The sequence below is a fragment of the Salmo salar genome, chromosome ssa12 (assembly GCF_905237065.1).
Source record: "Salmo salar chromosome ssa12, Ssal_v3.1, whole genome shotgun sequence".
Lineage (NCBI taxonomy): Eukaryota > Metazoa > Chordata > Actinopteri > Salmoniformes > Salmonidae > Salmo > Salmo salar.
This window is the reverse complement of record NC_059453.1, coordinates 9,579,074-9,708,785: the sequence shown is the minus strand read 5'-3', so window position 1 is coordinate 9,708,785 and position 129,712 is coordinate 9,579,074. Positions and strand designations below refer to the sequence as shown.

Below are 129,712 nucleotides of genomic sequence, written 5' to 3'. Positions count from 1 at the left end.
CATCTATTTTGTGAAGTGCACCAGTCCCTCCTGCAGCACCCTCACAACATGATGCTGCCACCCCCGTGCTTCACGGTTGGGATGGTGTTCTTTGGCTTGCAAGCCTCCCCCTTTTTCCTCCAAACATAACGATGGTCATTATGGCCAAACAGTTCTATTTTTGTTTCATCAGACCAGAGGACATTTCTCCAAAAAGTACGATCTTTGTCTCCATGTGCAGTTGCAAACCATAGTCTGGCTTTTCTATGGTGGTTTTTGAGCAGTGGCTTCTTCCTTGCTGAGTGGCCTTTCAGGTTATGTCGATATAGGACTCGTTGTACTGTGGATATAGATACTTTTGTACCTGTTTCCTTCAGCATCTTCACAATGTCCTTTGCTGTTGTTCTGGGATTGATTTGTTCTTTTTCGCACCAAAGTACGTTCATCTCTAGGAGACAGAAAGCATCTCCTTCCTGAGCGGTATGACGGCTGCGTGGTCCCATGGTGTTTATACTTGCGTACTATTGTTTGTACAGATGAACATGGTACCTTCAGGCGTTTGGAAAATCTTGGCTGATTTCTTTTGATTTTCCCATGATGTCAAGCAAAGAGGCACTGAGTTTGAAGGTAGGCCTTGAAATACATCCACAGGTACACCTCCAATTGACTCAAATGATGTCAACTAGCCTATCAGAAGCTTCTAAAGCCATGACATCATTTTCTGGAATTTTCCAAGCTGTTTAAAGGCACAGTCAACTTAGTGTATGTAAACTTCTGACCCACTGGAATTGTGATACAGTGAATTATAAGTGAAATAATCTGTACGTAAACAATTATTGGAAAAATTACTTGTGTCATGCACAAAGTAGATGTCCTAACTGACTTGCCAAAACTATTGTTTGTTAACAAGAAATTTATGGAGTGGTTGAAAAACGAGTTTTAATGACTCCATCCTAAGTATATGTAAACTTCCGACTTCAAATGTTAGTATTCAGACCCTTTACTCAGTACTTTGTTGAAGCACCTTTGGCAGCGATTACAGCCTCGAGTCTTCTTGGGTATGACACTACAAGCATGACACACCTGTATTTACGGAGTTTCTGACATTCTTATCTGCAAATCCTCTCAAGCACTGTCAGGTTGGAAGGGGAGCGTTGCTGCACAGCTATTTTCAGTTCTCTCCAGAGATGTTCGATCGGGTTCAATTCCGAGCTCTGGCTGGGCCACTCAAGGACATTCAGAGACGTGTCCCAAAGCCACTCCTGCGTTGTCTTGGCTGTGTGCTTAGGGTAGTTGTTCTGTTGGAAGTTGAACCTTCGCCCCGGTCTGAGAGCTCTGGAGCAGGTTTTCATCAAGGATCTCTCTGTACTTTGCTCTGTTCTTCTTTCCCTCAATCCTGACTAGACTTTCAGTCCTTGCCACTGAAAAACATCCCCACAGCATGATGCTGCCTCCACCATGCTTCACCGTAGGAATGGTGCCCGGTTTCCTCCAGACGTGACGCTTGGCATTCAGGCCAAAAGAATTCAATCTTGGTTTCATCAGACCAGAGAATATGGTGTCTCATGGTCTGAGTCCTTTAGGTGCCTTTTGGCAAACTCCAAGCAGGCTGTCATGTGCCTTTTACTGAGGAGTGGCTTCTGACTGGCCACTCTACCATGATGGTCTGATTGGTGGAGTGCTGCAAAGATGGTTGTCCTTCTGGAAGGTTCTCCCATCAGAGGAACACAGAGGAACTCTGTCAGTGACCATCGGGTTCTTGGATATCTCCCTGACCAAGGCCCTTCAACACCGATTGCTCCGTTTGGCCGGGCGGCCAGCTCTAGGAAAGTCTTGGTGGTTCCAAACTTCTTCCATTTAAGAATCATGGAGGCCACTGTTCTTGGGGACCTTCAATGCTGGAGAAATGTTTTGGTACCTTTCCCCAGATCTGTGCCTCGACACAATCCTGTCTCGGAGCTCTACGGACAATTCGTTCGACCTCATGGCTTGGTTTTTGCTCTGACATGCACTGTCAACTGTGGGACCTTTTATATAGGCAGGTGCGTGCCTTTACAAATCATGTCCAGTCAATTGAATTTACCCCAGGTGGACTCCAAGTTGTAGAAACATCTCAAGGATGATCAATGGAAACAGGATGCACCTGAGCTCAATTTAGAGTCTCATAGCAAAGGGTCTGAATACTTATTTAAATAAGACATTTCTGTTATTTATTTTTTGCCAACAAAAAAATTGCCAGTGTGTCTAAAATCCTGTTTCAGCATTGTCGTTGTGGGTTATTGTGTTATTGTGGGGTATAGTGTCGTTATGGGGTGTTGTAGGGTATTGGGGTATTGAGTCGTTGTGGGGTGTTGCAGCATTGTGGGGTATATTGTCGTTATGGGGTATTGTGGGGTATTGTGTCATTGTGGGGTATTGTGGCATTATGGGGTATTGTGGGGTATTGTGGCTTGTGGGGTATTGTGGCATAATGGAGTATTGTGGCATAATGGGGTATTGGGGCGTTGTGGGGTGTTGCGTCATTGTGGGTTGTATTGTCGTTATGGGGTATTGTGGCATTATGGAGTATTGCGGCGTTGTGGGGTATAGCGACATTGTGGGGTATAGCGACATTGTGGGGTATAGCGACATTGTGGGGTATAGCGACATTGTGGGGTATAGCGACGTTGTGGGGTATTGCGGCGTTGTGGAGTATTGCAGCGTTGTGGGGTATTGCAGCGTTGTGGGGTATAGCGGCGTTGTGGGGTATAGCGGCGTTGTGGGGTATAGCGGCGTTGTGGGGTATTGAGTTGTTATGGGGTATTGTGGTATAATAGGGTATTGTGTCATTGTGGGGTGTTGTGTCGTTATGGGGTATTGTGTGGAGATTGAGGATTTTATATTTAATCCATTTCAGAAAAAGGCCATAACAGAATGTGTAAAAAGTCAAGGGGTCTGAATACTTTCTGAATGCACTGTGCTTCTTGGAAGAACACTGTTGTATGTTTACAAGAAGTTCTCTTTTATTTAGATATTTATACTCAACAAAGACAGCTAAATATGATGAAAATATGTTATCTGTATTGTTGTGTAGAAAAATAATGAGCCAAGTAAATAATGACTTTGATTGGTCCTTTCATTTGTGATACACAGTAAGCAAATGTCATTGACAGAGTTACCTCAGGTGTGTTAGAAGATACACCTCAGTTACCTGGTATGGAGGAGAGGATAATAGAGGTGGCACAGCAGGGTTGGGGTGAATTTCTTTATCCTATGAAAGTGACGTGTCATTTTAACTTCTGGGTTCGGGTTTTGTAGGCTAAGAATGGGCTCCAAATTGTCATCTTCAAATTCATTTGATGTATAGTACCAGTCAAAAGTTTGGACACACCTACTCATTCAAGGGTTTTTCATTATTCTGTACTATTTTCTACATTGTAGGACAATAGTGAGGACATTAACACATGGAATCATGTAGTAACTAAAAGTGTTAAACAAATCAATATTGAGATTCTTCAAAGTAGCCACCCTTTGCCTTGATGACAGCTTTGCACACTCTTGGCATTCAACCAGCTTCATAAATAATGCTTTTTTCCCCAACAGTCTTGAAGGAGTTCCCTCATATGCTGAGCACATGTTGGCTGCTTTTCCTTCACTCTGCGGTCCAACTCATCCCAAACCATCTCAATTGGGTTGAGGTTGGGTGATTGTGGAGACCAGGTCATCTGATACAGCACTCCATCACTCTCCTTGATCAAATAGCCCTTGTTGGGGCTAGGGGGCAGTATTTGCACGGCCGGATAAAAAACGTACCCGATTTAAACTGGTTACTACTCTTGCCCAGAAACGAGAATATGCATATAATTAGTAGATTTGGAGTTTCTAAAACTGTTTGAATGGTGTCTGTGAGTATAACAGAACTCATATGGCAGGCCAAAACCTGAGAAGATTCCATACAGGAAGTGCCCTGTCTGACAATTTGTTCTCCTTCTGTGGCATCTCTATCGAAAATACAGCATCTCTGCTGTAATGTGACATTTTCTAAGGCTTCCATTGGCTCTCTAAAGCCGCCAGAAAGTGGAATGGGGTGTCTGCTGTCTCTGGGCAAAGAACAGCAGCAGAATTTGTAAGTGGTCAGCCTGGGGACAATGAGACTGAGATGCGCGTTCACGAGACTACTCCATTTTTTTCCTTTCAGCCTTTGAATGAATACAACGTTGCCCGGTTGGAATATTATCGCTATTTTACGAGAAAAATTGCATAAAAAATGATTTTAAACAGCATTTGACATGTTTCTAAGTACGGTAATGGAATATTTTGAATTTTTTTGTCACGAAATGCGCTCGCGCGTCACCCTTCGGATAGTGACCTGAACGCACGAACAAAACAGAGCTATTTGAATATAACTATGGATTATTTGGAACCAAAACAACATTTGTTGTTGAAGTAGAATGTGTTTGAGAAATTGAAGTTATAGCATTTTTCAGGTATTTGTATTTCGCGCCACGCGATTCAACTGGCTGTTGACTAGGTGGGACGCAAACCTAGCCCAGACAGGTTAAACAGCCTGGAGGTGTGTTTTGGGTCATTGTCCTGTTGAAAAACAAATAAGAGCCAGTTTCATCATAGCGCTTGATGGTTTTTGCGACTGCATTTGAAGAAACATTCAAAGTTATTTACATTTTACAGATTGACTGACCTTCGTGTCTTAAAGTAATGATGGACTGTCGTTTCACTTTGCTTAATTGAGCTGTTCTTGCCATAATATGTACTTGGTCTTTTACCAAATAGGGCTATATTCTGTATACCACCCCTACCTTGTCACAACACAACTGATTGTCTCAAACACATTAAGGAAAGAAATTCCACAAATTAACTTTTAACAAGGCACACATGTTAATTGAAATGCATTCCAGGTGACCAGTGGTGGAAAAAAGTACAAAATTGTCATATGAGTAAAAGTAAAGATACCTTAATAGAAAATGACTCAAGTAAAGGTCTACAAGTATTTGATTTTAAATATACTTAAGTATCAAAAGTATAAATAATTTCAACTTCCTTGTATTAAGCAAACCAGATGGGACAATTTTCTTTTTTTGTTTGTTTTATTTACAGATAGCCAGGGGCACGCTCCAACACTCAGACATAATTTACAAACGAAGCATTTGTGTTTAGTTATTCCGCCAGATCAGAGGCAGTAGGGATGACCAGGGATGTTCTCTTGATAAGTGTGTGAATTAGACCATTTTCCTGTCCTGCTAAGCATTCAAAATGTAACTAGTACTTTAGGGTGTCAGGGAAAATGTATAGGAAGTACTTTACACCAGTGCAGGTGACTACCTCATGAAGCTGGTTGAGAGAATGCCAAAAGTGTGCAAAGCTGTCATCAAGGCAAAGGGTGGCTATTTTGATTTAACACTTTTTTTTATTACTACATGATTCCATGTGTTATTTCATAGTTTTGATGTCTTCACTATTATTCTACAATGTGGAAAATAGAAAAATAAAGAAAAACCCTTGAATGAGTAGGTGTGTCCAAACTTTTGACTGGTACTGCATAATAAAATGTATGTGTTTTCGTATGAATGTACTTACCATATCGGTTTTCAAGTTATTTGATGCCCAAGAAGGAGCACGAAGCCGAAAAGTTACTTTTCATTAGAACTACACACATAAACTACAACTCCCAACAGAAGTATATGTCTATCTTTTGAGAGTTTGCAGCAGGGGAGAACAAACTGCCTTCTCTCACTTAGGATATCAAGGCCGACCGGGGTACTGAGGCAATGTTTTCAGAAAGTTGGATTCCCCCATTATAATCAATGGGAGTATGGCAAACTTCATGGTCAATATTCGTTGATATCATAATTTTTTCGTTACAGAATGTGACCAATACTTGCTTCTTTTTCACCAGAAGTATGTCCTTGAACCGATTATTTTAAAATCACACACATTAGAAGTTATAAGGATAATTTGCAGCCTGCAGTGACCCAGTCGGCCTTCAACTTGAGATACTCAATAAAAGGGAGCAGCACTGAGCTAGCCTGCAACGTCACTTCCTGGAGTAGCTCAAACTGCATGTGATGTTTCAGTTCCTGAAGTAGCTCAAACTGCATGTGATGTTTCAGTTCCTGGAGTAGCTCAAACTGCATGTGATGTTTCAGTTCCTGGAGTAGCTCAAACTGCATGTGATGTTTCAGTTCCTGGAGTAGCTCAAACTGCATGTGATGTTTCAGTTCCTGGAGTAGCTCAAACTGCATGTGATGTTTCAGTTCCTGGAGTAGTTCAAACTGCATGTGATGTTTCACTTCCTGGAGTAGCTCAAACTGCATGTGATGTTTCAGTTCCTGGAGTAGCTCAAACTGCATGTGATGTTTCAGTTCCTGGAGTAGCTCAAACTGCATGTGCTGTTTCCAAAAACTCCTCCATGTAGCAAGATGGCGACATGCTGAAATGACACTTCCTGATCTTCAAACGCGCCGCTGAGAATTCACATAGGAAACAATCGGGTGACGCCATTGATGGCTGGGTCCTTATTTTATACAGTCTGGTTTGCAGGTCTACAAAAAACTACTGTCTGGAAAGGTTCAGTCAAAAACCCAGCATAATCTTCTTACCCCGCTCCAGCATGGTAACAAGGCTGCAGAGTTGTAGTTCAAATTTTCTAACTTTAGGAGATATTTAGGGTATTAGTTTCTGAGCGTCAAATATTTTGATAAAAGGCAACGGTTATGAGCAAATGTTTATATCTTAAATGACCGCGTTTTCATGAATTTGATCATATAATCTTGAAGCCCATTCAAGAGATTATGGGACACGACCCAGAAGTAACGTGGAAGTGGCCATCACCAGAGGAAAAGAAAGGAGTGTCCAACTCGGCGGAAAATCTTTCTCCCTCCAGCAGGTGGCGTTGTTTCGCCCACCAAGCAAGGAGTTTTATATGGAGGCCAAAGAGTGTCGGATTTGTTCAACAACAAAACATTATTTGCTACATGAGGTTTATTTGATCTAATAGGCGTTTCGTAACGCTTAACCTGTTATGGCTAGGGGGCAGTATTTTCACGGCCGGATAAAAAACGTACCCGATTTTAATCTGATTATTACTCCTGCCCAGAAACTACAATATGCATATAATTATTAGCTTTGGATAGACAACACTCCAAAGTTTCTAAAACTGTTTGAATGGTGTCTGTGAGTATAACAGAACTCATTTGGCAGGCCAAAACCTGAGAAGATTCTGTACAGGAAGTACCCTGTCTGCCCATTTCTTGGCCTTCTTGAATATCTCTATCCAAAACAGGGGATCTCTGCTGTTACGTGACACTTCCTACGGCTCCCATGGGCTCTCAGAAGGCGGCAAAAAGATGAATCGTGGCTTTGCAGGCTCTGGCTGAAAAACATTAGCGCGTTTGGATAGTGGCCGGTCAGAGTACTATAAAACTGAGGCGCGTGCACGAGTCGACTCCATGTTTACTTTCTTTCTCTTTGAACGAAAACCACCACTCCCGGTCGGAATATTATCGCTTTTTTACGAGAAAAATTGCATAAAAATTGATTTTAAACAGCGGTTGACATGCTTCGAAGTACGGTAATGGAATATTTAGACATTTTTTGTCACGAAACGCGTCGGGCGCGTAACCCTTCGTCACCCTTGGATAGTGTCTTGAACGCACGAACAAAACGCCGCTATTTGGATATAACTATGGATTATTTTGAACCAAACCAACATTTGTTATTGAAGTAGCAGTCCTGGGAGTGCATTCTGACGAAGAACACCAAAGGTAATCAAACTTTTCTAATAGTAAATCGGATTTTGGTGAAGGCTAAACTTGCTGGGTGTCAAAATAGCTAGCCAGGTTGGCCGGGCTATGTACTCAGAATATTGCAAAATGTGCTTTCACCGAAAAGCTATTTTAAAATCGGACACCTCGATTGCACAAAGGAGTTCTGTATCTATAATTCTTAAAATAATGTTATGTTTTTTGTGAATGTTTATCGTGAGTAATTTAGTAAATTCACCGGAAATGTTCGGCGGGAATGCTAGTTCTGAACGTCACATGCTTATGTAAAAAGCTGGCTTTTTATATAAATATGAACTTGATTGAACAAAACATGCATGTATTGTATAACATAATGTCCTAGGCGTGTCATCTGATGAAGATCATCAAAGGTTAGTGCTGCATTTAGCTGTGGTTTTGTTTTTTTGTGACATTATATGCTAGCTTGAAAAATGGGTGTCTGATTATTTCTGGCTGGGTACTCTGCTGACATAATCTAATGTTTTGCTTTCGCTGTAAAGCCTTTTTGAAATCGGACAGTGTGGTTAGATAAAGGAGAGTCTTGTCTTTAAAATGGTGTAAAATAGTCATATGTTTGAAAAATTGAAGTTTTTGTATTTTTGAGGAATTTGTAATTCGCGCCACGCCTATCATTGGATATTGGAGCAGGTGTTCCGCTAGCGGAACGTCTAGATGTAAGAGGTTTAAGTTGTTGCGAGTTGTTAGGACACGTTACATCCCCGCAACTTTAAGAAAAAAAACACTATAAATCCGCGTTGTCTCAAGATGGCTATGCATATTCATGAAATGGGGCATAGCATCTCTCCCCATTGAATAACGGCGGTTGACGTCAACAACCCTCATTGAATATTCAGAACTGGATTACAATAATGAGATGTATCCACCAATCCAAAGAAAGGATAGACCGAAGCTTGACAGCCCGCGGTGCCGCTTTTGTGGACAACGAATCCCAACAGAGAGACATGTACTGTATCCTGTCAGTATATCCATAATCTTTGCTGTCGCTTTCACAGCAATTTCAATCCAGGAAGTAAATTCTAAGGCCCACCCACCAAAACAGGCTTCAGAAAATGTGTTTCATGGTCCAGGAAGCGGAACCGAAAAATTAAGACCATTAATTGATAATTGTATTAAGACTAAGAATTTGTGATCTACAACTTGTAAAAGTTGTTACTACTCGTTGCTTTTCTCCACTAGCGTTGCGTGAGAAGGGTTGGCTACACCTCGCCAGAAGTATATTACTGGGATTTACAATACACTACTAATAATAATTTATTAAACTTCTATAGGGTTTTTCATAGAATCACAAAACGCTTCAAAAACAACAACAACAAACTTGACAAGCAATATATCATGACAGGTCGACGAATATCGGCCAAGTCTTTGAACGCTGCATCCTCCGAAGAGGAGAGGGTCAGTTGATGGTTTGAACGGAGGGAGTGGTCAGAGGACGGTAAATGACGGTGATGGAATCCGCTGATAATCTTGTCGAGGGCAAGTCAGGGAAGCAGCCTGAGTCATGTAGCCACTGGACATCTCCTCTTCCACTCTGTGTATTACCCATTTAGGTGATGCCTCAGGAGCAGTCAACTCAGTATTATTATAATAACATTATTTGGATTAAGAAATTAAAATATACATTTTGTAAAACACCACTGCAGTGTGCTCCTGAACTGGTGGTGGCGGTATAGAGTCCACAACAGAAGATAATCCGGTCCGGAAATTAGACCGGAAGCAGAAAGACACTGATGTAGCTAGCCAGAAGCCTGGATTAGCTGTTCACGTAATTTTGTGGAAAATTCGTAAAATATCACAATGATATGGTTGAAAGATATGCTGTGACGTTGCCAAACTCGAACTGTAAACACGGAGCAGGCAATATTTCCAACGACTATTTTTATAATCGGGTTTAGCAAAGCAGTTAGCTAGCTTCCTGCTTGCTGTTACCCTAGCTAGCTAACCTTTGTCAAATTGTAATGGCAAGTGCTACTAGTAGCCAGGCTATTTAATTCGCTAGCTAACGTGACCTCGTGGTGAACATTTAATTTCAGAGGAAGGACGTGGACGATTTCAGAAATTCATTTTCCGCTACAGCATTTAGCTAGCTGCTTCAACAATTCCTGAAGGATTCAAGATGGATGAGGTGAGAACCATGACTTTGGTTGCTAGCAAACGAAACGTTCTCTAGCTAGCTAGTTGCGTCCCGTTTCTCCACCCTTTTCCCAAAGTGTGCACTCCCAGATTTAAAACAAGCATCGGATTGGTGTTAGCACAGTAGTAGTGGCTAGATGGAGATAGCTAGCGTTAGCTATCAGTAGCGGGGATTGATCTTGTGTAATCCAAATACACGTCGGCAGTATAGTAGCTAGCCTTTAGCATTCTCCACTCTTCTCCCGACATCTACTTGGTTTACACACGAACACGACCATTCCCCGCTGAGCTATTAGTTCTTTTTGAGGTCGGTTCGATTCAGAAAAATAAACTCTTTTCGGTTTCGATTATTGGGGTTGAATGCACAGGATTTTACTAATAATTAAAGTCCCATGATGGTAGTGAATGCCAGTTACAGCGTTTCACCTATTAAGCATTCATTTACTCTAATAAAATATGTCAGTTGTGTATATTACATGTTTTATTTTATGTCTTTCATTTCATGCCAAGTGATCTTATCAGAGCTGCTGCCCGACAATCACTATTTTGTAGTATTTAAAGTAAATAGGGAAAGGGGGTTACCTAGTCAGTTGTACAACTGAATGCCTTCACTGAAATGTGTCTTCTACATTTAACCCAACCCCTCTGAATCAGAGAGGTGCAGGGGGCTGCCTTAATCAACATCCACCATGTCAGGGTAGAAAGACAGATTTTTACCTTGTCAACTCAGGGATTCGATTCAGCAATCTTTCGGTTACTGGCCCAAAGCTCTAACCACAAGGCTACCTGCCTCCCCAAGCAACTATCAATCACTTAGATCATGCATTTTCAGGTAGAGAGAGCTCTCAAATCTTGCTGTAGCAGGCATAAAAGAAACACAGACCAGACAAATGGATGCACAATAGATTATGGTCATTGTAGTTTAGTGCATAAAATGTGGTAATTATGTAGAATATTAGCTTGTTGGAAACGACAACCCCCTACTACATCTCACAGTTCAGGCTGGATCTGGTGTATCTAGAGAAACTGCACGGTGCTCATTGAGCTCACAGAAAGAAATGAAACGTTGGTCCATGAGTTGTTTTAAAAATGAAGAATAACAGACATTTTGGTGAATTGCTCAGTACTAGTGGAATGCCTTGTTATTGGCGTTGGTTGGTCTACAGATCTCTCCCTGACCTAGCTAGGTTACTAAACTCAACTCCATGGTGAAGGAAGTTTCTGAAGAACTCCACCAATGGAGTTGAGCAGAGACCGGGCTTTGTGGAATTCAGCTCCCATGCCCTGAACCAGATCTAACTGGTCTCTGATTGTGTTGGTGGGGGAATAGAGATGTCTAAAGATTGCAGCGTCGTTGTATCTGTCTCATTAAGGCGTCTCTGAGCGCACGGGCAGCGCCATTGAGGCCATCTCCATTTTGAATTAGTCAATTTACTGCTACTTCTATGAGTTGGTAAACAAACTGAAAGGGTGCATACTGCCACCTGGCGCGTGTTATTTGAACAGACATGACGCCACGGTTGGCCTGCAGTTATGGTATGTTTGCTAATGAGTATAATTAATTGGCAGGTCCTTCCTGCCTACCTGGATATAATTATGTGATCCTTCTTTAAACCATAGGAAGTCCCACCCAGTTGACTACTTTCAAATTGTAAAATCAATCAAATGTATTTATAAAGCCATTTTTACATCGGCTGATGTCGCAAAGTGCTGTACAGAAACCCAGCCTAAAACCCCAAACAGCAAGCAATGCAGATGTAGAAGCACAGTGGCTAGGAAAACTCCCTAGAAAGGCAGGAACCACGGAAGAAATGTGGAGAGGAACCAGGCTATGAGGGGTGGCCAGTCCTCTTCTGGCTGTGCCGGGTGGAGATTATAACAGTACATGGCTAAGATGTTCAAACGTTCATAGATGACCAGCAGGGTCAAATAATAATAATCACAGTGGTTGTAGAGGGTGCAACAGGTCAGCACCTCAGGAGTAAATGTCAGTTGGCTTTTCAGAGAGGTCCCCAGAGAGAAGAAATTGAGTGAGAATTAGAGGGAGCGTGCTTAAATTCACACAGGACACTGGATAAGACAAGAGAATTACACCAGACTGACCCTAGTCCCTCAGCACGTAGACTATTACAGCATAAATACTGTAGGCTGAGACAGGAGCGATCGGGAGACACTGTGGCCCTGTCCGACAATACCCCCCAGACAGGGCCAACCAGGCAGGATATAACCCCACCCACTTTGCCAAAGCACAGCCCCCACACCACTAGATATCTTCAACCACCAACTTACCACCCTGAGACAAGGCTGAGTATAGCCCACGAAGATCTCCCCCATGGCACAAACCCGAGGGGGGGGGGCAACCTGGACGGGAAGAACACGTCAGTGACTCAATCCACTCAAGTGACGCACCCTTCCTAGGGACGACATGGAAGAGCGCCAGTGACTCAGCCCCCGTAATAGTGTAAGAGGCAGACAATCCCAGTGGAGAGAAGGGAACCGGCCAGGCAGAGACAGCAAGGGCGGTTCGTGGCTCCAGAGCCTTTCCGTTCACCTTCACACTCCTGGGCCAGACTACACTCAATCATAGGACCTACTGAAGAGATGAGTCTTCAGTAAAGACTTAAAGGTTGAGACTGAGTCTGCGTCTCTCACATGGGTAGGAGGACCATTCCATAAAAATTGAGCTCTATAGGAGAAAGCCCAGCTGTTCTAGGGACAATAAGAAATATAAATTCTAGGGACAATAAGGAGTCCTGCGTCTTGTGACCGTAGCGTACGTGTAGGTATGTACCGCAGGACCAAATCAGAAAGATAGGTAGGAGCAAGCCCATGTAATGCTTTATCCGGGTAGCCGGAAAGTAGAGCATTGCAGTAGTCTAGTCTAGAAGTGACAGAAGCATGGATACATTTTTCTGCATAAGTTTTGGACAGAAAGTTTCAGATTTTTGCAAAGTTACGTTGATGGAAAAAGCTGTCCTTGAAACAGTCTTGATATGTTCGTCAAAAGAGAGATCAGGGTCCAGAGTAACGCTGAGGTCCTTCAGTTTTATTTGAGACGACTGTACAACCATCAAGATTAATTGTCAGATTCAACAGAAGATCTTTTTGTTTCTTGGGACCTAGAACAAGCATCTCTGTGTTGTCCGAGTTTAAAAGTAGAAAGTTTGCAGCCGTCCACTTCCTTATGTCTGAAACACAGGCTTCCAGCGAGGGCAATTTTGGGGCTTCACCATGTTTCATCTAAATGTACAGCTGTGTGTCATCCGCATAGCAGTGAAAGTTAACATTGTTTCCGAATGACATCGCCAAGAGGTAAAATATATAGTGGTCCTAAACGGAACCTTAAGGAACACCGAAATTTACAGTTGATTTGTCAGAGGACAAACCATTCACAGAGACAAACTGATATCTTTCTGACAGATAAGATCTAAACCAGGCCAGAATTTTTCCGTGGAGACCAATTTGGGTTTCCGATCTCTCCAAAAGAATGTGGTGATCGATAGGATGATCGACAAGCAGTCTTCGATACTGCACGGTACTGTCTTTCCAAGCTAATCGGAAGACTTCCAGTTTGGTGTAGCGCCATTTCCGTTCCAATTATCTGCGAACTTGCTTCAGGGCTCTGGTATTTTTTGTATACCAGGCAGCTAGTTTCTTATGACAAATGTTTTTTGTTTTTAGGTGTGCCTAGGGTATTACGCAAGGTTACATTTAGTTCCTCAGGTGGATAACTGATTTTTGTACTCTGACATCCTTGGGTAGGTGGAGGGAGTCTGGAAGGGCATCTAGGAATCTGGGTTGTCTGAGAATTTATAGCACGGCTTTTAATGATCCTTGGTTGGGGTCTGAGCAGATTATTTGTTGCGATTGCAAAATGTAATAAAATGGTGGTCCGATAGTCCAGGATTATGAGAAAAAAACATTAAGATCCATAACATTTATTCCACTGGACAAAACTAGGTCCAGACTATGACTATGGCAGTGAGTAGGTCCAGAGACATGTTGGACAAAACCCACTGAGTCGATGATGACTCCGAAAGCCTTTTGGAGTGGGTCTGTGGACTTTTCCATATGAATATTAAAGTCAGACAGTTTACTTTGGGAACGCTTTTCATCCAGACGTCAAAATACTGCCCCCTAGCCCAAAGAGGTTAATGCGTCAGGATGCTTCGATTCGGCTGGCGCCTACCTCGGCTAACCAACGACTCACATACTCCCTTTAAAAGACCTAAACTTGAAAAACGAGAAAAAAGCGGCACTAGTACTGTTTGTCCATTTTTAGACGCTGTAGCCAATATACACTTACTCAAAATAGTCCAAATTAATCTAAGATGACTCAAGAAATCTGTCATAAATTGACGTTTTTGCCGAAGAGATCTTAGTCGTGCAAAAATTAGATGTTTGGTGTACTTTCGGTTATTTTAAAACAAAATCCTCTCCGAAATATCGCAATTTTTGAAACAAGCCATAGAAAGTTGGTTGCAATTTCAGTTTAATACACCAGAAAAGACAGAAGAAATAACACAACACATTTTATGGTTAAACTCAAATATACTAATTGATTAAAGAAATAAAATAAAAAAGTATTTTTTTTTGAAAAGGTATAATCTTTGTAAATTATATCATACGTAGGACTGGTGGAGTTATGTCACACATGCAGCTAGAGGTGAAACGGTATGAAAACTCCGTATCACGATTATAGTGACCAAAATTATCACGGTTATCAGGATTGTCAGTATTATCAGGGTATTGTTAAGATGGGCTGGACATTTTCAAAAATGACTGATACACTGAAATAATTTCAAGTTTTATACTGAAAACCAACAAACAACAAATAAAATTAGCAGCACTATGCACTTTTTTGTGTGCATAAACATTAAAATAATATCATTAACATTAAAGATGGCACCATGTGGCCATGAAAAGTCAGTTTCCTTATGTAAGCAAATCAAATGTGCATATAAAAGCAACAAGTAAAGCAATGTGCATGTAAGAACAATACAACCATATGTAAACACAGCCAATGTGCAGGTGTTGACATTAAAATAACACAATATGTAAACAAATCAAATGAACAGCACTGATTGTATGTCCGTTCTCTCCTTCATAAAGAAGCAAGGTGCTGCTGGCCTAACATCCTGTATGTATGTTCTCTCCTTCATAAAGAAACAAGGTGCTGCTGGCCTAACATCCTGTATGCATGTTCTCTCCTTCATAAAGAAACAAGGTGCTGCTGGCCTAACATCCTGTATGTATGTATGTTCTCTCCTTCATAAAGAAACAAGGTGCTGCTGGCCTAACATCCTGTATGTATGTTCTCTCCTTCATAAAGAAGCAAGGTGCTGCTGGCCTAACATCCTGTATGTATGTTCTCTCCTTCATAAAGAAGCAAGGTGCTGCTGGCCTAACATCATGTATGTATGTTCTCTCCTTCATAAAGAAGCAAGGTGCTGCTGGTCTAACATCCTGTATGTATGTATGTTCTCTCCTTCATAAAGAAGCAAGGTGCTGCTGGCCTAACATCCTGTATGTATGTTCTCTCCTTCATAAAGAAACAAGGTACTGCTGGTCTAACATCCTGTATGTATGTTCTCTCCTTCATAAAGAAACAATGTGCTGCTGGCCTAACATCCTGTATGTATGTTCTCTCCTTCATAAAGAAACAATGTGCTGCTGGCCTAACATCCTGTATGTATGTTCTCTCCTTCATAAAGAAACAATGTGCTGCTGGCCTAACATCCTGTATGTATGTTCTCTCCTTCATAAAGAAACAATGTGCTGCTGGCCTAACATCCTGTATGTATGTTCTCTCCTTCATAAAGAAACAAGGTGCTGCTGGCCTAACATCCTGTATGTCCGTTCTCTCCTTCATAAAGAAACAATGTGCTGCTGGCCTAACATCCTGTATGTATGTTCTCTCCTTCATAAAGAAACAATGTGCTGCTGGTCTAACATCCTGTGTATGTATGTATGTATGTATGTTCTCTCCTTCATAAAGAAACAATGTGCTGCTGGCCTAACATCCTGTATGTATGTATGTTCTCTCCTTCATAAAGAAACAATGTGCTGCTGGCCTAACATCCTGTATGTATGTTCTCTCCTTCATAAAGAAACAATGTGTTGCTGGTCTAACATCCTGTATGTCTGTTCTCTCCTTCATAAAGAAACAAGGTGCTGCTGGCCTAACATCCTGTATGTATGTTCTCTCCTTCATAAAGAAACAATGTGCTGCTGGCCTAACATCCTGTATGTATGTTCTCTCCTTCATAAAGAAACAATGTGCTGCTGGCCTAACATCCTGTATGTATGTATGTTCTCTCCTTCATTAAGAAACAAGGTGCTGCTGGCCTAACATCCTGTATGTATGTTCTCTCCTTCATAAAGAAACAATGTGCTGCTGGCCTAACATCCTGTATGTATGTTCTCTCCTTCATAAAGAAACAAGGTGCTGCTGGCCTAACATCCTGTATGCATGTTCTCTCCTTCATAAAGAAACAATGTGCTGCTGGCCTAACATCCTGTATGTATGTTCTCTCCTTCATAAAGAAACAAGGTGCTGCTGGCCTAACATCCTGTATGTCTGTTCTCTCCTTCATAAAGAAACAAGGTGCTGCTGGCCTAACATCCTGTATGTATGTTCTCTCCTTCATAAAGAAACAATGTGCTGCTGGCCTAACATCCTGTATGTATGTATGTTCTCTCCTTCATAAAGAAACAATGTGCTGCTGGTCTAACATCCTGTATGTCTGTTCTCTCCTTCATAAAGAAACAAGGTGCTGCTGGCCTAACATCCTGTATGTATGCATCTTTGTTCACTTGAGATTTAAATGAAAAAATGTCAGCATATTTACTTTGTCTGGTTTTAAGTAGTGATCTGCGAGGGGAGACAATGTGCCCGCTGGCACTGAACACTCTCTGATGGCACGCTGGTTGTTGGGGTGCACAAAAGCTACCTGGCAACCTTGGCAAGGCGAGGCAGCTCTGATACATGGCCCCTCCACAACACCAGTGGATCCTCTTCTGTTGTAATGGGTGGGGCCCCTCTACCACACCGGTGGATCCTCTTCTGCTGTAATGGATGGGGCCCCTCCACCACACAAGTGGATCCTCTTCTGCTGTAATGGATGGGGCCCCTCCACCACACAAGTGGATCCTCTTCTGCTGTAATGGATGGGGCCCCTCCACCACACCAGTGGATCCTCTTCTGCTGTAATGGATGGGGCCCCTCCACCACACCAGTAGATCCTCTTCTGCTGGAATGGATGGGGCCCCTCCACCACACCAGTGGATCCTCTTCTGCTGGAATGGATGGGGCCCCTCCACCACACCAGTGGATCCTCTTCTGCTGGACTGGGTGGGGCCCCTCCACCACACCAGTGGATCCTCTTCTGCTGTAATGGTTGGGGCCCCTCACCACACCAGTGGATCCTCTTCTGCTGTAATGGGTGGCAGAGACAGGTAGACCTTGATCTCTTCTTTCACTCTGTCTTCTGAGGAGGTCGGAATCTGACCCTCTTCACCTCTCTGCTGCCTTGTTGAGGTAATCCTTCTCAGCAACTCAGCCAGGCCTTTCCCCTCCGATGCTGCTGTGTTGGTGGTGGAGGTGCTGCTGCTTCTCGGTGTATCTGTTGTTAAGGTCTTCTCTCATTACTCTTTTCATCTCCTTGGTCAGGGATGGCTCTGTATCCTTTTCCACCAGAACATCACGGGTGATGTGGTCCAGGACAGGCTTGATGACTGACAGTGTCACTCTTGTCTCTGAGGCAATTGCATCTGTAAACTTGCTCAGAGGTTCAAGAAGCTGGCACAGTTGCTCCATGACACTTATGTCGGCATCCTTGGGCATCAGATGCCATGTTCCTCTTTCTCCAGCCAGTGTCGCACAGACCGGCTGCTGTTGGCTGAGGAAACGCTCAAGCATCTTGTGTGTAGATCCCCATCGGGTCACCACATCATGGATCAGAGCCTTCTGTGGCCTGTTGAGGGCAGCTTGCTTTTCTCTCAGTTCTCTCCTTCTCTTCCAGCTCCGTGAGAAGCATTGGACCAGATGACGACAGGCCTTGACTGCTGTGTCAACTCTCTGAATTTTCAGAGCCTTTGAGATGGCCAGGTTCAAATGATGGCCAAAGCACCCAAGCCACAGATCTGGGAACTCTTCAAAAGCCTTGATCATGTTCGTTGCATTGTCTGGTTATGCAGACCAGATCTTTCTTGTTGATTCCCCCACTTTTCCAGCATATTCTCAAAAAACTGTGATTTTTTGTGAGCTGAGTGATCTTCTGGGAAGAACTGTTTCCAGGCAGTTTGATTCCTGTTGCCAGTCTGGGGTGAGGTAATGGATAGTGAAGCTGATGTAGGGTTGACCACCTCCGCTTTCACTGGTCCAGAGGTCAGTAGTTGCAGCGAACCATGTGCCTTGTTGCATGTTCTTCAGACAAGGTGACCATCTTCGATTAAGTTTCCTTCAGTGGTCTTGTAAAACCCAAAATACAACCGCAGTTCAGATTTGGTCCTCTTAGAAGGCTGAAAAATCTCCCAAGCCTTCCGCCAGGTTTTCACACCAAACCAAACCCACGTTGCATGCTGCGCCTGCATCAGACTGTTGACAACTTTGGTTGATGTTGGACGGTATTTACCATGAGTTTTTCAAACCGCGGTAATCAAACACGGTTTTAATGATAATATACATTTGAAACGATAATACTAACCTTCGGGCATTTTTCCATGGTTTATCGTAAACCGGTAACCGTTTTATCCCTACATGCTGCTAACAAAAATATATGGCAATGTCTGCTCTACCCAAAATCACAACCAAATAATTGCAGCATTACCGCAACAATGGAAGAGGCAAGTGGAAGGGGGATTAGTAAGGAACTTATCTGTCGGCCCTGCATTAAAGAACTTAAATGGTTAAAGAAAATTGTAGTAAATAAAGTATACCAGTTTCATTTAAGGACCAAAAATTGACAGCTGTGCCATGTAGATTGCAAAATAGTTGGGAAGAGATTTTTGATGTACCAATTCCATAGCACATGGTTTATGAACTGAAACGCAAAACGACGCTAGATTCAAAACTTTACATTTTTCAATTTAAATTATTATACAGAATTCTTGCAACCAATAGAATGTTAAAGTGCATTCGGCAAGTATTCAGACCGCTGGACCTTTTCCACATTTTGTTACATTACAGCCTTATTTTAAAATGTATGAAATCATTTTTTCCCCTCATCAATCTACACAAAATATCCCATAATGACAAAGCAAAAACAAGTTTTTCAAAATGTTTGCTAAATTATTAAAAATACAACCATCCCAGCTGTGCAGATTTTGAGACGGAGACAAAATCATTAGATCATTTGTTTTGGTACTGTCCATATGTAGCTTGTTTTTGGTCACAGGTTCAGGAATGGCTGAAGAATTGCAACATTTACCTGGAGCTAACTCTGCAAATAGCATTGCTGGGTGATTTGAAAAGTCATAGTCAATTGATCAATAATATAATAATACTTTTAACAAAAATGTTTCTTTAATTTACAATCTGTAACTATGAGAATATAAAGGTTTAGAACTTTTGTGAAACAACACAGTTGAAAAATATATAGCGAATAGAAATCAAAAACTGGATGGTGTTAAGAGATAGATGGGAGGGGTTGAGCTGAAGGGTGGGATGAAAAACAAGACAACTAATGTAAGATATACTGTCAAATGTATATACCATGTATAAGCTGGAAGTGGAAGCCTAAGTGTTGTCCATTAGTTTACTCCAATTAGGGGAGGGGTGGTAGCGTTAGGGGAGGAGTGGCAGGGGAGGAGTGGCAGGGTTAGGAGAGGGGTGGTAGGGTTAGGGGAGGGGTGGTAGGGTTAGGAGAGGGGTGGTAGGGTTAGGGGAGGGGTGGTAGGGTTAGGAGAGGGGTGGCAGGGTTAGGGGAGGGGTGGTAGTGTTAGGAGAGGGGTGGTAGTGTTAGGAGAGGGGTGGTAGTGTTAGGAGAGGGGTGGTAGTGTTAGGAGAGGGGTGGCAGGGTTAGGAGAGGGGTGGCAGGGTTAGGAGAGGGGTGGCAGGGTTAGGAGAGGGGTGGCAGGGTTAGGAGAGGGGTGGCAGGGTTAGGGAGGGGTGGCAGGGTTAGGAGAGGGGTGGCAGTGTTAGGAGAGGGGTGGCAGTGTTAGGAGAGGGGTGGCAGTGTTAGGGGAGGGGTGGCAGTGTTAGGGGAGGGGTGGCAGGGTTAGGGGAGGGGTGGTAGTTTTAGGAGAGGGGTGGCAGGGTTAGGGGAGGGGTGGCAGGGTTAGGGGAGGGGTGGTAGGGTTAGGAGAGGGGTGGCAGGGTTAGGAGAGGGGTGGTAGGGTTAGGGGAGGGGTGGCAGGGTTAGGGGAGGGGTGGCAGGGTTAGGGGAGGGGTGGTAGGGTTAGGAGAGGGGTGGTAGTGTTAGGAGAAAATATTGAAGGAACATATATATACAAATATACACACACACACAGTACCAGTCAACAGTTTGGAGACACTTACTCATTTTTTTTCTTTATTTTTACTATTTTCTACATTGTAGAATAATAGTGAAGACATCAAAACTATGAAATAACACATGGAGTCACGTAGTAACTAAAAAAAGTGTTAAATAAATCAACATGTTTTAGATTCTTCAAAGTAGCCACCCTTTGCCTTGACAGCTTTGCACACTCTTGGCATTCTCTCAACCAGCTTCACCTGGAATGCTTTTCCAACATTCTTGAAGGAGTTCCCACATATGCTGAGCACTTGTTGGCTGCTTTTCCTTCACTCTGTGGTCCAACTCATCCCAAACCATCTCAATTGGGTTGAGGTCGGATGATTGGGGAGGCCAGGTCATCTGATGCAGCACTCCATCACTCTCCTTCTTGGTCAAATAGCCCTTACACAGCCTAGATTAGTTGGGTCATTGTCCTGTTGGAATAAAACTGATAGTCCCACTAAGCTCAAACCAGATGGGATGGCGTATCGCTGCAGAATGCTGTGGTAGCCATGCTGGTTAAGTGTGCCTTGAATTCTAAATAAATCACCAACAGTGTCACCAGTAAAGCATCCTCACACCATCACACCTCCTCCTCCATGCTTCACGTGGGAACCAGCCATGCAGAGATCACCTGTTCACCTACTCTGCATTTCACAAAGACATGGCGGTTGGAACCAAAAATCTCCAATTTGGACTCCAGACCAAAGGATAGATTTTTACCGGTCTAATGTCCATTGCTCATGTTTGTTGGCCCATGGAAGTCTCTTCTTATTATTGGTGTCTTTTAGTAGTGGGTTCTTTGCAGCAATTCGACCTTGAAGGTCTGATTCACGCAGTCTCCTCTGAACAATTAATGTTGATGTGTCTGTTACTTGAACTCTGTGAAGCATTTATTTGGGCTGTAATTTCTGAGGCAGTTAACTCTAATAAACTTATTATCTGCAGCAGAGGTAATTCTGGGTCTTCCTTTTCCCATGAGAGCCAGTTAAATCATATTAATGCGTTAAGAAGGAAAGAATTTTCCCAAATTAACTTTTAACAAATTGAAATGCATTCCAGGTGACTACCTCATGAAGCTGGTTGAGAGAATGCCTGGAGTGTGCAAAGGGTGGCTCCTTTGAAGAATCTCAAATATGAAATGTATTTACATTTGTTTAACACTTATTTTGGTTACTACATGATTCCATGTGTTATTTCATAGTTTTGATGTCTTCACTATTATTCTACAATGTAGAAAATAGTATAAATAAAGAAACCCTTGAATGAGTAGGTGTGTGTCATCTTTTGACTGGTACTGTGTGCGTATATATATTTACAAAAATATATATATTTACAAAAATATATATATATATATATATATATATATATATATATATATTTACAAAAAAAAAATATATATATATTTACAAAACAATATATATATTTACAAAAAAAATATGATGGATTGGAAATGCAGACAATTCCATTAATTGAAGCTACAGTCTATCAATATTAAAGCTGATCTACACCCTATAATAACATTGTAACATGTTTGGTGCAGTATTTCTAAATGAAAATATTTCAACGAAGTCCTTACTGTTGTCCAATCACCGACAAAGGGGCGTAGACTTCGGCCACTGAATCAGGCCTAGAGAAAGAAGTGTTGTGCCCGAACAGCCGGGGGAAAATCCCATCATAATATATGCATGACGAACTCTTCCCAACTGTTTCGGCGGAGAAGCATTTAGACAACCCTATATAATATTGCACTAAATCATAGATTTGGCACATCATTGTACATGTTACACATCAGACAGTAGCCTACAATTAGCAAAATAGAAATTGATTGAGGATGATATGTATTTCAATGTGAGTTCTAGACCTATGTAGCCTAGACTCTGAGTCTTTTACTGCAGTCATCTCGGTTTTCATTTGAAGTTTGTTTTTATTCTTCACTTGTTTATAATAGGTGCGAAGTGGATGGCAACTTTGTAGGCCTATTTGAAGTCAATGTTGTTCTGAAGTTACTGGCGGTCAGAGAGACAGATGAACATCTTGATTCTATATTTAGGGGAGATCTATGTATATATATACTGCTCAAAAAAATAAAGGGAACACTTAAACAACACATCCTAGATCTGAATGAAAGAAATAATCTTATTAAATACTTTTTTCTTTGCATAGTTGAATGTGCTGACAACAAAATCACACAAAAATAATCAATGGAAATCCAATTTATCAACCCATGGAGGTCTGGATTTGGAGTCACACTCAAAATTAAAGTGGAAAACCACACTACAGGCTGATCCAACTTTGATGTAATGTCCTTAAAACAAGTCAAAATGAGGCTCAGTAGTGTGTGTGGCCTCCACGTGCTTGTATGACCTCCCTACAACGCATGGGCATGCTCCTGATGAGGTGGCAGATGGTCTCCTGAGAGATCTCCTCCCAGACCTGGACTAAAGCATCCGCCAACTCCTGGACAGTCTGTGGTGCAACGTGGCATTGGTGGATGGAGCGAGACATGATGTCCCAGATGTGCTCAATTGGATTCAGGTCTGGGGAATGGGCGGGCCAGTCCATAGCATCAATGCCTTCCTCTTGCAGGAACTGCTGACACACTCCAGCCACATGAGGTCTAGCATTGTCTTGCATTAGGAGGAACCCAGGGCCAACCGCACCAGCATATGGTCTCACAAGGGGTCTGAGGATCTCATCTCGGTACCGAATGGCAGTCAGGCTACCTCTGGCGAGCACATGGAGGGCTGTGCGGCCCCCCAAAGAAATGCCACCCCACATCATGACTGACCCACCGCCAAACCGGTCATGCTGGAGGATGTTGCAGGCAGCAGAACGTTCTCCACGGCGTCTCCAGACTCTGTCACGTCTGTCACGTGCTCAGTGTGAACCTGCTTTCATCTGTGAAGAGCACAGGGCACCAGTGGCGAATTTGCCAATCTTGGTGTTCTCTGGCAAATGCCAAACGTCCTGCACGGTGTTGGGCTGTAAGCACAACCCCCACCTGTGGGCGTCGGGCCCTCATACCTCCCTCATGGAGTCTGTTTCTGACCGTTTGAGTAGACACATGCACATTTGTGGCCTGCTGGAGATCATTTTGCAGGGCTCTGGCAGTGATTCTCCTGCTCCTCCTTGCATAAAGGCAGACGTAGCTGTCCTGCTGCTGGGTTGTTGCCCTCCTACGGCCTCCTCCACGTCTCATGATGTACTGGCCTGTCTCCTGGTAGCGCCTCCATGCTCTGGACACTACGCTGACAGACACAGCAAACCTTCTTGCCACAGCTCGCATTGATGTGCCATCCTGGATGAGCTGCACTACCTGAGCCACTTGTGTGGGTTGTAGACTCCGTCTCATGCTACCACTAGAGTGAAAGCACCGCCAGCATTCAAAAGTGACCAAAACATCAGCCAGGAAGCATAGGAACTGAGAAGTGGTCTGTGGTCACCACCTGCTGAACCACTCCTTTATTGGGGGTGTCTTGCTAATTGCCTATAATTTCCACCTGTTGTCTATTCCATTTGCACAACAGCATGTGAAATGTATTGTCAATCAGTGTTGCTTCCTAAGTGGACAGTATGATTTCACAGAAGTGTGATTGACTTGGAGTTACATTGTGTTGTTTAAGTGTTCCCTTTATTTTTTTGAGCAGTGTATATAAAAAAGCATTAACGACGTACTTAGCTGTTCTGTGAGTGGTCTGAGGCAGTTAGTAAATAAGAAGCATTTTCAAGTGCAACTGAGAAACGGCTCAGAGATTTATTGATGCTCCTAAGAAGGTTCTAGTGACGTATTTAGTCCTACAGTGATGCTCCAGAGCTTTTGTTTAATATCAGCAAGTAGTTTTGAATGTAGTGTTCACGAGCCAAAACGAGGCCCCCCTGAAAATTGTGCACAATTGTGTAATACGTTGTACATAAAAATAAATCAATTCATAATATGATACAAATCCAATTCGTTCAATATGTTACACATTTGTGAGTGCTTAAGATCACGGACTGCATCTTCAAGGCACTGTTGGGAAACTGGGCCCAGGGGGAAAGAACAGTGTTGGCTGTGAAGGGAAAAGAACAGTGTTGGCTGTAATGATGTCTGTGAAGGGAAAAGAACAGTGTTGGCTGTAATGATGTCTGTGAAGGGAAAAGAACAGTGTTGGTTGTAATGATGTCTGTGAAGGGAAAAGAACAGTGTTGGTTGTAATGATGTCTGTGAAGGGAAAAGATCAGTGTTGGCTGTAATGATGTCTGTGAAGGGAAAATAAACAGTTGGTTGTTTTACAGTAACGTCTTTCGTTGTAATATCAAAGGGACGTGTTAGTTTCACCATTTTTAAGGATTCCATCTTTATTGTCAGGGCCTGTAGTCATAAAGAGTCTTTATTGTCAGGGCCTGTAGTCATAGAGTCTTTATTGTCAGGGCCTGTAGTCATAAAGAGTCTTTATTGTCAGGGCCTGTAGTCATAAAGAGTCTTTATTGTCAGGGCCTGTAGTCATAAAGAGTCTTTATTGTCAGGGCCTGTAGTCATAAAGAGTCTTTATTGTCAGGGCCTGTAGTCATAAAGAGTCTTTATTGTCAGGGCCTGTAGTCATAGAGTCTTTATTGTCAGGGCCTGTAGTCATAGAGTCTTTATTGTCAGGGCCTGTAGTCATAAAGAGTCTTTATTGTCAGGGCCTGTAGTCATAAAGAGTCTTTATTGTCAGGGCCTGTAGTCATAAAGAGTATTTATTGTCAGGGCCTGTAGTCATAAAGAGTCTTTATTGTCAGGGCCTGTAGTCATAGAGAGTCTTTATTGTCAGGGCCTGTAGTCATAGAGTCTTTATTGTCAGGGCCTGTAGTCATAAAGAGCCTTTATTGTCAGGGCCTGTAGTCATAAAGAGTCTTTATTGTCAGGGCCTGTAGTCATAGAGTCTTTATTGTCAGGGCCTGTAGTCATAAAGAGTCTTTATTGTCAGGGCCTGTAGTCATAAAGAGTCTTTATTGTCAGGGCCTGTAGTCATAAAGAGTCTTTATTGTCAGGGCCTGTAGTCATAAAGAGTCTTTATTGTCAGGGCCTGTAGTCATAAAGAGTCTTTATTGTCAGGGCCTGTAGTCATAAAGAGTCTTTATTGTCAGGGCCTGTAGTCATAAAGAGTCTTTATTGTCAGGGCCTGTAGTCATAAAGAGTCTTTATTGTCAGGGCCTGTAGTCATAAAGAGTCTTTATTGTCAGGGCCTGTAGTCATAAAGAGTCTTTATTGTCAGGGCCTGTAGTCATAGAGAGTCTTTATTGTCAGGGCCTGTAGTCATAGAGAGTCTTTATTGTCAGGGCCTGTAGTCATAGAGTCTTTATTGTCAGGGCCTGTAGTCATAAAGAGTCTTTATTGTCAGGGCCTGTAGTCATAAAGAGTCTTTATTGTCAGGGCCTGTAGTCATAGAGTCTTTATTGTCAGGGCCTGTAGTCATAAAGAGTCTTTATTGTCAGGGCCTGTAGTCATAAAGAGTCTTTATTGTCAGGGCCTGTAGTCATAAAGAGTCTTTATTGTCAGGGCCTGTAGTCATAAAGAGTCTTTATTGTCAGGGCCTGTAGTCATAAAGAGTCTTTATTGTCAGGGCCTGTAGTCATAGAGAGTCTTTATTGTCAGGGCCTGTAGTCATAAAGAGTCTTTATTGTCAGGGCCTGTAGTCATAGAGTCTTTATTGTCAGGGCCTGTAGTCATAAAGAGTCTTTATTGTCAGGGCCTGTAGTCATAAAGAGTCTTTATTGTCAGGGCCTGTAGTCATAGAGAGTCTTTATTGTCAGGGCCTGTAGTCATAGAGTCTTTATTGTCAGGGCCTGTAGTCATAAAGAGTCTTTATTGTCAGGGCCTGTAGTCATAGAGTCTTTATTGTCAGGGCCTGTAGTCATAAAGAGTCTTTATTGTCAGGGCCTGTAGTCATAAAGAGTCTTTATTGTCAGGGCCTGTAGTCATAAAGAGTCTTTATTGTCAGGGCCTGTAGTCATAAAGAGTCTTTATTGTCAGGGCCTGTAGTCATAGAGTCTTTATTGTCAGGGCCTGTAGTCATAAAGAGTCTTTATTGTCAGGGCCTGTAGTCATAGTCTTTATTGTCCGGGCCTGTAGTCATAGAGAGTCTTTATTGTCAGGGCCTGTAGTCATAGAGAGTCTTTATTGTCAGGGCCTGTAGTCATAAAGAGTCTTTATTGTAAGGGCCTGTAGTCATAAAGAGTATTTATTGTCAGGGCCTGTAGTCATAAAGAGTCTTTATTGTCAGGGCCTGTAGTCATAAAGAGTCTTTATTGTCAGGGCCTGTAGTCATAAAGAGTCTTAAGAGGAGTGCTGGTCTAGGTTCTGGTCCCCCGTTTTGATTATAATCTGAACGACCAAACTGATCCTAGGTCAGCACTCCTACACAGAGCTTTTATGAAACACGACCAAACTGATCGTAGATCAGCACTCCTACACAGAGCTTTTATGAAACATGACCAAACTGATCCTAGATCAGCACTCCAACTGCTGAGAGGTTTTATGAAACACGACCAAACTGATCCTAGATCAGCACTCCAACTGCTGAGAGGTTTTATGAAACACGACCAAACTGATCCTAGATCAGCACTCCTACTGCTGAGAGGTTTTATGAAACACGACCAAACTGATCCTAGATCAGCACTCCTACTGCTGAGAGGTTTTATGAAACACGACCAAACTGATCCTAGATCAGCACTCCAACTGCTGAGAGGTTTTATGAAACACGACCAAACTGATCCTAGATCAGCACTCCAACTGCTGAGAGGTTTTATGAAACACGACCAAACTGATCCTAGATCAGCACTCCTACTGCTGAGAGGTTTTATGAAACACGACCAAACTGATCCTAGATCAGCACTCCTACTGCTGAGAGGTTTTATGAAACACAACCAAACTGATCCTAGATCAGCACTCCTACTGCTGAGAGGTTTTATGAACACGGAACCCTGATCAGGTGGCTGCGGTGCAGGACGGTAATAAGAGACTGAACTGGACAGAAGAGTTTCTGGCAGCTCACTTACATCAATGCAAATCTGTCTTTCATGTACCAAGCTAATAATAATGTGGGTGGGGGGGGTGATTATCTGTCCTGTTTCACACATGTACAAGTATGTATTAGTACACATGTACCAGTATGTATTAATACACGTGTGAATTGGAAATGTGTTTATTTTTTTGTGTGTGCATATTCCTACTCTCCCTGAGACTCCCTGTGTGAATAGGGTCAAGGGTCACCGTAGAATCCCTTTCAGACAGGCTTGTACTTGTAAACCTACAGCAGGCGAATGTGTGTGAATAGGGTCAAGGGTCACTGTAGAATATCTTTCAGACAGGCTTGTACTTGTAAACCTACAGCAGGCTAGTGTGTGAATAGGGTCAAGGGTCACTGTAGAATATCTTTCAGACAGGCTTGTACTTGTAAACCTACAGCAGGCTAGTGTGTGAATAGGGTCATGGGTCACTGTAGAATATCTTTCAGACAGGCTTGTAAACCCACAGCAGGCTAGTGTGTGAATAGGGTCAAGGGTCACTGTAGAATATCTTTCAGACAGGCTTGTAAACCCACAGCAGGCTAATGTGTCAGAAGAATGTGGTCCTTAAATGATGATGTCGTTTTTTAACTGACAACTGGCACTGGCTGTTTATGTTTGTGATTTAAATACAGTTTGATTTGATTCTGTATTCTAGGACTTTGGTGGGCCGTCCCCATCCTGCTCCACTGAACCCCAACCAACACTGTCACTAGGTCCTGACGGTAACCACGGTGACCGGGACTACACACCGCAGGGGCAGGAGATTGGTTACCCTGGAGGCCTTGACAGCTTCAGTGAAATACCTAGATTTAACATCGTAGTCAAAGAGGAGGAGGAGGAGGAAGATTTAGAGGAGTGGAGTTTTAATTATACAGGTAAGTAGCCGACTGAATGTTAACTAGAAATAAAATGGTTCTCTCAAGAGGACAGTTCAATTTGATGGGTCTTTTAAGATGGAATCCTCATTAGGGGAAACAGATCCACTGTTTGCCTCAGACACTTTGTTATTTTATTATGTTTTGTGTGGTATTTTTGGTTGTTGTTGCCGTATCTGCTGTTCTGTCACCCATGCAATGATGTGTGAGGAGGAAAATAACTGTTGGTTGTAGTGAGGAAAATAACAGTGTTGGTTTTAATGAGGAAAATAACAGTGTTGGTTTTAATGAGGAAAATAACAATGTTGGTTGTAATGAGCTCTGAGGGGAGAAATAACAGTGTTGGTTGTAATGAGGTCTGAGGGGAGAAATAACAGTGTTGGTTGTAATGAGGTCTGAGGGGAGAAATAACAGTGTTGGTTGTAATGAGGTCTGAGGGGAGAAATAACAGTGTTGGTTGTAATGAGGTCTGAGGGGAGAAATAACAGTGTTGGTTGTAATGAGGTCTGAGGGGAGAAATAACAGTGTTGGTTGTAATGAGGTCTGAGGGGAGAAATAACAGTGTTGGTTGTAATGAGGTCTGAGGGGAGAAATAACAGTGTTGGTTGTAATGACGTCTGAGGGGGAAGAACAGTGTTGGTTGTTTACAGTAATGTCTTTCTTGTAATATTAAAGGGACGTGTTAGTTTCACCATTAAAGATTCCAGCTTTATTGTCCCATGTGGGCAATTTAATTAGCCTGGTCCCGGACCTGCTTTCCTTGTTGCCGGGGCGATTTTAATTCCACATGATGCCAACTTTTATCAACACGTCTCCTTCGCCACTAGGGGGCGATAAAGTTCTAGTCAGACACATCCAACTTTTGTTTTAAAGATGACAGATTTATTTATTTACTACCGAGCAATGAAAATGTGCGTGGTATCAAAGGAAGTTGCCGCATGAAACCATTTTGTTTCCTGAAGTGCTGTAGCCTGTAGCACCCTGCTCCTCTAGCAGATCAGCTGCTGGACCATCAAACCACAGTTGGAAAGAGGCAAAACTAAGTTAGCAAAACAGTTTACATGAAAATATAGTTAATAATATTACATTTGAAATAAAATTCCTAAAATAAATGTTGGCCTATTTTAAATGGTTTTGATGGTTATTTTATTTTCATGATGGTCTTTCCGTCACAGCCCCCTACCTACAGCCTCCTACCCACAACCCCCTACCTACAGCCTCCTACCCACAACCCTCTACCCACAGCCCCATACCTACAGCCTCCTACCCACAACCCCCTACCTACAGCCTCCTACCCACAACCCTCTACCCACAGCCCCATAACTACAGCCTCCTACCCACAACCCTCTACCTACAGCCCCATACCTACAGCCTCCTACCTACAGCCTCCTACCCACAACCCCCTACCTACAGCCCCTACCTACAGCCTCCTACCTACAGCCCCCCTACCTACAGCCTTCTACCCACAACCCCCTACCTACAGCCTCCTACCTACAGCCCCCTACCTACAGCCTCCTACCCACAACCCCCCTACCTACAGCCTCCTACCCACAACTCCCTCCCCTACAGCCCCTACCTACAGCCTCCCTACCTACAGCCCCCCTACCTACAGCCTCCTACCTACAGCCCCTACCTACAGCCTCCTACCTACAGCCCCTACCTACAGCCTCCTACCTACAGCCTCCTACCCACAGCCTCCTACCCACAACCCCCTACCTACAGCCCCTACCTACAGCCCCCTACCTACAGCCTTCTACCCACAGCTCCCTACCCACAGCCTCCTACCCACCCCCCTACCCATAGCCTCCTACCCATAGCCTCCTACCCACAGCACCCTACCCACAGCCTCCTACCCACAACCCCCTACCCATAGCCTCCTACCCATAGCCGCCTACCCATAGCCTCCTACCCACAGCCTCCTACCCACACTCCGCTACCCACAACCACCTACCCATAGCCTCCTACCCACAGCCCCCTACCCACACTCCCCTACCCACACTCCCCTACCCACAACCCCCTACCCACAGCCTCTACCCACAACCCCCTACCCACAGCCCCTACCCACACTACCCTACACACAGCCTCCTACCCACACCCCCCTACCCACACCCCCTACCCACAGCATCTTACCCACCACCCCTACCCACAGCCTCTACCCACAGCCCCTACCCACACTTCCCTACACACAGCCTCCTACCTACAGTGCCCCTACCCACAGCCTCCTACCCACAACCACCTACCCATAGCCTCCTACCCACAGCCCCCTACCCACACTCCCCTACCCACACTCCCCTACCCACAACCCCCTACCCACAGCCTCTACCCACAACCCCCTACCCACAGCCCCTACCCACACTACCCTACACACAGCCTCCTACCCACACCTCCCCTACCCACAGCCTCCTACCCACAGCCCCCTACCCACAGCTCCCTACCCACAGCCCTACCCACAACCTCCTACCCACAGCCCCTACCCACAGCCTCCTACCCACAGCCACCTACCCACAGCTACCTACCCACAGCCGCCTACCCACAACCCCCTACCCACAACCCTCTACCCACAACCCCCTACCCACTGCCCCTACCCACAGCCCCCTACCCACAGCCTCCTACCTACAGCCCCCCTACCCACAGCTCCCTACCCACAGCCCCCTACCCACAACCTCCTACCCACAGCCCCTACCCACAGCCTCCTACCCACAGCCACCTACCCACAGCCCCCTACACACAGCCTCCTACCCACAACCCCCTACCCACAGCCCCCTACCCACAACCCTCTACCCACAACCCCCTACCCACAGCCTCTACCCATAGCCTCCTACCCACAGCCCCTACCCACAACCCCCTACCCACAGCCACTTACCCACAGCCCCTACCCACAGCCTCCTAAGCACAGCCCTCTACCCATAACCCCCTACCCACAACCCCCTACCCACAGCCTCTACCCATAGCCTCCTACCCACAACCCCCTACCCACAGCCCCCTACCCTCAACCCCCTACCCACAGCCTCTACCCATAGCCTCCTACCCACAGCCCCTACCCACAACCCCCTACCCACAGCTCCCTACCCACAACACCCTACCCACACCCTCTACCCACAGCCCCCTACCCACAGCCTCCTACCTACAGACCCCTACCCACAGCTCCCTACCCACAGCCTCTACCCACAGATGGTCAATACTTTTAATCCCACTGAGGATACTTTAATGCCCCTCGGGGAGATGATTTATTAGTTTAATACATGAACATAGAGCGTTACAGTAGATTATGATACCCTAGTTCCTGTATAGTGCACTACCCTTGACCAGGGTCCAGGTCAAAAGTAGTGCACTATATAGGAAATAGGGTGGCATCTGGGACGCACCATAACTTGTTTTATCCTTACTGTTGTAACAGGAGAGAGTCCAAACCCCAGCTCTAGTGATGAGGCATCAGCAGAACAACACCAGGAGAATCACACAGCTAAGAAGACCTTTTACTGCTGCCCGGAGTGTGGGAAAGAGTTTCCTCACCCATCAAAACTACAGAGACATCTGAGAACACACACAGGAGAGAAACCATATCCTTGCTCTGTGTGCGGGAAGAGATTCAGTGATACAGGGACCCTCAAAACACATGAGAGGTTGCACACAGGAGAGAAACCGTACACCTGCCCAGAAAAGGACTGTTGGAAGAGGTTTGTCAGCCAAGGAGAGTTAAAACTACACCATCGGACACACACCGGAGAGAAACCTTGCCACTGCTCTGTGTGTGGGAAGAGTTTCTCACGTATGTGGCACTTGAAGGTCCACATGATGACGCACGCTGGAGAGAAGCAGAGACTCAGCATGAAGAAACCTTTCCCATGCTCTGAGTGTGAGAGGGGCTGCAACTCTGCAGCAGAGCTCAAGATGCACCAGAGGATGCACACTGGGGAGAGACCTTACCAGTGTTCCACCTGCAAAAAGACCTTTGTTTTCCCAAGCTCTCTAACAAGACATGAACAATCCCATATAAGCGAAGCGAATAGTACCGCCAAGCCGTACAGCTGCTCAGAATGCGGGAAGGAATTCACTCAGCCATGGACCTTAAAGATACACATGCGCCAGCACACCGGAGAGAAACCGTACCACTGCTCTCAATGCGAGAAGAGGTTCTCATCATCGTCACTCCTTAAAAGACACCAGAGGGTTCACACCGGAGAGAAACCATTCCAGTGCTCCGACTGCGGGAAGAGTTTCTCCTCGTCAGCGAATAGAACTAGTCACCGTCGTCGTATCCATGAAGGTATACAGGGTGGGTCACAGCAGCAGGAGGCGTCTGCTGTGGATGGTACCAATAAGGTAGGTTTATATGGTGTATCCAGTGCAATTTTGTATTTATTTTCTTTCTTAAAAAGGTTTTTCTAGAAATCCGTGTTGGTGGATTCCAGATTTCCTGCTTATTTTCTTCTGATTCCAGGAATCTTCCAACCTGTATTTCTGGAAAACCTGGGAATTTTTAAGAAAGTTACTGGAATTTTGCACCCTTAAACCAGTCATTAACCTGTCTGGGCTAGGGGGCAGTATTTTCACGTCCGGATAAAAAACGATCCCGATTTAAACTGGTTACTACTCTTGCCCAGAAACGAGAATATGCATATTATTAGTCGATTTGGATAGAAAACACTCTAAAGTTTCTAAAACTGTTTGAATGGTGTCTGTGAGTATAACAGAACTCATATGGCAGGCAAAAACCTGAGAAGATTCCATGCAGGAAGTGACCTGTCTGACAATTTGTAGTCCTTCTGTTGCATCTCTATCGAAATTACAGCATCTGTGCTGTTACGTGACACTTTCTAATGCTTCCATTGGCTCTCTAAAGCCTAAAGAAAGCGGATTGACGCGTCTCCTGTCTCTGGGCAGATAACAGGAGCAGAGTTTGTCAGTGGTCTGCCTGGGGACAGAGAGACTGGAGATGCGCGTTCACGAGACCTCGCCATTTTTTTCTTTCCCTCTTTGAATGAATACAACGTTGTCCGGTTGGAATATTATCGCTATTTTACGAGAAAAATAGCATACAAATTGATTTTAAACAGCGTTTGACATGCTTCTAAGTACGGTAATGGAATATTTTGAAATTATTTGTCACGAAATGCGCTCGCGCATTACCCTTTGGATAGTGACCTGAACGCACGAACAAAACGGAGGTATTTGGATATAACTATGGATTATTTGGAACCAAAACAACATTTGTTGAAGTAGAAGTCCTGGGAGTGCATTCTGACGAAGAACAGCAAAGGTAATCCAATTTTTCTAATAGTAATTCTGAGTTTAGGTTCCCTCGACGTTGGCGGGTGTCTGAATAGCTAGCCTGTGATGGCTGAGCTATGTACTCAGAATATTGCAAAATGTGCTTTCGCCGAAAAGCTATTTTAAAATCTGACATAACGGTTGCATAAAGGAGTTCTGTATCTATAATTCTTAAAATAATGTATGTATTTTGTCAACGTTTATGATGAGTAATTTAGTAAATTCACCGGAAGTTTTCGGTGGGTATGCTAGTTCTGAACATCACATGCTAATGTAAAAAGCTGGTTTTTGATATAAATATGAACTTGATTGAACAAAACATCCATGTATTGTATAACATAATGTCCTAGGAGTGTCATCTGATGAAGATCATCAAAGGTTAGTGCTGCATTTAGCTGTGGTTTTGGGTGCTTGCTTTGAAAATGGCTGTGTGATTATTTTTGGCTGGGTACTCTCCTGACATAATCTAATGTTTTGCTTTCACTGTAAAGACTTTTTGAAATCGGACAATGTGGTTGGATTAACGAAAGTCTTATCTTTCAAATGGTGTAAAATAGTCATATGTTTGAGAAATTGAAGTTATAGCATTTTTGAGGTATTTGTATTTCGCGCCACGCGATTCCACTGGCTGTTGAATAGAGTGGGACGCTAACGTCCCACCTAGCCCAGAGAGGTTAACTTCTCTAGGGTATGTGGGACAGTAGCATCCCACCTCGCCAACAGCCAGTGAAATTGCAGAGCGCCAAATTCAAAACAACAAAAATCTCATAATTCAAATTTCTCACACATACAAGTATTATACACCATTTTAAAGATAATCTTCTCATTAATCCAACCACACTGTCCGATTTCAAAAAGGCTTTACGGCGAAAGCATAGCAGTAGATTATGTTAGGACAGCACCTAGACAAGAAAAGCCACACAGCCATTTGCCAAGCAAGGAGAGGCGTCACAAAAAACAGAAATACAGCTAAAATGAATCACTAACCTTTGATGATCTTCATCAGATGGCACTCATAGGACTTCATGTTACACAATACATGTATGTTTTGCTCAATAAAGTTCATATTTATATCCAAAAACCCCATTTTACATAGGCGTGTAATGTTCAGAAATGTTTTGCCTCCCAAAACGTCCGGTGAATGAGCACATCAATTTACAGAAATACTCATCATAAACGTTGATAAAATATTCAACTGTTATTCAAAGAATTATAGATACACTTCTCCTTAATGCAACCGCTGCGTCAGATTTCAAAAAAGCTTTACAGTGAAAGCAAACTTTGCAATAATCTGAGTACGGCGCTCAGTCACAAAACCAAACCCGCCATTTTGTGGAGTCAACAAAACTCAGAAATAGCATTATAAATATTCACTTACCTTTGATGATCTTCATCGGAATGCACTCCCAGGAATCCCAGTTCCACAATAAATGTTCATTTGTTTCGATAAAGTCCATCCTTTATGTCCAAATACCTCAATTTTGTTAGCGCGTTCAGTCGAGTAATCCAAATCCACTGTGCTCACGCAGTGAGTTCAGACGAAAAGTCAAAAAAGTTATATTACAGTTCGTAGAAACATGTCAAATGATGTAGAGAATCAATCTTTAGGATGTTTTTATCATAAATCTTCCATAATATTCCAACCGGACAATTCCAATGTCTTCAGAAAAGATAAGGAACACAGCTAAGGCTCACGTGAGCGCGCGCCTCATCTGACTCCAGGACCTCTTATTCTCTCCCCATTCACAGTAGAAGCATGAAACAACGTTCTAAAGACTGTTGACATCTAGTGGAAGCCTAAGGAAGTGCAATATGACCCCCACACATTGGATCGGGAATCACTTGAAAATCTACAAACCTCAGATTTCCACACTTCCTGGTTGGATCTTTTCTCAGGTTTTTGCCTGCCATATGAGTTCTGTTATACTCACAGACATCATTCAAACAGTTTTAGAAACTCCAGAGTGTTTTCTATCCAAATCTACTAATAATATTAATATCTTAGCTTCTGGGACTGAGTAGCAGGCAGTTTACTCTGGGCACCTTCTTCATCCGGACATCAAAATACTGCCCCCTACCCAAGAGAGGTTAAGGCCCTTACAACAATATAACTAAGATTAATGCTGCTGTTGACATATTATATTGAATGAGTTGTCTGATTATTAATCCTAGGCTTGTGTTGACCAAAACGACCAGGTTGAACCCACAGCTGTAGAGGAGTCTGGTTTCAGTCTAGTACTGGATGTCAAAGTAAAAGAAGAGGAGGAAGATCCTGCTTTTGGTGAGTTCAAAGGTTAATTTGTTAAGGTATGGGTTAGCCTACACATGCGAGTTTACATTATTTTAGGAAATATAAATAAATTGTGTATTTCCAATTACCCAAATTAAGAAACATCTATATTATTGACAGTCTCAAATCTTCACATATTTAAGGTGCTTACTTATCCATACTACCTCTTTACCACAGCAGAGAGACCTGACCATTGCTCTGACAGTGAGGAGAGTCCCTCTACATTAGGTGAACCTGACCAACACCAGGAGAACAACAAAGCTCTGGGCCCTCACATCTGTTCAACGTGTGGAAAAGAACTATCCAGCTCCTATAAACTAATGCTACACCAGAGAACACACACAGGAGAGAAGCCTTACGAGTGTATGGTGTGTGGGAAGGGCTTCTCCCAAGCCGCAAACCTGAAGACGCACCAGAAAGTGCACAGTGGAGAGAAACCGTACCCCTGCTCTGACTGCGGGAGCAGATTTACTCACATGGGAGACTTGAAGAGACACCAGTTGTTGCACTCGGGTGAGAAACCTTATAGCTGCCCCGAGTGCGGGAAGAGTTTTTCTCAGTTGGCGCACCTGAAATCTCACCAGCAGACACACACAGGGGAGAAACCTTTCCTCTGCGCTCACTGTGAAAAGACTTTCTCCACTGCGGCCAAGCTGAAGAACCATGAGAGAGTGCACACCGGCGAGAGACCTTACTGCTGCTCCTACTGCCCCAAGCGCTTTGCTCTATCTGGGACACTGGTGAAGCATGAACGACTCCACACCGGAGAAACACCTTATCAATGTGGAGAATGCGGTAAGGGATTTGCTCAACTGGTGTCCTTGAAGATACATGCCCAATCACACACTGGAGTCAACTTCTACAACTGTTTCCATTGTGACCAGAGCTTCTCCACTTCAACCAAGCTGAAGGAACATCAGAGAATCCACACTGGGGAGAACCTCTACCAATGCACCGAATGTGGGAAGAGTTTCACTATCGAGTCAAAGCTGCTGAAACACCAGAGAGTTCACACTGGAGAGAAACCGTACCAGTGCTCCAGTTGTGGAATGAGGTTCTCGCTCTCTGAGAACCTACTGAGACACCAGCGTAACTCTTCAGGGATCTGTGGGGCTGTGAGCCTTAATCAGGCTACTGGGAGTGGGATTCTACTTCTACAAGATGCTGCTGTCTTCCAGAATATACTGGTCAAGGTCGGTGGAAGTTATTATCCTATCAACCAAACATTTGTCCAAGTTGCAGCTAATCTTTTGTCCTTCATATAGGGCCAATCTTTCACCTTTAAATCTAAAGGCCCATATCCCAGACACAGATGAAGACTAGCCCTGGAGTAAGCATTAGCCTAGTGGTTAGAGCCTAGTGGTTAGAGCCTGGTGGTTAGAGCCTGGTGGTTAGAGCCTAGTGGTTAGAGCCTGGTGGTTAGAGCCTAGTGATTAGAGCCTAGTGGTTAGAGCGTTGGGCCAGTAACCAAAAGTTTGCTGGATCAAATCTCTGAGCTGACAAGGTAAAAATCTGCCGTTCTGCCCCTGAACAAGGCAGTTAACCCACTGTTCCCGGTAGGCTGTCATTTTAAGTAAGAATTTGTTCTTAACTGACTTGCCTAGTTAAATAAAGGTTAAATAAAATAAAACATTTACAAAAATTCTCAATGCAGGACTGTGGTGCAGCAGGGCCAAGCCTGGATACCAGCTGAGCGTGGTCCCCTTAACGAGGGTGTGGCTTGTCCTGTCCTGCAGCTTTTGGCTAGTCCTGTTGACTTGATGGTTTTGTTAACTCAATTTTAAAGTGTGACCCTGTAGAGCTCTGGAAAAGCCAAGATTTAATCAGCCTTTTATCTTAATAAAAGCCAGTCTGTTTGCATCCCGCTGTCTCCTTCACCTTTGAGTCTCATTGACTCTGCCCGGCCCCCTAGACAGTGTGAAACCACTTGCACTGTCACAAGAACACAGAAGTTTAATCTGTATTCTGGTAAAGTGACTCCAATGTCTTATCATTCTGGTGGCCAGGGCCTAAAATGAACATCAACCATCTGCCAAATGCGGGTAGATTTTGGCTAAATGTCTTTTTCACAAGCCACGTTGGCGGGTGGTCAGGGCTTCACAGTGCCAGCATTTCACTTGCTTTTGTGAATATAAATAGTCAAGTATGATCACATTTATAGTCAGGTATGATCACATTTATAGTCAGGTATGAAAAGGAAATGCTGCAGTAGCTGTTTTCAAAGTATTGCTGCCGTTTTGTTTCTTAAATGGAAAATGAATCGCACAAAGTCCAAGAACTGCGACTAATATAGCCTATCCCACCTCTTGCTGCAACACTGCGGGCTGTGCGCACGTGAAGAGCTGAGTAAAATATTCATTTTTAGAAGCGCTGCGCACAGGTTAAAAAGTTGGTCTAATTTACTTGAAAAGTACTGAAGTGTAACTTTGTCCTTGTGTTTCTTGGCTATTTACATGATTTTGTTCACAAGCTAGTTTGGTTTTTCAATGTTTGAGTTTCAACCGCCAGGGAAGAGAAGGTAGCACTTCTACTAGTCAGACTCAATCTCACAGGCACAAACATGACTCGAGTCCCGTTACCACGGTAACCCACAGCCCTTAAAGGGGTCACAAAAAAGTGAGTAATAAATGTATTGTTTTTGAAACGTTACGAAGCACATCTGTTTTTGTGTGTTTTGTTGGTGTCATTTAAGCAGAAAATAACTAATTTAGCTGGTAAATTCTTTTTGTGGCTGGTGGACCAAAAATAACATTTTAAGGCAATTTGAACCATTTTAATTGTTTTTCTCCATCCTAAATAAATGTTTATTTTCTCACCAGGCTGGGCACAAACCCACAGAGTCCCTGCCTTCTGACCAGAGCCATAGTGAAGCCTCCACTCAAACTGCTGGGATGACTGTTAACGTTAAAGAGGAGGACCGAACACTTGGACTGAAGATTAAAACTGAAGAACTGGAGGAGGAAGAAGAGGAGGAAGAAGAGGAGGAGGAGGAGGAAGAAGAGGAGGAGGAATTTGTTGGGCTGATTAATTCTGATGGAGAAGAAATGGACTGGGATCCTTCTCTTCTTGGTAAGTTGAGATGAGTTTGTGAGTCGGATAAGTTTCCCAAAATGCCCAGGTTTTTCAGAAATCCTGGTTGGAAGATTCCCGGAATCAGGAGGTAATAAACAGGAAATCCGGAATACTCCAGCCAGGATATCAGGAAAGCCTGGGAATTTTCTCTTGACTTGTCTGCTGCTTTGTTTAACCCGTTCCAAATTTTTTCACGCAGGATATAATCCCAATCAGAGTTCTGACATTGAAGAGAGTCCCTCTACATCAGGAGTACCTGAACATCACCAGGAGAATCACACCGCTAAGAGCTCTCACTGCTGTTCAGTGTGTGGAAAAGACTGCCAAAAATTATCGGCACTACAAAAACACATGAGAATTCATACAGGAGAGAAGCCTTACCCCTGTACTTTGTGTGGAAACCAATTCCGTGAGAAAGGACACCTGAAAGCACACCTGAAAACACACACTGGAGAGAAACCTTACCACTGCCCGACCTGTGGGATGAAGTTTGCCCATTTGGGTGCCATGAAAATACACCTGCTGACACACACTGGAGAGAAACCTTACCCCTGCTCTGTGTGTGGGAAGAGTTTTACCCAATCATCACGTTTGACGCAACATTTCCGGACGCACACAGGAGAGAAACCTTACTCCTGCTCTGTATGCAGGAAGACTTTTGCAAGACCAGCAGACCTTAAAGTACACCACAGAGATCACACAGGTGAGAAACCTTACAGCTGCGCTGAATGTGGCCAGAGCTTCACCAGTTCCCACAACCTATGGAAACATCAGAAGACCCATCTACCACCTGGACTACCACTACCTGTTGAGTTTGACAACCACAACCAAACACCTGAGATGAATGCTAAAAACGAGGGACTGGAGGAGGAAGATGAGGAGGAATTTGGTGTCCTGATCAATTCTGATGGAGAAGAAGTTGGATTGGACTTGGATCCTCCTCGTCTCAATCGTCTGAGTTGTGAGGAAGAGGAGAGTCCGTCAACATCAGGAGAAACTGAACAACACCAGGTGAACCACAATACAGCTCTGAGGTACAGCTGCCATGTGTGTGGGAAGCAGTTCAACCACAAAGGACATCTGCGAAGACACGAGAGTGTACATTCAGTTGAAAAACCTTATGGTTGCTCAGACTGCGACAAGATGTTCGGTTCCACCATAGCTCTGAATAGACACAAGAAGTTACACAGAGAAGAGAAACCTCACACTTGCACAGTGTGTGGGAAAGGTTTCGTTCAACTGTCACGTCTGAAGGAACACTACCCGACACACTCGGGAGAGAAACCACACTGCTGCTCTGTGTGTGGGAAGCGCTTCACTACTGCGTCGTACCTCAAAACACACAGCAAAGTCCACCTGGGGGAGAGTCCTTATACCTGTAACATATGTAGGAGAGATTGCCAGAAGTTGTCCGCATTCAAGTTACACATGAGGATCCACACAGGAGAGAAGCCTTTCAGTTGCTCTGTGTGCGAGAAGCAGTTCACTCAGAAAAGACATCTGCAAGACCACCAGAAAGTACACACTGGAGAGAAACCGTACCCCTGCCCCCACTGTGACAAGCGGTTCAGCTTCTCCTCAGCCTTGAAAAGACACCAGCAGTTACACACAGGAGAAAAACCCCACTGCTGCTTTGTGTGTGGGAATAGTTTCTCTCAAGCAGGGCGCCTGAAAGAACACCTACGGACGCACTCGGGAGAGAGACCTTTCTCCTGCTCTGTCTGTGAGAAAACCTTCAGAAAAGCTTCTGAACTCACGATACACATCAGATCTCATACAGGAGAAAGACCGTACAGCTGTGCTGAATGTGGTAAGAGCTTCACCAGTTCTATGAAGCTGGGACGACACAAGAAGATCCATCAGAACACAAACACTGAAGAGGATCTGACTAAAGATGTGAAGAGGATTCCATGAGTATTGATGATGATGAAGAAGTGGAGGCTCCCTCCGCTGTTAGTGGATGCTAGTAGGGTGAAGAGGAGGAGGAGGAGCCTCTACAGTTAGTGGATGCTAGTAGGGTGAGGAGGAGGAGCCTCTACAGTTAGTGGATGCTAGTAGGGTGAAGAGGAGGAGGAGGAGCCTCTACAGTTAGTGGATGCTAGTAGGGTGAAGAGGAGGAGCCTCTACAGTTAGTGGATGCTAATAGGATGAAGAGGAAAAGGAGGAGCCTCTACAGTTAGTGGATGCTAGTAGGGTGGAGAGGAGGAGGAGGAGCCTCTACAGTTAGTGGATGCTAGTAGGGTGGAGAAGGGTGAAGAGGAAGAGGAGGAGCCTCTACAGTTAGTGGATGCTAGTAGGGTGGAGAAGGGTGAAGAGGAAGAGGAGGAGCCTCTACAGTTAGTGGATGCTAGTAGGGTGGAGAAGGGTGAAGAGGAAGAGGAGGAGCCTCTACAGTTAGTGGATGCTAGTAGGGTGGAGAAGGGTGAAGAGGAAGAGGAGGAGCCTCTACAGTTAGTGGATGCTAGTAGGGTGGAGAAGGGTGAAGAGGAAGAGGAGGAGCCTCTACAGTTAGTGGATGCTAGTAGGGTGGAGAAGAGGAAGAGGAGGAGCCTCTACAGTTAGTGGATGCTAGTAGGGTGGAGAAGGGTGAAGAGGAAGAGGAGGAGCCTCTACAGTTAGTGGATGCTAGTAGGGTGGAGAAGAGGAAGAGGAGGAGCCTCTACAGTTAGTGGATGCTAGTAGGGTGGAGAAGGGTGAAGAGGAAGAGGAGGAGCCTCTACAGTTAGTGGATGCTAGTAGGGTGGAGAAGGGTGATGATTGAGAGTGCCGCCTGATGACCATTGGTCTCCTAACGAGGTGCCGGTTTAGACTGGGAATGATGAACAATGATGACCTCATAATGTACAAAAATATATCTGCACACTGATGCATGTTTCCAAGAATTGTATTTTATTTTAAGTGAGCAAAGTTTTTGTGAAAGGTTAATGGTTTCGAGGTTAAGCCAATTTGTATCAAATACATTTAAACTCTAAAAAAAGCATGAAAAGGTGCATAAAGACAGCAGACTGAACAGTATAAAGCAGATAAACAACATACTGATACACAAGTCAATCAATCCAACGTAAGAAATGACAGCAAACTAGCTGGTGGTATCTATAAGCATTTTAATAAAAGTGATCAATGTTCTTTCTATTTTAGTAAGGTTCAGTCATGTGATAATATGCTAATTATGCAACAATCCAAATAGTAGGTTTGTAGTCCATAGAATAGCTCTTCTTCCCTGTTCTTTACACTTACAATAACTTGTCTTTTAATATCAATGTTCATAATCTTAGCAAACGATGTTAGTTATTTTAGAAAGTCGAGATTGTTCAGAGTAGGATATTGCTGAAAGAAGTGTGTGTGTGTGTGTGTGTGTGTGTGTGTGTGTGTGTGTGTGTGTGTGTGTGTGTGTGTGGACAATCATTTCAGAATGAGGTGTTTGTGGAATATTGATATGGATAGTATGTCATAATCATGTTACCTGATGTCATAATCATGTAACGTGATGTCATAATCATGTTACGTGAACAATGTAAATAAAAGTATAGATAGTGAATGTGCTAGTCCTTTCATTGTCCAGAGTCAGCACGTGTTGTTAATGACATTTACATTATGGCATGCCACTATTACAACACCTCTCAACATATGTGTTTCTGGTTTTAGTGGAGAGGATCTGGCCTGGTACAACCACCCAGAGGTCTCGGGAGCTTGCATTCTGATTCGCTACAGTGGTAATCAGTCTGGAAATGCCATGTGCAGGTGGCGTCATCCTGCGTCATGCTTCCGGGGTCCTGTCCCCACCTAATCTTTTTTTGAATGGGCTTTGACAATTCTATCATCAAATTTGTGAAAGATTATAAACTTGGTGGTATATTGGCCATATACCACACCCCCTCGGGCTTTATTGCTTTAATATACCAAGGCTGTCAGCCAATCAGCATTGAGATTATATTCTTGTTTGTGGATGAATGTACTTCTCCCAGATGCATTTGATGATGTTTTTATAATGAAAACCATTCAAAACTCCTACGAAGGTGAATAGACTACAAGGCTACTTCCTGGAAAACGACAGATCACTTTCATACCGTATACACAAGGCTAGCATTGGAAGGGCGAGAAGTGTGGGGGATGATCAAGAGGATGAGTGGGGTCAGAAGGGATAGGATCCCGTGTTGACGAGTGGGAGGATATGGCAGTAACAGATGAGGAAGCGGAGACGATGGCTAAAGCGTTTCTCCTCTGTCAGAAGGAGAGAGAGAACGAGAGGGGAGCACCCTACTATGGCAGAGATGAAGAGGGCAATAGGCAAGGCTGGGTTCATTTTTTTGTACCTTTTATTTTTGACAGGGAGTCGAAGCTGAGACCAAGGTATCTTTCCCAGATGAGCCCTGGATAGCACCACAATACACATCAACACAGCTACACATTTCAAATACACGTTGTTATACACAACAATACATGAAAAGCAAAACGCAAATCATAAAAAACAGCCAGTCTTCAGTAACAAGGTCACCTAGCAACCGTCTGAAATACCTTCGAGGCATTAGGAGAGGCATCAGACAAGCCAGTTGTCTCTTGGGTCAACTTCACCTGAGCAGGATGAGCTGTGCTATGTCCTGTTGGCCCGTTTCCGTGACGAGGCGCTGGATAATGTCATGGAGTCCGTACTGGAACGAGGGAGTAGTGGTGCCAATCCAGAAGCCAGGGGAGCAGCCAACGAGGGCATCAAGCTATCGGCCAGTAGCCCTAATCATCGTGTTTAAGGTAGATTACAGAGAGGCAAACCAACTTTCTGGAGAGTTGGGGGGTTAGTATAGCCACAGAATTGAAGGGGAACTACGGGTCCCAGTGGTCTGCCTAGAAGCAGAGGTCAGGAAGGCCCAGGTGAAGAAGGGGAAGGTTGTGGCTGTCTTTGTTTGATGTGGAGATGGCGTGTGATATGGTCTGAAAGGAGGGGTTGCTAATCAAGCTTGATCTGTTGTAGCTAGAAGGAAGAACGTACAAGTGGATAAAGGTCAGGGTGGGGAAGTCTCTCTCGAGCAGCTACATAGTGGATAAAGGTCGGGGTGGGGAAGTCTCTATCGAGCAGCTACATAGTGGATAAAGGTCAGGGTGGGGAAGTCTCTATCGAGCAGCTACATAGTGGATAAAGGTCAGGGTCGGGAAGTCTCTATCGAGCAGCTACATAGTGGATAAAGGTCAGGGTGGGGAAGTCTATCGAGCAGCTACATAGTGGATAAAGGTCAGGGTGGGGAAGTCTCTATCGAGCAGCTACATAGTGGATAAAGGTCAGGGTGGGGAAGTCTAACGAGCAGCTACATAGTGGATAAAGGTCAGGGTGGGGAAGTCTAACGAGCAGCTACATAGTGGATAAAGGTCAGGGTGGGGAAGTCTATCGAGCAGCTACATAGTGGATAAAGGTCAGGGTGGGGAAGTCTCTATCGAGCAGCTACATAGTGGATAAAGGTCAGGGTGGGGAAGTCTCTATCGAGCAGCTACATAGTGGATAAAGGTCAGGGTGGGGAAGTCTCTATCGAGCAGCTACATAGTGGATAAAGGTCAGGGTGGGGAAGTCTCTATCGAGCAGCTACATAGTGGATAAAGGTCAGGGTGGGGAAGTCTAACGAGCAGCTACATAGTGGATAAAGGTCAGGGTGGGGAAGTCTCTATCGAGCAGCTACATAGTGGATAAAGGTCAGGGTGGGGAAGTCTCTATCGAGCAGCTACATAGTGGATAAAGGTCAGGGTGGGGAAGTCTCTATCGAGCAGCTACATAGTGGATAAAGGTCAGGTTGGGGAAGTCTCTATCGAGCAGCTACATAGTGGATAAAGGTCAGGGTGGGGAAGTCTAACGAGCAGCTACATAGTGGATAAAGGTCAGGGTGGGGAAGTCTAACGAGCAGCTACATAGTGGATAAAGGTCAGGGTGGGGAAGTCTAACGAGCAGCTACATAGTGGATAAAGGTCAGGGTGGGGAAGTCTCTATCGAGCAGCTACATAGTGGATAAAGGTCAGGGTGGGGAAGTCTCTATCGAGCAGCTACATAGTGGATAAAGGTCAGGGTGGGGAAGTCTCTATCGAGCAGCTACATAGTGGATAAAGGTCAGGGTGGGGAAGTCTCTATCGAGCAGCTACATAGTGGATAAAGGTCAGGGTGGGGAAGTCTAACGAGCAGCTACATAGTGGATAAAGGTCAGGGTGGGGAAGTCTCTATCGAGCAGCTACATAGTGGATAAAGGTCAGGGTGGGGAAGTCTCTCGAGCAGCTACATAGTGGATAAAGGTCAGGGTGGGGAAGTCTCTATCGAGCAGCTACATAGTGGATAAAGGTCAGGGTGGGGAAGTCTCTATCGAGCAGCTACATAGTGGATAAAGGTCAGGGTGGGGAAGTCTCTATCGAGCAGCTACATAGTGGATAAAGGTCAGGGTGGGGAAGTCTCTCGAGCAGCTACATAGTGGATAAAGGTCAGGGTGGGGAAGTCTCTATCGAGCAGCTACATAGTGGATAAAGGTCAGGGTGGGGAAGTCTCTATCGAGCAGCTACATAGTGGATAAAGATCAGGGTGGGGAAGTCTCTATCGAGCAGCTACATAGTGGATAAAGGTCAGGGTGGGGAAGTCTCTATCGAGCAGCTACATAGTGGATAAAGGTCAGGGTGGGGAAGTCTCTATCGAGCAGCTACATAGTGGATAAAGGTCAGGGTGGGGAAGTCTAACGAGCAGCTACATAGTGGATAAAGGTCAGGGTGGGGAAGTCTCTAACGAGCAGCTACATAGTGGATAAAGGTCAGGGTGGGGAAGTCTCTATCGAGCAGCTACATAGTGGATAAAGGTCAGGGTGGGGAAGTCTCTATCGAGCAGCTACATAGTGGATAAAGGTCAGGGTGGGGAAGTCTCTATCGAGCAGCTACATAGTGGATAAAGGTCAGGGTGGGGAAGTCTCTATCGAGCAGCTACATAGTGGATAAAGGTCAGGTTGGGGAAGTCTCTATCGAGCAGCTACATAGTGGATAAAGGTCAGGGGAAGTCTCTCTCGAGCAGCTACATAGTGGATAAAGGTCAGGTTGGGGAAGTCTCTATCGAGCAGCTACATAGTGGATAAAGGTCAGGGTGGGGAAGTCTAACGAGCAGCTACATAGTGGATAAAGGTCAGGGTGGGGAAGTCTATCGAGCAGCTACATAGTGGATAAAGGTCAGGGTGGGGAAGTCTCTATCGAGCAGCTACATAGTGGATAAAGGTCAGGGTGGGGAAGTCTAACGAGCAGCTACATAGTGGATAAAGGTCAGGGTGGGGAAGTCTAACGAGCAGCTACATAGTGGATAAAGGTCAGGGTGGGGAAGTCTCTAACGAGCAGCTACATAGTGGATAAAGGTCAGGGTGGGGAAGTCTAACGAGCAGCTACATAGTGGATAAAGGTCAGGGTGGGGAAGTCTAACGAGCAGCTACATAGTGGATAAAGGTCAGGGTGGGGAAGTCTCTATCGAGCAGCTACATAGTGGATAAAGGTCAGGGTGGGGAAGTCTCTATCGAGCAGCTACATAGTGGATAAAGGTCAGGGTGGGGAAGTCTCTATCGAGCAGCTACATAGTGGATAAAGGTCAGGGTGGGGAAGTCTAACGAGCAGCTACATAGTGGATAAAGGTCAGGGTGGGGAAGTCTAACGAGCAGCTACATAGTGGATAAAGGTCAGGGTGGGGAAGTCTCTCTCGAGCAGCTACATAGTGGATAAAGGTCAGGGTGGGGAAGTCTCTATCGAGCAGCTACATAGTGGATAAAGGTCAGGGTGGGGAAGTCTAACGAGCAGCTACATAGTGGATAAAGGTCAGGGTGGGGAAGTCTAACGAGCAGCTACATAGTGGATAAAGGTCAGGGTGGGGAAGTCTAACGAGCAGCTACATAGTGGATAAAGGTCAGGGTGGGGAAGTCTAACGAGCAGCTACATAGTGGATAAAGGTCAGGGTGGGGAAGTCTAACGAGCAGCTACATAGTGGATAAAGGTCAGGGTGGGGAAGTCTCTATCGAGCAGCTACATAGTGGATAAAGGTCAGGGTGGGGAAGTCTCTATCGAGCAGCTACATAGTGGATAAAGGTCAGGGGGGGGAAGTCTAACGAGCAGCTACATAGTGGATAAAGGTCAGGGTGGGGAAGTCTAACGAGCAGCTACATAGTGGATAAAGGTCAGGGTGGGGAAGTCTCTATCGAGCAGCTACATAGTGGATAAAGGTCAGGGTGGGGGAAGTCTCTATCGAGCAGCTACATAGTGGATAAAGGTCAGGGTGGGGAAGTCTAACGAGCAGCTACATAGTGGATAAAGGTCAGGGTGGGGAAGTCTAACGAGCAGCTACATAGTGGATAAAGGTCAGGGTGGGGAAGTCTCTATCGAGCAGCTACATAGTGGATAAAGGTCAGGGTGGGGAAGTCTCTCGAGCAGCTACATAGTGGATAAAGGTCAGGGTGGGGGAAGTCTAACGAGCAGCTACATAGTGGATAAAGGTCAGGGTGGGGAAGTCTCTATCGAGCAGCTACATAGTGGATAAAGGTCAGGGTGGGGAAGTCTCTATCGAGCAGCTACATAGTGGATAAAGGTCAGGGTGGGGAAGTCTCTATCGAGCAGCTACATAGTGGATAAAGGTCAGGGTGGGGAAGTCTAACGAGCAGCTACATAGTGGATAAAGGTCAGGGTGGGGAAGTCTCTATCGAGCAGCTACATAGTGGATAAAGGTCAGGGTGGGGAAGTCTCTATCGAGCAGCTACATAGTGGATAAAGGTCAGGGTGGGGGAAGTCTCTATCGAGCAGCTACATAGTGGATAAAGGTCAGGGTGGGGAAGTCTCTATCGAGCAGCTACATAGTGGATAAAGGTCAGGGTGGGGAAGTCTCTATCGAGCAGCTACATAGTGGATAAAGGTCAGGGTGGGGAAGTCTCTATCGAGCAGCTACATAGTGGATAAAGGTCAGGGTGGGGAAGTCTCTATCGAGCAGCTACATAGTGGATAAAGGTCAGGGTGGGGAAGTCTAACGAGCAGCTACATAGTGGATAAAGGTCAGGGTGGGGAAGTCTCTAACGAGCAGCTACATAGTGGATATAGGTCAGGGTGGGGAAGTCTCTATCGAGCAGCTACATAGTGGATAAAGGTCAGGGTGGGGAAGTCTCTATCGAGCAGCTACATAGTGGATAAAGGTCAGGGTGGGGAAGTCTCTATCGAGCAGCTACATAGTGGATAAAGGTCAGGGTGGGGAAGTCTCTATCGAGCAGCTACATAGTGGATAAAGGTCAGGTTGGGGAAGTCTCTATCGAGCAGCTACATAGTGGATAAAGGTCAGGGAAGTCTCTCTCGAGCAGCTACATAGTGGATAAAGGTCAGGTTGGGGAAGTCTCTATCGAGCAGCTACATAGTGGATAAAGGTCAGGGTGGGGAAGTCTAACGAGCAGCTACATAGTGGATAAAGGTCAGGGTGGGGAAGTCTATCGAGCAGCTACATAGTGGATAAAGGTCAGGGTGGGGAAGTCTCTATCGAGCAGCTACATAGTGGATAAAGGTCAGGGTGGGGAAGTCTAACGAGCAGCTACATAGTGGATAAAGGTCAGGGTGGGGAAGTCTAACGAGCAGCTACATAGTGGATAAAGGTCAGGGTGGGGAAGTCTCTAACGAGCAGCTACATAGTGGATAAAGGTCAGGGTGGGGAAGTCTAACGAGCAGCTACATAGTGGATAAAGGTCAGGGGTGGGGAAGTCTAACGAGCAGCTACATAGTGGATAAAGGTCAGGGAAGTCTCTATCGAGCAGCTACATAGTGGATAAAGGTCAGGGTGGGGAAGTCTCTATCGAGCAGCTACATAGTGGATAAAGGTCAGGGTGGGGAAGTCTCTATCGAGCAGCTACATAGTGGATAAAGGTCAGGGTGGGGAAGTCTAACGAGCAGCTACATAGTGGATAAAGGTCAGGGTGGGGAAGTCTAACGAGCAGCTACATAGTGGATAAAGGTCAGGGTGGGGAAGTCTCTCTCGAGCAGCTACATAGTGGATAAAGGTCAGGGTGGGGAAGTCTCTATCGAGCAGCTACATAGTGGATAAAGGTCAGGGTGGGGAAGTCTAACGAGCAGCTACATAGTGGATAAAGGTCAGGGTGGGGAAGTCTAACGAGCAGCTACATAGTGGATAAAGGTCAGGGTGGGGAAGTCTAACGAGCAGCTACATAGTGGATAAAGGTCAGGGTGGGGAAGTCTAACGAGCAGCTACATAGTGGATAAAGGTCAGGGTGGGGAAGTCTAACGAGCAGCTACATAGTGGATAAAGGTCAGGGTGGGGAAGTCTCTATCGAGCAGCTACATAGTGGATAAAGGTCAGGGTGGGGAAGTCTCTATCGAGCAGCTACATAGTGGATAAAGGTCAGGGTGGGGAAGTCTAACGAGTAGCTACATAGTGGATAAAGGTCAGGGTGGGGAAGTCTCTCGAGCAGCTACATAGTGGATAAAGGTCAGGGTGGGGAAGTCTCTATCGAGCAGCTACATAGTGGATAAAGGTCAGGGTGGGGAAGTCTCTATCGAGCAGCTACATAGTGGATAAAGGTCAGGGTGGGGAAGTCTAACGAGCAGCTACATAGTGGATAAAGGTCAGGGTGGGGAAGTCTCTCGAGCAGCTACATAGTGGATAAAGGTCAGGGTGGGGAAGTCTCTATCGAGCAGCTACATAGTGGATAAAGGTCAGGGTGGGGAAGTCTCTATCGAGCAGCTACATAGTGGATAAAGGTCAGGGTGGGGAAGTCTAACGAGCAGCTACATAGTGGATAAAGGTCAGGGTGGGGAAGTCTCTATCGAGCAGCTACATAGTGGATAAAGGTCAGGGTGGGGAAGTCTCTATCGAGCAGCTACATAGTGGATAAAGGTCAGGGTGGGGAAGTCTCTATCGAGCAGCTACATAGTGGATAAAGGTCAGGGTGGGGAAGTCTAACGAGCAGCTACATAGTGGATAAAGGTCAGGGTGGGGAAGTCTAACGAGCAGCTACATAGTGGATAAAGGTCAGGGTGGGGAAGTCTCTATCGAGCAGCTACATAGTGGATAAAGGTCAGGGTGGGGAAGTCTCTCGAGCAGTTACATAGTGGATAAAGGTCAGGGTGGGGAAGTCTAACGAGCAGCTACATAGTGGATAAAGGTCAGGGTGGGGAGGTCTCTATCGAGCAGCTACATAGTGGATAAAGGTCAGGGTGGGGAAGTCTCTATCGAGCAGCTACATAGTGGATAAAGGTCAGGGTGGGGAAGTCTCTATCGAGCAGCTACATAGTGGATAAAGGTCAGGGTGGGGAAGTCTAACGAGCAGCTACATAGTGGATAAAGTTCAGGGTGGGGAAGTCTCTATCGAGCAGCTACATAGTGGATAAAGGTCAGGGTGGGGAAGTCTCTATCGAGCAGCTACATAGTGGATAAAGGTCAGGGTGGGGAAGTCTCTATCGAGCAGCTACATAGTGGATAAAGGTCAGGGTGGGGAAGTCTAACGAGCAGCTACATAGTGGATAAAGGTCAGGGTGGGGAAGTCTCTATCGAGCAGCTACATAGTGGATAAAGGTCAGGGTGGGGAAGTCTCTATCGAGCAGCTACATAGTGGATAAAGGTCAGGGTGGGGAAGTCTCTATCGAGCAGCTACATAGTGGATAAAGGTCAGGTTGGGGAAGTCTCTATCGAGCAGCTACATAGTGGATAAAGGTCAGGGTGGGGAAGTCTAACGAGCAGCTACATAGTGGATAAAGGTCAGGGTGGGGAAGTCTAACGAGCAGCTACATAGTGGATAAAGGTCAGGGTGGGGAAGTCTAACGAGCAGCTACATAGTGGATAAAGGTCAGGGTGGGGAAGTCTCTATCGAGCAGCTACATAGTGGATAAAGGTCAGGGTGGGGAAGTCTCTGTCGAGCAGCTACATAGTGGATAAAGGTCAGGGTGGGGAAGTCTCTATCGAGCAGCTACATAGTGGATAAAGGTCAGGGTGGGGAAGTCTCTATCGAGCAGCTACATAGTGGATAAAGGTCAGGGTGGGGAAGTCTAACGAGCAGCTACATAGTGGATAAAGGTCAGGGTGGGGAAGTCTCTATCGAGCAGCTACATAGTGGATAAAGGTCAGGGTGGGGAAGTCTCTCGAGCAGCTACATAGTGGATAAAGGTCAGGGTGGGGAAGTCTCTATCGAGCAGCTACATAGTGGATAAAGGTCAGGGTGGGGAAGTCTCTATCGAGCAGCTACATAGTGGATAAAGGTCAGGGTGGGGAAGTCTCTATCGAGCAGCTACATAGTGGATAAAGGTCAGGGTGGGGAAGTCTCTCGAGCAGCTACATAGTGGATAAAGGTCAGGGTGGGGAAGTCTCTATCGAGCAGCTACATAGTGGATAAAGGTCAGGGTGGGGAAGTCTCTATCGAGCAGCTACATAGTGGATAAAGATCAGGGTGGGGAAGTCTCTATCGAGCAGCTACATAGTGGATAAAGGTCAGGGTGGGGAAGTCTCTATCGAGCAGCTACATAGTGGATAAAGGTCAGGGTGGGGAAGTCTCTATCGAGCAGCTACATAGTGGATAAAGGTCAGGGTGGGGAAGTCTAACGAGCAGCTACATAGTGGATAAAGGTCAGGGTGGGGAAGTCTCTAACGAGCAGCTACATAGTGGATAAAGGTCAGGGTGGGGAAGTCTCTATCGAGCAGCTACATAGTGGATAAAGGTCAGGGTGGGGAAGTCTCTATCGAGCAGCTACATAGTGGATAAAGGTCAGGGTGGGGAAGTCTCTATCGAGCAGCTACATAGTGGATAAAGGTCAGGGTGGGGAAGTCTCTATCGAGCAGCTACATAGTGGATAAAGGTCAGGTTGGGGAAGTCTCTATCGAGCAGCTACATAGTGGATAAAGGTCAGGGGAAGTCTCTCTCGAGCAGCTACATAGTGGATAAAGGTCAGGTTGGGGAAGTCTCTATCGAGCAGCTACATAGTGGATAAAGGTCAGGGTGGGGAAGTCTAACGAGCAGCTACATAGTGGATAAAGGTCAGGGTGGGGAAGTCTATCGAGCAGCTACATAGTGGATAAAGGTCAGGGTGGGGAAGTCTCTATCGAGCAGCTACATAGTGGATAAAGGTCAGGGTGGGGAAGTCTAACGAGCAGCTACATAGTGGATAAAGGTCAGGGTGGGGAAGTCTAACGAGCAGCTACATAGTGGATAAAGGTCAGGGTGGGGAAGTCTCTAACGAGCAGCTACATAGTGGATAAAGGTCAGGGTGGGGAAGTCTAACGAGCAGCTACATAGTGGATAAAGGTCAGGGTGGGGAAGTCTAACGAGCAGCTACATAGTGGATAAAGGTCAGGGTGGGGAAGTCTCTATCGAGCAGCTACATAGTGGATAAAGGTCAGGGTGGGGAAGTCTCTATCGAGCAGCTACATAGTGGATAAAGGTCAGGGTGGGGAAGTCTCTATCGAGCAGCTACATAGTGGATAAAGGTCAGGGTGGGGAAGTCTAACGAGCAGCTACATAGTGGATAAAGGTCAGGGTGGGGAAGTCTAACGAGCAGCTACATAGTGGATAAAGGTCAGGGTGGGGAAGTCTCTCTCGAGCAGCTACATAGTGGATAAAGGTCAGGGTGGGGAAGTCTCTATCGAGCAGCTACATAGTGGATAAAGGTCAGGGTGGGGAAGTCTAACGAGCAGCTACATAGTGGATAAAGGTCAGGGTGGGGAAGTCTAACGAGCAGCTACATAGTGGATAAAGGTCAGGGTGGGGGAAGTCTAACGAGCAGCTACATAGTGGATAAAGGTCAGGGTGGGGAAGTCTAACGAGCAGCTACATAGTGGATAAAGGTCAGGGTGGGGAAGTCTAACGAGCAGCTACATAGTGGATAAAGGTCAGGGTGGGGAAGTCTCTATCGAGCAGCTACATAGTGGATAAAGGTCAGGGTGGGGAAGTCTCTATCGAGCAGCTACATAGTGGATAAAGGTCAGGGTGGGGAAGTCTAACGAGCAGCTACATAGTGGATAAAGGTCAGGGTGGGGAAGTCTAACGAGCAGCTACATAGTGGATAAAGGTCAGGGTGGGGAAGTCTCTATCGAGCAGCTACATAGTGGATAAAGGTCAGGGTGGGGAAGTCTCTATCGAGCAGCTACATAGTGGATAAAGGTCAGGGTGGGGAAGTCTAACGAGCAGCTACATAGTGGATAAAGGTCAGGGTGGGGAAGTCTAACGAGCAGCTACATAGTGGATAAAGGTCAGGGTGGGGAAGTCTCTATCGAGCAGCTACATAGTGGATAAAGGTCAGGGTGGGGAAGTCTCTCGAGCAGCTACATAGTGGATAAAGGTCAGGGTGGGGAAGTCTAACGAGCAGCTACATAGTGGATAAAGGTCAGGGTGGGGAAGTCTCTATCGAGCAGCTACATAGTGGATAAAGGTCAGGGTGGGGAAGTCTCTATCGAGCAGCTACATAGTGGATAAAGGTCAGGGTGGGGAAGTCTCTATCGAGCAGCTACATAGTGGATAAAGGTCAGGGTGGGGAAGTCTAACGAGCAGCTACATAGTGGATAAAGGTCAGGGTGGGGAAGTCTCTATCGAGCAGCTACATAGTGGATAAAGGTCAGGGTGGGGAAGTCTCTATCGAGCAGCTACATAGTGGATAAAGGTCAGGGTGGGGAAGTCTCTATCGAGCAGCTACATAGTGGATAAAGGTCAGGGTGGGGAAGTCTCTATCGAGCAGCTACATAGTGGATAAAGGTCAGGGTGGGGAAGTCTCTATCGAGCAGCTACATAGTGGATAAAGGTCAGGGTGGGGAAGTCTCTATCGAGCAGCTACATAGTGGATAAAGGTCAGGGTGGGGAAGTCTCTATCGAGCAGCTACATAGTGGATAAAGGTCAGGGTGGGGAAGTCTAACGAGCAGCTACATAGTGGATAAAGGTCAGGGTGGGGAAGTCTCTATCGAGCAGCTACATAGTGGATATAGGTCAGGGTGGGGAAGTCTCTATCGAGCAGCTACATAGTGGATAAAGGTCAGGGTGGGGAAGTCTCTATCGAGCAGCTACATAGTGGATAAAGGTCAGGGTGGGGAAGTCTCTATCGAGCAGCTACATAGTGGATAAAGGTCAGGGTGGGGAAGTCTCTATCGAGCAGCTACATAGTGGATAAAGGTCAGGTTGGGGAAGTCTCTATCGAGCAGCTACATAGTGGATAAAGGTCAGGGAAGTCTCTCTCGAGCAGCTACATAGTGGATAAAGGTCAGGTTGGGGAAGTCTCTATCGAGCAGCTACATAGTGGATAAAGGTCAGGGTGGGGAAGTCTAACGAGCAGCTACATAGTGGATAAAGGTCAGGGTGGGGAAGTCTATCGAGCAGCTACATAGTGGATAAAGGTCAGGGTGGGGAAGTCTCTATCGAGCAGCTACATAGTGGATAAAGGTCAGGGTGGGGAAGTCTAACGAGCAGCTACATAGTGGATAAAGGTCAGGGTGGGGAAGTCTAACGAGCAGCTACATAGTGGATAAAGGTCAGGGGTGGGGAAGTCTCTAACGAGCAGCTACATAGTGGATAAAGGTCAGGGTGGGGAAGTCTAACGAGCAGCTACATAGTGGATAAAGGTCAGGGTGGGGAAGTCTAACGAGCAGCTACATAGTGGATAAAGGTCAGGGGAAGTCTCTATCGAGCAGCTACATAGTGGATAAAGGTCAGGGTGGGGAAGTCTCTATCGAGCAGCTACATAGTGGATAAAGGTCAGGGTGGGGAAGTCTCTATCGAGCAGCTACATAGTGGATAAAGGTCAGGGTGGGGAAGTCTAACGAGCAGCTACATAGTGGATAAAGGTCAGGGTGGGGAAGTCTAACGAGCAGCTACATAGTGGATAAAGGTCAGGGTGGGGAAGTCTCTCTCGAGCAGCTACATAGTGGATAAAGGTCAGGGTGGGGAAGTCTCTATCGAGCAGCTACATAGTGGATAAAGGTCAGGGTGGGGAAGTCTAACGAGCAGCTACATAGTGGATAAAGGTCAGGGTGGGGAAGTCTAACGAGCAGCTACATAGTGGATAAAGGTCAGGGTGGGGAAGTCTAACGAGCAGCTACATAGTGGATAAAGGTCAGGGTGGGGAAGTCTAACGAGCAGCTACATAGTGGATAAAGGTCAGGGTGGGGAAGTCTAACGAGCAGCTACATAGTGGATAAAGGTCAGGGTGGGGAAGTCTCTATCGAGCAGCTACATAGTGGATAAAGGTCAGGGTGGGGAAGTCTCTATCGAGCAGCTACATAGTGGATAAAGGTCAGGGTGGGGAAGTCTAACGAGCAGCTACATAGTGGATAAAGGTCAGGGTGGGGAAGTCTCTCGAGCAGCTACATAGTGGATAAAGGTCAGGGTGGGGAAGTCTCTATCGAGCAGCTACATAGTGGATAAAGGTCAGGGTGGGGAAGTCTCTATCGAGCAGCTACATAGTGGATAAAGGTCAGGGTGGGGAAGTCTAACGAGCAGCTACATAGTGGATAAAGGTCAGGGTGGGGAAGTCTCTCGAGCAGCTACATAGTGGATAAAGGTCAGGGTGGGGAAGTCTCTATCGAGCAGCTACATAGTGGATAAAGGTCAGGGTGGGGAAGTCTCTATCGAGCAGCTACATAGTGGATAAAGGTCAGGGTGGGGAAGTCTAACGAGCAGCTACATAGTGGATAAAGGTCAGGGTGGGGAAGTCTCTATCGAGCAGCTACATAGTGGATAAAGGTCAGGGTGGGGAAGTCTCTATCGAGCAGCTACATAGTGGATAAAGGTCAGGGTGGGGAAGTCTCTATCGAGCAGCTACATAGTGGATAAAGGTCAGGGTGGGGAAGTCTAACGAGCAGCTACATAGTGGATAAAGGTCAGGGTGGGGAAGTCTAACGAGCAGCTACATAGTGGATAAAGGTCAGGGTGGGGAAGTCTCTATCGAGCAGCTACATAGTGGATAAAGGTCAGGGTGGGGAAGTCTCTCGAGCAGTTACATAGTGGATAAAGGTCAGGGTGGGGAAGTCTAACGAGCAGCTACATAGTGGATAAAGGTCAGGGTGGGGAGGTCTCTATCGAGCAGCTACATAGTGGATAAAGGTCAGGGTGGGGAAGTCTCTATCGAGCAGCTACATAGTGGATAAAGGTCAGGGTGGGGAAGTCTCTATCGAGCAGCTACATAGTGGATAAAGGTCAGGGTGGGGAAGTCTAACGAGCAGCTACATAGTGGATAAAGTTCAGGGTGGGGAAGTCTCTATCGAGCAGCTACATAGTGGATAAAGGTCAGGGTGGGGAAGTCTCTATCGAGCAGCTACATAGTGGATAAAGGTCAGGGTGGGGAAGTCTCTATCGAGCAGCTACATAGTGGATAAAGGTCAGGGTGGGGAAGTCTAACGAGCAGCTACATAGTGGATAAAGGTCAGGGTGGGGAAGTCTCTATCGAGCAGCTACATAGTGGATAAAGGTCAGGGTGGGGAAGTCTCTATCGAGCAGCTACATAGTGGATAAAGGTCAGGGTGGGGAAGTCTCTATCGAGCAGCTACATAGTGGATAAAGGTCAGGGTGGGGAAGTCTCTATCGAGCAGCTACATAGTGGATAAAGGTCAGGGTGGGGAAGTCTCTATCGAGCAGCTACATAGTGGATAAAGGTCAGGGTGGGGAAGTCTAACGAGCAGCTACATAGTGGATAAAGGTCAGGGTGGGGAAGTCTAACGAGCAGCTACATAGTGGATAAAGGTCAGGGTGGGGAAGTCTCTATCGAGCAGCTACATAGTGGATAAAGGTCAGGGTGGGGAAGTCTCTATCGAGCAGCTACATAGTGGATAAAGGTCAGGGTGGGGAAGTCTCTATCGAGCAGCTACATAGTGGATAAAGGTCAGGGTGGGGAAGTCTCTATCGAGCAGCTACATAGTGGATAAAGGTCAGGGTGGGGAAGTCTATCGAGCAGCTACATAGTGGATAAAGGTCAGGGTGGGGAAGTCTCTATCGAGCAGCTACATAGTGGATAAAGGTCAGGGTGGGGAAGTCTCTCGAGCAGCTACATAGTGGATAAAGGTCAGGGTGGGGAAGTCTCTATCGAGCAGCTACATAGTGGATAAAGGTCAGGGTGGGGAAGTCTCTATCGAGCAGCTACATAGTGGATAAAGGTCAGGGTGGGGAAGTCTCTATCGAGCAGCTACATAGTGGATAAAGGTCAGGGTGGGGAAGTCTCATCGAGCAGCTACATAGTGGATAAAGGTCAGGGTGGGGAAGTCTCTATCGAGCAGCTACATAGTGGATAAAGGTCAGGGTGGGGAAGTCTCTATCGAGCAGCTACATAGTGGATAAAGGTCAGGGTGGGGAAGTCTCTGTCGAGCAGCTACATAGTGGATAAAGGTCAGGGTGGGGAAGTCTCTATCGAGCAGCTACATAGTGGATAAAGGTCAGGGTGGGGAAGTCTCTATCGAGCAGCTACATAGTGGATAAAGGTCAGGGTGGGGAAGTCTAACGAGCAGCTACATAGTGGATAAAGGTCAGGGTGGGGAAGTCTCTAACGAGCAGCTACATAGTGGATAAAGGTCAGGGTGGGGAAGTCTCTATCGAGCAGCTACATAGTGGATAAAGGTCAGGGTGGGGAAGTCTCTATCGAGCAGCTACATAGTGGATAAAGGTCAGGGTGGGGGAAGTCTCTATCGAGCAGCTACATAGTGGATAAAGGTCAGGGTGGGGAAGTCTCTATCGAGCAGCTACATAGTGGATAAAGGTCAGGTTGGGGAAGTCTCTATCGAGCAGCTACATAGTGGATAAAGGTCAGGGGAAGTCTCTATCGAGCAGCTACATAGTGGATAAAGGTCAGGGTGGGGAAGTCTCTATCGAGCAGCTACATAGTGGATAAAGGTCAGGGTGGGGAAGTCTATCGAGCAGCTACATAGTGGATAAAGGTCAGGGTGGGGAAGTCTATCGAGCAGCTACATAGTGGATAAAGGTCAGGGTGGGGGAAGTCTCTATCGAGCAGCTACATAGTGGATAAAGGTCAGGGTGGGGAAGTCTAACGAGCAGCTACATAGTGGATAAAGGTCAGGGTGGGGAAGTCTAACGAGCAGCTACATAGTGGATAAAGGTCAGGGTGGGGAAGTCTCTAACGAGCAGCTACATAGTGGATAAAGGTCAGGGTGGGGAAGTCTAACGAGCAGCCACATAGTGGATAAAGGTCAGGGTGGGGAAGTCTAACGAGCAGCTACATAGTGGATAAAGGTCAGGGTGGGGAAGTCTCTATCGAGCAGCTACATAGTGGATAAAGGTCAGGGTGGGGAAGTCTCTATCGAGCAGCTACATAGTGGATAAAGGTCAGGGTGGGGAAGTCTCTATCGAGCAGCTACATAGTGGATAAAGGTCAGGGTGGGGAAGTCTAACGAGCAGCTACATAGTGGATAAAGGTCAGGGTGGGGAAGTCTAACGAGCAGCTACATAGTGGATAAAGGTCAGGGTGGGGAAGTCTCTCTCGAGCAGCTACATAGTGGATAAAGGTCAGGGTGGGGAAGTCTCTATCGAGCAGCTACATAGTGGATAAAGGTCAGGGTGGGGAAGTCTAACGAGCAGCTACATAGTGGATAAAGGTCAGGGTGGGGAAGTCTAACGAGCAGCTACATAGTGGATAAAGGTCAGGGTGGGGAAGTCTAACGAGCAGCTACATAGTGGATAAAGGTCAGGGTGGGGAAGTCTAACGAGCAGCTACATAGTGGATAAAGGTCAGGGTGGGGAAGTCTAACGAGCAGCTACATAGTGGATAAAGGTCAGGGTGGGGAAGTCTCTATCGAGCAGCTACATAGTGGATAAAGGTCAGGGTGGGGAAGTCTCTATCGAGCAGCTACATAGTGGATAAAGGTCAGGGTGGGGAAGTCTAACGAGCAGCTACATAGTGGATAAAGGTCAGGGTGGGGAAGTCTAACGAGCAGCTACATAGTGGATAAAGGTCAGGGTGGGGAAGTCTCTATCGAGCAGCTACATAGTGGATAAAGGTCAGGGTGGGGAAGTCTCTATCGAGCAGCTACATAGTGGATAAAGGTCAGGGTGGGGAAGTCTAACGAGCAGCTACATAGTGGATAAAGGTCAGGGTGGGGAAGTCTAACGAGCAGCTACATAGTGGATAAAGGTCAGGGTGGGGAAGTCTCTATCGAGCAGCTACATAGTGGATAAAGGTCAGGGTGGGGAAGTCTCTCGAGCAGCTACATAGTGGATAAAGGTCAGGGTGGGGAAGTCTAACGAGCAGCTACATAGTGGATAAAGGTCAGGGTGGGGAAGTCTCTATCGAGCAGCTACATAGTGGATAAAGGTCAGGGTGGGGAAGTCTCTATCGAGCAGCTACATAGTGGATAAAGGTCAGGGTGGGGAAGTCTCTATCGAGCAGCTACATAGTGGATAAAGGTCAGGGTGGGGAAGTCTAACGAGCAGCTACATAGTGGATAAAGGTCAGGGTGGGGAAGTCTCTATCGAGCAGCTACATAGTGGATAAAGGTCAGGGTGGGGAAGTCTCTATCGAGCAGCTACATAGTGGATAAAGGTCAGGGTGGGGAAGTCTCTATCGAGCAGCTACATAGTGGATAAAGGTCAGGGTGGGGAAGTCTCTATCGAGCAGCTACATAGTGGATAAAGATCAGGGTGGGGAAGTCTCTATCGAGCAGCTACATAGTGGATAAAGGTCAGGGTGGGGAAGTCTCTATCGAGCAGCTACATAGTGGATAAAGGTCAGGGTGGGGAAGTCTCTATCGAGCAGCTACATAGTGGATAAAGGTCAGGGTGGGGAAGTCTAACGAGCAGCTACATAGTGGATAAAGGTCAGGGTGGGGAAGTCTCTAACGAGCAGCTACATAGTGGATATAGGTCAGGGTGGGGAAGTCTCTATCGAGCAGCTACATAGTGGATAAAGGTCAGGGTGGGGAAGTCTCTATCGAGCAGCTACATAGTGGATAAAGGTCAGGGTGGGGAAGTCTCTATCGAGCAGCTACATAGTGGATAAAGGTCAGGGTGGGGAAGTCTCTATCGAGCAGCTACATAGTGGATAAAGGTCAGGTTGGGGAAGTCTCTATCGAGCAGCTACATAGTGGATAAAGGTCAGGGAAGTCTCTCTCGAGCAGCTACATAGTGGATAAAGGTCAGGTTGGGGAAGTCTCTATCGAGCAGCTACATAGTGGATAAAGGTCAGGGTGGGGAAGTCTAACGAGCAGCTACATAGTGGATAAAGGTCAGGGTGGGGAAGTCTATCGAGCAGCTACATAGTGGATAAAGGTCAGGGTGGGGAAGTCTCTATCGAGCAGCTACATAGTGGATAAAGGTCAGGGTGGGGAAGTCTAACGAGCAGCTACATAGTGGATAAAGGTCAGGGTGGGGAAGTCTAACGAGCAGCTACATAGTGGATAAAGGTCAGGGTGGGGAAGTCTCTAACGAGCAGCTACATAGTGGATAAAGGTCAGGGTGGGGAAGTCTAACGAGCAGCTACATAGTGGATAAAGGTCAGGGTGGGGAAGTCTAACGAGCAGCTACATAGTGGATAAAGGTCAGGGAAGTCTCTATCGAGCAGCTACATAGTGGATAAAGGTCAGGGTGGGGAAGTCTCTATCGAGCAGCTACATAGTGGATAAAGGTCAGGGTGGGGAAGTCTCTATCGAGCAGCTACATAGTGGATAAAGGTCAGGGTGGGGAAGTCTAACGAGCAGCTACATAGTGGATAAAGGTCAGGGTGGGGAAGTCTAACGAGCAGCTACATAGTGGATAAAGGTCAGGGTGGGGAAGTCTCTCTCGAGCAGCTACATAGTGGATAAAGGTCAGGGTGGGGAAGTCTCTATCGAGCAGCTACATAGTGGATAAAGGTCAGGGTGGGGAAGTCTAACGAGCAGCTACATAGTGGATAAAGGTCAGGGTGGGGAAGTCTAACGAGCAGCTACATAGTGGATAAAGGTCAGGGTGGGGAAGTCTAACGAGCAGCTACATAGTGGATAAAGGTCAGGGTGGGGGAAGTCTAACGAGCAGCTACATAGTGGATAAAGGTCAGGGTGGGGAAGTCTAACGAGCAGCTACATAGTGGATAAAGGTCAGGGTGGGGAAGTCTCTATCGAGCAGCTACATAGTGGATAAAGGTCAGGGTGGGGAAGTCTCTATCGAGCAGCTACATAGTGGATAAAGGTCAGGGTGGGGAAGTCTAACGAGTAGCTACATAGTGGATAAAGGTCAGGGTGGGGAAGTCTCTCGAGCAGCTACATAGTGGATAAAGGTCAGGGTGGGGAAGTCTCTATCGAGCAGCTACATAGTGGATAAAGGTCAGGGTGGGGAAGTCTCTATCGAGCAGCTACATAGTGGATAAAGGTCAGGGTGGGGAAGTCTAACGAGCAGCTACATAGTGGATAAAGGTCAGGGTGGGGAAGTCTCTCGAGCAGCTACATAGTGGATAAAGGTCAGGGTGGGGAAGTCTCTATCGAGCAGCTACATAGTGGATAAAGGTCAGGGTGGGGAAGTCTCTATCGAGCAGCTACATAGTGGATAAAGGTCAGGGTGGGGAAGTCTAACGAGCAGCTACATAGTGGATAAAGGTCAGGGTGGGGAAGTCTCTATCGAGCAGCTACATAGTGGATAAAGGTCAGGGTGGGGAAGTCTCTATCGAGCAGCTACATAGTGGATAAAGGTCAGGGTGGGGAAGTCTCTATCGAGCAGCTACATAGTGGATAAAGGTCAGGGTGGGGAAGTCTAACGAGCAGCTACATAGTGGATAAAGGTCAGGGTGGGGAAGTCTAACGAGCAGCTACATAGTGGATAAAGGTCAGGGTGGGGAAGTCTCTATCGAGCAGCTACATAGTGGATAAAGGTCAGGGTGGGGAAGTCTCTCGAGCAGCTACATAGTGGATAAAGGTCAGGGTGGGGAAGTCTAACGAGCAGCTACATAGTGGATAAAGGTCAGGGTGGGGAGGTCTCTATCGAGCAGCTACATAGTGGATAAAGGTCAGGGTGGGGAAGTCTCTATCGAGCAGCTACATAGTGGATAAAGGTCAGGGTGGGGAAGTCTCTATCGAGCAGCTACATAGTGGATAAAGGTCAGGGTGGGGAAGTCTAACGAGCAGCTACATAGTGGATAAAGTTCAGGGTGGGGAAGTCTCTATCGAGCAGCTACATAGTGGATAAAGGTCAGGGTGGGGAAGTCTCTATCGAGCAGCTACATAGTGGATAAAGGTCAGGGTGGGGAAGTCTCTATCGAGCAGCTACATAGTGGATAAAGGTCGGGGTGGCCTGGACAAAACACATTGACACTAGGCTGGTTATACTATGCTGACCTGGACAGAACACATTGACACTATGCTGACCTGAACAAAACACATTGACACTATGCTGACCTGGACAAAACACATTGACACTATGCTGACCTGGACAAAACACACTAGACTGGTCTAGACAGAACACACTAGGCTGGTTATACTAGGCTGACCTGGACAGAACACATTGACACTATGCTGACCTGGACAAAACACATTGACACTATGCTGACCTGGTCAGAACACATTGACACTATGCTGACCTGGACAAAACCCATTGACACAATGCTGACCTGGACAAAACACATTGACACTATGCTGACCTGGACAAAACACATTGACACTGTGCTGACCTGGACAAAACACATTGACACTATGCTGACCTGGACAAAACACATTGACACTATGCTGACCTGGACAAAACACATTGACACTATGCTGACCTGGACAAAACACATTGACACTATGCTGACCTGGTCAGAACACATTGACACTATGCTGACCTGGACAAAACACATTGACACTATGCTGACCTGGACAAAACACATTGACACTATGCTGACCTGGACAGAACACATTGACACTATGCTGACCTGGACAAAACCCATTGACACTATGCTGACCTGGACAGAACACATTGACACTAGGCTGGTTATACTATGCTGACCTGGACAGAACACATTGACACTATGCTGACCTGGTCAGAACACATTGACACTATGCTGACCTGGACAAAACCCATTGACACAATGCTGACCTGGACAAAACACATTGACACTATGCTGACCTGGACAAAACACATTGACACTATGCTGACCTGGACAAAACACATTTGTATTTATTAGGGATCCCCATTAGTTCCTGCCAAGGCAGCAGCTACTCTTCCTGGACTCCGGTTAAATTAAGGCAGTCATACAATTTTTAAAACATGACAATAGATTCTCAACAGATTTCACAACACACTGTGTGCCCTCATTGACACTAGGCTGACCTAGACAGAACACACTAGACTGGTCTAGACAGAACACAATAGGCTGACCTAGACAGAACACACTAGGCTGACCTAGACAGAACACACTAGGCTGGTCTAGACAGAACACACTAGGCTAGTCTAGACAGAACACACTAGGCTGGTCTAGACAGAACACACTAGACAGGTCTAGACAGAACACACTAGACAGGTCTAGACAGAACACACTAGGCTGACCTAGACAGAACACACTAGGCTGGTCTAGACAGAACACACTAAGCTAGTCTAGACAGAACACACTAGGCTGGTCTAGACAGAACACACTAGACAGGTCTAGACAGAACACACTAGGCTGACCTAGACAGAACACACTAGGCTGACCTAGACAGAACACACTAGGCTGACCTAGACAGAACACACTAGGCTGACCTAGACAGAACACACTAGGCTGACCTAGACAGAACACACTAGGCTGACCTAGACAGAACACACTAGGCTGACCTAGACAGAACACACTAGGCTGGTCTAGACAGAACACACTAGGCTGGTCTAGACAGAACACACTAGGCTGGTCTAGACAGAACACACTAGGCTGACCTACATTGACACTAGGCTGCAGGAGTCTTGTCATTTATCCTATCAGGGTGGCAGGTAGCCTAGTGGTTAGAGCGTTGGACTAGTAACAGAAAGGTTGCAAGATCGAATCCCTGAGCTGACAAGGTAAAAAATCTGTCGTTCTGCCCCTGAACAAGGCAGTTAACCCACTGTTCCTAGGCCGTCATTGAAAATAAGAATTTGTTCTTAACTGACTTGCCTAATTAAATAAAGGTTAAATAAAAAATTCTACCTATACTGAACAAAAATATCAACGTAAAATGTTTGTCCCATCTTTCATGAGCTGAAATAAGATCTCTGAAATGTTCCATATGGTTATTTAGCACAAATTTGTTTACATTCCTGTTAGTGAGCATTTCTCATTTGCCAAGATAATCCATCCACCTGACAGGTGTGGCATATCAAGAAGCTGATTAAACAGCATGATCATTACACAGGTGCACCTTGTGCTGGGGACAATAAAAAGCCACTCTAAAATGTGCAGTTTTGTCACACTAGACAATGCTAGAGATGTCTCAAGTTTTGAGGCAGCGCGCAATTGGCATGCTGCCTGCAGGAATGTCCACCAGAGCTGTTGCCAGAGAATTGAACATTTCTCTACCATAATGTTGTTTTAGAGAATTTGGCAGTACATTCAGAACAACAGACCACTTGTAACCACGGCAGCCCAGGACCTTTCTTCACCTTTTGGATCGTCTGAGACCAGCCACCTGGACAGCTAATGAAACTGTGGGTTTGCACAACTGAATAATTTCTGCACAAACTGTCAGAAACCGTCTCATGAAAGCTCATCTGCGTGCTCGTCATCCTCACCAGGGTCTTGACCTGACTGCAGTTCGGCATCGTAACTGACTTCAGTGGGCAAATGCTCACCTTCGTTTTCCACTGGCACGCTAGAGAAGTGTACTCTTCATGAATGAATCCCGGTTTTAACTGTACTGGGAAGATGGCATATAATGTGTATGGCGTCATGTGGATCTGCCACCATCACCTAATGTTTCCGCATGATAATACACAGCCCCATGTCGCAAGAATCTGGACACAATTCCTGGAAGCTGAAAATGTCCGTCCATCCGTGGCCTGCATACTCACCAGACATGTCACCCATTGAGCATGTTTGGGATGCTCTGCATTGACATGTACGACAGAGTGTTCCAGTTCCTGCCGATATCCAGCAACTTCACACAGCCATTTGCTCTCTGGTAATGATCCTATGTGGCTAAGTCAAGCTCTCTGGTAATGATCCTCTGTGGCTAAGTCAAGCTCTCTGGTAATGATCCTCTGTGGCTAAGTCAAGCTCTCTGGTAATGATCCTCTGTGGCTAAGTCAAGCTCTCTGGTAATGATCCTCTGTAGCTAAGTCAAGCTCTCTGGTAAAGTATTTTGAATGATTTTACTTAGACAGGAGGAGTAATTATATAATTTTAACAGAAGATACATTTACTTTAGGGGAAGCCAGAATCCAAACTGCGTACCTGCCAATTGACCTATCTTATTAGCAAATGGCTGAAACCAGAGATCTGTAAATAATGACGAGATGCGAATCGTCGTCCCAAATGCGGGAACGCAGGCGACAAGTTTAGGTCTGCATATTATGCACATAGAAACGCATTGGGCTTATTCAGGACAGATTTTGGTGTGCGAGCCGTCTCTCTTCGCCTCTTCCTCCCTGCTGAAACTAGCCAGTGAAACAGCGCCCCTCTGTCTTACTATATGTAGCCCATGTATTTGATGCTGTCTGGCCAGAAAAAGTATCACATGCCACACTACTTGTGTCCAGACAGCATCAGATACAGGTCTATTTCTATGGGCACAAGCACTGTTCATGACACACACATTTTACACGCCTGTTGTTGGTGGAGAGGATTTTGCAGGTTTAAAGTGTATTTCCTGCAAATTCGACACATTTTGTCATCGGGGTGCAAAGAAAATGTTGCTGTTTTAAAGCAAATTTTCTTGCAATTCTATACATTTACCATGTCTAATATGTATTAATTTGAGTGACAAAAAAATGACAACAATATCTATGTGCTAAAAAACCAACTATCCCATGCTGACATGGGCTAGTTGATCTGGACATTGCTGACAGGTTATAAATAGTTTTCCAAGGTATGTAATGACTGACATGACAACAGGAACTGATGATGAACTACCCAATTTCTACATCGCACCTTGTGCGTTCTATAGTACATTTAAAGCCAGACCTTTCAAAAAATGATGCATTCGGAAAGTATTCATCAACAATCTACACATAATACCTCATAATGACAAAGCAAAAACAGGTTTTTTAATTTTTTTTGCAAATGTATTAAAATACAAAACTGAAATATCACATTTACATAAGAATTCAGACCCTTTACTCAGTACTTTTTTCGAAGCACCTTTGGTAGCGATTACAGCCTCAAGTCTTCTTGGGTATGACGCTACAAGCTTGGCACACCTGAATTTGGGGAGTTTCTCCCATTCTTCTCTGCAGATCCTCTCAAGTTCTGTCAGGTTGGATGGAGAGCATTGTGGCACAGCTATTTCCAGGTTTCTCCAGAGATGTTCAATCGGGTTCAAGTCCGGACTCTGGCTTGGTGGCCAGCTCTAGGAAGAGAGACCAATGGGTATACAGGTGAGATGTGCTTGAGTCCCAGCCCATGTGGAGGTGGAGGGGAATGAGGTAGTTGATGTGCTGGCTAAATGGGCCCTGAGGGGAGGTGGAAGTGGAGATTTCAATAAGCAATGCAGAGGCTTTAGGGACTGATATGGGCAGTAATGGTACAGAGATTGCAGGAGTAGTGGAATAGAGAAGCAGGGCAGCATCTATTCCAAGTACAGAGGAAGTCGGGGAGGATGGCAGGAAGAGATGGAAGTGAGGAGGCCATCCTTTACTTCAGGGTTTCCCTACTCGAGTTGAAACCCTGTTTTACCAGTCTTGGGGTGGGAAACGGCCGGTTGAATAAGTCATTACATCTGATAGGAAAACCAAATCACTTCAGAACATATTATTTGATATATTTGCGTTCATACATTTAATGTGCATGCTGCCACATACTTAACATTAGAATTATTCCCCAATACTGATGATGTTTCAGCTCAGCTCTGTCTCTGATTTGACTCAAACAGCGCTACAAGCAAGGCTGCCATTTTCTGCATGGTCAAAGCACCTCACCAGAGACGGAAGCAACCCCACAACCAATTTTTTTTCCTGGTCCATATATGGTTAATGAACTTCGCAGACTAGCTTTAGCTGCTAATGCATTGGTGTCTAAGGGAGAGCCAACCTGTTGAGCAGAACGGAACCGAATGTTTTGTTTCAATGGGAAACAGCCTGAGTGGGACATCATTTATCCACCATCTTTGACCTCACTGCCTGGGACTTGCCTGGGCACAAAGTGTAAAGAGTTAACTGGGTAGAACCTCGACAGATGTAGTATCCAATCTTTTGTTTTCTTTTTTAAGAGACACAGGGCTGGCAGATTTGATTTAGTTCTTCCGTTTCTCTGGCCCACACTCCAGTACAGTAGGTGGCGGTAATGCACCATTAACGGTGAATGCCGACCGCCGTTACATTCACCGAAGAAGAACAGAAGCCTGAGAGGACAACAACTTGTTTCTGGAAGGAGAGACGACGGCATGCTAGACAAGTTTTGAAAACCTACATCGAGGGAACGTGTATTATTATTTGTGAAAACCCCTCGCTTCCGAGTCAAACAGTCGAGGTAAGCAACTTTCGTGGTGTCGTTTGCTTTTCCTTGTTATCCAAGGGATTCAAACTAACGTTAACTAGCTACGCCAACAAACCAGCTAATGTTACTGTCCTTACAATTCCTTGTCCTAGCTTCACCATCATGTGCTATGTGGCAGATGACGTTAAATCAATAACACCTTTATTGTGGATACTTTGGTAAACGGCACGCAAGCTAAGTTAGAGGGATACTACTAGCTAGTTGTCTAGGTAACGTTATTACGTCCGCAGCCTAGTTTTTGTTAATTAAATCCCTGTAATACGATATCGTGGAGTTGAGTCAACTCCGCTAGTACCCTCAACCGAGGTGGCCAGCTAAATTAACCTTTGGCATTTACAGCAACGGTTGTGTTCGCTATCTACGGGTCGAAGTCTAGCAAGGCTATTCGGCACTGTCCAATTTATGAAGCTATGAATGCAATCTTATCTAACTATATGATACAGTCGGCTTACTAGAGATTTGTGTTCACAAGTCTTTACAATATCTGTAAACCAAACACTGGATTTGATATGCCGCTACCTGTGACGGGTTTCTGTAGTGTCCTCATCCTTCCACTTTGTCCTGGTCTCTGTGTAGATGGTGTCTTATAAGAGACTGAGTCCAGAGGATGTCCAGTTCTCCAACGCTGCTGCTTCAGAGGAGGCTCCTGTACAGGAGATGGAGGAGGTGAGAACTACCTAACACTCTTGTGGGATTCTGTCATGTATAATAATGTATTGTCATGTAGTACCTAGTCACATTTTACCCCAACCTACAGTACCAGTCAAAAGTTTGGACATACCGACTCATTCAATGGTTTTTCTTTATTTTTACTATTGTCTACATTGTAGGATAATAGTGAAGACATCAAAACTATGAAATAACACATGGAATCATGTAGTAACCAAAAAAGTGTTAAACAAATCAAAATATATTTGATGTTGAGATGTCTGTTACTTGAACTCTGTGAAGGATTTATTTGGCTGCAATCTGAGGTGCAGTTAAATCTAATGAACTTATCCTCTGCAGCAGAGGTAACGCTGGGTCTTCCTTTCCTGTGGTGGTCCTCATGAGAGCCAGTTTCATCATAGCACTTGATAGTTTTTGCGACTGCACCCGAAGAACCTTTTAAAGTTCTTGACATTCTCCGGATTGACTGACCTTCATGTCTTAAAGTAATGATGGACTGTTGTTTCTCCTTCCTTATTTGAGCTGTTCTTGCCGTAATATGGTATTTTACCAAATAGGGCTATCTTCTGTATACCCCCCCCGCCTTGTCACAACACAACTGATTGGCTCAAACGCATTAAGAAGGAAAGAAATTCCACAAATGTACTTTTAAGAAGGCACACCTGTTAATTGAAATGCATTCCAGGTAACTACCTCATGAAGCTGGTTGAGAGAATGCCAAGAGTGTGCAAAGCTGTCATCAAGGCAAAGGGTGGCTACTTTGAAGAATCTCAAATATATTTGGATTTGTTCAACACTTTTTTTTGTTCTTGCTTACTACATGATTCCATATGTGATATTTCATGGTTTTGATATCTTCACTATTATTCTACAATGTAGAAAATAGTAAAAATTTAAGAAAACTCTTGAATGAGTAGGTGTGTCCAAACTTTTGACTGGTACTGTATATGTAGATATTACCTCAGCTGCTTCGCACCCCTGTGTTTTTTACAAAAAAGCAGAAACAGACTGGCAGTCAGATGATAGACTTGTGTCCTGTCTAGGGGGTGGACTGTACATCAAGCTGCCTCACGCTGCAGAAACAGACTGGCACTCAGATGATAGACTTGTGTCCTGTCTAGGGGGTGGACTGTACATCAAGCTGCCTCACGCTGCAGAAACAGACTGGCACTCAGATGATAGACTTGTGTCCTGTCTAGGGGGTGGACTGTACATCAAGCTGCCTCACGCTGCAGAAACAGACTGGCACTCAGATGATAGACTTGTGTCCTGTCTAGAGGGTGGAGTGTACATCAAGCTGCCTCACGCTGCAGAAACAGACTGGCACTCAGATGATAGACTTGTGTCCTGTCTAGAGGGTGGAGTGTACATCAAGCTGCCTCACGCTGCAGAAACAGACTGGCACTCAGATGATAGACTTGTGTCCTGTCTAGGGGGTGGACTGTACATCAAGCTGCCTCACGCTGCAGAAACAGACTGGCACTCAGATGATAGACTTGTGTCCTGTCTAGAGGGTGGACTGTACATCAAGCTGCCTCACGCTGCAGAAACAGGAGATAGGCTCCTGCCCCTATGAGCTGTTCTGACTCGCACAAGCCAAGGCTCCTGCATGGCTTATTTTCTTACCCAGACTACACCTAGTGTTCTGTACTGTCTTGCACTCTACTGTTTAGTATTGTGTAGTATTGCAGTCAAACTGTAACTGTAGTTCTGATTTCAGGGGAAGGACCCAGAGGAGACAGAGCGCCCCCTGCTGCCTTGGAGGCCCTCCTGTTCTGCCACCACGGCCCTCATCTCCCTGGGCTCCCTGCTGCTCCTGGTCTGTGGCCTCTGGCTTCTGGTGACCATCTTCTGGCTCCAAGCCCCCTCTAACAGCGTCTCCCACAGGGCCCCGCCGCCTAGGGGCTCCCCAGGGACGGGTGGGGGAGACGGGGGTAGAGCCCTACCAGAGCCGCAGGCTTGTGGAGTGGTCCCAGAGGCCTGGAGGTTTGACTGCTACCCAGAGAGAGGGGTGGTGGTGACCAGGGAGTTGTGTGAGGCGAGGAACTGTTGCTTCATCCCTGCCTCCTCCTCCTCTGCCCCGGGGAGGAATGGTGTTCCCTGGTGTTTCTACCCTCCTGGGTTCCCCTCCTACTCCCTGGTGTCTGTTAAGGCCACAGAGTTGGGTCAGACAGGAACACTGGTGAAGACAGTGAAGACCTACTACCCTAAAGACATTCTGACCTTACATCTGGAGCTCCTCTATGAGACAGACCACAGGCTCCGAGTCAGGGTGAGGACACACATCAATACATGCAAACTGACGCACATGGATGTACTGCATACACACACATCAATACATACATGCATTCATACATACTGACATGAATGTACTGTGCGCACACACAAATTAATGCACACACACTCACACACACAGGCAGAAGTGCGCACACACACATAAATACAGACAGACGCACATTAATGTACTGTATAGACACACATTAATAATGCCCACACACACACACACACACACACACACACACACACACACACACACACACACAGGCAGAAGTACACACACACACACATGAATTCAGTCCCTGTGTCAGATCTCTGGGGTCTTTGGCCGTCATATCATTCATCTCTCTTTTGTTCTGTTCAGATCACCGACCCGTCTGAGTCGCGGTTCGAGGTGCCAATCGCCGTGCCCAAGGCCACAGAGAAGGCTTCTAGTCCCGCCTACTCTGTGGAGCTGTCCAATGAGCCGTTTGGCATCATCGTTAAGAGAACGTCCACAGGAGCTGTGCTGTACGCATGAGTTATTCTCTAGTCTCTACTCCCTCCCTCTCTCTGTAGTCTCTACTCTCCCTCTCTCTGTAGTCTCTACTCTCCCTCTCTCTGTAGTCTCTACTCTCCCTCTCTCTGTAGTCTCTACTCTCCCTCTCTCTGTAGTCTCTACTCTCCCTCTCTCTGTAGTCTCTACTCTCCCTCTCTCTGTAGTCTCTACTCTCCCTCTCTCTGTAGTCTCTACTCTCCCTCTCTCTGTAGTCTCTACTCTCCCTCTCTCTGTAGTCTCTACTCTCCCTCTCTCTGTAGTCTCTACTCTCCCTCTCTCTGTAGTCTCTACTCTCCCTCTCTCTGTAGTCTCTACTCTCCCTCTCTCTGTAGTCTCTACTCTCTCTCTCTCTCTGTAGTCTCTACTCTCCCTCTCTCTGTAGTCTACTCCTCCCTCTCTCTGTAGTCTCTACTCTCCTCTCTCTCTCTGTAGTCTCTACTCTCCCCTCTCTCTCTGTAGTCTCTACTCTCCCTCTCTCTGTAGTCTCTACTCTCCCTCCCTCTCTCTGTAGTCTCTACCCTCCCTCTCTCTCTGTAGTCTCTACCCTCCCTCTCTCTGTAGTCTCTACTCTCCCTCTCTCTCTGTAGTCTACTCCCTCCCTCTCTCTGTAGTCTCTACTCTCCCTCTCTCTGTAGTCTCTACCCTCCCTCTCTCTGTAGTCTCTACCCTCCCTCCCTCTGTAGTCTCTACCCTCCCTCTCTCTGTAGTCTCTACTCCCTCCCTCTCTCTGTAGTCTCTACCCTCCCTCTCTCTGTAGTCTCTACCCTCCCTCTCTCTGTAGTCTCTACTCCCTCCCTCTCTCTGTAGTCTCTACTCCCTCCCTCTCTCTGTAGTCTCTACTCCCTCCCTCTCTCTGTAGTCTCTACTCCCTCCCTCTCTCTGTAGTCTCTACTCCCTCCCTCTCTCTGTAGTCTCTACTCCCTCCCTCTCTCTGTAGTCTCTACTCCCTCCCTCTCTCTGTAGTCTCTACTCCCTCCCTCTCTCTGTAGTCTCTACTCCCTCCCTCTCTCTGTAGTCTCTACTCCCTCCCTCTCTCTGTAGTCTCTACTCTCCCTCTCTCTGTAGTCTCTACTCCCTCCCTCTCTCTGTAGTCTCTTCTCCTTCCCTCTCTCTCTCTGTAGTCTCTACTCCCTCCCTCTCTCTCTCTGTAGTCTCTACTCCCTCCCTCTCTCTCTCTGTAGTCTCTACTCTCCCTCTCTCTCTCTGTAGTCTCTACTCTCCCTCTCTCTCTCTGTAGTCTCTACTCTCCCTCTCTCTCTCTCTAGTCTACTCTCCCTCTCTCTCTCTCTCTAGTCTAGTCTCCCTCTCTCTCTCTCTAGTCTAGTCTCCCTCTCTCTCTAGTCTCTAGTCTCCCTCTCTCTGTAGTCTCTACTCTCCCTCTCTCTGTAGTCTCTACTCTCTCTCTCTCTGTAGTCTCTACTCCCTCTCTCTCTGTAGTCTCTACTCCCTCTCTCTCTCTGTAGTCTCTACTCCCTCTCTCTCTCTGTAGTCTCTACTCCCTCCCTCTCTCTCTCTGTAGTCTCTACTCCCTCCCTCTCTCTCTCTGTAGTCTCTACTCCCTCCCTCTCTCTCTCTGTAGTCTCTACTCCCTCCCTCCCTCTCTCTGTAGTCTCTACTCCCTCCCTCTCTCTCTCTGTAGTCTCTACTCCCTCCCTCTCTCTCTCTGTAGTCTCTACTCCCTCCCTCTCTCTCTCTGTAGTCTCTACTCCCTCCCTCTCTCTCTCTGTAGTCTCTACTCTCCCTCTCTCTGTAGTCTCTACTCTCCCTCTCTCTGTAGTCTCTACTCTCCCTCTCTCTGTAGTCTCTACTCTCCCTCTCTCTGTAGTCTCTACTCTCCTTCTCTCTCTCTGTAGTCTCTACTCCCTCCCTCTCTCTCTCTGTAGTCTCTACTCTCCCTCTCTCTGTAGTCTCTACTCTCCCTCTCTCTGTAGTCTCTACTCCTCCCTCTCTCTGTAGTCTCTACTCTCCCTCTCTCTGTAGTCTCTACTCTCCCTCTCTCTGTAGTCTCTACTCTCCCTCTCTCTCTGTAGTCTCTACTCTCCCTCTCTCTGTAGTCTCTACTCTCCCTCTCTCTGTAGTCTCTACTCTCCTCTCTCTCTGTAGTCTCTACTCTCCCTCTCTCTGTAGTCTCTACTCTCCCTCTCTCTGTAGTCTCTACTCTCCCTCTCTCTGTAGTCTCTACTCTCCCTCTCTCTGTAGTCTCTACTCTCCCTCTCTCTGTAGTCTCTACTCTCCCTCTCTCTGTAGTCTCTACTCTCCCTCTCTCTGTAGTCTCTACTCTCCCTCTCTCTCTGTAGTCTCTACCCTCCCTCTCTCTGTAGTCTACTCCCTCCCTCTCTCTGTAGTCTCTACTCTCCCTCTCTCTCTCTGTAGTCTCTACTCTCCCTCTCTCTCTGTAGTCTCTACTCTCCCTCTCTCTGTAGTCTCTACTCCCTCCCTCTCTCTGTAGTCTCTACCCTCCCTCTCTCTGTAGTCTCTACCCTCCCTCTCTCTGTAGTCTCTACCCTCCCTCTCTCTGTAGTCTACTCCCTCCCTCTCTCTGTAGTCTCTACTCTCCCTCTCTCTGTAGTCTCTACCCTCCCTCTCTCTGTAGTCTCTACCCTCCCTCCCTCTGTAGTCTCTACCCTCCCTCTCTCTGTAGTCTCTACTCCCTCCCTCTCTCTGTAGTCTCTACCCTCCCTCTCTCTGTAGTCTCTACCCTCCCTCTCTCTGTAGTCTCTACTCCCTCCCTCTCTCTGTAGTCTCTACTCCCTCCCTCTCTCTGTAGTCTCTACTCCCTCCCTCTCTCTGTAGTCTCTACTCCCTCCCTCTCTCTGTAGTCTCTACTCCCTCCCTCTCTCTGTAGTCTCTACTCCCTCCCTCTCTCTGTAGTCTCTACTCCCTCCCTCTCTCTGTAGTCTCTACTCCCTCCCTCTCTCTGTAGTCTCTACTCCCTCCCTCTCTCTGTAGTCTCTACTCCCTCCCTCTCTCTGTAGTCTCTACTCTCCCTCTCTCTGTAGTCTCTACTCTCCCTCTCTCTGTAGTCTCTACTCCCTCCCTCTCTCTGTAGTCTCTTCTCCTTCCCTCTCTCTCTCTCTGTAGTCTCTACTCCCTCCCTCTCTCTCTCTGTAGTCTCTACTCCCTCCCTCTCTCTCTCTGTAGTCTCTACTCTCCCTCTCTCTCTCTGTAGTCTCTACTCTCCCTCTCTCTCTCTGTAGTCTCTACTCTCCCTCTCTCTCTCTCTAGTCTACTCTCCCTCTCTCTCTCTCTCTAGTCTAGTCTCCCTCTCTCTCTCTCTAGTCTAGTCTCCCTCTCTCTCTAGTCTCTAGTCTCCCTCTCTCTGTAGTCTCTACTCTCCCTCTCTCTGTAGTCTCTACTCTCTCTCTCTGTAGTCTCTACTCCCTCTCTCTCTGTAGTCTCTACTCCCTCTCTCTCTCTGTAGTCTCTACTCCCTCTCTCTCTCTGTAGTCTCTACTCCCTCCCTCTCTCTCTCTCTGTAGTCTCTACTCCCTCCTCTCTCTCTCTCTGTAGTCTCTACTCCCTCCCTCTCTCTCTCTGTAGTCTCTACTCCCTCCCTCCCTCTCTCTGTAGTCTCTACTCCCTCCCTCTCTCTCTCTGTAGTCTCTACTCCCTCCCTCTCTCTCTCTGTAGTCTCTACTCCCTCCCTCTCTCTCTCTCTGTAGTCTCTACTCCCTCCCCTCTCTCTCTCTGTAGTCTCTACTCTCCCTCTCTCTGTAGTCTCTACTCTCCCTCTCTCTGTAGTCTCTACTCTCCCTCTCTCTGTAGTCTCTACTCTCCTTCTCTCTCTCTGTAGTCTCTACTCCCTCCCTCTCTCTCTCTGTAGTCTCTACTCCCTCCCTCTCTCTCTCTGTAGTCTCTACTCCCTCCCTCTCTCTCTCTGTAGTCTCTACTCCCTCCTCTCTCTCTCTGTAGTCTCTACTCCCTCCCTCTCTCTCTCTCTGTAGTCTCTACTCCCTCCCTCTCTCTCTCTCTGTAGTCTCTACTCCCTCCCTCTCTCTCTCTGTAGTCTCTACCCTCCCTCTCTCTCTCTGTAGTCTCTACTCTCCCTCTCTCTCTCTGTAGTCTCTACTCTCCCTCTCTCTCTGTAGTCTCTACTCTCCCTCTCTCTCTCTGTAGTCTCTACTCTCCCTCTCTCTCTCTGTAGTCTCTACTCCCTCCCTCTCTCTGTAGTCTCTACCCTCCCTCTCTCTGTAGTCTCTACTCTCCCTCTCTCTGTAGTCTCTACCCTCCCTCTCTCTGTAGTCTCTACTCCCTCCCTCTCTCTGTAGTCTCTACTCCCTCCCTCTCTCTGTAGTCTCTACTCCCTCCCTCTCTCTGTAGTCTTACTCCCTCCCTCTCTCTGTAGTCTCTACTCCCTCCCTCTCTCTGTAGTCTCTACTCCCTCCCTCTCTCTGTAGTCTCTACTCCCTCCCTCTCTCTATAGTCTCTACTCCCTCCCTCTCTCTGTAGTCTCTACTCCCTCCCTCTCTCTGTAGTCTCTACTCCCTCCCTCTCTCTGTAGTCTCTACTCCCTCCCTCTCTCTGTAGTCTCTACTCCCTCCCTCTCTCTGTAGTCTCTACTCCCTCCCTCTCTCTGTAGTCTCTACTCCCTCCCTCTCTCTGTAGTCTCTACTCCCTCCCTCTCTCTGTAGTCTCTACTCTCCCTCTCTCTGTAGTCTCTACTCTCCCTCTCTCTGTAGTCTCTACCCTCCCTCTCTCTCTCTGTAGTCTCTACCCTCCCTCTCTCTCTCTGTAGTCTCTACTCCCTCCCTCTCTCTCTCTCTGTAGTCTCTACTCTCTCCCTCTCTCTCTCTCTGTAGTCTCTACTCCCTCCCCTCTCTCTCTCTCTGTAGTCTCTACTCCCTCCCTCTCTCTCTCTCTGTAGTCTCTACTCCCTCCCTCTCTCTCTCTCTGTAGTCTCTACTCCCTCCCTCTCTCTCTCTCTGTAGTCTCTACTCCCTCCCTCTCTCTCTCTCTCTGTAGTCTCTACTCCCTCCCCTCTCTCTCTCTCTGTAGTCTCTACTCCCTCCCTCTCTCTCTCTCTCTGTAGTCTCTACTCCCTCCTCTCTCTCTCTCTCTGTAGTCTCTACTCCCTCCCTCTCTCTCTCTCTCTGTAGTCTCTACTCCCTCCCTCTCTCTCTCTCTCTGTAGTCTCTACTCCCTCCCTCTCTCTCTCTCTCTCTCTGTAGTCTCTACTCCCTCCCCTCTCTCTCTCTCTCTCTGTAGTCTCTACTCCCTCCCTCTCTCTCTCTCTCTCTCTGTAGTCTCTACTCCCTCCCTCCCTCTCTCTCTCTCTCTGTAGTCTCTACTCCCTCCCTCTCTCTCTCTCTGTAGTCTCTACTCCCTCCCTCTCTCTCTCTCTCTGTAGTCTCTACTCCCTCCCTCTCTCTCTCTCTGTAGTCTCTACTCCCTCCCTCTCTCTCTCTCTCTGTAGTCTCTACTCCCTCCCTCTCTCTCTCTCTGTAGTCTCTACTCCCTCTCTCTCTCTGTAGTCTCTACTCCCTCCCTCTCTCTGTAGTCTCTACTCCCTCCCTCTCTCTGTAGTCTCTACTCCCTCCCTCTCTCTGTAGTCTCTACTCCCTCTCTCTCTCTGTAGTCTCTACTCCCTCCCTCTCTCTCTCTGTAGTCTCTACTCCCTCCCTCTCTCTCTCTGTAGTCTCTACTCCCTCCCTCTCTCTCTCTGTAGTCTCTACTCCCTCCCTCTCTCTCTCTGTAGTCTCTACTCTCCCTCTCTCTCTCTGTAGTCTCTACTCTCCCTCTCTCTCTCTGTAGTCTCTAGTCTCCCTCTCTCTCTCTGTAGTCTCTAGTCTCCCTCTCTCTCTCTGTAGTCTCTAGTCTCTCTCTCTCTGTAGTCTCTAGTCTCTCTCTCTCTGTAGTCTCTACTCCCTCCCTCTCTCTCTCTCTGTAGTCTCTACTCTCCCTCTCTCTCTCTCTGTAGTCTCTACTCTCCCTCTCTCTCTCTCTGTAGTCTCTACTCTCCCTCTCTCTCTCTGTAGTCTCTACTCTCCCTCTCTCTCTCTGTAGTCTCTAGTCTCCCTCTCTCTCTCTGTAGTCTCTAGTCTCCCTCTCTCTCTCTGTAGTCTCTACTCTCCCTCTGTAGTCTCTACTCTCTCTCTGTAGTCTCTACTCCCTCTCTCTCTCTGTAGTCTCTACTCCCTCCCTCTCTCTCTCTGTAGTCTCTACTCCCTCCCTCTCTCTCTCTTTAGTCTCTACTCCCTCCCTCTCTCTCTCTGTAGTCTCTACTCCCTCCCTCTCTCTCTCTGTAGTCTCTACTCTCCCTCTCTCTCTCTGTAGTCTCTACTCTCCCTCTCTCTCTCTGTAGTCTCTGCTCTCCCTCTCTCTCTCTGTAGTCTCTACTCTCCCTCTCTCTCTCTGTAGTCTCTACTCTCCCTCTCTCTCTCTGTAGTCTCTACTCCCTCCCTCTCTCTCTCTGTAGTCTCTACTCCCTCCCTCTCTCTCTCTCTCTGTAGTATCTACTCCCTCCCTCTCTCTCTCTCTGTAGTCTCTACTCCCTCCCTCTCTCTCTCTCTGTAGTCTCTACTCCCTCCCTCTCTCTCTCTCTGTAGTCTCTACTCCCTCCCTCTCTCTCTCTCTGTAGTCTCTACTCCCTCCCTCTCTCTCTCTCTGTAGTCTCTACTCCCTCCCTCTCTCTCTCTCTGTAGTCTCTACTCCCTCTCTCTCTCTCTGTAGTCTCTACTCCCTCCTCTCTCTCTCTGTAGTCTCTACTCCCTCTCTCTCTCTCTGTAGTCTCTACTCCCTCCCTCTCTCTCTCTGTCGTCTCTACTCCCTCCCTCTCTCTCTCTCTGTAGTCTCTACTCTCCCTCTCTCTCTCTGTCGTCTCTACTCTCCCTCTCTCTCTCTGTAGTCTCTACTCTCCCTCTCTCTCTCTGTAGTCTCTACTCTCCCTCTCTCTCTCTGTAGTCTCTACTCTCCCTCTCTCTCTCTGTAGTCTCTACTCTCCCTCTCTCTCTCTGTAGTCTCTACTCTCCCTCTCTCTGTAGTCTCTACTCTCCCTCTCTCTGTAGTCTCTACTCTCCCTCTCTCTGTAGTCTCTACTCCCCCTCTCTCTCTCTGTAGTCTCTACTCCCTCCCTCTCTCTCTCTGTAGTCTCTACTCCCTCCCTCTCTCTCTCTGTAGTCTCTACTCTCTCTCTCTCTCTCTGTAGTCTCTACTCCCTCCCTCTCTCTCTCTGTAGTCTCTACTCCCTCCCTCTCTCTCTCTGTAGTCTCTACTCCCTCCCTCTCTCTCTCTGTAGTCTCTACTCCCTCCCTCTCTCTCTCTGTAGTCTCTACCCTCCCTCTCTCTCTCTGTAGTCTCTACTCTCCCTCTCTCTCTCTGTAGTCTCTACTCCCTCCCTCTCTCTCTCTCTGTAGTCTCTACTCCCTCCCTCTCTCTCTCTCTGTAGTCTCTACTCCCTCCCTCTCTCTCTCTCTGTAGTCTCTACTCCCTCCTCTCTCTCTCTGTAGTCTCTACTCCCTCCCTCTCTCTCTCTGTAGTCTCTACTCCCTCCCTCTCTCTCTCTGTAGTCTCTACTCCCTCCCTCTCTCTCTCTTTGTAGTCTCTACTCCCTCCCTCTCTCTCTCTCTGTAGTCTCTACTCCCTCCCTCTCTCTCTCTCTGTAGTCTCTACTCCCTCCCTCTCTCTCTCTGTAGTCTCTACCCTCCCTCTCTCTCTGTAGTCTCTACTCTCCCTCTCTCTCTCTGTAGTCTCTACTCTCCCTCTCTCTCTCTGTAGTCTCTACTCTCCCTCTCTCTCTCTGTAGTCTCTACTCTCCCTCTCTCTCTCTGTAGTCTCTACTCTCCCTCTCTCTCTCTGTAGTCTCTACTCCCTCCCTCTCTCTCTCTGTAGTCTCTACTCCCTCCCTCCCTCTCTCTGTAGTCTCTACTCCCTCCCTCTCTCTCTCTCTGTAGTCTCTACTCCCTCCCTCTCTCTCTCTGTAGTCTCTACTCCCTCCCTCCCTCTCTATGTAGTCTCTACTCCCTCCCTCTCTCTCTCTGTAGTCTCTACTCCCTCCCTCTCTCTCTCTGTAGTCTCTACTCCCTCCCTCTCTCTCTCTGTAGTCTCTACTCCCTCCCTCCCTCTCTCTGTAGTCTCTACTCCCTCCCTCCCTCTCTCTGTAGTCTCTACTCCCTCCCTCTCTCTCTCTGTATTCTCTACTCCCTCCCTCTCTCTCTCTGTAGTCTCTAGTCCCTCCCTCTCTCTCTCTGTAGTCTCTACTCCCTCCCTCTCTCTCTCTGTAGTCTCTACTCCCTCCCTCTCTCTCTCTGTAGTCTCTAGTCCCTCCCTCTCTCTCTCTGTAGTCTCTACTCCCTCCCTCTCTCTCTCTGTAGTCTCTACTCCCTCCCTCTCTCTCTCTGTAGTCTCTACTCCCTCCCTCTCTCTCTCTGTAGTCTCTACTCCCTCCCTCTCTCTCTCTCTGTAGTCTCTACTCCCTCCCTCTCTCTCTCTGTAGTCTCTACTCCCTCCCTCTCTCTCTCTTTGTAGTCTCTACTCCCTCCCTCTCTCTCTCTCTCTGTAGTCTCTACTCCCTCCCTCTCTCTCTCTCTGTAGTCTCTACTCCCTCCCTCTCTCTCTGTAGTCTCTACTCCCTCCCTCTCTCTCTCTGTAGTCTCTACTCCTCCCTCTCTCTCTCTCTGTAGTCTCTACCCTCCCTCTCTCTCTGTAGTCTCTACTCTCCCTCTCTCTCTCTGTAGTCTCTACTCTCCCTCTCTCTCTCTGTAGTCTCTACTCTCCCTCTCTCTCTCTGTAGTCTCTACTCTCCCTCTCTCTCTCTGTAGTCTCTACTCCCTCCCTCTCTCTCTCTGTAGTCTCTACTCCCTCCCTCTCTCTCTCTGTAGTCTCTACTCCCTCCCTCTCTCTCTCTCTGTAGTCTCTACTCCCTCCCTCTCTCTCTCTGTAGTCTCTACTCCCTCCTCTCTCTCTCTGTAGTCTCTACTCCCTCTCTCTCTCTGTAGTCTCTACTCCCTCTCTCTCTCTGTAGTCTCTACTCCCTCTCTCTCTCTGTAGTCTCTACTCCCTCCCTCTCTCTGTAGTCTCTACTCCCTCCCTCTCTCTCTCTGTAGTCTCTACTCCCTCCCTCTCTCTCTGTAGTCTCTACTCCCTCCCTCTCTCTCTCTCTGTAGTCTCTACTCCCTCCCTCTCTCTCTCTCTGTAGTCTCTACTCCCTCCCTCTCTCTCTGTAGTCTCTACTCCCTCCCTCTCTCTCTCTGTAGTCTCTACTCCCTCCCTCTCTCTCTCTCTGTAGTCTCTACCCTCCCTCTCTCTCTGTAGTCTCTACTCTCCCTCTCTCTCTCTGTAGTCTCTACTCTCCCTCTCTCTCTCTGTAGTCTCTACTCTCCCTCTCTCTCTCTGTAGTCTCTACTCTCCCTCTCTCTCTCTGTAGTCTCTACTCCCTCCCTCTCTCTCTCTGTAGTCTCTACTCCCTCCCTCCCTCTCTCTGTAGTCTCTACTCCCTCCCTCTCTCTCTCTCTGTAGTCTCTACTCCCTCCCTCTCTCTCTCTGTAGTCTCTACTCCCTCCTCTCTCTCTCTGTAGTCTCTACTCCCTCCTCTCTCTCTCTGTAGTCTCTACTCCCTCTCTCTCTCTGTAGTCTCTACTCCCTCCCTCTCTCTGTAGTCTCTACTCCTCCCTCTCTCTCTCTCTGTAGTCTCTACTCCCTCCTCTCTCTCTCTCTGTAGTCTCTACTCCCTCCCCTCTCTCTCTCTGTAGTCTCTACTCCCTCCCTCCCTCTCTCTGTAGTCTCTACTCCCTCCCCTCTCTCTCTCTGTAGTCTCTACTCCCTCCCTCTCTCTCTCTGTAGTCTCTACTCCCTCCCTCTCTCTCTCTGTAGTCTCTACTCCCTCCCTCTCTCTCTCTGTAGTCTCTACTCTCCCTCTCTCTCTCTCTGTAGTCTCTACTCCCTCCCTCTCTCTGTAGTCTCTACCCTCCCTCTCTCTGTAGTCTCTACCCTCCCTCTCTCTGTAGTCTCTACCCTCCCTCTCTCTGTAGTCTCTAGTCTCCCTCTCTCTCTCTGTAGTCTCTAGTCTCCCTCTCTCTCTCTGTAGTCTCTACTCTCCCTCTCTCTGTAGTCTCTACTCTCCCTCTCTCTGTAGTCTCTACTCTCCCTCTCTCTGTAGTCTACTCTCCCTCTCTCTGTAGTCTCTACTCTCCCTCTCTCTGTAGTCTCTACTCTCCCTCTCTCTGTAGTCTCTACTCCCTCCCTCTCTCTCTCTGTAGTCTCTACTCCCTCCCTCTCTCTCTCTGTAGTCTCTACTCCCTCCCTCTCTCTCTCTCTCTCTGTAGTCTCTACTCCCTCCCTCTCTCTCTCTCTCTCTGTAGTCTCTACCCTCCCTCTCTCTCTCTCTGTAGTCTCTACCCTCCCTCTCTCTCTCTCTGTAGTCTCTACTCTCCCTCTCTCTCTCTCTGTAGTCTCTACTCTCCCTCTCTCTCTCTCTGTAGTCTCTACTCTCCCTCTCTCTCTCTGTAGTCTCTACTCTCCCTCTCTCTCTCTGTAGTCTCTACTCTCCCTCTCTCTCTCTGTAGTCTCTAGTCTCCCTCTCTCTCTCTGTAGTCTCTAGTCTCCCTCTCTCTCTCTGTAGTCTCTAGTCTCCCTCTCTCTCTCTGTAGTCTCTACTCTCCCTCTCTCTGTAGTCTCTACTCCCTCCCTCTCTCTGTAGTCTCTACTCCCTCCCTCTCTCTCTCTGTAGTCTCTACTCTCCCTCTCTCTCTCTGTAGTCTCTACTCCCTCCCTCTCTCTCTCTGTAGTCTCTACTCCCTCCCTCTCTCTCTCTGTAGTCTCTACTCCCTCCCTCTCTCTCTCTGTAGTCTCTACTCCCTCCCTCTCTCTCTCTGTAGTCTCTACTCCCTCCCTCTCTCTCTCTGTAGTCTCTACTCCCTCCCTCTCTCTCTCTGTAGTCTCTACTCCCTCCCTCTCTCTGTAGTCTCTACTCCCTCCCTCTCTCTCTCTGTAGTCTCTACTCCCTCCCTCTCTCTCTCTCTAGTCTCTACTCCCTCCCTCTCTCTCTCTGTAGTCTCTACTCCCTCCCTCTCTCTCTCTGTAGTCTCTACCCTCCCTCTCTCTCTCTGTAGTCTCTACCCTCCCTCTCTCTCTCTGTAGTCTCTACTCCCTCCCTCTCTCTCTCTCTGTAGTCTCTACTCCCTCCCTCTCTCTCTCTCTGTAGTCTCTACTCCCTCCCTCTCTCTCTCTCTGTAGTCTCTACTCCCTCCTCTCTCTCTCTCTGTAGTCTCTACTCCCTCCCTCTCTCTCTCTCTGTAGTCTCTACTCCCTCCCTCTCTCTCTCTCTGTAGTCTCTACTCCCTCCCTCTCTCTCTCTGTAGTCTCTACTCCTCCCTCTCTCTCTCTGTAGTCTCTACTCCCTCCCTCTCTCTCTCTTTGTAGTCTCTACTCCCTCCCTCTCTCTCTCTCTGTAGTCTCTACTCCCTCCCTCTCTCTCTCTCTGTAGTCTCTACTCCCTCCCTCTCTCTCTCTGTAGTCTCTACTCCCTCCCTCTCTCTCTCTCTGTAGTCTCTACCCTCCCTCTCTCTCTCTCTGTAGTCTCTACTCTCCCTCTCTCTCTCTGTAGTCTCTACTCTCCCTCTCTCTCTCTGTAGTCTCTACTCTCCCTCTCTCTCTCTGTAGTCTCTACTCTCCCTCTCTCTCTCTGTAGTCTCTACTCTCCCTCTCTCTCTCTGTAGTCTCTACTCCCTCCCTCTCTCTCTCTGTAGTCTCTACTCCTCCTCCCTCTCTCTGTAGTCTCTACTCCCTCCCTCTCTCTCTCTCTGTAGTCTCTACTCCCTCCCTCTCTCTCTCTCTGTAGTCTCTACTCCCTCCCTCTCTCTCTCTGTAGTCTCTACTCCCTCCCTCTCTCTCTCTGTAGTCTCTACTCCCTCCCTCTCTCTCTCTTTGTAGTCTCTACTCCCTCCCTCTCTCTCTCTCTGTAGTCTCTACTCCCTCCCTCTCTCTCTCTCTGTAGTCTCTACTCCCTCTCTCTCTCTCTCTCTGTAGTCTCTCCCTCCCTCTCTCTCTCTGTAGTCTCTACCCTCCCTCTCTCTCTGTAGTCTCTACTCTCCCTCTCTCTCTCTCTGTAGTCTCTACTCTCCCTCTCTCTCTCTGTAGTCTCTACTCTCCCCTCTCTCTCTCTGTAGTCTCTACTCTCCCTCTCTCTCTCTCTGTAGTCTCTACTCTCACTCTCTCTCTCTGTAGTCTCTACTCCCTCCCTCTCTCTCTCTGTAGTCTCTACTCCCTCCCTCCCTCTCTCTGTAGTCTCTACTCCCTCCCTCTCTCTCTCTCTGTAGTCTCTACTCCCTCCCTCTCTCTCTCTGTAGTCTCTACTCCCCTCTCTCTCTCTGTAGTCTCTCTACCCTCCCTCTCTCTCTCTGTAGTCTCTACTCCCTCTCTCTCTCTGTAGTCTCTACTCCCTCCCTCTCTCTGTAGTCTCTACTCCCTCCCTCTCTCTCTCTGTAGTCTCTACTCCCTCCCTCTCTCTCTCTGTAGTCTCTACTCCCTCCCTCTCTCTCTCTGTAGTCTCTACTCCCTCCCTCTCTCTCTCTGTAGTCTCTACTCCCTCCCTCCCTCTCTCTGTAGTCTCTACTCCCTCCCCTCTCTCTCTCTGTAGTCTCTACTCCCTCCCTCTCTCTCTCTGTAGTCTCTACTCCCTCCCTCTCTCTCTCTCTGTAGTCTCTACTCCCTCCCTCTCTCTCTCTCTGTAGTCTCTACTCCCTCCTCTCTCTCTCTCTGTAGTCTCTACTCCCTCCCTCTCTCTCTCTGTAGTCTCTACTCCCTCCCTCTCTCTCTCTGTAGTCTCTACTCCCTCCCTCTCTCTCTGTAGTCTCTACTCCCTCCCTCTCTCTCTGTAGTCTCTACTCTCCCTCTCTCTCTCTGTAGTCTCTACTCTCCCTCTCTCTCTCTGTAGTCTCTACTCTCCCCTCTCTCTCTCTGTAGTCTCTACTCTCCCTCTCTCTCTCTGTAGTCTCTACTCTCCCTCTCTCTCTCTGTAGTCTCTACTCCTCCCTCTCTCTCTCTGTAGTCTCTACTCCCTCCCTCCCTCTCTCTGTAGTCTCTACTCCCTCCCTCTCTCTCTCTCTGTAGTCTCTACTCCCTCCCTCTCTCTCTCTGTAGTCTCTACTCCCTCCCTCTCTCTCTCTGTAGTCTCTACTCCCTCTCTCTCTCTGTAGTCTCTACTCCCTCCCTCTCTCTGTAGTCTCTACTCCCTCCCCTCTCTCTCTCTGTAGTCTCTACTCCCTCCCTCTCTCTCTCTGTAGTCTCTACTCCCTCCCTCTCTCTCTCTGTAGTCTCTACTCCCTCCTCTCTCTCTCTGTAGTCTCTACTCCCTCCCTCTCTCTCTCTGTAGTCTCTACTCCCTCCCCTCTCTCTCTCTGTAGTCTCTACTCCCTCCCTCTCTCTCTCTGTAGTCTCTACTCCTCCCTCTCTCTCTCTGTAGTCTCTACTCCCTCCCTCTCTCTCTCTGTAGTCTCTACTCCCTCCCTCTCTCTCTCTGTAGTCTCTACTCCCTCCCTCTCTCTCTCTGTAGTCTCTACTCCCTCCCTCTCTCTCTCTGTAGTCTCTACCTCCCTCCTCTCTCTCTCTGTAGTCTCTACTCTCCCTCTCTCTCTCTGTAGTCTCTACTCTCCTCTCTCTCTCTCTGTAGTCTCTACTCTCCCTCTCTCTCTCTGTAGTCTCTACTCCCTCCCTCTCTCTGTAGTCTCTACCCTCCCTCTCTCTGTAGTCTCTACCCTCCCTCTCTCTGTAGTCTCTACCCTCCCTCTCTCTCTCTGTAGTCTCTAGTCTCCCTCTCTCTCTCTGTAGTCTCTACTCTCCCTCTCTCTGTAGTCTCTACTCCCTCCCTCTCTCTCTCTCTGTAGTCTCTACTCCCTCCCTCTCTCTCTCTGTAGTCTCTACTCCCTCCCTCTCTCTCTCTCTCTGTAGTCTCTACTCCCTCCCTCTCTCTCTCTCTCTGTAGTCTCTACTCCCTCCCTCTCTCTCTCTCTCTGTAGTCTCTACTCCCTCCCTCTCTCTCTCTCTCTGTAGTCTCTACCCTCCCTCTCTCTCTCTCTGTAGTCTCTACTCTCCCCTCTCTCTCTCTCTGTAGTCTCTACTCTCCCTCTCTCTCTCTCTGTAGTCTCTACTCTCCTCTCTCTCTCTGTAGTCTCTACTCTCCCTCTCTCTCTCTGTAGTCTCTACTCTCCCTCTCTCTCTCTGTAGTCTCTAGTCTCCCTCTCTCTCTCTGTAGTCTCTAGTCTCCCTCTCTCTCTCTGTAGTCTCTAGTCTCCCTCTCTCTCTCTGTAGTCTCTAGTCTCCCTCTCTCTCTCTGCAGTCTCTAGTCTCCCTCTCTCTCTCTGTAGTCTCTAGTCTCCCTCTCTCTCTCTGTAGTCTCTACTCCCCCTCTCTCTCTCTGTAGTCTCTACTCCCTCCCTCTCTCTCTCTGTAGTCTCTACTCCCTCCCTCTCTCTCTCTCTGTAGTCTCTACTCCCTCCCTCTCTCTCTCTGTAGTCTCTACTCCCTCCCTCTCTCTCTCTGTAGTCTCTACTCCCTCCCTCTCTCTCTCTGTAGTCTCTACTCCCTCCCTCCCTCTCTCTGTAGTCTCTACTCCCTCCCTCTCTCTCTCTGTAGTCTCTACTCCCTCCCCTCTCTCTCTCTCTAGTCTCTACTCCCTCCCTCTCTCTCTCTGTAGTCTCTACTCCCTCCCTCTCTCTCTCTGTAGTCTCTACTCCCTCCCTCCCTCTCTCTGTAGTCTCTACTCCCTCCCTCTCTCTCTCTGTAGTCTCTACTCCCTCCCTCTCTCTCTCTCTAGTCTCTACTCCCTCCCTCTCTCTCTCTGTAGTCTCTACTCCCTCCCCTCTCTCTCTCTGTAGTCTCTACTCCCTCCCTCCCTCTCTCTGTAGTCTCTACTCCCTCCCTCTCTCTCTCTCTGTAGTCTCTACTCCCTCCCTCTCTCTCTCTGTAGTCTCTACTCCCTCCCTCTCTCTCTGTAGTCTCTACTCTCCCTCTCTCTCTCTGTAGTCTCTACTCTCCCTCTCTCTCTCTGTAGTCTCTACTCTCCCTCTCTCTCTCTGTAGTCTCTACTCTCCCTCTCTCTCTCTGTAGTCTCTACTCTCCCTCTCTCTCTCTGTAGTCTCTACTCCCTCCCTCTCTCTGTAGTCTCTACTCCCTCCCTCTCTCTGTAGTCTCTACTCCCTCCCTCTCTCTGTAGTCTCTAGTCTCCCTCTCTCTCTCTGTAGTCTCTAGTCTCCTCTCTCTCTCTCTGTAGTCTCTAGTCTCCCTCTCTCTCTCTGTAGTCTCTAGTCTCCCTCTCTCTGTAGTCTCTACTCTCCCTCTCTCTGTAGTCTCTACTCTCCCTCTCTCTCTCTGTAGTCTCTACTCCCTCCCTCTCTCTCTCTCTGTAGTCTCTACTCCCTCCCTCTCTCTCTCTCTGTAGTCTCTACTCCCTCCCTCTCTCTCTCTCTGTAGTCTCTACTCCCTCCCTCTCTCTCTCTCTCTCTGTAGTCTCTACTCCCTCCCTCTCTCTCTCTCTCTCTGTAGTCTCTACTCCCTCCTCTCTCTCTCTCTCTCTCTGTAGTCTCTACCCTCCCTCTCTCTCTCTCTGTAGTCTCTACTCTCCCTCTCTCTCTCTGTAGTCTCTACTCTCCCTCTCTCTCTCTCTGTAGTCTCTACTCTCCCTCTCTCTCTCTGTAGTCTCTAGTCTCCCTCTCTCTCTCTGTAGTCTCTAGTCTCCTCTCTCTCTCTGTAGTCTCTACTCCCTCCCCTCTCTCTCTCTGTAGTCTCTACTCCCTCCCTCTCTCTCTCTGTAGTCTCTACTCCCTCCTCTCTCTCTCTGTAGTCTCTACTCCCTCCCTCTCTCTCTCTGTAGTCTCTACTCCCTCCCTCTCTCTCTGTAGTCTCTACTCTCCCTCCCTCTCTCTCTCTGTAGTCTCTACTCTCCCTCCCTCTCTCTCTCTCTGTAGTCTCTACTCTCCCTCCCTCTCTCTCTCTGTAGTCTCTACTCTCCCTCCCTCTCTCTCTCTGTAGTCTCTACTCCCTCCCTCTCTCTCTCTCTGTAGTCTCTACTCCCTCCCTCTCTCTCTCTCTGTAGTCTCTACTCCCTCCCTCTCTCTCTCTCTGTAGTCTCTACTCCCTCCCTCTCTCTCTCTCTGTAGTCTCTATCCCTCCCTCTCTCTCTCTCTGTAGTCTCTACTCCCTCCCTCTCTCTCTCTCTGTAGTCTCTACTCCCTCCTCTCTCTCTCTCTGTAGTCTCTACTCTCCCTCTCTCTCTCTGTAGTCTCTACTCTCCCTCTCTCTCTCTGTAGTCTCTACCCTCCCTCTCTCTCTCTGTAGTCTCTACCCTCCCTCTCTCTCTCTGTAGTCTCTACTCCCTCCCTCTCTCTCTCTGTAGTCTCTACTCCCTCCCTCTCTCTCTCTTTGTAGTCTCTACTCCCTCCCTCTCTCTCTCTCTGTAGTCTCTCCTCCCTCTCTCTCTCTCTCTGTAGTCTCTACTCCCTCCCCTCTCTCTCTCTCTGTAGTCTCTACTCCCTCCCTCTCTCTCTCTCTCTGTAGTCTCTACTCCCTCCCTCTCTCTCTCTCTGTAGTCTCTACTCCCTCCCTCTCTCTCTCTCTGTAGTCTCTACTCCCTCCCTCTCTCTCTCTCTGTAGTCTCTACTCCTCCCCTCTCTCTCTCTCTGTAGTCTCTACTCTCCTCTCTCTCTCTGTAGTCTCTACTCCCTCCCTCTCTCTCTCTCTGTAGTCTCTACTCCCTCCCTCTCTCTCTCTCTGTAGTCTCTACTCCCTCCCTCTCTCTCTCTGTAGTCTCTACTCCCTCCCTCCCTCTCTATGTAGTCTCTACTCCCTCCCTCCCTCTCTATGTAGTCTCTACTCCCTCCCTCTCTCTCTCTGTAGTCTCTACTCCCTCCCTCCCTCTCTCTGTAGTCTCTACTCCCTCCCTCCCTCTCTCTGTAGTCTCTACTCCCTCCCTCCCTCTCTCTGTAGTCTCTACTCCCTCCCTCTCTCTCTCTGTAGTCTCTACTCCCTCCCTCTCTCTCTCTGTAGTCTCTACTCCCTCCCTCTCTCTCTCTGTAGTCTCTACTCCCTCTCTCTCTCTCTCTGTAGTCTCTACTCTCCCTCTCTCTCTCTCTCTGTAGTCTCTACTCTCCCTCTCTCTCTCTGTAGTCTCTACTCTCCCTCTCTCTCTCTGTAGTCTCTACTCCCTCCCTCTCTCTCTCTGTAGTCTCTCCCTCTCTCTCTCTCTCTGTAGTCTCTACTCCCTCCCTCTCTCTCTCTGTAGTCTCTACTCTCTCTCTCTCTCTCTGTAGTCTCTACTCCCTCTCTCTCTCTGTAGTCTCTCTGTAGTCTCTACTCTCTCTCTCTCTCTCTGTAGTCTCTACTCTCTCTCTCTCTCTCTGTAGTCTCTACTCTCCCCCTCTCTCTCTGTAGTCTCTCTGTAGTCTGGTTGGAGTAATCTGGGAATTGGGATAGTTTCTTTTGACTTAACATAATGTCTGTGCTTGTGTGTCTGTCTTCATGTTGTGTGTGTGTCTGTCTTCATGTTGTGTGTGTGTGTGTGTGTGTCTGTTATCATGTTGTGCGTGTCTCTCTGCCCCCCCCCCCCCAGCCTCAACACCACGGTAGCACCTCTGTTCTACTGTGACCAGTTCCTCCAGCTGTCCAGCAGTCTGTCCAGTCAGTACATCTATGGGCTGGGAGAACACCGCTCCTCCTTCCTTCACGACATCCACTGGAACACTCTCACCATGTGGGCTAGAGACGTACCACCCACGGTAATGACTCCAGTCCTGTCTCCAGACCACATATTGCCCATCTCTAACACTGACATGTAGTGTTGTAGTACTCCAGTCCTGTCTCCAGACCACATATTGACCATCTCAGTCTCTAACACTGACATGTAGTGTTGTAGTACTCCAGTCCTGTCTCCAGACCACATATTGACCGTCTCAGTCTCTAACACTGACATGTAGTGTTGTAGTACTCCAGTCCTGTCTCCAGACCATATATTGCCCATCTCTAACACTGACATGTAGTGTTGTAGTACTCCAGTCCTGTCTCCAGACCACATATTGACCGTCTCAGTCTCTAACACTGACATGTAGTGTTGTAGTACTCCAGTCCTGTCTCCAGACCACATATTGCCCATCTCTAACACTGACATGTAGTGTTGTAGTACTCCAGTCCTGTCTCCAGACCACATATTGACCGTCTCAGTCTCTAACACTGACATGTAGTGTTGTAGTACTCCAGTCCTGTCTCCAGACCACATATTGACCGTCTCGGTCATGTCTTGGTGTCTGATACATTTGTACTGGTTCTAGACTCGGTCATGTCTTGGTGTCTGATACATATGTACTGGTTCTAGACTCGGTCATGTCTTGGTGTCTGATACATATCTACTGGTCTAGACTCGGTCATGTCTTGGTGTCTGATACATTTGTACTGGTTCTAGACTCGGTCATGTCTTGGTGTCTGATACATATGTACTGGTCTAGACTCTCTGACAGTGAGGACTGGTAATATCTTACTGAGACCAGAGACCAAAAGCTCATTATCGGCTTCCATTCAATCAGCACATAAAACCTCTTCTCCAGGCCAAATATATACACTCCTTTCTGGAAACATTAATACAGTGTCTAAACAGCCTTTATATCTATTTTAGACATGTTTACACAGTGGTGGACCTTCGGGGTGTGAGAACCTCCAGAGGGCCTTCAGGGTGTGAGAACCTCCAGAGGGCCTTCAGGGTGTGAGAACCTCCAGAGGGCCTTCAGTGTGTGAGAACCTCCAGAGGGCCTTCAGGGTGTGAGAACCTCCAGAGGGCCTTCAGGGTGTGAGAACCTCCAGAGGGCCTTCAGGGTGTGAGAACCTCCAGAGGGCCTTCGGGGTGTGAGAACCTACAGAGGGCCTTCAGGGTGTGAGAACCTCCAGAGGGCCTTCGGGGTGTGAGAACCTACAGAGGTCCTTCGGGGTGTGAGAACCTACAGAGGTCCTTCGGGGTGTGAGAACCTCCAGAGGTCCTTCGGGGTGTGAGAACCTCCAGAGGTCCTTCGGGGTGTGAGAACCTCCAGAGGTCCTTCGGGGTGTGAGAACCTCCAGAGGGCCTTCGGGTGTGAGAACCTCCAGAGGGCCTTCGGGGTGTGAGAACCTCCAGAGGGCCTTCGGGGTGTGAGAACCTACAGAGGGCCTTGGGTGTGAGAACCTCCAGAGGGCCTTCGGGGTGTGAGAACCTCCAGAGGTCCTTCGGGGTGTGAGAACCTCCAGAGGGCCTTCGGGGTGTGAGAACCTACAGAGGGCCTTCGGGGTGTGAGAACCTCCAGAGGGCCTTCGGGGTGTGAGAACCTCCAGAGGGCCTTCGGGGTGTGAGAACCTCCAGAGGGCCTTCGGGGTGTGAGAACCTACAGAGGGCCTTCGGGGTGTGAGAACCTCCAGAGGGCCAGTGGTGTCAACTGGGTTTGGCATTTAGCAGTTCAGTGGAATGACAGTAGCTGTAGCGCTGGGCTGTATACAGTTTTTTTGTGATATTCCGGTATTGATGCAGGGACCGGTTTGGGTTTTTACTTTACCTTCTATAAACGGTATTTGAATGTTTGGTTTGTTAAATGTGATACGCCGTGTGTAATGTACATTTTTGTAGTTTACTTCGCTCCTTGAGTCATCTCTCTCCATGCCGCTTTCCACACAGACCAAGCCCTGGCTCCTGTCACTCAAGGAGGGCATCTTGTTTTTCCTCGACCACGAGACACTTGCGTACTGCTTGCACGGTCAATGCAGCATCTGCAACACTGTTCATGACAACGATGCAGTTGTCACTTTGCTTCTTAATATAAATCTACTAGCGTTCTATAATTACACTATTAGCTTGTGTTTCTTACATCTGCAAACGGCTAGTTTGTCTTTTCTTACCAAGTTGTTCCTAAATCTTGTTAGCCGCTAATGCTAATAGGTGGAGGCCTAAATCAGCATGTTGTTTGTGCAACAGTATCTTCTAAATCAAAAATATGTTAGCTACATGAAGTAGCTAAGAGAAAACATGCAATCTTGACGGGGGGGCAGGTAGCCTAGTGGTTAGAGCGTTGGACTAGTAACTGAAAGGTTGCAAGATCGAATCCCCGAGCTGACAAGGTAAAAAAATCAGTCGTTCTGCCCCTGAACAAGGCAGTTAACCCACTGTTCCTAGGCCGTCATTGAAAAATAAGAATTTGTTCTTAACTGACTTGTCTAGTTAAATAAATAAAAACATTAATTATAGGGTCCCCTAGGAAACACCAATCAACACTTTTAGTTCCTACCCTGTCACAATAACTCCTCCCTGGTATTTTCATTCGTTGTCAAACACTGTATTCAAAGTGCCCACTATTATATTCTAACTATATAATTAGAATAGACATTCTATTTCCATGATTCCAACAGTTAACCAAATGTTTTGCTCTAAATCGCAAGTCAAATTGCAACATTTGGTTTAAAATAAGGCCCAGATTACTTGTGCATATCGTGGAAATGATCTCAAATGCAGAAATGTATGACTTTTTTGGGGGGTTGAAGTTGAATTGAACAGTATAAACCAATCAGAATGGAGAAAGACCCATTGAAATCACTTAGAACGTATGTGTTGTCTCCCCAGGGTCACAATACTACTCATAAAGAACATTTACAACTTAGAACGTATGTGTTGTCTCCCCAGGGTCACAATACTACTCATAAAGAACATTTACAACTTAGAACGTATGTGTTGTCTCCCCAGGGTCACAATACTACTCATAAAGAACATTTACAACTTTTATTATTAAAACACATAAAATACCGTCATTAAAAAAAAAATCCCTGTATTCTATTCTATATCCTGTGTCTGTACGGACCTCATCCCTTCTACCTGACCATGACTCTATTCTATATCCTGTGTCTGTAGGACTTCATCCCTTCTACCTGACCATGACTCTATTCTATATCCTGTGTCTGTAGGACTTCATCCCTTCTACCTGACCATGACTCTATTCTATATCCTGTGTCTGTAGGACCTCATCCCTTCTACCTGACCATGACTCTATTCTATATCCTGTGTCTGTAGGACCTCATCCCTTCTACCTGACCATGACTCTATTCTATATCCTGTGTCTGTAGGACCTCATCCCTTCTACCTGACCATGACTCTATTCTATATCCTGTGTCTGTAGGACTTCATCCCTTCTACCTGACCATGACTCAATTCTATATCCTGTGTCTGTAGGACTTCATCCCTTCTACCTGACCATGGCTCTATTCTATATCCTGTGTCTGTTCGGACCTTATCCCTTCTACCTGACCATGACTCTATTCTATATCCTGTGTCTGTAGGACTTCATCCCTTCTACCTGACCATGACTCTATTCTATATCCTGTGTCTGTAGGACCTCATCCCTTCTACCTGACCATAGCTCTATTCTATATGACCTCATCCCTTCTACCTGACTATGACTCTATTCTATATCCTGTGTCTGTAGGACTTCATCCCTTCTACCTGACCATGACTCTATTCTATATCCTGTGTCTGCAGGACCTCATCCCTTCTACCTGACCATGACTCTATTCTATATCCTGTGTCTGTACGGACCTCATCCCTTCTACCTGACCATGACTCTATTCTATATCCTGTGTCTGCACGGACCTCATCCCTTCTACCTGACCATGACTCTATATCCTGTGTTTGTAGGACCTCATCCTTTCTACCTGACCATGGCTCTATTCTATATCCTGTGTCTGTAGGACCTCATCCCTTCTACCTGACCATGACTCTATTCTATATCCTGTGTCTGTAGGACCTCGTCCCTTCTACCTGACCATGACTCTATTCTATATCCTGTGTCTGTAGGACCTCGTCCCTTCTACCTGACCATGACTCTATTCTATATCCTGTGTCTGTACGGACCTCATCCCTTCTACCTGACCATGACTCTATATCCTGTGTTTGTAGGACCTCATCCTTTCTACCTGACCTTGGCTCTATTCTATATCCTGTGTCTGTAGGACCTCATCCCTTCTACCTGACCATGACTCTATTCTATATCCTGTGTCTGTAGGACCTCATCCCTTCTACCTGACCATGACTCTATTCTATATCATTGTCTGTAGGACCTCATCCCTTCTTCCTGACCATGGCTCTATTCTATATCCTGTGTCTGTAGGACTTCATCCCTTCTACCTTACCATGGCTCTATTCTATATCCTGTGTCTGTAGGACCTCATCCTTTCTACCTGACCATGACTCTATTCTATATCCTGTGTCTGTACGGACCTCATCCCTTCTACCTGACCATGACTCTATTCTATATCCTGTGTCTGTAGGACTTCATCCCTTCTACCTGACCATGACTCTATTCTATATCCTGTGTCTGTAGGACCTCATCCCTTCTACCTGACCATGGCTCTATTCTATATCCTGTGTCTGTAGGACCTCATCCCTTCTACCTGACCATGGCTCTATTCTATATGACCTCATCCCTTCTACCTGACCATGACTCTATTCTATATCCTGTGTCTGTAGGACCTCATCCCTTCTACCTGACCATGACTCTATTCTATATCCTGTGTCTGTAGGACCTCATCCCTTCTACCTGACCATGACTCTATTCTATATCCTGTGTCTGTAGGACCTCATCCCTTCTACCTGACCATGACTCTATTCTATATCCTGTGTCTGTAGGACCTCATCCATTCTACCTGACCATGACTCTATTCTATATCCTGTGTCTGTAGGACCTCATCCCTTCTACCTGACTATGACTCTATTCTATATCCTGTCTCTGTAGGACCTCATCCCTTCTACCTGACCATGACTCTCTTCTATATCCTGTGTCTGTAGGACCACATCCTTTCTACCTGACCATGACTCTATTCTATATCCTGTGTCTGTAGGACCTCATCCCTTCTACCTGACCATGATTCTATTCTATATCCTGTGTCTGTAGGACCTCATCCATTCTACCTGACCATGACTCTATTCTATATCCTGTGTCTGTAGGACCTCATCCCTTCTACCTGACCATGACTCTATTCTATATCCTGTGTCTGTAGGACCTCATCCATTCTACCTGACCATGACTCTATTCTATATCCTGTGTCTGTAGGACCTCATCCCTTCTACCTGACTATGACTCTATTCTATATCCTGTCTCTGTAGGACCTCATCCCTTCTACCTGACCATGACTCTATTCTATATCCTGTGTCTGTAGGACCTCATCCTTTCTACCTGACCATGACTCTATTCTATATCCTGTGTCTGTAGGACCTCATCCCTTCTACCTGACCATGACTCTATTCTATATCCTGTGTCTGTAGGACCTCATCCCTTCTACCTGACCATGATTCTATTCTATATCCTGTGTCTGTAGGACCTCATCCATTCTACCTGACCATGACTCTATTCTATATCCTGTGTCTGTAGGACCTCATCCCTTCTACCTGACCATGGCTCTATTCTATATGACCTCATCCCTTCTACCTGACTATGACTCTATTCTATATCCTGTGTCTGTAGGACCTCATCCCTTCTACCTGACCATGACTCTATTCTATATCCTGTGTCTGTAGGACCTCATCCTTTCTACCTGACCATGACTCTATTCTATATCCTGTGTCTGCAGGACCTCATCCCTTCTACCTGACCATGACTCTATTTTATATCCTGTGTCTGTACGGACCTCATCCCTTCTACCTGACCATGACTCTATTCTATATCCTGTGTCTGCACGGACCTCATCCCTTCTACCTGACCATGACTCTATATCCTGTGTTTGTAGGACCTCATCCTTTCTACCTGACCATGGCTCTATTCTATATCCTGTGTCTGTAGGACCTCATCCCTTCTACCTGACCATGACTCTATTCTATATCCTGTGTCTGTAGGACCTCGTCCCTTCTACCTGACCATGACTCTATTCTATATCCTGTGTCTGTAGGACCTCGTCCCTTCTACCTGACCATGACTCTATTCTATATCCTGTGTCTGTACGGACCTCATCCCTTCTACCTGACCATGACTCTATATCCTGTGTTTGTAGGACCTCATCCTTTCTACCTGACCTTGGCTCTATTCTATATCCTGTGTCTGTAGGACCTCATCCCTTCTACCTGACCATGACTCTATTCTATATCCTGTGTCTGTAGGACCTCATCCCTTCTACCTGACCATGACTCTATTCTATATCATGTGTCTGTAGGACCTCATCCCTTCTTCCTGACCATGGCTCTATTCTATATCCTGTGTCTGTAGGACTTCATCCCTTCTACCTTACCATGGCTCTATTCTATATCCTGTGTCTGTAGGACCTCATCCTTTCTACCTGACCATGACTCTATTCTATATCCTGTGTCTGTACGGACCTCATCCCTTCTACCTGACCATGACTCTATTCTATATCCTGTGTCTGTAGGACTTCATCCCTTCTACCTGACCATGACTCTATTCTATATCCTGTGTCTGTAGGACCTCATCCCTTCTACCTGACCATGGCTCTATTCTATATGACCTCATCCCTTCTACCTGACCATGACTCTATTCTATATCCTGTGTCTGTAGGACCTCATCCCTTCTACCTGACCATGACTCTATTCTATATCCTGTGTCTGTAGGACCTCATCCATTCTACCTGACCATGACTCTATTCTATATCCTGTGTCTGTAGGACCTCATCCCTTCTACCTGACCATGGCTCTATTCTATATGACCTCATCCCTTCTACCTGACTATGACTCTATTTTATATCCTGTCTCTGTAGGACCTCATCCCTTCTACCTGACCATGACTCTATTCTATATCCTGTGTCTGTAGGACCTCATCCTTTCTACCTGACCATGACTCTATTCTATATCCTGTGTCTGTAGGACCTCATCCCTTCTACCTGACCATGATTCTATTCTATATCCTGTGTCTGTAGGACCTCATCCATTCTACCTGACCATGACTCTATTCTATATCCTGTGTCTGTAGGACCTCATCCCTTCTACCTGACCATGGCTCTATTCTATATGACCTCATCCCTTCTACCTGACTATGACTCTATTCTATATCCTGTGTCTGTAGGACCTCATCCCTTCTACCTGACCATGACTCTATTCTATATCCTGTGTCTGTAGGACCTCATCCTTTCTACCTGACCATGACTCTATTCTATATCCTGTGTCTGTAGGACTTCATCCCTTCTACCTGACCATGACTCTATTCTATATCCTGTGTCTGTAGGAGCTGACTAACCTGTACGGGGCTCATCCCTTCTACCTGGCCATGGAGGAGGGAGGGACGGGGACAGCACATGGATTCTTCCTGCTCAACAGCAACGCTATGGGTCAGTGGCCACGTCCCATTACTACCATTACTACCTTTACTCTAGCTCCTGTTTATTTGGGACACGATGAGTCAAGAACTGGCCTATTCCATATCTTCCCCTTTTATTTTCAATATCTTGAATCTACGTTGATGTTTGAGTGATGTTATGTCGTCTTTATGGCGTGTTTATGAATGCTTTGTGAATGTTGGTTCTGCAGACGTGGCCCTCCAGCCGGGCCCTGCCATCACCTGGCGTACCATTGGTGGGATCCTGGACTTCTACGTCTTTCTGGGTCCCGATCCGGCCTCTGTGATTGGACAGTATTTGGAGGTCGTAGGTCAGTCTACAGAAAGACAAGGACCCTTTTCTTCCTCATATCCTTGAAGTCATCACTGTCTGACTCTCACCGTCATCTCTCTCAGGTTACCCCACCATGCCAGTCTACTGGGCGTTGGGGTACCATCTCTGTCGCTGGGGTTACGGAAGTAGCAATGCCACCTGGAACGTCGTCAAGAACATGAGGAATTATGGAATACCTCAGGTACGTTCCTCTGACTCACTTGGTGTGTGTTCACGGTTCTCTTCTGCATGTAACAGGGACTGTCTTCCTTGACAGGCAGGGAAATAACATTGTGTGTGTGTTGCAGGATGTGCAGTGGAATGATATAGACTACATGGACCGTTCTCTAGACTTCACCTTTGACCCCGCGGTCTTCTCGACCCTGCCTGACATGGTGAAAGACCTGCACAGCCACGGACAGCGCTATGTCATGATGCTGGTACGTTAACCCTCTCCTCCCCCTCTAGGACCCAGGGGTGGGTATTAACCCTCTCCTCCCCCTCTAGGACCCAGGGGTGGGTATTAACCCTCTCCTCCCCCTCTAGGACCCAGGGGTGGGTATTAACCCTCTCCTCCCCCTCTAGGACCCGGGGGGTATTAACCCTGTAGGACCCGGGGGGGTGGTATTACCCCTTCCCGTTCGGTTCCCGATTATGGGATTGCTAGACAAGATACAACGTGCGAAATTCAAAACAGAATAAATGTCAAAATTCAAATTTTTCAAACATACAACTATCTTACACCCTTTGAAAGATAAACATCTCCTTAATCTAACCACGTTGTCCGATTTCAAAAAGGTTTTACGGCGAAAGCATAAAGTTAGATTATGTTAGGAGAGTACATTGACAATAGATGTGTGTAATGTTTTGTCAATTCAAAGACAGGGTCACCAAAACCATAAAACCAGCTAAAATGATGCACTAACCTTTTACAATCTCCATCAGATGACACTCCTAGGACATTATGTTAGACAATGCATGCATTTTTAGTTCTATCAAGTTCATATTTATATCCAAAAACAGCGTTTTACTATGGCATTGATGTTGAGGAAATCGTTTCCCTCCAATAACCGGCAGTCAAGTCAGCACCACAAATTAAATAATTAAAATTAGAAAACATTGGTAAAATATTATATTGTCATTTAAAGAATTATAGATTTACATCTCTTGAACGCAATCCACTTGCCAGATTTAAAAATAACCTTACTGGGAAATCACACTTTGCAATAATCTGAGCACTGCGCCCAGAAAAATATGCTTTGCTATACAGACAAACGGCCATGTTGGAGAGATCGAAAATACTATGTAAATAATCCATTACCTTTGATTCTCTTCATCAGATGTCACTTCCCGGAATCCCAGGTCCATAACGAATGTAGTTTTGTTCAAAAAAGCTCATCATTTATATCCAAAAAGATCCGTGTTGTTAGCACATGATCTAAGCCAGCCGGACTTTCGTCATGAACGAGGGGAAAAAATATATTTACGTTCGTTCAAACATGTCAAACGTTGTATAGCATAAATCATTAGGGCCTTTTTAACCAGAACATGAATAATATTCAAGGTGGATCGAATGCATTCTCTTTTAAAACGTTTTGGAACGAGGGTACCCAACATGACCTCGCGCGCCAGAGTCTAATCGGCCATCACCGTTCCAAGGCTCTTGTTCGGTCAGATCTCATAGTAGAAGATTCAAAACACTTTGTAAAGGCTGGTGACATCTAGTGGAAGCAATAGGAAGTGCCAAAACATTAATCAGCCCCTGTGTGTTTCAATGGCATAGGCTTAAAGGTAATTCAACACATCAGGTATCCACTTCCTGTCAGAAAATGTCTCAGGGTTTTGCCTGCCAAATGAGTTCTGTTATACTCACAGACACCATTCAAACAGTTTTAGAAACTTTAGGGTGTTTTCTATCCATATATAATACGTATATGCATATTCTAGTTACTGGGTAGGATTAGTTAACCAGATTAAATCGGGTACGTTTTTTTATCCAGCCGTGAAAATACTGCCCCCTGGTTATTAACCCTGTAGGACCCGGGGGGTGTATTAACCCTGTAGGACCCGTGGGGGGGGTATTAACCCTGTAGGACCCGGGGGGTATTAACCCTGTTGGACCCGGGGTGTGTGTCATTTTAATTGAAGAAATCTGTTCCCAAGTATTTCTACACATAAACAGACAAGGTTTGAAATATTTGTTTTAGTCATATTATATATGTTTGGGCTTCTTGCGGTCAATTTGCAGTCTACAAATGATTTGTAAATTTGTTCCAGCCCCCAGCTGAAACCCTCTCCTCCCTCTACAGGACCCAGGTATCAGTAGTGTCCAGTGTTAACCCTCTCCTCCCCCTACAGGACCCAGGTATCAGTAGTGTCCAGTGTTAACCCTCTCCTCCCCCTACAGGACCCAGGTATCAGTAGTGTCCAGTGTTAACCCTCTCCTCCCCTACAGGACCCAGGTATCAGTAGTGTCCAGTGTTAACCCTCTCCTCCCCTACAGGACCCAGGTATCAGTAGTGTCCAGTGTTAACCCTCTCCTCCCCTACAGGACCCAGGTATCAGTAGTGTCCAGTGTTAACCCTCTCCTCCCTCTACAGGACCCAGGTATCAGCAGTGTCCAGCCAGAAGGAGAGTACTGGCCGTATGACGAAGGTCTGAGGAGAGGAGTCTTCATCAACCACACAGATGGAAGCACACTCATCGGGAAGGTAAGGACCTCTAAAGGTTCCAATCCAAGGTTCTGTGGACATTCTTTATGTTTGGTACTTACTCACACCTAGAGGTTAGAGAGAGAGATGGACCAGCAGCTGGAGGTCTCCTAGAGGTTAGAGAGAGAGATGGACCAGCAGCTGGAGGTCTCCTAGAGGTTAAGAGAGAGATGGACCAGCAGCTGGAGGTCTCCTAGAGGTTAGAGAGAGAGATGGACCAGCAGCTGGAGGTCTCCTAGAGGTTAGAGAGAGAGATGGACCAGCAGCTGGAGGTCTCCTAGAGGTTAGAGAGAGATGGACCAGCAGCTGGAGGTCTCCTAGAGGTTAGAGAGAGATGGACCAGCAGCTGGAGGTCTCCTAGAGGTTAGAGAGAGAGATGGACCAGCAGCTGGAGGACTCCTAGAGGTTAGAGAGAGAGATGGACCAGCAGCTGGAGGTCTCCTAGAGGTTAGAGAGAGATGGACCAGCAGCTGGAGGTCTCCTAGAGGTTAGAGAGAGATGGACCAGCAGCTGGAGGACTCCTAGAGGTTAGAGAGAGATGGACCAGCAGCTGGAGGACTCCTAGAGGTTAGAGAGAGATGGACCAGCAGCTGGAGGTCTCCTAGAGGTTCGAGAGAGATGGACCAGCAGCTGGAGGACTCCTAGAGGTTAGAGAGAGAGATGGACCAGCAGCTGGAGGTCTCCTAGAGGTTAGAGAGAGATGGACCAGCAGCTGGAGGTCTCCTAGAGGTTAGAGAGAGATGGACCAGCAGCTGGAGGACTCCTAGAGGTTAGAGAGAGATGGACCAGCAGCTGGAGGACTCCTAGAGGTTAGAGAGAGATGGACCAGCAGCTGGAGGTCTCCTAGAGGTTCGAGAGAGATGGACCAGCAGCTGGAGGACTCCTAGAGGTTAGAGAGAGAGATGGACCAGCAGCTGGAGGACTCCTAGAGGTTAGAGAGAGAGATGGACCAGCAGCTGGAGGACTCCTAGAGGTTAGAGAGAGAGATGGACCAGCAGCTGGAGGTCTCCTAGAGGTTAGAGAGAGATGGACCAGCAGCTGGAGGACTCCTAGAGGTTAAGAGAGAGATGGACCAGCAGCTGGAGGTCTCCTAGAGGTTAGAGAGAGAGATGGACCAGCAGCTGGAGGTCTCCTAGAGGTTAGAGAGAGATGGACCAGCAGCTGGAGGTCTCCTAGAGGTTAGAGAGAGAGATGGACCAGCAGCTGGAGGACTCCTAGAGGTTAGAGAGAGAGATGGACCAGCAGCTGGAGGTCTCCTAGAGGTTAGAGAGAGATGGACCAGCAGCTGGAGGACTCCTAGAGGTTAGAGAGAGATGGACCAGCAGCTGGAGGACTCCTAGAGGTTAGAGAGAGATGGACCAGCAGCTGGAGGAAGTGGGCTGGCAGCTACATGCCATATCCTGCCTGCAGTTGTGCCCTTGAGCAAGACCATTAACCTATAAAACGGCTTACTGTGCCTGCCCTCTGCCCCAGCCTCTTTAACCTGTGTGTTTGTTTCTGTGGGATAAGCAGAAGGCACATTGCTGTTGATCAATAAAGTCAACTACCTCTCTTTTACCTTGCCCTCTCTCTCTCTCTCTCCTCTCCTATGTTGTTCATCTCTCTCAGGTGTGGCCAGGTCTGACAGCGTTTCCTGATTTCTCTGATGATGTGACCCATGAGTGGTGGTATGACAATCTCAAGAGGTTCCACGACAAAGTTCCCTTCGATGGACTCTGGATCGTACGTAAGAGTGTGTGTGTGTGTGTGTGTGTGTGCTGTCGTCTAACCATGTGCGTGCTTTCCTGTTTCAGTCTGGAATCAGATATTGTGAACGGCTTTGCCCTCTGACCCTTCTCACTTCCTGCCTAGGACATGAACGAGCCATCTAGCTTCGTGGACGGGTCGACCGTTGGTTGTCCTGACACCGAGCTGGAGAACCCTCCTTACACACCTGGTGAGAGACACACCTCTCTCACCTTGCTCTCTTTCTCTCTCGCCTCTCTCTCTCACCTCTCGTTCTCCCTCCTCTCTTTCTCTCACCTCTCTCTCCCTCTCCTCCCTCCATGGTCTTCCCTGTGGCTCAGTTGGTAGAGCATGGTGTGTGCAACGCCAGGGTTGTGGGTTCGATTCCCACGGGGGGCCAGTGCATTCACTACTGTAAGTCGCTCTGGATAAGAGCGTCTGCTAAATGACTAAAATGTAAATGTTCTCTCTCTCTCTCTCTAGGTATATTAGGAGGGTTGTTGAGGGCTAAGACTCTGTGTGCCTCTTCTGTCCAGAAGACCTCGTCTCACTACAACATGCACAGCCTGTATGGACTTCTAGAAGCTAAGGCCTCGGCATGGTCAGTACGACACATACTCACTCTTTCACTGACTCACTTTCACTTTTAACTTCTCTATGGTCGGGGCAGTATTTTGACATCCGGATGAAAGGCGTGCCCAAATTAAACTTCCTTCTACTCAGGCTCAGAAGGTAGGATATGCATATTATTAGTAGATTTGTATAGAAAACACTCTGTAGTTTCTAGAACTGTTTGAATGATGTCTGTGAGTATAACATAACTCATATGGCAGTCAAAAACCTGCGATAAATCCAACCAGGAAGTGTGGAAATCTGAGGTTTGTAGTTTTTCAAGTGATTGCATATACAGTGACTTAGGGTTCATTTTGCACTTCCTAAGGCTTCCACTAGATGTCAACAGTCTTTAGAACGTTGTTTCATGCTTCTACTGTGAATGGGGAGAGAATAAGAGGTCCTGGAGTCAGATGACTGAGAGAATGACATGAGCTCAGAGGCGCGCGCTCACATGAGCCTTAGCTGTGTTCCTTTTCTTTTCTGAAGACATTGGAATTGTCCGGTTGGAATATTACTGAAGATTTATGTTAAAAACATCCTAAAGATTGATGCTATACATCGTTTGACATATTTCTACGAACGTAAATATAACTTTTTTTGACTTTTCTTTGTGACATTTTGCATGCGCTTCCTGCATTTGGAGTAGTGGACTGAACGCGCAAACAAAAAGGAGGTATTTGGACACAAATGATGGACTTTATCGAACAAAACAAACATTTATTGTGGACCTGGGATTCCTGGGAGTGCATTCTGATGAAGATCATCAAAGGTAAGTGAATATTTCTAATATTATTTCAGAGTTTTGTTGACTCCACAAAATGGCGGGTTTGGTTTCGTGTCTGAACACTGTACTCAGATTGTTGCAAAGTGTGCTTTCGCTGTTTTTTTTGCAATCTGACACAGCGGTTGCATTAAGGAGAAGTGTATCTATAATTCTTTGACTAACATTTTAATATTTTATCAATGTTTATGATGCGTATTTCTGTAAATTGATGTGCTCATTCACCGGAGGTTTTGGGAGGCAAAACATTTCTGAACATTACACGCCAATGTAAAATGGGGTTTATGGATATAAATATGAACTTTATCGAACAAAACATACATGTATTGTGTAACATAAAGTCCTATGAGTGCCATCTGATGAAGATCATCAAAGGTTAGTGATTCATTTTAGCTGTATTTCTGGTTTTTGTGACGCCTCTCCTTGCTTGGAAAATGGCTGTGGTTTTTCTTGTTTAGGTGCTGTCCTAACATAATCTACTGCTATGCTTTCGCCGTAAAGCCTTTTTGAAATCGGACAATGTGGTTACATTAAGGAGAAGTGCATGTTTGAGAAATGTCAATTATGAGATTTTTGTTGTTTTGAATTTGCTGCCCTGCTATTTCACTGGCTGTTGAATAGTGTGTCCTGCAGGTGGGTTAGCGTCCCACATACCCCAGAGAGGTTAAAGATGTGACCGACACACCACCTAACTTGGATACAGTCAGACGTGACCGACACGCCACCTAACTTGGATACAGTCAGACGTGACCGACACGCCACCTAACTTGGATACAGTCAGACGTGACCGACACACCACCTAACTTGGATACAGTCAGACGTGACCGACACGCCACCTAACTTGGATACAGTCAGACGTGACCGACACGCCACCTAACTTGGATACAGTCAGACGTGACCGACACACCACCTAACTTGGATACAGTCAGACGTGACCGACACGCCACCTAACTTGGATACAGTCAGACGTGACCGACACGCCACCTAACTTGGATACAGTCAGACGTGACCGACACGCCACCTAACTTGGATACAGTCAGACGTGACCGACACGCCACCTAACCTGGATACAGTCAGACGTGACCGACACGCCACCTAACTTGGATACAGTCAGACGTGACCGACACGCCACCTAACTTGGATACAGTCAGACGTGACCGACACGCCACCTAACTTGGATACAGTCAGACGTGACCGACACGCCACCTAACTTGGATGCATTTGAGTTTTCTTTGACGGCCCAATACCAATGTTTTCTCTTCTCCCTCCCCAGTGCCCTGAAGCGTATGTTAGGGAAGAGAGCGTTTGTGATCTCTCGCTCCACCTTCCCCAGTCAAGGCCAATACTCTGGACACTGGCTAGGAGACAACAGGAGTCACTGGAAAGACATGTACACCTCGATAGCAGGTACACACACACACACTCACACTAGGCCTGGTATCTAATCATGTCTATCTAGAGGTCACATGGAACTAGGCCTGGTATCTAATCATCTCTCTCTCGAGGTCACATGGAACTAGGCCTGGTATCTTATCATGTCTATCTAGAGGTCACATGGAACTAGGCCTGGTATCTAATCATCTCTCTCTAGAGGTCACATGGAACTAGGCCTGGTATCTAATCATGTCTATCTAGAGGTCACATGGAACTAGGCCTGGTATCTAATCATCTCTCTCTAGAGGTCACATGGAACTAGGCCTGGTATCTAATCATGTCTATCTAGAGGTCACATGGAACTAGGCCTGGTATCTAATCATGTCTATCTAGAGGTCACATGGAACTAGGCCTGGTATCTAATCATGTCTCATCTCAATCCCTCTCCCTCCCTCCCCCTCCAGGTATGTTAACCTTTAACCTCCTGGGTGTTCCCCTGGTGGGGGCGGATGTCTGTGGCTTCAGTGACCAGACTGAGGAGGAGCTGTGTGTACGCTGGACTCAGCTAGGAGCCTTCTACCCTTTCACACGCAACCACAACTCTATCGACCAGAAGGTAAGGCCCCCAATGTGGCCCTGACACACACTGTCATTGAAAAGTCATTTTATCTGTATTTTCTGTGTGCTCTGCGTCTCTGTGTCTCTCTCCTCCCAGCCTCAGGACCCTCCAGCGTTCAGCCCTCTAGCCCGTTCAGCCATGAAACAGTCTCTCCTGCTACGCTACTCTCTCTTCCCTCTGCTCTACACACTGTTCCACCGTGCACACACACACGGACACACTGTCGCTCGCCCTCTGCTGTTCGAGTGAGTTCCAGACACACACTGGGACACACACACACACAATTACTACACATGTTGTGTTCTTCTATTGTCATGGAGACCTAAAATGAATTTCTATTCCATATCCTATTTTCCCTAACCTTAATTATAAACTGGGTGGTTCGAGCCCTGAATGCTGACAGCCGTGTTATATCAGACCATATACCACGGGGTATGACAAAACATGTATATTTACTGTTCTAATTTCATTGGGAACCCGTTTATAATATCAATAAGGCACCTCGGAGGATCCGGCCCACTGCGTCGTGCCTGGACACAGTTCTTAGCCGTGGTATATTGGTCATATACCACACCCCCTCAGGCCTTAATTGTAACCCTAATCCCTAAGTTTAAAATGGCCTTTGTCCTCATGGGGATGTGGGAAATGTCTCTACAAGGGAGAATTTTCCTTGTTTCACTATCCTTGTGGGGGATTTTAGGTCCCCACAAGGATAGAAGAACCAACACACACACACAAGGATAGAAGAACCAACACACACACACAAGGATAGAAGAACCAACACACACACACAAGGATAGAAGAACCAACACACACACACAAGGATAGAAGAACCAACACACACACACACAAGGATAGAAGAACCAACACACACACACAAGGATAGAAGAACCAACACACACACACACAAGGATAGAAGAACCAACACACACACACACAAGGATAGAAGAACCAACACACACACACACAAGGATAGAAGAACCAACACACACACACACAAGGATAGAAGAACCAACACACACACACAAGGATAGAAGAACCAACACACACACACAAGGATAGAAGAACCAACACAAAGACACACAGAGCTCTTTCAGGATGTTCCTGACCAATGTGTGTTCATATTTTTAGGTTCCCCAAGGATGTGAGAACGTATGGGATAGACAGACAGTTCCTATGGGGGAAGAGTTTGATGGTGACACCAGTATTAGATCCAGGTGTGGACTTTGTTGTGGGCTACTTCCCTCAGGGTCTCTGGTACGACTACTACACGGTAAGAACCCAGCTATATATATATATATATTAACTATACATAACCCTAACCCCAGGACTCTGGTACCTCTACTACACGGTAAGAACACAGCTATATATATTAACTATACATAACCCTTAATAACCCTAACCCCAGGACTCTGGTACCTCTACTACACGGTAAGAACACAGCTATATATATTAACTATACATAACCCTAACCCCAGGACTCTGGTACGACTACTACACGGTAACAACCCAGCTATATATATATATATATATATATTAACTATACATAACCCTTAATAACCCTAACCCCAGGACTCTGGTACGACTACTACACGGTAACAACCCAGCTATATATATATATATATATATATATATTAACTATACATAACCCTTAATAACCCTAACCCCAGGACTCTGGTACGACTACTACACGGTAACAACCCAGCTATATATATTAACTATACATAACCCTTAATAACCCTAACCCCAGGTCTCTGGTACGACTACTACACGGTAACAACCCAGCTATATATATATTAACTATACATAACCCTTAATAACCCTAACCCCAGGACTCTGGTACCTCTACTACACGGTAACAACCCAGCTATATATATATTAACTATACATAACCCTTAATAACCCTAACCCCAGGACTCTGGTACGACTACTACACGGTAACAACCCAGCTATATATATATTAACTATACATAACCCTTAATAACCCTAACCCCAGGACTCTGGTACCTCTACTATACGCTAAGAACACAGCTATATATATTAACTATACATAACCCTTAATAACCCTAACCCCAGGACTCTGGTACCTCTACTACACGGTAAGAACACAGCTATATATATATTAACTATACATAACCCTTAATAACCCTAACCCCAGGACTCTGGTACCTCTACTATACGCTAAGAACACAGCTATACATATTAACAACCCTAACCCCAGGACTCTGGTACCTCTACTACACGGTAACAACCCAGCTATATATATATATATATATATTAACTATACATAACCCTTAATAACCCTAACCCCAGGTCTCTGGTACGACTACTACACGGTAACAACCCAGCTATATATATATATATATATATATATTAACTATACATAACCCTTAATAACCCTAACCCCAGGTCTCTGGTACCTCTACTACACGGTAAGAACCCAGCTATATATATTAACTATACATAACCCTTAATAACCCTAACCCCAGGACTCTGGTACGACTACTACACGGTAAGAACACAGCTATATATATATATATATATATATATATATTAACTATACATAACCCTAACCCCAGGACTCTGGTACGACTACTACACGGTAACAACCCAGCTATATATATTAACTATACATAACCCTTAATAACCCTAACCCCAGGACTCTGGTACGACTACTACACGGTAAGAACACAGCTATATATATTAACTATACATAACCCTTAATAACCCTAACCCCAGGACTCTGGTACCTCTACTATACGCTAAGAACACAGCTATATATATATATATATATATATTAACTATACATAACCCTAACCCCAGGACTCTGGTACGACTACTACACGGTAAGAACACAGCTATATATATTAACTATACATAACCCTTAATAACCCTAACCCCAGGACTCTGGTACCTCTACTATACGCTAAGAACACAGCTATATATATATATATATATATATATTAACTATACATAACCCTAACCCCAGGACTCTGGTACCTCTACTACACGGTAAGAACACAGCTATATATATTAACTATACATAACCCTTAATAACCCTAACCCCAGGACTCTGGTACCTCTACTATACGCTAAGAACACAGCTATATATATTAACTATACATAACCCTAACCCCAGGACTCTGGTACCTCTACTATACGCTAAGAACACAGCTATATATATTAACTATACATAACCCTTAATAACCCTAACCCCAGGACTCTGGTACCTCTACTACACGGTAAGAACACAGCTATATATATATTAACTATACATAACCCTTAATAACCCTAACCCCAGGACTCTGGTACCTCTACTATACGGTAAGAACACAGCTATATAAAAATATATATATATTAACTATACATAACCCTAACCCCAGGACTCTGGTACCTCTACTACACGGTAAGAACACAGCTATATATATTAACTATACATAACCCTTAATAACCCTAACCCCAGGACTCTGGTACCTCTACTATACGCTAAGAACACAGCTATATATATTAACTATACATAACCCTAACCCCAGGACTCTGGTACCTCTACTATACGCTAAGAACACAGCTATATATATATTAACTATACATAACCCTTAATAACCCTAACCCCAGGACTCTGGTACCTCTACTATACGCTAAGAACACAGCTATACATATTGGACTCTACAAGGTGTAGAAAGCGTTCCACAGGGATGCTGGTCCACTTTTGACTCCAATGCTTCCCACAGTTGTGTCAAGTTGGCTAGATGTCCTTTGGGTGGTGGACCATTCTTGATCAACACAGGAAACTGTTGCGCAGGAAAAACCCAGCAGCGTTGCAGTTCTTGACAAAAACCGGTGCACCTACTACCATACCCTGTTCAAAGGCGCTTAAATATTTTGTCTTGTCCATTCACCCTCTGAATGGCACACATTCTCAACTGTCTCAAGGCTTAAAAATCCTTCTTTAACCTGTCTCCTCCCCTTCATCTACTCTGATGAAGTGGATTTAACAAGTGACATCAATAAGGGATCATAGCTTTCACCTGGTCAGTCTGTGTCATGGAAAGAGCAGGTGTTCTTAATGTTTTGTTCAGTGTATAATTCACATGCTGAATATTGAATCTCTCCTGTCTTTCTCTGTCTCTTTCTGCTCTCTCTGCTCTCTCTCCCTCGGTCTCCCTGTCTCTGTGTGTGTCCTCTGTCAGGGTGATTCTATCCGTAGTAAAGGAGAAGAGTTGAGGCTGAAGGCTCCTCTAGAGCATATCAACCTTCACCTGAGAGAAGGAGCTGTCATACCTACACAGGTAAACAGACAGACAATAGATCGTCAAGTAGCTGGATCATCCATATTATTGGGGCTCCCGAGGAGGCGCGACGGTCTAAGGCACTGCATTTCAGTGCTAGAGGCGGAACTACAGACCCTGGTTCGATTCCAGGCTGTATCACAACCGGCTGTGATTGGGAGTCCCATAGCACGGCACACAATTGGCCCAGCGTCACTAGGGTTTTGCCCGGGGTTGGCTGTCACTGTAAATAAGAATTTGTTCTTAACCTTTATTTAACTAGGAAAGTCAGTTAAGTCAGAATTATTATGACAGAGTTTCTAGAGGGTTAATAAGAAGATGTCACAGTGGATGGTCAGGCATCTATATCGAAATAATAAATCACTGTGTGTGTCTCTTTCTCTGTCTCTTTCGTTCTCTCTGTGTCTCTCTGTGTTTCTCTGTGTCTCTCTGTGCGTGTCGCTCCCTGTGTCTGTGCGTGTCGCTCCCTGTGTCTGTGCGTGTCGCTCCCTGTGTCTGTGCGTGTCGCTCCCTGTGTCTGTGCGTGTCGCTCCCTGTGTAGCGTCCCAACACAACGCTGTTTGTGAGCAGTGGTCAGCCGCTCCACCTCGTGTCCAGTCTGTCTGAAGACGGCTCGGCCGGAGGAGAGCTGTTCTGGGACGACGGAGAGACCATCGACACCTTGGAGACCGACCAGTACGCTCACATAGTGTTCACTGTGGTGAAGGTACACTCCGACCACTACAGACCAGTACGCTCACATAGTGTTCACTGTGGTGAAGGTACGCTCCGACCACTACAGACCAGTACGCTCACATAGTGTTCACTGTGGTGAAGGTACGCTCCGACCACTACAGACCAGTACGCTCACATAGTGTTCACTGTGGTGAAGGTACGCTCCGACCACTACAGACCAGTACGCTCACATAGTGTTCACTGTGGTGAAGGTACGCTCCGACCACTACAGACCAGTACGCTCACATAGTGTTCACTGTGGTGAAGGTACGCTCCGACCACTACAGACCAGTACGCTCACATAGTGTTCACTGTGGTGAAGGTACGCTCCGACCACTACAGACCAGTACGCTCACATAGTGTTCACTGTGGTGAAGGTACGCTCCGACCACTACAGACCAGTAAGTCACATAGTGTTCACTGTGGTGAAGGTACGCTCCGACCACTACAGACCAGTACGCTCACATAGTGTTCACTGTGGTGAAGGTACGCTCCGACCACTACAGACCAGTACGCTCACATAGTGTTCACTGTGGTGAAGGTACGCTCCGACCACTACAGACCAGTACGCTCACATAGTGTTCACTGTGGTGAAGGTACGCTCCGACCACTACAGACCAGTACGCTCACATAGTGTTCACTGTGGTGAAGGTACGCTCCGACCACTACAGACCAGTACGCTCACATAGTGTTCACTGTGGTGAAGGTACGCTCCGACCACTACAGACCAGTACGCTCACATAGTGTTCACTGTGGTGAAGGTACGCTCCGACCACTACAGACCAGTACGCTCACATAGTGTTCACTGTGGTGAAGGTACGCTCCGACCACTACAGACCAGTACGCTCACATAGTGTTCACTGTGGTGAAGGTACGCTCCGACCACTACAGACCAGTACGCTCACATAGTGTTCACTGTGGTGAAGGTACGCTCCGACCACTACAGACCAGTAAGTCACATAGTGTTCACTGTGGTGAAGGTACGCTCCGACCACTACAGACCAGTACGCTCACATAGTGTTCACTGTGGTGAAGGTACGCTCCGACCACTACAGACCATAATACAACACAACCACTTGATAAACTACTGTACACAGTGACTACTGTTGTCAAAGAATGGTTCTACCACTACTAACAGTATAGCCGTCAAAGAATGGTTCTACCACTACTAACAGTATAGCCGTGACAGCTGGTTCTACCACTACTAACAGTATAGCCGTGACAGCTGGTTCTACCACTACTAACAGTATAGCCGTGACAGCTGGTTCTACCACTACTAACAGTATAGCCGTGACAGCTGGTTCTACCACTACTAACAGTATAGCCGTGACAGCTGGTTCTACCACTACTAACAGTATAGCCGTGACAGCTGGTTCTACCACTACTAACAGTATAGCCGTGACAGCTGGTTCTACCACTACTAACAGTATAGCCGTGACAGCTGGTTCTACCACTACTAACAGTATAGCCGTGACAGCTGGTTCTACCACTACTAACAGTATAGCCGTGACAGCTGGTTCTACCACTACTAACGGTATAGCCGTGACAGCTGGTTCTACCACTACTAACAGTATAGCCGTGACAGCTGGTTCTACCACTACTAACAGTATAGACGTGACAGCTGGTTCTACCACTACTAACAGTATAGCCGTGACAGCTGGTTCTACCACTACTAACAGTATAGACGTGACAGCTGGTTCTACCACTACTAACAGTATAGACGTGACAGCTGGTTCTACCACTACTAACAGTATAGCCGTGACAGCTGGTTCTACCACTACTAACAGTATAGACGTGACAGCTGGTTCTACCACTACTAACAGTATAGCCGTGACAGCTGGTTCTACCACTACTAACAGTATAGCCGTGACAGCTGGTTCTACCACTACTAACAGTATAGCCGTGACAGCTGGTTCTACCACTACTAACAGTATAGATGTGACAGCTGGTTCTACCACTACTAACAGTATAGCCGTGACAGCTGGTTCTACCACTACTAACAGTATAGATGTGACAGCTGGTTCTACCACTACTAACAGTATAGCCGTGACAGCTGGTTCTACCACTACTAACAGTATAGCCGTGACAGCTGGTTCTACCACTACTAACAGTATAGCCGTGACAGCTGGTTCTACCACTACTAACAGTATAGCCGTGACAGCTGGTTCTACCACTACTAACAGTATAGCCGTGACAGCTGGTTCTACCACTACTAACAGTATAGCCGTGACAGCTGGTTCTACCACTACTAACAGTATAGCCGTGACAGCTGGTTCTACCACTACTAACAGTATAGCCGTGACAGCTGGTTCTACCACTACTAACAGTATAGCCGTGACAGCTGGTTCTACCACTACTAACAGCTATAGCCGTGACAGCTGGTTCTACCACTACTAACAGTATAGCCGTGACAGCTGGTTCTACCACTACTAACAGTATAGCCGTGACAGCTGGTTCTACCACTACTAACAGTATAGACGTGACAGCTGGTTCTACCACTACTAACAGTATAGCCGTGACAGCTGGTTCTACCACTACTAACAGTATAGCCGTGACAGCTGGTTCTACCACTACTAACAGCTATAGCCGTGACAGCTGGTTCTACCACTACTAACAGTATAGCCGTGACAGCTGGTTCTACCACTACTAACAGTATAGCCGTGACAGCTGGTTCTACCACTACTAACAGTATAGCCGTGACAGCTGGTTCTACCACTACTAACAGTATAGCCGTGACAGCTGGTTCTACCACTACTAACAGTATAGACGTGACAGCTGGTTCTACCACTACTAACAGTATAGCCGTGACAGCTGGTTCTACCACTACTAACAGTATAGCCGTGACAGCTGGTTCTACCACTACTAACAGTATAGACGTGACAGCTGGTTCTACCACTACTAACAGTATAGCCGTGACAGCTGGTTCTACCACTACTAACAGTATAGCCGTGACAGCTGGTTCTACCACTACTAACAGTATAGACGTGACAGCTGGTTCTACCACTACTAACAGTATAGACGTGACAGCTGGTTCTACCACTACTAACAGTATAGACGTGACAGCTGGTTCTACCACTACTAACAGTATAGCCGTGACAGCTGGTTCTACCACTACTAACAGTATAGCCGTGACAGCTGGTTCTACCACTACTAACAGTATAGACGTGACAGCTGGTTCTACCACTACTAACAGTATAGCCGTGACAGCTGGTTCTACCACTACTAACAGTATAGCCGTGACAGCTGGTTCTACCACTACTATCGCTATAGCCGTGACAGCTGGTTCTACCACTACTATCGCTATAGCCGTGACAGCTGGTTCTACCACTACTATCGCTATAGCCGTGACAGCTGGTTCTACCACTACTATCGCTATAGCCGTGACAGCTGGTTCTACCACTACTAACAGTATAGCCGTGACAGCTGGTTCTACCACTACTAACAGTATAGCCGTGACAGCTGGTTCTACCACTACTAACAGTATAGCCGTGACAGCTGGTTCTACCACTACTAACAGTATAGACGTGACAGCTGGTTCTACCACTACTATCGCTATAGCCGTGACAGCTGGTTCTACCACTACTAACAGTATAGCCGTGACAGCTGGTTCTACCACTACTAACAGTATAGCCGTGACAGCTGGTTCTACCACTACTAACAGTATAGACGTGACAGCTGGTTCTACCACTACTAACGCTATAGCCGTGACAGCTGGTTCTACCACTACTAACAGTATAGCCGTGACAGCTGGTTCTACCACTACTAACAGTATAGCCGTGACAGCTGGTTCTACCACTACTAACAGTATAGCCGTGACAGCTGGTTCTACCACTACTAACAGTATAGCCGTGACAGCTGGTTCTACCACTACTAACAGTATAGCCGTGACAGCTGGTTCTACCACTACTAACAGTATAGACGTGACAGCTGGTTCTACCACTACTAACGCTATAGCCGTGACAGCTGGTTCTACCACTACTAACAGTATAGCCGTGACAGCTGGTTCTACCACTACTAACAGTATAGCCGTGACAGCTGGTTCTACCACTACTAACAGTATAGATGTGACAGCTGGTTCTACCACTACTAACAGTATAGCCGTGACAGCTGGTTCTACCACTACTAACAGTATAGCCGTGACAGCTGGTTCTACCACTACTAACAGTATAGACGTGACAGCTGGTTCTACCACTACTATCGCTATAGCCGTGACAGCTGGTTCTACCACTACTAACAGTATAGCCGTGACAGCTGGTTCTACCACTACTAACAGTATAGCCGTGACAGCTGGTTCTACCACTACTAACAGTATAGATGTGACAGCTGGTTCTACCACTACTAACAGTATAGCCGTGACAGCTGGTTCTACCACTACTAACAGTATAGCCGTGACAGCTGGTTCTACCACTACTAACAGTATAGACGTGACAGCTGGTTCTACCACTACTAACAGTATAGCCGTGACAGCTGGTTCTACCACTACTAACAGTATAGCCGTGACAGCTGGTTCTACCACTACTAACAGTATAGCCGTGACAGCTGGTTCTACCACTACAAACAGTATAGACGTGACAGCTGGTTCTACCACTACTATCGCTATAGCCGTGACAGCTGGTTCTACCACTACTAACAGTATAGCCGTGACAGCTGGTTCTACCACTACTAACAGTATAGCCGTGACAGCTGGTTCTACCACTACTAACAGTATAGCCGTGACAGCTGGTTCTACCACTACTAACAGTATAGACGTGACAGCTGGTTCTACCACTACTAACAGTATAGACGTGACAGCTGGTTCTACCACTACTAACAGTATAGCCGTGACAGCTGGTTCTACCACTACTATCGCTATAGCCGTGACAGCTGGTTCTACCACTACTATCGCTATAGCCGTGACAGCTGGTTCTACCACTACTAACGCTATAGCCGTGACAGCTGGTTCTACCACTACTATCGCTATAGCCGTGACAGCTGGTTCTACCACTACTAACAGTATAGACGTGACAGCTGGTTCTACCACTACTAACAGTATAGCCGTGACAGCTGGTTCTACCACTACTAACAGTATAGCCGTGACAGCTGGTTCTACCACTACTAACAGTATAGCCGTGACAGCTGGTTCTACCACTACTAACAGTATAGACGTGACAGCTGGTTCTACCACTACTATCGTATAGCCGTGACAGCTGGTTCTACCACTACTAACAGTATAGCCGTGACAGCTGGTTCTACCACTACTAACAGTATAGCCGTGACAGCTGGTTCTACCACTACTAACGGTATAGCCGTGACAGCTGGTTCTACCACTACTAACAGTATAGCCGTGACAGCTGGTTCTACCACTACTAACAGTATAGCCGTGACAGCTGGTTCTACCACTACTAACAGTATAGCCGTGACAGCTGGTTCTACCACTACTAACAGTATAGCCGTGACAGCTGGTTCTACCACTACTAACAGTATAGACGTGACAGCTGGTTCTACCACTACTAACGCTATAGCCGTGACAGCTGGTTCTACCACTACTAACAGTATAGCCGTGACAGCTGGTTCTACCACTACTAACAGTATAGCCGTGACAGCTGGTTCTACCACTACTAACAGTATAGCCGTGACAGCTGGTTCTACCACTACTAACAGTATAGCCGTGACAGCTGGTTCTACCACTACTAACAGTATAGCCGTGACAGCTGGTTCTACCACTACTAACAGTATAGCCGTGACAGCTGGTTCTACCACTACTAACAGTATAGCCGTGACAGCTGGTTCTACCACTACTAACAGTATAGACGTGACAGCTGGTTCTACCACTACTAACAGTATAGACGTGACAGCTGGTTCTACCACTACTAACACTATAGCCGTGACAGCTGGTTCTACCACTACTAACACTATAGCCGTGACAGCTGGTTCTACCACTACTAACAGCTATAGCCGTGACAGCTGGTTCTACCACTACTAACAGTATAGCCGTGACAGCTGGTTCTACCACTACTAACAGTATAGCCGTGACAGCTGGTTCTACCACTACTAACAGTATAGCCGTGACAGCTGGTTCTACCACTACTAACAGTATAGCCGTGACAGCTGGTTCTACCACTACTAACAGTATAGCCGTGACAGCTGGTTCTACCACTACTATCGCTATAGCCGTGACAGCTGGTTCTACCACTACTAACAGTATAGCCGTGACAGCTGGTTCTACCACTACTAACAGTATAGCCGTGACAGCTGGTTCTACCACTACTAACAGTATAGCCGTGACAGCTGGTTCTACCACTACTAACAGTATAGCCGTGACAGCTGGTTCTACCACTACTAACAGTATAGCCGTGACAGCTGGTTCTACCACTACTAACAGTATAGCCGTGACAGCTGGTTCTACCACTACTAACAGTATAGCCGTGACAGCTGGTTCTACCACTACTAACAGTATAGCCGTGACAGCTGGTTCTACCACTACTAACGCTATAGCCGTGACAGCTGGTTCTACCACTACTAACAGTATAGCCGTGACAGCTGGTTCTACCACTACTAACAGTATAGCCGTGACAGCTGGTTCTACCACTACTAACAGTATAGCCGTGACAGCTGGTTCTACCACTACTAACAGTATAGCCGTGACAGCTGGTTCTACCACTACTAACAGTATAGCCGTGACAGCTGGTTCTACCACTACTAACAGTATAGCCGTGACAGCTGGTTCTACCACTACTAACAGTATAGACGTGACAGCTGGTTCTACCACTACTAACAGTATAGACGTGACTGCTGGTTCTACCACTACTAACAGTATAGACGTGACAGCTGGTTCTACCACTACTATCGCTATAGCCGTGACAGCTGGTTCTACCACTACTATCGCTATAGCCGTGACAGCTGGTTCTACCACTACTATCGCTATAGCCGTGACAGCTGGTTCTACCACTACTAACAGTATAGCCGTGACAGCTGGTTCTACCACTACTAACAGTATAGCCGTGACAGCTGGTTCTACCACTACTAACAGTATAGACGTGACAGCTGGTTCTACCACTACTAACAGTATAGACGTGACAGCTGGTTCTACCACTACTAACAGTATAGACGTGACAGCTGGTTCTACCACTACTAACAGTATAGACGTGACAGCTGGTTCTACCACTACTAACAGTATAGACGTGACTGCTGGTTCTACCACTACTAACAGTATAGCCGTGACAGCTGGTTCTACCACTACTAACGCTATAGCCGTGACAGCTGGTTCTACCACTACTAACAGTATAGACGTGACAGCTGGTTCTACCACTACTAACAGTATAGCCGTGACAGCTGGTTCTACCACTACTAACAGTATAGCCGTGACAGCTGGTTCTACCACTACTAACAGTATAGACGTGACAGCTGGTTCTACCACTACTAACAGTATAGCGTGACAGCTGGTTCTACCACTACTAACAGTATAGACGTGACAGCTGGTTCTACCACTACTAACAGTATTTTCCGTGACAGCTGGTTCTACCACTACTAACAGTATAGCCGTGACAGCTGGTTCTACCACTACTAACAGTATAGACGTGACAGCTGGTTCTACCACTACTAACAGTATAGACGTGACAGCTGGTTCTACCACTACTAACAGTATAGACGTGACAGCTGGTTCTACCACTACTAACAGTATAGGCGTGACAGCTGGTTCTACGACTACTAACACAATAGCCTTCTTCCCTTCCTATTGTGTTCTAGAACACGATGACATCGGAGGTGCTGCACGACCACGTTGAGGCTTCCTACATCACCGTGGAAACAGCCTCCTTCTACGGCGTGAAGGTGGAGCCTACCAGGGTCACGGTCAACTCCCAGGATGCTGCATTCACCTACAGAGCCAATCAGGTGAGGCTTGGTGTCAGGAGTCAGAGGTTAAGTGTTTTATAAAGTTCAGATAATGTTTTAGAGCAGCCGTACTCACAATAAAACATTTGATAAAGTTCAGATAATGTTTTAGAGCAGCCGTACTCACAATAAAACATTTGATAAAGTTCAGATAATGTTTTAGAGCAGCCGTACTCACAATAAAACATTTTTTGAAAGGAATGTATGTACCTCCCGAGTGGCGCCGTGGTCTAAGGCATTGATCAGTGCTAGAGGCGTCAGCACAGATCCGGGTTCGATCCCGGGCTGTGTCGCAGCCAGGCGCGACCGGGAGACCAGCGTCGTCCTGGTTAGGGGAGGGTTTGGCCGGCTGGGATGTCGTTGTCTCATCGCGCTCTAGCGACTCCTTGTGGGGGGCCGGGCGCAGTGCACGCTGACTTCGGTCGTCAGCTGGTACATTGTTTGTGTCTTCCGACTGTGTCAAGAAGCAGTGTGGCTTGGCGGGGTCATGTTTCGGAGGACGCATGCTTCTCGACCTTCGCCTCACCCGAGTTCTTACGGGAGTTGCAGCGATGGGACAACACTGTAACTACCAATTGGCTATCACGAAGAAGAGGATCAAAAAACTAAGGAATGTAGTCGGGCTTTCAATTGAATGCTGTTGAGAGTTGTAATAGTAGGAAGCACAAGGTGCCATGTGTAAATGTGGTAGTGGTGGTGCTGCTGCACGGAGAGTTCTCCTCTCATGTCATTCACTAACAGACCTTAGACAGCTGTTTATAACCTGTCAGGAATCTCCAGTTGATCTACTACTAGCCCACGTTACAGCTGTTTATAACCTGTCAGGAATCTCCAGTTGATCTACTACTAGCACACGTTACAGCTGTTTATAACCTGTCAGGAATCTCCAGTTGATCTACTACTAGCCCACGTTACAGCTGTTTATAACCTGTCAGGAATCTCCAGTTGATCTACTACTAGCACACGTTACAGCTGTTTATAACCTGTCAGGAATCTCCAGTTGATCTACTACTAGCACACGTTACAGCTGTTTATAACCTGTCAGGAATCTCCAGTTGATCTACTACTAGCCCACGTTACAGCTGTTTATAACCTGTCAGGAATCTCCAGTTGATCTACTACTAGCCCACATTAGATAGCTGCTTATTCCAACTTACCTTCCCAAATACACCATTGATGTTGTTAAGTCAACAGGTATCATTTGAACACACGTAAGACATGGTAAACTGGGTAGACATTACCTTAGACCTAAAAAATATACACTACATGATCAAAAGTATGTGGACACCTGCTGTCCAACATCTCATTTCAAAATCATGGGCATTAATATTTAGGTGGTCCCCCCTTTGCTGCTATAACAGCCTCCACTCTTCTTTTTAAATTTACTTTTTTGCACTTTGAACTTTGACACCTTTTTCTCCCCAATTTTGTGATATCCAATTGGTAGTTACAGTCTTGTCCCATCGCTGCAACTCCCGTACGGACTCGGGAGAGGCGAAGATCGAGAGTCGTGCGTCCTTCAAAACAAGACCCCGCCAAGCCCCACTGCTTCTTGACACAGTGGTCGCTTAACCCGGGAGCCAACCGCACCAATGTGTCGGAGGAAACGCCGTACACCTGGCGACCATGTCAGCATGGCCCGCCACAGGAGTCACTAGAGCGCGATGGGACAAGGACATCCCAGCCGGCCAAACCCTCCCCTAACCCAGACGACGCTGGGCCAATTGTGTGTCACCTCATGGGTCTCCCAGTGTGACACATGCAGTGCCTTAGACTGCTCTGCCGCTCGGGAGACCCCCAGCCTCCACTCTTCTGGGAAGGCTTTCCACTAGATGTTGGAACATTGCTGCGGGGACTTGCTTCCATTCAGCCACAAGAGCATTAGTGAGGTTGGGCACTGATGTTGGGCGATTAGACCTGGCTCGCAGTCGGCGTTCCAATTCATCACAAAGGTGTTCGATGGGGTTAAGGTCAGGGCTCTGTACAGGCCAGTCATGTTCTTCCACACCAATCTCAACAAACCATTTCTGAATGGACCTCGCTTTGTGCACGGGGGGGCATTGTCATGCTGAAACAGGAAAGGGCCTTCCTCAAGTTGTTGGAAGCACAGAATCATCTAGAATGTCATTGTATGCTGTAGCGTTGAGGTTTTCTATCACTGGAACTAAGGGGGCAGAACCATGAAAAACAGCCCCAGACCATTATTCTTCCTCCACCAAACTACAGTTGGCACTATGCATTGGGGCAGGTAGTTTTCTCCTGGCATCCACCAAACCCAGATTCGTCCTTCGGACTGCTAGATGGTGAAGCGTGATTCATCACTCCAGAGAACGTGTTTCCACTGCTCCAGAGTCCAATGGCGGCGAGCTTTACACCACTCCAGCTGACTCTTGGTATTGCACATGGTGATCTTAGGCTTGTGTGCTGCTGCTCGGCCATGAAAACCCATTTCATGAAGCTCACGACGAACAGTTCTTGTGCTGACGTTGCTTCCAGAGGCAGTTTGGAACTCGGTAGTGAGTGTTGCAGCCGAGGACAGGTGATTTTTACACGCTTCAGCACTCGGCTGTCCCGTTCTGCTGAGCCCTCGTTGCTCCTAGATGTTTCCACTTCACAATAACAGCACTTAGTTAGTTGACCGGGGCAGCTCTAGCAGGGCTGAAATTTGACTAACTGACTTGTTGGAAAGGTGGCATCTTATGACGGTGCCACATTGAAAGTCACCGAGCTCTTCAGTAAGTCTTTTCTACTGCCAATATTTGTGTATGGAGATTGCAAGGCTGTGTGCTCGATTTTATACACCTGTCAGCAAGGAGTGTGGCTGAAATAGCCCCCTAGGAAATGTGTGAGTTGAGTCTCCCCATGTTTAGAGAAAATGATATCTGTGGTTTGTTATTAATGTATCTCTCTGTTTCTCCATTTGTCTCCCTCTCTGTCTCCCTCCCTCTAGGTGTTGACTGTAACAGACCTAGGACTGAATCTCAGCCAGAACTTCACCATCAGTTGGATCTAACAGGTTTTCCCAAAAATGGGAATTCTGACCTTTGGAATGTTGTTGGTTTTCCTTCCCTGACGGTCTCTACTGCTTTACTCCCCATGTCTGTGACCCAAATGGCAACCTATTCCCTATATGGTGTACTATCAGGGCTCAAAAGACGCTCACTATAGGACACACACCATATGTTGCTCCGGGTAGAGTTGAATCCTAACCTGAACCATTAGATACTAACCTAACCACAGATCTACGACCAGATTACCCTCCTAAAATCCTAACCTGAACCATTAGATACTAACCTAACCACTGATCTAGGACCAGTCCTAAAACCAGTGTCTAGGACTGAGTTCCCCAACTGGCAGCCAACTGATTTTATTTGACCCCCCCCAAGTTTTCTGAGGAGAATATTTTAAATTTTTTTATCAAAATAATATTTCATTTTTATTGTTAGACATAAGAAACTGTAACACCAGTTATTTTTATTTTGGAAATCTGTTCCCAAGTATTCCCATGCATAATAGAGAGACACGTGATTGTATACAAATGTAGGCAAGGTTTGAAATGATTGTTTTAGTCAAATTATTATATCTGTTTGTTTGGGCTTGTTGCAGTGAAATTAGTCTACAAATGATTTGTAATTATATTCCGGCCCCAACTATCCGCTCACGAAAAAAATCAGCCCGTGGCTACTACTTCCTCCCTGTCTGAATCTAGTTGATGATCCCTGGTCTAGGGGACTACTTCCTTCCTGTCTGAATCTAGTTGATGATCCCTGGTCTAGGGGACTACTTCCTCCCTGTCTGAATCTAGTTGATGATCCCTGGTCTAGGGGACTACTTCCTCCCTGTCTGAATCTAGTTGATGATCCCTGGTCTAGGGGACTACTTCCTCCCTGTCTGCTGTAACTGTGCCAAAAGTAGCCTGTGTCCCAAATACCACCCTATCCCCTATATAGTGTACTACCAATGACCAGGGCCCTTGTATATAGGGTATAGGGTGCCATTTGAGACAGGTATAGTCTCTGTGAAGCTTTATAGTGGTGGTGATGACAGTATTTATTTTTGCTGATTTATGGTATAAACATCTATGAAAAATTACATTTTATATAGTATTTAAATGATAAATGTCTATAATAATGCACAAACTACCACCACACAGTGTAACCAGCCCAGCCAACAGTACAGCCAGACCCGGTTACCGGGATTTACCTCCCAAAACCACTCCCTTTTCCCTGGATTAATAACATTGAGACACTGATAAATGTTAAATGATATGCCCTGTCTGAATCTGGCTTCTATATGGCCTCTGCATAATGAATCAGCGCTCAGGGTGGGGACAGACGGGGCCCGTCTCAGGGTGGGGACAGATGTGTAGATCTATCATCTCATCATGGTAGATTTTTTTTCTTGTGACAGGTAGGCCTACACTTGCTGAGGCACAGCCAATGCTACAGTAATATAAAGACTGAATAAGTATCAAATTTACCCATCTCTATCTGGCTTTCAGGGTCACCTTGTTTTTTTAATTGTAAAGATTTTTAAGTTTTTTTTAAAACTGCCTGTCACTCGAATATCAGTGCATGAAATATTCTGAAAGATATTTGTCAGCCTGCTAATTATACAAAAGGCCCTATTATATTTCAAAGTTAAAATAAAATCCACTAGCCTATACTAGCCGCATGTTCTCTTGTGCTTTATCATGGTTTGAACGATGTGCGTAATTCTAGTCCGTATAATACAATACAGTACAGTAATACAGTTCACACTCAAATAGTCTACTGGAGCTAGTTTCATTTATTTAGCCAACAGAGCATATAGCTAGCTACATCTATGGGCTTTTATGTTTTTCTGTCGTGCAGTAGCCTATATCATATATGTATTGGATAACGGCACAATCTTTTGGCCTTTTTTGGTCTTGGGCTCATTAGATGTCTTTAATGTAGGGCTCATTAAATGTCTTTAATGTAAGGCTCATTAAATGTCTTTAATGTAAGGCTCATTAAATGTCTTTAATGTAAGGCTCATTAAATGTCTATAATGTAGGGCTCATTAAATGTCTTTAATCTAGGGCTCATTAAATGTCTTTAATCTAGGGCTCATTAAATGTCTTTAATGTAGGGCTCATTAAATGTCTTTAATGTAGGGCTCATTAAATGTCTTTAATGTAAGGCTCATTAAATGTCTTTAATGTAGGGCTCATTAAATGTCTTTAATGTAGGGCTCATTAAATGTCTTTAATGTAGGGCTCATTAAATGTCTTTAATGTAGGGCTCATTAAATGTCTTTAATGTAGGGCTCATTAAATGTCTTTAATGTAGGGCTCATTGGCTCATTAAATGTCTTTAATGTAGGGCTCATTAAATGTCTTTAATGTAGGGCTCATTAAATGTCTTTAATGTAGGGCTCATCGGGCTCCGGTAGCATCAGGCTTGAATATTTTTTTTTATCAAAGCTCTAATCAAATCCAGACAGGTCTGTTTATATGCTTTATAATGCTTTTGAATGACCGTTCTGGTTTGGACTGGAATTACTGGTTTAGCCGGAAGGAAAGTGATTTATTCCCAGGATGGAACATTTGTAAAATACTATGAAAATATTAAAACGTAAGCCAGACGCCAGCATTAGTTTGAAAGGCCTCCTGTGTATTTTACTGGTTAGTAAAATATGAAGTCTAGTAGTTCTGCCACTGGTCATTACTACAGTAAAGAGCCAACTTTTATTTGCTGTTTTCATTTCTCAGAGGAAAGGTGAATATGTGCAATAAAAAGGAGAGGAACTTTTCTTTCCCTCAGAACAAGACTAGAATGGGGTGAAATGGATCTTAGTGTATTTGGGGAGTTTCATGATAATAATCAGTGATTGTTGTTATTGATCCTGATATGTACATATTGTTGTTGACAAGCTTGTTTGCACTGAATCAGGACATATTGAAGGTACAGAGAAGTGCCTTACGAATGATCAAACTGTGTCTCTTCTATAACAGCTCTGTTTTAACTCTATTCTAGAATTCTAGTTTCAGAACACCTCTAGAACAGCTCAGTTTTAACTCTGTTCTAGAATTCTAGTTTCAGAACACCTCTAGAACAGCTCTGTTTTAACTCTGTTCTAGTTTCAGAACACCTCTAGAACAGCTCAGTTTTAACGCTGTTCTAGAATTCTAGTTTCAGAACACCTCTAGAACAGCTCTGTTTTAATTCTGTTCTAGTTTCAGAGCACCTCTAGAACAGCTCTGTTTTAACTCTGTTCTAGTTTCAGAACACCTCTAGAACAGCTCAGTTTTAATTCTGTTCTAGTTTCAGAACACCTCTAGAACAGCTCAGTTTTAACTCTGTTCTAGTTTCAGAACACCTCTAGAACAGCTCTGTTTTAACTCTGTTCTAGTTTCAGAACACCTCTAGAACAGCTCTGTTTTAACTCTGTTCTAGTTTCAGAACACCTCTAGAACAGCTCAGTTTTAACTGTTCTAGTTTCAGAACACCTCTAGAACAGCTCTGTTTTAACTCTGTTCTAGAATTCTAGTTTCAGAACAGCTCTACATTGTTCTAAAAGTAGAATTCTAGTTTCAGTTGGTTTTCTAACTGCTTTACTGTGACTCTAAAACAGGGTCTTTCTCTCTAAAACACTGAATAATGATATTCAAGGCTTTTTAAAGTATTGTCAAGCTTTCTTAGACATACAGTTGTCTTTACTAGATAATGGAAGAGGATTGTCGTTGACATTTGAAGTATTATTGGTAATGCAACGTTTGAAATTGATTGGTTGAAATGTTTGACAAAAAAAACATATATATATATTTTTGTTGATTTAAGTGGTAAAATGAAGACTATGTAAGGGAAGACATATTTTCAGAGTGAAAGATTATTTATCTTGCCTTTATGTTGGTCAGTTCTGCCAGTGGGTATATCTATCTGGCATGAATATTACAATGACTGTTGATGCTGTAATGCCTGCCTCTCCATTTCCATTTGTGTTAAGTTGATTGGGACATGCTCAGACATGCTCATTTCAAATGATGACTTGATTAAATATGAATCCTGACTCCCATGTGTCTGTTAGATCTGTTTCTCCAATGGATGGATGGGATGGGAGGGACGTATATTACCTGGGTGTAGTTTAATCCGGTGTATTACTACTGCTTGGCTGGAACAGAATCCTGCACCCATCAAATATGCTGTTTTATTTCATTCCATTGTCCTCTAATCATTTTTGTTGTTGTGGGGGGGGGGGCAGGTAGATTGTGGTTTCGATCAATGTAATTGTCTGCATCATTTCCAATCCCCTATATATTTATTTGTAAATATATAAAGTACCAGTCAAAAGTTTGGACATGCCTACTAATTCCAGGGTTTACTATTAAAATAGTACTATTTTCTACATTGCAGAATAATAGTGAGGACATCAAAACTATGAAATAACACTTGTGGAAATGTGAAAGGAATGTAGGAGAATAACAATAGATCTGGTAAAAGATAATACTTTTTTTCTATTTTTTTTGTACCATCTTTGAAATGCAAGAGAAAGGCCATAATGTATTATTCCAGCCCAGGTGCAATTTAGATGTTGTTCACTAGATGGCAGCAGTGCATGTGCAAAGTTTTAGACTGATCCAATGAACCATTGCATTTCTGTTAAATGTTGTATGAAGACTGCCCATATGTGCCTAATATGTTTATTAATACATGTTCAAAATAATGCATCCTCCTCAAACACTACCATGGTATTTTTTCACTGTAATAGCAACTGTAAATTGGACAGTGCAGTTAGATTAACAAGAATTTAAGCTTTCTGCCAATAACAGATATGCGTATCCTGGGAAATGGTCTTGTTACTTACAACCTCATGCTAATCGAATTAGCCTACGTTAGCTCAACCGTCCCATGGAAGGGACACTGATCCCAAAGAAGTTTTAATGCGTTTGAGCCAATCAGTTGTGTTGTGACAAGGTAGGGGTGGTATACAGAAGATAGCCCTATTTGGTAAAAGACCATATTATGGCAAGAACAGCTCAAATAAGCAAAGAGAAACAACAGTCCATTACTTTAATAAGACATGAAGGTCAGTCAATATGGAACATTTCAAGAACTTTGGAAGTTTATTCAAGTGCAGTCACAAAAACCATCAAGCGCTATGATGAAACTGTCTCTCATGAGGACCGCCAGAGGAGGAGACTACATGAATCAGGCCTTCATGGTTGAATTGCTGCAAAGAAACCAGTACTAAAGGATACCAATAATAATAAGAGACTTGCTTGGGCCAAGAAACACGAGCAATTGAGCAATTTTGTTCTCTCTCTGTGTGTGTGTGTGTGTGTATTTACTTTCTACACGTTGTTACAGCCTTATTTTGAAATTGATTAAAAAATATATATAATTAAATCCTCAATCGGACACACAATACCCCATAATGACAAAGCGAAAACACAGAAATACCTTATTTACGTAAGTATTCAAACCCTTTGCTATGATCCTGTTTCCATTGCTCATCCTTGAGATGTTTCTACAACTTGGAGTCCACCTCTGGTAAATTCAATTGATTGGACATGATTTGGAAAAGCACACAGCTGTCTATATAAGGTCCCACAGTTGACAGTGCGTGTCAGAGCAAAAACCAAGACATGAGGTCGAAAGAATTGTTCGTAGAGCTCAGAGACGTGATTGTGTCGAGGCACAGATCTGGGGAAGGGTACCAAAACATGTCTACAGCATTGAAAGTCCCCAAGAACACAGTGGCCTCCATCATTCTTAAATGGAAGAAGTTTGGAACCACCAAGACTCTTCCTAGAGCTGGCCGACCGGCCAAACTGAGCAATCAGGGAGAAGGGCCTTGGTCAGAGAGGTGACCAAGAACCCGATGGTCACTCTGACAGAGCTCCAGAGTTCCTCTGTGGAGATGGCGGTACCTTCCAGAAGGACAACCATCTCCGCAGCACTTCACCAATCAAGCCTTTATGGTAGAGAGGCCAGACGGAAGCCACTCCTCAGTAAAAGGCACATGACAGCCCGTTTGGAATTTGCCAAAAGGCACCTAGACTCTCAGACCATGAGAAACAAGATTCTCTGGTCTGATGAAACCAAGATTGAACTCTTTGGCCTGAATGCTGAGCGTCACATCTGGAGGAAACCTGGCACCATCCCTACGGTGAAGCATGGTGGTGACAGCATAGTGATGTAGGTATGTTTTTCAGCGGCAGGGATTGGTAGACTAGTTAGGATTGAAGGAAAGATGAACGGCGCAAAGTACAGAGAGATCCTTGATGAAAACCTTCTCCGGAGCACTCAGGACCTGAGACTGGGGCGAAGGTTCACCTTCCAACAGGACAACGACCCTAAGCACACAGCCAAGACAACGCAGGACTGGCTTTGGGACAAGTGTCTGAATGTCCTCGAGTGGCCCAGCCAGACCTGGACTTGAACCAGATCTAACATCTATGGAGAGAACTGAAAATAACTGTACGGCGACGCTCCTCATCCAACCTGACAGAGCTTGAGAGGATCTGCAGAGAAGAATGGAAGAAACTCCCCAAATACAGGTGTGCCAAGGTTGTAGGGTCATTTCCAAGAATACTTGAGGCTGTCATCGATGCCAAAGGTGCTTCAACAAAGGACTGAGTAAAGGGTCTGAATACTTATGTAAATGTGATATTTCAGTTTTCTTTTTTATAAATTTGCAAACATTTCAAAAAACTGTTTTTGCTTTGTCATTTATGAGGTATTGTGTTTAGATTGATGAGGGGAAAAAACAATATTCAATTTTAAGAACAAAGCTGTGATGTAACATAATGTGGAAAAAGTGAAGGGGTCTGAATACTTTCTGAATGCACTGTATATTTTTTTTGTATTTTTCTCCTAACCCCGCCACCCCTCTCCTAACCCCGCCACCCCTCTCCTAACCCCGTCACCCCTCCCCTAACCATACCACCCCTCTCCGAACCCCACCACCCCTCTCCTAACCCTACCACCCCTCTCCTAACCCTACCACCCCTCTCCTAACCCTACCACCCCTCTCCTAACCCTACTACCCCTCTCCTAACCCTGCCACCTCTCCCCTAATCCTGCCACCCCTCCCCTAACCCTACCACCCCTCCCCTAACCCTGCCACCCCTCCCCTAACCCTACCACCCCTCTCCTAACCCTACCACCCCTCCCCTAACCCTGCCACCCCTCTCCTAACCCTGCCACCTCTCCCCTAATCCTGCCACCCCTCCCCTAACCCTACCACCCCCCCCCTAACCCTACCACCCCTCTCCTAACCCTACCACCCCTCTCCTAACCCTGCCACCTCTCCCCTAATCCTGCCACCCCTCCCCTAACCCTACCACCCCTCCCCTAACCTTACCACCCCTCCCCTAACTGGAGTAAACTAATGGACAACAACACTAGGGCTTCTACTTCCAGCTTCTACTATATATATATTTGACAGTAGTTATCTTTTGCTGATTTTTAGTTCCATCCTTCAGCTCCCCTCAACCCCTCTCATTTATCTCTGAAGACCTTCCAGTCCCATCCTTCAGCTCCCCTCAACCCCTCCCATCTATCTCTGAAGACCTTCCAGTCCCAGCCTTCAGCTCCCCTCAACCCCTCCCATCTATCTCTGAAGACCTTCCAGTCCCAGCCTTCAGCTCCCCTCAACCCCTCCCATCTATCTCTGAAGACCTTCCAGTCCCAGCCTTCAGCTCCCCTCAACCCCTCCCACCTATCTCTGAAGACCTTCCAGTTTAGATTTCTACTGGTCATATTTTCCCACTGTGTTGTGATGTTTCACAAAAGTTCTGAACATTTCTTATCCTCCAAGAGTTTCTGAATCTTCTCTCACCCTCATCGGTCTTCGCTGGGTCAGTTGGTCCTCATGAGCCACTGACATATGTTCACCTGTAGAGGGCGCTGTGCTGTCACAATTCAACCCCCTTACTGTTCTAGGTACAGTTTGGTGTTAGCTTGTGGAGTACAGGGCTGATGCTGGACATCTGTGTCTTGAACCAGGAAGGACATCTGTTCTCTGTTATTCTGAATGCTGCTGTTCTCACCTCTACTGAACACACTGGTCACAGTTAATCATCTCTCACACAGCACATTACAGATATGAACAACTGTGTTTATGTTCATCTCTGATACAGCACATTACAGATATGAACAACTGTGTTTATGTTCATCTCTGATACAGCACATTACAGATATGAACAACTGTGTTTATGTTAATCTCTCACACAGCACATTACAGATATGAACAACTGTGTTTATGTTCATCTCTGATACAGCACATTACAGATATGAACAACTGTGTTTATGTTCATCTCTGATACAGCACATTACAGATATGAACAACTGTGTTTATGTTCATCTCTGATACAGCACATTACAGATATGAACAACTGTGTTTATGTTAATCTCTCACACAGCACATTACAGATATGAACAACTGTGTTTATGTTCATCTCTGATAAACACAGTTGTTCATATCTGTAATGTATGTTCATCTCTCACACAGCACATTACAGATATGAACAACTGTGTTTATGTTCATCTCTCACACAGCACATTACAGATATGAACAACTGTGTTTATGTTCATCTCTGATACATTACAGATATGAACAACTGTGTTTATGTTCATCTCTGATACATTACAGATATGAACAACTGTGTTTATGTTCATCTCTCATACAGCACATTACAGATATGAACAACTGTGTTTATGTTAATCTCTCACACAGCACGTTACAGATATGAACAACTGTGTTTATGTTCATCTCTGATACATTACAGATATGAACAACTGTGTTTATGTTCATCTCTGATACAGCACATTACAGATATGAACAACTGTGTTCATCTCTCACACAGCATATTACAGGTATGAACAATTGTGTCCCCCCTCTCTGCCCCCCCCCTCTTCTCTCTCCTCCCCCTCTGCTCTCCTCCTCCCCCTTCTCTTCCCCCTCTCTGCTCTCTCTTCTCCCTCCTCCCCCTCTCACTCTTCACCTCTGTGAGCTCTGTTATTATAATGGTAGTGGGGGCCCAGGATGTGTTGAAGTCTAATAAACAAACCTAATCACACAGTCTGCACCCCTATCCCACCACACAGTCTGTACCCCTATCCCACCACAGTCTGTACCCCTATCCCACCACACAGTCTGTACCCCTATCCCACCACACAGTCTGTACCCCTATCCCACCACACAGTCTGTACCCCTATCCCACCACACAGTCTGTACCCCTATCCCACCACACAGTCTGTACCCCTATCCCACCACACAGTCTGTACCCCTATCCCACCACACAGTCTGTACCCCTATCCCACCACACAGTCTGTACCCCTATCCCACCACACAGTCTGCACCCCTATCCCACCACACAGTCTGTACCCCTATCCCACCACACAGTCTGTACCCCTATCCCCCCACAGTCTGTACCCCTATCCCACCACACAGTCTGTACCCCTATCCCACCACACAGTCTGTACCCCTATCCCACCACACAGTCTGTACCCATATCCCACCA

The 129,712-nt window shown here is 46.3% G+C and overlaps 2 protein-coding genes across 4 annotated transcripts; both read left to right on the top strand.

Annotated features, from left to right (window-relative positions):
* Positions 1-9,485: 9,485 nt before the first annotated feature.
* On the top strand, positions 9,486-42,467 carry LOC106564131 (zinc finger protein 721). 2 transcript variants are annotated; one of them, XM_014130146.2, is made up of 7 exons: positions 9,486-9,900; positions 28,077-28,296; positions 31,694-32,619; positions 35,764-35,848; positions 36,035-37,050; positions 38,677-38,926; positions 39,129-42,467. In XM_014130146.2, exons 1-7 carry the CDS (start codon positions 9,892-9,894, stop codon positions 40,841-40,843), a joined length of 4,221 nt encoding a protein of 1,406 aa, XP_013985621.2. In that variant the 5' UTR covers positions 9,486-9,891; the 3' UTR covers positions 40,844-42,467. The 2 variants fall into 2 exon arrangements, with proteins under 2 accessions (XP_013985621.2, XP_013985620.2); XM_014130145.2 differs by having other exon boundaries at positions 35,740-35,848.
* Positions 42,468-67,256: 24,789 nt separating this feature from the next.
* LOC106564132 (lysosomal alpha-glucosidase) lies at positions 67,257-124,254 on the top strand. 2 transcript variants are annotated; one of them, XR_006757855.1, is made up of 21 exons: positions 67,257-67,439; positions 68,043-68,132; positions 69,856-70,407; positions 70,777-70,922; positions 88,487-88,652; positions 96,099-96,201; positions 96,401-96,520; positions 96,606-96,724; positions 96,831-96,962; positions 99,123-99,233; positions 100,842-100,955; positions 101,085-101,169; positions 101,442-101,559; positions 103,628-103,761; positions 104,193-104,344; positions 104,444-104,592; positions 105,479-105,620; positions 108,538-108,636; positions 109,178-109,311; positions 117,076-117,222; positions 120,173-124,254. XR_006757855.1 is itself a non-coding variant. In XM_045690648.1 (21 exons), the coding sequence occupies exons 1-21, from the start codon at positions 67,272-67,274 to the stop codon at positions 120,233-120,235; spliced, it is 3,075 nt and encodes a 1,024-aa protein (XP_045546604.1). In that variant the 5' UTR covers positions 67,257-67,271; the 3' UTR covers positions 120,236-124,254. The 2 variants fall into 2 exon arrangements, 1 of the variants encoding a protein (XP_045546604.1); XM_045690648.1 differs by having other exon boundaries at positions 109,178-109,342.
* The last annotated feature ends 5,458 nt before the right edge of the window (positions 124,255-129,712 follow it).

Bases quoted from the DNA above. Each gene is read 5' to 3' on its own strand.
- LOC106564131 (XM_014130145.2), top strand. The intron at 28,297-31,693 runs GTAAGTAGCCGA...CTGTTGTAACAG, and splicing joins GTGGAGTTTTAATTATACAG to GAGAGAGTCCAAACCCCAGC. The intron at 38,927-39,128 runs GTAAGTTGAGAT...TTTTTCACGCAG, and splicing joins CTGGGATCCTTCTCTTCTTG to GATATAATCCCAATCAGAGT.
- LOC106564132 (XM_045690648.1), top strand. From the start codon at position 67,272: ATGCCGACCGCCGTTACATTCACCGAAGAAGAACAGAAGCCTGAGAGG. The intron at 104,345-104,443 runs GTAAGGCCCCCA...CTCTCCTCCCAG, and splicing joins ACAACTCTATCGACCAGAAG to CCTCAGGACCCTCCAGCGTT. The intron at 109,343-117,075 runs GTACACTCCGAC...ATTGTGTTCTAG, and splicing joins TAGTGTTCACTGTGGTGAAG to AACACGATGACATCGGAGGT.